Raw genomic sequence first — 118636 nt, 5'->3', positions numbered from 1 at the left:
AAATATACTTAATATACTTCAGGGGAAAAGTGCAGGAAAAAATGAAACAAAGGCCAAAAATTGATTTTTGCTGAAGGCAGGTGATGAGTATATGAATGTTGCCTGTAACTTATATGTTTATGTGTGTTTGGAAAGTATAAAAAATGTAGCACCCTCTGCTGTGATTCCATGTCCAGTAATGGTGTGCTTTGGTTTCCGTCTTCCTCTGCCCCGCAGAAGGCGGTGTTACTAGATGTAAACACGCCTCATGGCCCTGCTCGTTCTGAGTTTTTCTCATTCTCTAGCCCAGATTCTCGCCAGTTTGCACCAGCTCGTTCAACGAAAGGACAAGGGAGAGCCGCAACAGCAGGCAGGGAGAGTCCTGTAACCCGAAGCCTGGCCCGAGATTTGACCGGAGGTCAGACTGCCCAACGTGGCCAGAGTGTGTTCACTGTCCGTTCCATTAGACAGAAGTGAGCCACATACTATATTTAAAAACCTGGAGGTTTCATGCCAAACCCAAATTTCCAGGTTCAGAAGAAGAGAGATTTAAAAAGAGTCTTTGGGTCCTCCCCCACTAGAGCTGCCTGGGAGGCCCTGCCTTGCCGACCGCGTTCTTTAATCCCCAGATCCCCAGGAGTGTTGCTGCCCAGCTCGGCAAGAACGGTATTGCAGGGTTTCTTTGTGTTTAGCAGGAAGGCGCTCAGCACAACCGCGCTAGGCCCCAGGTGTACCTCCCAGCGGCCCGACAGCCCGAATCCAGGTCACGCACGTCCCAAATCTTCACCTTGGGGACAGCGAGCAGTCCACAGGCTGAGAAAGCCACGGGGACTGCGGGTACAAAACGAGGCCGTCGCCACATCTCACCCCGCAGGCCCAGGGTCCAGTAAAATCTTGACTAAGGGACCCTTGTCGCCATCAGTCCCCGTACCGGTCAACGTGGTCTCCCCCGCACCCGCTCAGCCAGTGTCTCCGACGCAAGGGTCGGTAAACGTCGGCACAACCGCGGGTCACGCCAGAGCCCCACTAGCTCCAGCCGCCCCTACCCTTTCCCCCGCGCGGGACGGGGCCCCAGCCCCTTCCCCGGGGCCGGGCCCTTGGCCAGTGCTCACGACGTCCCCCCACGCAGGCGGGACCCGACGCCAGGCGAAGAGTCGGGGAGCGAGCGAATCAGCGCGCGAGCGCTCCGACCCCGGCTGCGCAGCGTCTCTTGGAAGTGGGGCGCAGGAGGGCGTGCTAGGTAGATGTCGAGGAGAGCAACATCTCCGGGTAAGCGGGAAGGGGCCCCGGCGTCCCCCGCATGCGCATTCTCCTCTTCGGCCGTGCTGCACGGCCTGGAAGACCCGCGGACCCGGACGGGCGCAGGGCCGGCGTCACAGCGCATGCGCACTTTGCGTCTGGCCCCGCTGCGGCGCCGGGACTGGGGCGCAGGCGCGCGCATGCGCGGCGGGCCGAGGGCGTTCGTTGGCAGGTGTCGGGGCGGGTGGCGGCGGGCGATGGGACGACCGGCGCTGCTGCTGCTCGCGCTGTGCGCAGCTGGCGCCCGGGGCCTCTACTTCCACATCGGCGAGACCGAGAAGCGCTGCTTCATCGAGGAGATCCCCGACGAGACCATGGTCATCGGTCAGGCGGGGCAAGGGAGGACAGGGCCCTGCGTGTCCCCCAGACGCGGTCACGGCGCCCCGCGGAGCGTGGGAGTCGCGCGGAGCAGGCGGGTCGTGACGGCTCTGTCTGCTCCGCAGGGAACTACCGCACCCAGATGTGGGACAAGCAGAAGGAAGTCTTTCTGCCCTCGACCCCGGGCCTGGGCATGCACGTGGAGGTGAAGGATCCCGAAGGCAAGGTAGGGCCCCCGCTGGCCGTGCTCAGGCTGGGGCAGGGGCGCTTTGCAGACTCCGTCGGGCTTCCTTCGCTAGAGCTGTCTGGGACGCGCGGAGCTCAGAGGACGTGAGCGTGCCCTGGGACAGGTGACAGTACAGGTAGGGGCTCTCTCTGTCCTGTTGCAGGTGGTGCTGTCCCGGCAGTATGGCTCGGAGGGCCGCTTCACCTTTACTTCCCACACTCCTGGTGACCACCAGATCTGCCTGCATTCCAACTCCACCAGGATGTCCCTCTTTGCTGGCGGCAGACTGGTAAGAGAATGTTCTCTTTGGCCACAGAATCTTGAGTTTGATTTTGTCAAGTTTTGAGTTCATGATCATTGTTGTTTGTGACACTTTGTGACACGGTCACAGGGAGACAGACGTAGCACTCCTATCCCACAGCCAGGAACCAGAGGAGGTTCTGTAGCTTGGAACAGAGTCGGAGGCCCCCTGGGCTCAGACACTGTAACCTCAGAGGGTTTCTGACCTTAGGACCCTGGGGCACTCACCCCGTGTCTTTGTAGCGTGTGCACCTAGACATCCAGGGTGGGGAGCATGCCAACAACTACCCCGAGATTGCCGCCAAGGATAAACTGACAGAACTGCAGCTCCGAGCTCGACAGCTGCTTGATCAGGTGGAGCAGATCCAGAAGGAGCAGGATTACCAGAGGGTAAGCACGTGACTGTACTGGGACATGGCTGCTGACCTTTGTACCCTCTGTGCCTACTGAAGTTTCTGCCTGGGGCCTCTCCTACTTGGGGGATCAGCTGACACGGGGGAGTATCGGTCTCCATAGCCATCTTCAAGCTTTGTAGACCAAGGAAAGAGAGGACAGTCCCCAGTCTAGCAGTAGCTGTTGCCCGCCCAGCAGGGATGTTTGCGGAGGGCAGCATGCCACCCTGGGGCCACTGCCAGTGGGATCAGGGGCGGTATTTCAAAAGGCACTTGGTCCTGAAGTTCACTCCTGTGCAGGAGGGAGGAGCCTAACAATAGCCAGCAACGTTTCCCCTGTGCCTCTAACCCACCTCTGTTGTCTCGCGCAGTATCGTGAGGAGCGCTTCCGTCTTACCAGCGAGAGCACCAACCAGAGGGTCCTGTGGTGGTCAATTGCTCAGACGGTCATCCTCATCCTCACTGGAATCTGGCAGATGCGTCACCTCAAAAGCTTCTTTGAGGCCAAGAAGCTGGTGTAGTATCCTCTCCGTCCGATCCTCCTCCACATCAATTTTTGGTACTTTCCCCACCTGATAACTTCTCCACCTGGATTTTGAGGGAAAAAAATGAAAAAAGACCACAAGCCACATTGTTTCCATGGCAACAAAGCATTCACGTCAGCCACTTGTGCACACTGGTTCTCAAGGACCCAGGACATTGGTCTGAGTTTCCAAAGGTCCATTTGGGGTCTGTTTGGAGTCGGAACTGACCCGGGACTTAGTCTTGGGTCTTTTATATCCAGGGATTCCCCCCCATCCTGGCACAAAAAGAGCAAGTGAAAAAGTGTCTGCTACCCCTTTAATTTCTCTCTTTCTATTTCTGCAGTAGGCAGCTGAAACGCCCGGCCAGGGGCGGCCCTGCCTCCCTATTCCCTTGTTAGTCCTGGGTTTGCTCAGTGGCTTTGTGAATGTAAATAAGGGGCAGAGGCCTCAGAGAATTGCAATGTTTTTCTATATATTAGAACTATTTTTTGATAAATTATATATATTTTACTTCCTAGTTGAAGTGTTCCTGCCTGTGTTTGACTAGGTGAAAACACCCATGCAGCTTCCCCTACGCTGTTTCTCCGAACAGTTTTAAGGGCCGCAGCAGCTCACAGACATCATAGGTGCTCTCACGGCCTCCCCAGGCGGCCGGGCAGAGACTTCCCTGAGGCACCCGCGATTTCCATCACGCAGGGTCTCTGAGAGTGAGGCAGTCACAGAGCTAGCACCGGCGGGGCCCTCGTACCCTCTTCTTTTCACTTTGATTTAAGCCGTGGTAAATATTTTTTTCGCAGGAGCCACGTTTGGTTCTTCACACAGATTTTTCCAGTGAAATAAAATGTGTTGTAGTAGCTGTGTTTGAAATGAAGTAAGAGGTGGTGAGCAGAGGGGAGGTGCGAAAGGAAGTGGAAGAAAGGCCCTTGGCCTTGCTGGCTCCCGTGCTGTCCCACAGTGGGCTTCATTGTGGCCTCATTCTGCAGGGGTTTGGCCGGATGGGTGTCCATGGGTGTGGGACGGACAGGGCAGTTGCTCAGCCACTCCAGAGGTCGGCCACGCAGGCCCATCAGCAGGGAATCGCGCAAGCAGATGAACTACCTGTTTCTTAGCCCCTGGAATCTTTTACAGATCTTAGTACACTGTCCCCCTGTTGTAGTAAACTTGCCCATTCTTGGCTTTTTCTTTCATGGTTTTATTACATGCATTTGTTCATTTAACATATTATTTGACCCACAGAACTAAATCTTTTTCTCTGCATCCCATACTATTCCACATGTGTTCATGTTTTTAATCATAAAAACACATGCAAGTTTGTTTTCTAGGCTTTGTCATTCAATATGTGTAAGCATATTTAAAATTAAGTGTTTCTCCTGTTTCTGATTCTGGATGGTTGTGTAACAGTCCAGTAAGTGAACTACTGTAACTGACTTCTCTAAAATTTCTTTGAATACTTAAATTTAGTTTTCAATTTTTAAAAAAATATTTACTTATTTTGGGGAGAGTGCCAGCAGGGGTGGAACAGGGAGAGGGACAGAGGATCCAAAGTGGGCTCTGTACTGATAGGCTGACAGCAGCAAGCCCAGTGTCGAGCTATAAACTCACAAACTGCGAGATCATGTCCTGAGCCAAAGTCAGGTGTTCAACCAACTGAGCCCCCCAGGTGCTCCTAGTTTAAAATTTTCTTAGGTGAGAATTAACACAGGGAAAAAGAGGTGGCCCTGGAACTTGTTAGCCACGCGGACCTCTGGCTTGGGGCGCCTGGGGATTAAGGGCTGTGGCCGGGACTGTGGCTGTTCTGCTGGAGCCCGGGCTGAGGGAGGGCAGAAGACTACAGCTAAGAACCAGAGCAGGCTTCCAGTCTGTCCACTACAGACACAGTCAAGTGGATCTTGGTTATGCCAGTAGGTCTGTGAGTTCTGGGTTTCTTCTGTGAGGTTTTGAAAGGAAGGGGCATGGACCACTGATGGGGCAGGTCAATGAAAGATGATGGGCCAGCAAGTGGTGGCTGTGGAGAGGAGGATCTTCGTGCTGGTGTGTGACATTCACATACCTTGTGGTCTATGAAAGGTTTTTTGTTTTTTGGGGTTTTTTTTAGAAAACAAGTTTGGCTAGATTCAGGGAAATCTGATTTATTCACAATACTACCCTGATTACATTCTGAAATTCTTCCTTTCTTAGTATGACATCCCTAACCACAAAAAAACGGTAGGGGGAGAAGCCTGGTCTCCAGCTCTGGGCAAAGGAAAATGAAGGTTGCTATTAACTAGGAAGATTATTTTGGGTTATCTGGGTGAGTCCAGCGGCATCACAAGGTTCACTGAAAGTGGAGGCAAAAGACAGCCATGAGACGTGAGGACTCAACCCTCCATTGCTGGCGCTGAGGATGAAGGAAGTGGACCCCCAGGCAAGCAGGGCAAAGCAAATAATTATTTGAGTCTGCAGAAGCAAATGCAGTGTTGCCAAACTTATTTCAGCCTGGTGAGACCTCGTAAAAGCGAACTACAGAACCATAGGACAATAGTTGTGTTGTTTTATGCTGCTAAGTTTATGCTGATTTGTTACAGCAGCAGTAGGGAATACAGGTGGCCACCGAGAATCCTTATTTTTAACCACGTTGTGCAGGTAACTGATGGGTAGCCACATTCGGGAACTCCAGGCCGGCCGACCTTCCTCTCTCTCATGCTAGTTGTTTTTCCAGCCCTCATCCCAGTACGGCCTAGGTGCTGCAGCCTGTCTGTCCTATGGAGTGCCTCGGGGCCCTGAGCCCTTGTGCTGGTGCATGCAGGGTCACCTGTTTTCTCTGCAAGCCTCCACCCCCTGCTCGGTTCCCACTGCAGCCTGGACTCCACGGACGCCGCAGGTGCCGAGAAGGTGGCCTCAAGCGCGGCGGCCCGGGGGCAGGCGAGGCGCACACACCGCGACCCGGGGGCGGGTTCGGGGGGCCCCCTCCCCGGCGGGGGGGGGGGTGCACACAGGCAGGCCCCGACGCTAGTCTCTCGGTGGAGGCAGTGCGGGCGGGACTCCTAGGGCGAGGCTGACAGAGGCAGCGCTAACTGAAGGTGGACCCACAGGCAACGACTGCGGACAGGAGGCGGGTCCGGGCCCTTGGTGGGCGGGCGGAGGCGGGCACCGAGAAAACCCCACCGGCGTCCACGCAGCCCCGCCTCCGTCGCCGGAACACCCGCCGGGCCGGGCCTGAGGATGAGGCTCCGCCTGCGACCCCGGACCCTGCGCACGGCCGCAGCCGCACAGCCCAGCCGGAACGCCGGAAACCCAGGCCGCAGAACTTCCGGGGGGTGTGGCCCATGCGCAGTCGCGCTCTGACTGCGGTGCGTTTGCGCTGGCGTCGCAGAGAGGCGGCATGGCGGACCCAGAGCTGCTGGGCTTCGAGCACATGGGTCTGGACCCCCGGCTCCTGCAGGTACCAGGGAGGGCTGAGGAGCCGGGCCGACGGGGCGGGGGCGGCCACAGCGCCGCGCGCCGCCTGAGCCGCGCCTCGTGTCTCCTAGGCCGTCGCCGACCTGGGCTGGTCGCGCCCCACGCTGATCCAGGAAAAGGCCATCCCGCTGGCCCTGGAGGGGAAGGACCTCCTGGCTCGGGCGCGCACGGGCTCGGGGAAGACGGCCGCTTACGCCATTCCGATGTTGCAGCTGCTGCTCCACAGGAAGGCGGTGGGTCGGGGCGGGAGCCCGGGGGGCGGGAGGGGCGAGCCTGGTGCTGGTCCGCGCACTGGGCTGCAACCGAGGTTGCCTGGCCCCGGCCCAGGCGCTGCCAGCGTTGTTCTTTGCGTAGAGATTGCATCACACTCCCTTCTCTGTGCCATGGAGAGCGGGTACTTTTCCCGGTTCTGCTTAACTCACGTGAACCTCTAGCGTTTAAGTAACTTTGTAACCGCAAAGTAAGTTGCCGTTTGTGAGGGTCGGCGCCTGCGGAAAGAGCATTCCGTTCTGAGAAGAATACAAGTGAGCGAGGGCTTGATGAGGACACAGCCAGGTGGTTATGGGGAAGCCCCCACGGTTGGGTCAGATTGCCCGGAAGAGACGGAGGGAAAGCGTCCGATGGCTCTGCGGCCGCGGGCTGGCCCGCTGAAGTCCGACGTTTGTGCTCTTGCAGACTGGCCCCGCGGTAGAGCAGGCTGTGAGAGGGCTCGTGCTGGTGCCCACCAAGGAGCTGGCGCGGCAGGCCCGGTCCATGGTTCAGCAGCTGGCTGCCTACTGCGCTCGGGACATCCGGGTGGCGGATGTCTCCGCTGCTGAAGACTCAGCCTCTCAGAGGTAGGTGAGAGCAGCAGGGCCGTGGAGGAATGAAGGGCATGGGCCTGGGGGGGGTTGGGGGGGGGTTATGCAGTCATGAGGAGGAGCAGGCAGGGGTGAGGCCCCAGCTGCGCTCTTCTCTCCCATACTGAGGTGTTGCCTGCCTGCAGAGCTGTGCTGATGGAGAAGCCCGATATAGTAGTGGGGACCCCGTCTCGAATCTTAAACCACTTGCAGCAAGACAGCTTGACCCTGCGAGACTCCCTGGAGCTGCTGGTGGTGGATGAGGCTGACCTTCTCTTCTCCTTTGGTTTTGAGGAGGAACTCAAGAGTCTGCTCTGGTAAGGAGGATGCGTGGGGTGGGAACAGGCTCCAGGGCCTGGAGCAGGGGGCAGGAGCTTCACCTGCTACACTTGGTGGCTCGGAGCTGGAGTCTGACAGGTTCTGCTTTGTTCCAGTCACTTGCCCCGGATTTATCAGGCTTTTCTGATGTCAGCTACTTTCAACGAGGACGTGCAGGCCCTCAAGGAGCTGGTATTGCATAACCCGGTAAGGGCCCTGCAGTACCAGCTGGAGCCGCTGATGTGAAACTCCCTTCTCCAAGGAGCTCTTTGGTATCTCGGGTGGGACGGTTGTTAGGGCGTGAGCCTCTCTGGTTCTGAGGCGCTAGAGGCTGGTGGTTGTTAACACGCTGTCTGCTACAGACAACCACGCGGATGTCCACTGGGGTGGTTCAAGGTATGAGCAGGGACCCCCAAGGGTCAGAAAGGCTGCTTTGAGCAGCATGGCCGAAGCTCTCACCTTACGTGAGCTGGACTCTTCTGAAAGGTCACTGCCGTAGGGCTTTCCTCCTGAGGGCCATTCCTCATGTTGTGTTTCTCTGTCACGTGCCTCTAGCGCATCGTAGTCTTGTGTCCTCCACCCATACGACGGTTAGGGTGCATTGAATTGTCATGGCGCCCAGATGAAGGGGACGCAGGGTGCCCTGGCTCACACTTTTGTGCCCTGGTTGGCCAGCAGCTTGCGGTAGCTGACCTGACCGCGGGCCACGGGGCCGTCTTCCCGTAGGTTACTCTCAAGCTGCAGGAGTCCCAGCTGCCAGGGCCAGACCAGTTAAAGCAGTTTCAGGTGGTCTGTGAGACCGAGGAGGACAAGTTCCTGCTGCTGTACGCCCTGCTCAAGCTCTCGCTGATCCGGGGCAAGTCCCTGCTGTTTGTCAACACGCTGGAGAGGAGTTACAGGCTGCGCCTGTTCCTGGAGCAGTTTGGCATCCCCGCCTGTGTGCTCAACGGGGAGCTGCCACTGCGCTCCAGGTGGGCCACGCCACCCCCCAACTGAGATGCACCCGAGGGGGTTGGTGGGGGTGGGCGCGGCTGGTGTTCTCTTTTAAGCACAAAGTAGAGGCCTGGCTGTGGGCCTGACTGATCTTCGCTGACTTTCCCTGTCACAACTCCTGCCGTCGCTTTGTCTTCAGCTGAGTCTGTTGAGGCACAACGGTTGAGCAGGAACAGAGTTGGAGAGGAGGAAAGTGTCAGGGTGGTGGTTACGATGATGTCAGGGTGGGAGGGGGACTCCAGCTGCCTCCTGGGCCCGACGCTTCCTCTGCCCTCGGGCCACAGGTGCCACATCATCTCACAGTTCAACCAAGGCTTCTATGACTGTGTCATAGCGACCGACACCGAAGTTCTGGGAGCCCCGGTTAAGGGCAAGCGTCGAGGCAAGGGCCCCAAGGGAGACAGGTGAGTGCTGGTCTCTTCCCAGCCCCTGCAGGGAGTCTGGCGTTCAGGCCTGCGGGTCCACAGAAGAGGGGTGAAGGGTGTACCTGCACACGCCCCAGGGCAGCGGTAAGGGCCAAACTTGGCTTGTTGGTGGGCCGTCCTGTGCTGGGTGTGCGTCTGTGATGGGTGAGGAGCAGGTTCCCCAAGGGAACGTGAGCCTAACAGACTCCAGGTGTGGCTCTCGGATCGATTTGTGATGCTGTGAGTCTGCTCCTCCCCGCCCCCCCCCCACCCCTGCGCTGAGGTCAGGGTGAAAGGTTTGGCCGCCGCCACTACCCCAGGTCCTGAAACGGTACCAATTCTAGGGTTTTAAACCCATTAGGGTTTTATGGTTTCTTATCAGGCTTTATTGAGAGATGTTGTGAATTAAAAGGCTTGAGAGGCTGGAGATCGCTGGTCTGGAGGGAGGAGGAGGTCAGTCTGACACTGGGATGTCTCCCCACAGGGCTTCTGATCCGGAGGCTGGCGTGGCCCGGGGCATAGACTTCCACCACGTGTGCGCTGTGCTCAACTTTGATCTGCCCCCTACCCCTGAAGCCTACATTCATCGGGCTGGCAGGTAGGAGAGCTGGGGCGTGGCGAGCAGGCAGTGGGCCTCGGGCTGGAGATTGATGCCGGCCACGTGTCCTTGCAGGACGGCGCGTGCCAACAACCCAGGCATGGTTTTGACCTTCGTGCTGCCCGCTGAGCAGTCGCACCTGGACACGATCGAGGAGCTTCTCTGTGGAGGTGAGAGCCCAGCCCTCCTCTCCAGCCACACCTCAGACGCAGTGGTGGGGATGGCAGCGGGGACACCAGCGTGGGCAGTAGCACCCCTGCTCGGCCCTGCTCTGCTCGGCCCTGCCCTGCCCCTCCCTCCTGCTCCACCTTCTCACACTCAGGGTGGCAGGCGGCATCCCCCACAAATGATTAAGCCGAGGTCCAGAGCTGTCGGGCAGGTGGTCAGAGTCACGTTTATTGTCTGATTCAAGGGGCAGAAGGGCCAAGGGAGGGGAGGGGGTTTGGAGAAAAGGGAGGGGGCTGGTGGTGTCCCAGGAGAGGACTTTGGGAGAGGAGGCTACGCGGGGTGTCCTTCCCTGACCCCCAGGTAGCCCAACCGTGGTCTGGGCTCCTCTGTGTCTTCGAGGTTACGTTGCAGCAGCGTAGCTGGCATCTTTCCAGGCCGAGGGGCAGGCCGTGCAAGGGGCGTGGCTGGGGCTGCCCTCCAGCCAGGAGGTTCTGGGAGGAGGTCCGGACAGGGCTTCTGTGCAGTCTCATTGCTGCCTGTGTTGGGGGTGCGGGAAAGACACCATTCACCACGTGGCATTAAGCCTGTGGGCTCGTGCAGAAGATGGGCTGGGGCACCGCTTGGCAGGCGTGCAAGGGGTGCGTTGTGCCCTGGCTTCTTCAGCTGGGACGCTGGTTTGTCACGGACGCTGAGTGTCCCAGCGTGGCCATTCCTGCTCAGAACAGGGCGTGGCTGCAGGTGGTGGTGTTCTGTGCTGCCCTTTGCCGTACTTTTGCTGCTCTTATGGCGAGAGTGGGTAGGTGGGCAGGTTGCGAGGCTGAGGATGTGTCTGGCACCCAGGGGATGATGGGTTGTCCCAGCCACAGTGTCCTGGAGCAGCTGTCGTGGGCCATCCACAAGACTCCGGTTTCTCGCTGCACATGAACGTCACAGGGAAGCAGTGGGCTGGGCTCTGGGCTGCTTCGCCCCAGGGAGGGGTTACAAGGGGCTCTGAGCAGGTGACCCCCCAGTAGACCCACCCTGAACCTTCAGCCCAGGGGACCCTCTGTGCTGTTCTCTCCGCAGAGAATGAGGCCCCTGTCCTGCTTCCCTACCAGTTCCGCATGGAGGAGATCGAGGCCTTCCGGTATCGCTGCAGGGTGAGTGGAACGTGGGGTGGGGGGAGGGGAGGTCTGTTCCTCAGGGACCTGGGTCAGACCCCTGCTGCTGAACCCCGGGCACGAGGGAGGATTGGGCAGCCTCGCCGTCCTGACCTCTGGTGTGCACACCCAGGACGCCATGCGCTCAGTGACAAAACAGGCCATCCGAGAGGCAAGGTTGAAGGAGATCAAGGAGGAACTTCTGCATTCAGAGAGGCTCAAGGTGAGGGCCAGTGGGGGGGGGGGGGGGACTCGGCCTCTGTGGGGGACACATGTGGCTCTGAGCAGGGAGCACGTGGGGTGCAGCTGCTCACAGGAGGGCCTCAGAAGGAAGAGCGAGCCTGCTGTTCGCCTGTGTTCCCTGCAGACATACTTCGAAGACAACCCCCGGGACCTCCAGCTGCTGCGGCATGATCTGCCTTTGCACCCTGCTGTGGTGAAGCCCCACCTGGGCCATGTCCCTGACTACCTAGGTGAGCGCGTACCCCTGTGTGGGCGGGGACAGGGACCCCACGCTGCAGGCACTGGCAGAGGCCGCACCGAGGCCCAGCAGCACCATCCCAGCCGCTGGTTATGTAGCAGGGCCAGTGTGGAAGGGGGTCATGGCAGGCGGTGAAGCGGGGGTGGGGGATTGGGGAACAGGCCTGTCTGAGCCTCATGGGGACCAGAGATTCCCAGGTTACCGTCATGTCAGGAATGGACCATGAGTTCGGCTTCTGGGGTACAGTCAAGGCCAAAATTCAACCAGGTGGTCCAAGTGTCTAGTTTTCTTTGTGCAGCCGTAATCCTGGTAATGGTGTCCGGTGTGTGGTGTCTCTGGTAACAAGCACATGTGTTTTTGTGCTGAACTTGCTGAAGACGGGTTAAGGGGGAAGGGCCAGTAAGAGTTGGCCCTCTCAAGCCCGTGGGTGTGTAGGAGAGGCTTGGGCCAGCAGCACAGAAGGATTCAGAACACGGGAAGGTGCCACAGAGACTGGTGGAGCAGGTTCCCCAGGACTGACCTGGAGGGACTGGTGGGGGCCAGGTTCTCTAAAGACTGGAGGGACTGGTGGGGGCCGAATTCCCCAGGACTGATCTGGAGGGATTGGTGGGGGCTGAGTTCCCCAGGACTGACCTTCAGGGATTGGTGGGGGCCAGGTTCCCCAAGGACTGACCTGGAGACGTTGGTGAAGGCCAGGTTCCCCAAGGACTGACCTGGAGAGATTGGTGGGGGCCAGGTTCCCCAAGAACTGCACTGGAAGGACCGAATTCCCCAGGCCTGATCTGGAGGGACTGGTGGGGGCCAGGTTCTCCAAAGACTGGAGGGATTGGTGGGGGCCAAGTTCCCCAGGACTGACCTTCAGGGATTGGTGAGGGCCGGGTTCCCCAAGGACTGACGAGGCATTCGTGGGGGTCGGGTTCCCCAAGGACTGACCTGGAGGGATTGGTGGGGGCCAAGTTCCCCAAGGACTGACCTGGAGGGACTGGTGGGGGCTGGGTTCCCCAAAGACTGACTTGGAGAGATTGGTGGGGCCCGGGTTCCCAAGGACTGAACTGGAGGGATTGGTGGGGGCCAGGTTCCCCAGGACTGACCCGGAGGGATTGGTGGCGGCCAGGTTCCCCAAGGACTGACCTGGAGAGATTGGTGTGGTAGGGTTTCCCAGGACTGACCTGGAGGGATTGGTGGGGGCCGGGTTCCCCAGGACTGACCTGGAGGGACTGGTGGGGGCCAGGTCCCCAAGGACTGACCTGGAGGGACAGGGAGAAGGGGGTGAGGGAACCCTGTCCTGCATCCCACAGGAGCAAAGTCTTTGGTAAGAGTGTGTGGCGGGGAGCCTAGGGGACCAGGTGAGGTGGGAGAGGGCGGCAGTGGGATGTGGAGGCCTGTGGGGATTGGGTGGGTGCCCTGCCAAGGTCAGGTGGTGGTGAGGTCAGAGGCCAAGGATCACAGCAGTGGCAGCAGTGACCATGTGGCCTGGTGGTGTAGGAAGGATGTGGGGGAAGGGCTCTGCTTGGGTATGAATTTGTAATAACAGACCACATGTGAAGAAGTTACACGTGGGCTTTTTTTGTTTCAGAAGTATCTTTTTTTGCCTTAAAAATGCATGTGATTTTATCTTTCTGCCACGTTCTTAACGCAGCAAACAAACACCGTCGGGGAGGGACTTAACCTGTGTCTTTGCAATCTCGCCCCAGAACACAGCCACCCTCGCAGCCCTGGGCACGTGGCGGGAGGCAGTGGGGGCTCCTGGGCCCCTTGGACATAGGGGCAGATTGGAGCCAGCCCGCTGGTCACTGGGGGAGTGGGTGGGCAGGTGGGCTACGTGCAGGGGTGGTGGCAGCCATGGGGTCTATGTGTCTTTTAGTCCCTCCTGCTCTGCGTGGTCTCGTCCACCCTCCCAAGAAGCGGAAGAAGCTGGCCTCTAAGAAGGCCAAGGTCAAGGTAAGTTTTCTGGGTCCTTGGTGATGCTGCAGGGCTCTCCTACCTCGTTCCGTTGTCCTAGGGGTGTGCGTGTCCCTTGCTCTTGGGAAGTGGGGGAAGGGCCCTGAGAACTCGGCCCATGCTCTTGGGCTGCGGGTTAGTCGTGGGGGCAGACACTCCCTGGGCTGGTTGCCAGTGGCTTCAAGAACACACGAGGGTCTGCTCTGCCCCTGCTGCCCACCCTGTCTAGCGGGGACCACGCCTCCCATCTCTCCCAGTCTGTCTCCGCTGAACCCAATTTCCTGGCTAACCTGTGACTTTGCCCCGCAGAAGGCACGGACCCGGAACCCACTGCGCAGCTTCAGGCACAGAGAGGAGAGACGTAGGCCCACCGCTGTGCCTCCCTGAGGCTGTGCGTGCAGCCTCTGGTCTTGGGGATGCGTTCTGGGGCTGAGCAGGGAGCGGAGGCCAGTTTCCCGCCCTGGATGGTCTGGATGGTGGGGCAGGCAGCGCCGTGGTGGTGCTGGTTCCTGGTGCCACCAGGCTGGCACTTTGTTCCTCGACAGAATAAGGATTCTGGCTGGCCTGGCCTGTGCTTTCTCTCTGTGTGAAGTTATGCTCATCCCTGGAAACCTTGGGAATTAAACCGCATCCAGGAGACGGCGTCTGGCTCTCTGCCTACTGCCTGTGGTACCTGCCCGGCCAGCAGAGGTCAGCCGTGCGGCGCTGTGACCCACCTCGCCTGGGTCTCTGGCCCAACCACTGCCGCGCCCAGGACTTGGGATGACCTTGCTCCCCTGGAGCACCACAAGGAGGCGGGCCTTCCCAGCCGTGAGCCCCACAGCTCCCCCTCCAAGCCTGGGTGCGTTGTAAATGCCTCCTGGAGGCAGGGAGCCCAGGGAGTTGTCACGGGTGTGTGCATGTGCAGCGTTCCAGGCTCTCCACCCAGCCTGAAGGCCCCAGAAGGAGCAGATCCCAGCGTCTGCTGCTGTCCAAAGGCAGGGGTCTCCCTCGTGTCGTGTCTTGGTGTGACTGTCACCTGCTGTGGGCCTTGTGAGGCCGGGCTGGTTGGGAGAGAACATAGGGCAGCGAGGAAGCTGTGTCTTTGCTTCCTGTGAGGGTGTAGTGGCGCTTGGGTTTGCTGGGGCTTGACCTTTCCTGCTGCTGTTGCATTTGAGGGTTTCTGAGGTGTGCTGGTGGGGCTCTGCGAGTGAGCGTGGGGGGCCACTGGGGTTCCAACAGGCCTGAAGCTGCTTTATGAGGCGGGGAGGAGCCGAGGCCTGGCCCTGAGCACAGGAGGGCCCTGGGTGTTCCGGGCTGCCTACGAGGGCACAGCAGCCTTCTCCCCAAGGTTCCCTGTCCCTCTGACCCTACCACCTCCACATGCTCCTGGCCAGTGAGCTTGCAGCCTGGATCCAGGTACAGGAGGGTTTGGGTCCAAGGGGACTGCCCTGGGCCTGGTCCCCACTTGGAGACAGAGCTGAGGCTGTACACCTGTTGTCTTCAACAAGCTCTGGAGAAGGCCGGTCCCCATTCCCGGGTGGGAAGTAGGGTTCAGAAGTTCCCGGCGCACTGAGCTCACGGGGCAAGTGAGGGCTGGTGGATGGGATGTGGGCCCTGTGCTGGCCCAGCGGCCACCCCAGTGGAGGAGCAGCTGGCCTGGCCAGCACTCTCACCACCATGGGGCAGGTGCCGTCTGAGGCACGTGGGAGCTGGGCTGTGCCGATGCACCCCTCCCTGAGCTAGAATGTCAGCCAGCTGGGGCAGTGGAGAGAGTGGGGCATCCCTGCACCCTGACGCCACAGAGGGTCATCTAGTCCCCACCCCACCCTGGGGATAGGCCTTGCTGTGTCCATTTACTTAATTTACATGTGGGGAAACTTAATTTACATTCTGGGGCTAGACTTGTCCATCCAATGTGTGTCCAAACCAGAGTCGGACAGGCCCTAGGGATGTGGGCGTGTGGGCGGACACCCTGGACCTAGAAGGGGTGGGGTGGGGTGAGCCTGCTATAAGCCTGAAGCATAAGGCTCACAGCCGAAAGGTCGGCAGAGTGCAGGGACCATGTCACCCCAAGCCGGCAGAGTCACACCCACACGGACGCCTGAGTGGGTGCTTCTGGGAGGTGGGAATCTGCTCTTCACTGCACCCGAGCCGCAAACTACACACTTGCTGGGACCTGCCAGGTGCAGGGTGGGTGGGGGGCTGGGTAGCGCACTGACTGAGACAGACCTGACTGGAAACAGCCTGTGGGATCCTGACGCATCTGAGGGCGAAAAGAAAACAAAGTGGTGTCTTCCAAATAGGGAAAGGCTGAGGAAGTAATTTATTTCTGAGATAAGAGTCCTGTGCTAAGTGCTGAGAAGGTGGAGGGAGGAACAGGTGGTTTTGGAGCAGAGGAGCGTCCGGATCAGATAGCCGAGGGGCCGTGGAGATAAAGGACGGAAGAACACTGTGCTCCTAGAAACCTCTGGACCCAGAGTGTTTCCAGCTAACTGATACCCATCTGCCGCGGGCCAGTGACTCAGGGGAACGCGTTCCAGGCACTTTGGTCCCTAGGGGCAGGGTCCCTGAGAGGTAGGGGCAGTCCAGTGGGGTACGTGCAGGGAGGCGCCCCTGCCAAATGCTGGCCTCTGTCCTGCAGGAGGAAGTGCTGGGGTGCCCTGTTTCTGTCTGTCACAGCAATTTGTGCATGCACAAGGGGGTGGTGCTCACGCACCTGCGTGGGGAGTGGGCCAGGCACCACTGGACAGATGCCTCTCCGGACATTAGAGTTCAGTGTCTGCTCGCCCACGAGCCCACCAGCAGTCTGTCCACTGAGCAGAGTGGGCACATAGGCAGGGGCTCTTTGTGACACTGCGGTGCGCCGGCCCAGCTGGCTTCCAGGGGGGGACCTCACCTCTCTTGGTTTCCCCCTGCGTCTCTGTGAGTGGAGTGAAGTGACCCATCCAAGTGTTCCTGTGTGGGACATGCCCACGGGGGCTCTGCTCACAGCACCCCTCCCCTAACTTCTGCGGACACCTGAGGCACAGGCTTCCCCTTACGATGCAGGGATGCAGGTCTGAGCCAGCAGGTCTCGGGCAGGGCCTGGGGCTCTGTGTTCCTCACGACCTTCCTGCCAGGGGAGGCTGATTGTGCTGGGCTCAAGACCCCTTGAGAGGTGAGCTTTCATGTCTATGCACCTATCCCATTCTATAGATGGGGAAACTGAGGCTCAGAGAAAAGCCAGGCCAGTGGCACCTGGCTGAGGGACAGACTGGGCTGGTGTTGGGATCTGCGGACCCCACTCTGGAACCCCAGGTGAGAGAGCTCAGGTTGAGTCCTGTCCCATCCCTTGTCGAGCCTGATCATCTGTAACATACGTGATGAGGGCTGTCACTTTTTAGCATAAGTGTGTCCCATGCAATGTGTGTGATCTACAAAATTATCCATTGTCTGAAATTCAGATCTATGTGGCTGACTTTTTTTTTTGAATTTTTAAAAAAATTTTATTTATGAGAGATTGAACACAAGCAGGGGAGGGGCAGAGAGAGGGAGACACAGAATCTGAAGCAGGCTCCAGCTGTCAGCACAGAGCCCAACGTGGGGCTTGAACTCATGAACCATGAGATCGTGACCTGAGTCAAAGTTGGATGCTTAACCAACTGAGCCATGCAGGTGCCCTTGACCTTCTTTTCTAAATTTGGAAGTTCCCTTGCTGGAGCACAGCCTTGTCCAGCAAGCCCTCCTGACTCCCCGCCTGAGCTGGCCACCCTCCTCTGTGTCTCTAGTACGGACTTGGCCGTCCTGCTGTCCACCTTGGGATGCGAGACCCAGAGGTAGGGGCTCGACTAAGGGACTGTCCTGGTGCCAGAGGCTCCTGACTGTTTACAATGAAAAGTGAAAGGAAAGGATGTACCGACTGGGCTGGACTCTGCCCTCTGACACAGCGGGTTGGACGCACCTTGTGTGTCCCCTCCGTGACTCAGGGCGGAGACCATGGGGCTGCCCCAGCCTGGGGCTGGCTGCCAAGCTGTTGGGTATCTATCTAGTGACGTCAGGCCCACCCCCGCCTGCCCTTGCCCATTCCCTGGGTGGGGGCTGTGGGACCCCTGGCTGGTGACCTGCTTCAGGTCCCTTTGCCGCCCAACTCAGCTCCAGATTAGAAAGTGCAGGGGCAGTGCCAACAGAGACCACTATGAAAGGGCTACCGTGAAGTTGCCTAGCCAGCTCCAAGGGCTGGGAAGGACACGAGGAGCCACATGCTTGTCAAGTAGAGACTAGGCATCAGGGGTCAGCTTTCCGGGCCTTGTCCCCACTCAGCCCGGGTGCCTGAACTCCAAGCCCTGTTTGGTGGTCTGACTTCTGTGTTCTCAGCCCTGCCCACATCTTGTCACGTTAACATCTAACGTCTTCTTTTGCCAGATCCTGGAGATGGGCCAGGGGTGCCCATGGAGGCAGCAGTGAGGGATGGATTGTCCTAGCTGCCCGTCCAGGGAGTCCTCAGGAAGGACCTGAGGTCTGTCCATGTAAGGGTTCTATAAAGCAGATAGCTGGCCTCGCTGCTGGCCCTTCCCCACGTCAGCAGTGGCCTTGGAGGAGTGGGCTCCCTCCTGAGATGCTGGTGGCTGCCCCATGGGCAAGTGGGAACAAAAGAGCAGACAGCTTGAGCTCTCAAGCTTCTGCAGCTGTCAGTCCTGACTGCTGCTGAGCTCCGGGGACAAAGGATCTAATCTGTCCACTGAAACGTCTTGATGGGACCCTTATGTGTGTTCAGGATCCCTGTACCCAGGAACCAGGAAGTCAGCCTCCAGGAGCAGGACACACACAGAGAAGGCAGCCAACCAAGTGCCATGCTGGGTGGAGCAGGGGAAGCCCGCTGGAGTCTGGGTGGTGGGTTGTTTTGTTTGTTTAATTTTTTTTAACGTTTATTTATTATCGAGAGACAGAGTGTGGGCAGGGGAGGGGCAGAGAGAGAGGGAGACACAGAATCTGAAGCAGGCTCCAGGCTCCGAGCTGTCAGCACAGAGCCCGACGTGGGGCTCAAACTCACAGACTGAGATCATGACCTGAGCTGAAGTCGGATGCTCAACCGACTGAACCCCCCCCCCCCCCAGGGGCCCCTTGTCTGTTTTTAAGTTGGGTGAGTTCCTTGGTTATTTTAGGAGTTCTTTATATATTCCAGATACTGATTCCTTATCAGATATGTTTCTGATACTTTGCAAATGTTTTCTCCCATTCTGTGGGTTACCATTGCACTCTCTTGATGGTGTCCTTCGATGCACAAAGGACTTCAACTTTGATGAATTCTAATTTATTTACTGTTCCTTTGGCCTGTGCTTTTGCTATAGCATCAGAACCATCGCTGAATTCAACATCGTGAAGAATTTTCTCTAAATTTTCTTCTAAGAGTTTTATAGGGGGAAGCTTGGGTGGCTCAGTTAGTTAAGCATCCAACTTTGGCTCAGCTCATGATCTCACAGTTCAGGGGTTCAAGCCCCACGTCCGGCTCTGTGCTGACAACTCAGAGCCTGGAGCCTGCTTTAGATTTTGTGTCTCCTTCTGTCTCTCTGCCCCTCCCCCTCTCACTCGTGCTCACTCGCTCTCTCAAAAATAAACACTAAAAGAAAATTTTAAAAAGTTTTATACTTTTACCTCTTGAGAGTTTGGTCCATTTTTTTTTTTTTAAGTTTATTCATTTTGAGAGACAGTGTGAGTGGGAGAGGGGCAAAGAGAGAGAGAATCCCAATCAGGGTCTGCACTGTTAGCGTGGAGCCTGATGCAGGGCTCAATCTCATGAACCTCGAGATCATGATCTGAACCGAAAGCAAGAGTCAGATGCTTAACCAGCTAAGGCACCTAGGCGTCCCTGGTCTCCTTTTTAAAACTGTTGATTTACTTTGGAGAAAGAGGGAGTCAGTGGAAAAGGGGCAGACAAAGGGAGACAGAATTCCAAGTAGGCCCCACACTGTCAGCACAGACCCTGACACAGGCTTCAAACCCACAAACTGCAACATTGTGATCTGAGCCGAAATTGGATGCTTAAGCTACTACTGAGCCACCAGGCACACCAATTTGGTGTATTTTGAGTTAGTTTTTGTGTACGGTGACAGGTAAGGGTCCAACCTTACTCTTTTGCATGTGGACATCCAGCTTTCCCTGCACCATGCGATGGAAAGCCTGTCCCTGGTCTATACATCCGTCCTTCCTCCAGTACCACACTCGTCTTGAGGACTGTGACTTTGTAGGCATTGTTGAAACAGGAAGTGTTAGTTTTCCAACTTTGCTCTTTTTGTCAAGATTGTTTGGATATTTGGGGCCCCTCAAGTATCGTATGCATTTCTGCAAAGGTGTCGTTGGGATTCTGATAGGAATCACACTGAATCTGTAGATTGCTTTGGGGTAGTATGGACATCTCGGCAACACGAGCTCTACTGGTTCACGAACCTGAGATGTCCTTCCCTCCTTTGTGTCTCCTTTCATCTCTCTGCAATGTTTGGTAGTTTTCAGCGTACAAGTCCACCACTGCCTTGGATTTATCCCTGAGCAGTGTATTCTTTTTGAGCCTATTGCAAATGGAATTCTTTTATTAATTCTCTTTTCAGATTGCTCATTGTTTGTGTGTGAAAATGCAGCTGATTTTTGTGTAACTGATTTTTTATCCTGCCCTTTGCTGAACTCATTTATCCTGCCCTAGTAACTTTCTTGTAGCTTCTTCGAGATTTTCTACATATAGGATGATGTAACCTGTGAATAGAGATAGTTTTACTTCATTTTCTCCAGTTTGGACGCCTTCTGTTTCTTTTTCTTGTCTACTTGATCAGACTGGAACATCCAGGATGATGTCAAATAGCAGTGCTGAGAGGCATCCTTGGCTTGTTCCTGGTCTTGGGGAAACGTTCAGCTGCTCATCATGGTGTGTGATGTTTGCTCTGGGATTTTCATGGATGTCCTTTATCATGTTAAAGAAGTTCACTTCTATTCCTGATGTTTTTGATGACAAAAAGGTGTTTGATTTTGTCAGATAGCTTGTGTGCGTCATCTGAGAGAACCATGTGGCTTTTCCCCTTTGTTCTAGTAAGGTGACAATGTCATACTGATTGATTTCCTTATGTTGAACTGTCTTCGCATTCATGGGATGAATTCCGCTTCGTCATGACATACAATCCTCTCAACATGCTATTGGATTTGGTTTGCTAGTTCTTTGTTGATGATTTTTGCGTCTGTATTTATAAGGGATCTTGATCTAATGTTCTTTTCTTGTAATGTTTTTGTCTGGCTTTGGTATCAGTGTAATGCTGGCCTCATAGAATGCATTAGAAAGTGTTCCCTCCTCCTCAGTTTGTTGGAACAGTTTAAGTAGGATTGGTGATAATTCTTTTCGAGGGAGGGGCAGAGAGAGAGAGAGAAGGAGACACAGAATCCAAAGCAGGCTCCAGGCTCCAAGCTGTCAGCACAGAGCCTGACACAGAGCTTGCACTGCAGGCCACAAGATCATGACCTGAGCTGAAGTCGGATGCTCAACCCACTGAGCCACCCAGGTGCCCCTGTTGTTGTTTTATCAACATTTCTGAGGGGAATCAAGAGCTTGGATGGGGTGCCTGGGTGGCTCAGTAGATTGAGCACTTCGGCTCAGGTTATGATCTCACGGTCCGTGGGTTCAAACCCCACGTCAGGCTCTGTGCTGACAGCTCAGAGCCTGGAGCCTGCTTTGGATTCTGTGTCTCCATCTCTCTCTGCTCCTCTCCTGCTTGTGCTCTCTCAAAAATAAATAAGTGTTTAAGAATTTTTAAAAACAAAATGTTTTTTAAAAAAAGACTAAGGCATTTTAAAGAATGATAAGCTTATGTTTGGGGGCACACACTATAAAGGTGTAATTTTGCATTAACTGCAAGAGGTGGGGACAGAGTTATAAAGAAGCAGAGGTTTTGTATATTACTTGCAATTAATCTGGGATAAATTCAAATCTGTTATAATTTTAGAATGTTAAATGTAATCCCCATGGCAACCACAAAGAAAACAGCTATGGAATGTACACAGAAGAAAATGAGAGAGGAATTTAAACATTTCACTATAAAATAAGAAAATGAAGGACAAAAAGCTACAGGATATATGAAAAACAAATGACACAAGGGCAGAAGTAAGTCCCTCCTTTTTAAATTACTAAATTTAAAGTAACTACTTTCAATGTAAATGAGTTAAACTCTTCCATGAAACATCAAAAGTTGGCAGAATGGGTAAGAAAACCCGATCCAGCCCTGTGCTGTCTACAAGAGACTCCCGTGCAATTCAAATACACCCACAGGTTGAAAGTGACAAGATGGAGAATGATATTCCATGCAAATGAAAGAAAGGAAGGGTGCCTATAGGCATCGGTATACTGTTACAGTATACCATACTATGTATATCAGTATACTGATAGCACACAAAATAGGCTCTACATCAAAAAGATTATAAGAGACAAAGAAGGACATTGTATATTAATAAAAAGGTCAGTACAGGAAAAGTGTGTGTAAACATTTTATGCACCTAATGACAGACCATCAAAATCTATGAAGGGAAAATTAATAGAATTGAAAGGAGAATTAGGAATTCCTACAGCAAGAGTAAGAGAGTCCATGGCTCCATCTCTCGATAATGGATAGGACACCCAGACATAAGTAAGGAAATAGCACGAACAACACAATAACCCAACTGGATCTAATGGACAAATACAAAGCACTCTGCCTGCCAGCAATAAAATACACATTTTTCTCAAATATACATGCAGTTAGTCCAAAAATTAAATCTCCACATTTAAGAAATAATTATCATCGGACATATATTCTCTGATCACAACTGGATAAAGTTAGAAAGCAGAAACAAAACTGTAAAGCTCAAACTTGTAGAAATTATACATCACGCTCATAAAAACATCACGCAATGGCCCAAGGAATAAATCACAAAAGACGTCAGAAAATACTTAAGGATGAATGAAAATGAAAACACAGCATACCAGAACTTAACAGCATGCAGTGAAAGCAGTTACTGAGGGGGAAAGTTACGATTCATAAATGTTTACATTTTTAAAAAGATCTCAAATCATCATCCTACCTCTACAACTTAAGGTGCTAGAAAAAGAGGAAGAAACAAAACTCAAAGCTAGCAGGATGAAGGAAATCATAAAGATCAACGAAACAGTGGGAAAACAGCAAAGAAAATTAATGAACCCTAAAGTTGGTTCTTCAAAAAGATCAACAACATTGACAAACCTCTAGCTAGGTTGACTAAAGAAAGAAGCCTCCAATGACTAAAGTCAAATGAAATCCGGGACAAATACTGCCAATTCTACAGATATATAGTGTTAATAATAGAGCACAGTGAACAATTGTGTGGCAACAAATTGAGTAACCCAGATAAAGTAGATTCCTAGAAACACAAAACCTATCAAGACGGAATCACGAAAGATTAGACAATCTGAATAGACCTCCATTGCAAGGAGATTGAAGCATTAATAAAAAATCTTGGGCCGCCTTGGGGGCTCAGTCGCTTAAGCATCTGACTCTCAGTTTTGGATCAGGTCATGATCTCATGGTTTGGGAGTTCGAGCCCCACATCAGGCTTGGTGCTGATGGTGTGAAACCTGCTTGGGATTCTCTCTCTCTCATTCTCTAACCCTAACCCTCCTCCCCACCCCACTCGCTGATGGTGTTCTCTCTCTCTCTCTCTCTCTCTCTCTCTCTCAAAATAAATAAACTTAAAAAAGAAAATATCTTCCAGGGCACCTGGGTGGCTCAGTTAAGTGTCTGACTTTGGCTCAGGTCGTGATCTCGTGTTCGTGGGTTTGAGCCTCACATCAGGGTCTGTGCTGACAGCTCAAAGCCTGGACCCTGCTTCAGATTCTGTTTCCCCCTCTCTCTCTGCCCCTCCCCTGCTCGTGTTCTCTCAAAAATAAATAAACATTAAAAAAAAAAAATCTTCCAACAAAGGAAAGCCCTGGTCCCAATGGCTTCATGGGCGAATTCTACCAAACATTTAAAGAAAAGTTAACACCAATACTCCTCAAATTTGTCTAAAAAATTGAAGAGGAGGGAACACTTTTGATTTATTTTAAGAAGCCAGCATTACCTTGATACCAAAGCCAGACAAAGACACTACAAGAAAAGGATATCCCTTGGGAATATTGATGCAAAAAATCCTTAACAAAATACTAGCAAATAAATGGCAGTACATGTTAACAGGATTAAACACCATGACTAAGTAGGATTTATCGAGAAATGCAAGGATGTTTCATCATACAAAGATCAAGCCATGTAATATGCCACATCAACTAAATGTAGAGGAAAAGCCCACAGGATCATCTCAGTTGATGGAGAAAGGCATTTGACAAAATCCAACATGCTTTCATGATAAAAATGTGCAACAAACCATGAGTGAAAGGAATCCCTCAACATAATGAAAGTCATCTATGAATAACCTACAGCAAATATACTCAGTGATGAGAGACTAAGAGCTTTTCCTGTAAGACCAGGAAGAAGATGGACAGATGCCCATGTTCACTACTTCTATACAACCTCGTGCTGGAATTCTCAGCCAGAGCAGGGAGTAGAGAAGAAGAAGAAAAGCATCCAAACTGGAAAGGAAGAAGTAAAATGATCTCTGCTTGTGAATGATGTGGTCTTATATAAAAAACCCTAAAGACAAGGGGCGCCTGGGTGGCTCAGTTGGTTAAGCATCCACTTCAGCTCAGGTCATGATCTCACAGCTTGTGAGTTGAGCCCTGCATTGAGCTCTGTGCTGACAGCTCAGAGCCTGGAGCGGTTTTGGATTCTGTCTCCCTCTCTCTCTGCCCCTCCCCCATTCTCTCTCTCTCTCTCTCTCTCTCTCTCTCTCTCTCTCTCTCTCTTTCAAAAGTAAATAAACTTTAAAATTAAAAAAATAATAAATTTTTTTTAAAAAATCTAAAGACTTCACAAAAATACCTGTTGGAACAAATAAATTTAGCAAAGTTGCAAAGTCACACAACAATCAGTTGTATTTCTATACAAGAACAATGAACAATCTGATAAAGAAATTGAGAAAAATAGTTTCATTTGCAATAGCATCAAAAGGAATAAGATATTTAGGAATTAACTTCATTGAGGAAGTGAATGATCTATACACTGAAAATGAGAAAGCATTGGTAAAAGAAATTAAAGGAGATGTAAATATGGAACAGAATCCAGTGTTCATGGACAGGTTGGAATAATATTGTTATCCAAAGTGAGCTACTGATTTAATGCATCCCTATCAAAATCCCAAAGTCATATTTTGTAGAAACAGAAAAATCTATCCTAAAACTCATAGTGGAACCTCAAGAGACCTCAAGTAACCAATGAAACAAAACAAAAACAAACTTGGAAAAAGAACAGTTTGAGGACATCACATTTCCTGATTTCAAAACTTACCACAAAAATAGAGTAATCAAGACAGTGGTGCTGACTTAAGATGGACATATAGACTGTGGAATAGAATGAACAGCCCATAAGTAAGCCCTTGCAAATAAGGTGAAATGACTTTTGACAAGGTAGCCAAGGCAGTCTTTTCATGAAATGCTTGGAAAAGTATATATCCGCTCTGTGAAATAGTGAACAAAGTTGGACCCATACTAACACAAGAATTAGCTCAAAATGGATCAAAGACGAAACAGCTCAAACTATGAAACTCTTGGAAGAAACAAAAGCTTTGTGACATTGGATCTGTCGGTGATTCATTGGCTATGACACCAAAAGCACAGTTAGCAAATCAGCAAATTTGACTTCATGAAAAATTTTAAATCTTACGTGTCAAAGGTCATTATCAAGAGAGTAAAAAGGCAAGCTACAGAATGGGAGAAAATATATGCAAACTACGTATCTGATAAAGGATTAATATCCAGATTTTATGACAACTAAATTCAACAAATAATAATTTAAAAAACACCCAGTCTGATTACAAAATGAGTAAAGATTTTGAATAGACATTTCTCCAAGGAAGATGTGGGAATGACCAATAAGCACATGAAAAGATTCTCAGTATCACTGATCATCAGGGAAATACAAATCAAAACCCAGTGAGATACTACATCACACTCATCAAGATGGCTGCCATTGAAACAACAGGAAACCACGTGGAAAATTTGAAGATTGAGGACCTGAATGTCCCCGTGCACTGTTGGTGGGAATATAAAATGGCGCAGCCACTGTGGAAAACAGTATGCTGGTTCCTCACAAAATTAAAAATAGAATCACTGTATGACCTGGCAATTCCACATCTAGAACTGTACCCCAAAGATTTGAAACAGGATCTGGAAGAGATGTTGCACACCCATATCCATAACATTATTCACAGTGGCCCAAACACAGAAGCACCCCAAGTGTCCATCAATGGATGGTTGGATAAGCAGTGTGTGGCGTGTCCACAGAGCAGAATATCACTCAGCCTTTAAAAAGGAACTTCTGGCACCTGCAACTACATGGACAAATCTTGAGGATGTGATGTTGCGTGAAATAAGCCAATCACAAGAAAGACAAGTACTGTGTGATTGCCTTCTTGTGAGGTGCATGCAGTGGCCAAAATCGGACAGATAGAAAGCAGAACAGCGGTCGCCAGGGGCTGGGGGAGTCGGGGTTTGGAAGGGACAGGAGTTCATATTCACAGGATGGACGACGTCAGTGGCTGCACAATGGAGCGCACATACGTAATACACTGAACTGTGTGCTTATAGATGGGTAAGACAGGAATGTTTGTGTTATGTGTCTTTTGTTTTTAAGTTTTTAAAAAGTGTTTATTTTTGAGAGAGAAACACGGAGCATGAGCAGGGGAGGGGCAGAGAGAGAGGGAGACACAGAATCTGAAGCAGGCTCCAGGCTCTGAGCTGTCAGCACAGGGCCCGACTCGGGGCTCGAACTCAGGAACTGCGAGATCATGACCTGAGCTGAAGTCGGACGCTCAACCGACTGAGTCCCCCAGGCGCCCCCAGGCTATGTGTCTTTTGCCATGCAGAATAGCATCTGTGCAAAGAGCTGTGGCTGTGGGGGGTTTGAAGGGCGAGTAACAGGTGGAGCATGGGGTTTTTGGGCAGAGAGACTATTCTGTATGATAGGATAGTGGTCCCATTTCACTGCGTATCTGTAACATCCCCCAGAGTATTGAGACAAGAGCCAACTCTAACGTAAGCCACGGACTTGAGTTGATAACATGTTGCTATGGGGTAATCAATTGCGGCGGATGTGCCCCACAAATGTAAGAGTAACGGGCTGTGGGGAAGTGATGGGTCTACAGGAGCTCCTGTACTTTCTGCTCACTTTTTTTATTTGCAAACATGAGACTGCTCAAAGAAAATGACACCTATGTAAAAAGAAAAGACCTTCACGTGGGCCAGAATCAGGTCCCAGGGCCACCGCCAGCTACAGAGGAGCCTGGGAGAGCAGAGGACACAGTCCTTAGCAAATAGTGGCAGGGTTTGGACAACAGGGAAGATGAAGGCTGCCCCGAGGTGACCGGACCCCTGGTCTTCCCCTGCAGGCTGGCCACTATGTGGGCTGGTCAGTGCACGGCACACACACCCAGCCAGGTGCCATGGCCCCAGCCAAAGGCTGGCTGAGCGTCACGGCCTCACCCCTGGACCTTGCAGCAAGCCAGCAGTGCAGGACCGGGACAGACTGCCAGGCATCCACCAGACCTGACCCCGTGAGGCTTCCCTGCAGGCAGCTGGCACCTCCCACCCCTGTTGCCCCGTTCACTCCTGTCCAGCCTGAGCAGGCACACCCCTTTCCCTGGAAACAAAGGAGAGCGGGAAACGAGGTGTCATCTTACTGACTCTGTTTGTCAAGTCTGACAACATGCAATAGACGGTGAAGGTGAGGCCGCTGACTGGGTTGCTGGCATCTGTGGGAAGCATTTCAGTCCTGGGGGTTCAGTCATCTGAGCCCTAAACCGCATACTATGAAGCAACAGTGTGGTAATCACTCGACGTGTTCTAGATTAGTGTATGGGAAGAGCTCCTGGGCCGTGCACTTAGCATGCACCTGCTACGCTGGTGCACTAGCCTCATCTCTAGGGTCTCGGTTTACATCAATGTGGAGTCAAGGAAAATAGAGTTGGGCATGAAGACATTAACCCAAAACTAATGGGATGCCCAGCCTCCGGCTCCTGGAGACTGGATCTGTCACTCTGTAGGACACAAGCCAGAGGGAATGCGCTGATCAGAGGGAAGGAGGCGTGGGGGATGTGTGCTCAAAGAAGAAAGAGTGGCAGTCAAGAGCGAACATACACACTCACAACTCAGATCTGGGTGGCAGTGTGACCTCAGAGATGCCGAGGTGGGATTGTGGAGAGCAAGTTCATCTGCTCAGAGCCCAGGTCTGCTTTCACCCTGGGTGTGTTTCAGGGAAGATCCCAGACCACGCATCTGGGCTCTGCCTCTTTGGGCCTACCCCCTCCCTGCCCCCTGCCTCTGTGGGCCTCCCCCCCACCCCACTGCCTCTGCGAGCCTCCTTCATTTCTGCATGGCTCTTCCGTCTCTGGGGGCCTCCATCTGCCAGCCTCTGCTGGGACACAACTAGGACTAAGGGGGCAGTGGCTCCACACACCAGAGAAGCCTGGGGCTAAAGCTGTCACAGGTCCCCAACCGGCCACTGGAGGAGATGCGGTATGTGCCCCACAGTCTCCAGGAGTCCCTGGCAAGCCCCGGGGTGCCCATGTGGCTTCCTGCCCTTTCCCCGTCCCTGCTGGTGCCATGTGGGGTCACCTCTCAGTAAACTATTTGCAGGGAAATCCCTGTCTCGGGTGGGCTTCTTGGGGAGGGTACGCAGGAGCAGGGACAGAGACCCCAAGTGGGGCTGGGGTCTCAGCATCTGGCAGCAGGTGTACAGGGGGCTGGGCCCACAGGGAACTGGATGGCGGCCGGCAGCCAGCACAGCCCCGGGCTGGGCCGGATTCTTCCCCAACGTGTGGCTGACTCAGGGCCTGGGGAGGGGCCTGAGCCCCCTCAGCTTGTCTGGCTTGTCGGCTTGCGTGGCTCCTCTGAGTCAGGCCAGGGTCCATGAAATATGTTTCCTTCCTGCTGTGTGGAGGCGGGCGGGCGACAGGAGTCGCTCCCCACAGGCTCCCTTATCAGCTCAGCCTTGGCATGGGGGCCAAGGTCTGGCCCATCTGGTGATAGGGAGAGCCCGGGGGAGGGAGAGAAGGTGTCTGCTGCACACCCGGGGCTCCCGCTGACACTCTGCCCCTGTAGGGACAGTAGAGAGGGGGACGAGATGGGAGAGCCGGGCAGGCAGAGGAGGGCTGTGGCTGTCACATCTGGGGCCTCTAGGACTGTCAGACCCCTCGGGAGATGGTCTGCCCCCTCCACCCAGAGGGGGCTTTGTCACTGGTCACTCCACCCATAACAGTCCCCTCTGTTATCAGGCTGTTAATATTAATTAACTGTTGCTAAGCTTGACGGTGCAAAGGTGTGTCCCAGCCGGAGCTGGCTGGCTCCCAGAAGGGGGCTGAGAGAGAGGGGCTCTGGGCTGGGCTGGGTGAGGGGGGGCAGGCTGTGGCGAGCAGGGGTTCTGGGGGCCAGTCCTTGCTTTGAGAAGCAGATGAAGGGGAGACCCCAGCGCCTCCCCGGGAGGCTCGTGGAGAGGGTGGGACTCAGGTGGGAGGGCAGGAGAAGGTGGATCATTAACCAGCTGGGAGCTGTGGGGCTCAGCCCCATTGGTCCCCGACCAGTCAGGTCAGGCCCTCCCCAACGGGGACGCTGCCTTGCTGAGCACCACCGGGTTAAGTGTATGTGCTGCCTGGACCGGCACTGTGTGTCCCCAGGAGCCAGCCCTCAGCTGTCCCCGTGGCCTGGCCCCTCTCCCCTAGACGCCTTCCCAGAGCCAGGATGGCGGAGGCTGGACTGAAGGGCTGGCTGCTATGGGCCCTGCTCCTGCACTCGGTGAGTCCCGGTGCCAGTGGTCACCCCTCCACTGCTGCCCGCAGAACTGTCCGGCAGGGGGCTGCTTGGCCACAGTGAGGAGGGCCTGACTCTGAGGGGCTGGTCTGTGGATAGATGAGGGACCCCAGGCGCCCCGAAAGAGGAGTGTGGGCGGGGGTTCTGGGTGGCCCATAGCTCAGGGTCATAGGGTGAGGTGGACACGAGTGCTGGGGATGGGGGGTGCCTGTGTGCCTCCCATCCCTGGTGCCCGCGGATGTCCTGGCCTCAGGTGGCCAGTGGAGGGACGAAGGAGGGTCCCATCGTGGGATGCCTTTGGGGTGGGCTGGGGGTGCATGGGAATCACCCAATGAGGGTTGAACGCTAGGTGGGGAGGAGTTCCTGGGCTGTGGCACGTCTGGGAGGGGGGGGGCGGCTGAAGGCTGTCAGCCCCAAGCAGGTGAGGGAAGGTCTGCACAGAATCTCACAGAGGGGCCCTGGGCCCCCAGATGCAGCCTGCAGCCCCCCAACCTGTCGTGGCTGCCGTTTCTCAGCAGGACTAGGTGGCAGCCTCCAAGGGTGTCCCCGCCCCGCTCCGCCGTTCTCCCCACCTGTTTCCTCACCCTCCTGCATGACCTTGCTAAATGCAGGTCTGCCGGCCACCTCCCTCTCCTCAGTAACCCCATCACTTGGGACACAGGCCTGGCTTGTCCAGTCATCACGCCCCGAAAACTGCGGGAGCACCCGTCCCTCCCCAGGTCCCCGGGCTGTGCACCCCATGCCCACCCCTGCCCCGAGGCCATCTGCTGCAAGTGGTGCTGGGCCCCATGGTGATGGCATCCTGCCGTAGGCCCGGGCCGAGCTGTACACACCCATCCACCGGTCTGGCTACTGCGCCTTCTACGACGAGTGTGGCAAGAACCCAGAGCTGTCCGGAGGCCTGGCTCCCCTGGCCAACGTGTCCTGCCTGTCCAACACACCCGCCCGCCTCCTGGCCGGCGAGCACCTGGCCCTCCTGCGGCGCATCTGCCCCCGCCTGTATGCTGGCCCCGACACCACCTACGCTTGCTGCTCCGCCAAGCAGCTGGTGTCCCTGGAGGCGAGCCTGGCGGTCACCAAGGCACTCCTCGCACGCTGCCCCGCCTGCACCGACAACTTCGTGAGCCTGCACTGCCACAACACCTGCAGCCCCAACCAGAGCCTTTTCGTCAACGTGACGCGCGTGGCCTGGCGCGGGGACGGCCGGCCGCCGGCTGTAGTGGCCTACGAGGCCTTCTACCAGAGCAGCTTCGCCAGGCGGACCTACGACTCATGCAGCCGGGTGCGTGTCCCTGCGGCGGCCACGCTGGCTGTGGGCACCATGTGTGGTGTTTATGGCTCCGCCCTCTGCAACGCTCAGCGCTGGCTCAACTTCCAGGGGGACACAGGAAATGGCCTGGCCCCCCTGGACATCACCTTCTACCTCTTGGAGCCTGGTCAGACGCCGGGGAGTGGGGTGCAGCTTCTGAACGGGGAGGTGGCACCATGCAACGAGTCCCAGGCGGACGGCGCAGCCGCCTGCTCCTGCCAAGACTGCGCCGCCTCGTGCCCCGCGATCGCCCGGCCCCAGGCCCTGGACGCCACCTTCTACATGGGCCGGATGGCAGGCGGGCTGGTCCTCGTCATCACCCTCTGTTCGGCCTTTGCTGTACTTACCGCCTTCCTGGTGGGGCCCCGCCTGGCCTCCTGCTGGGGCAAGGGCAAGATGCGGGACCCCACGGTGGGCACCAGCCTCTCCGACAAACTGAGCCTGTCCACGCATAGCCTCCTCAGCCAGTGCTTCCAGGGCTGGGGCACGTGGGTGGCCTCGTGGCCGTTGAGCATCCTGCTGGTGTCCATCGCCGTGGTGGTGGCCTTTTCAGGAGGCCTGGCCTTCATGGAGCTGACCACGGACCCCGTGGAGCTGTGGTCGGCCCCCAGCAGCCAGGCCCGGAGAGAGAAGGAGTTTCATGACCAGCATTTCGGCCCCTTCTTGCGGACCAACCAGGTGATCCTGACGGCACCCACACGGCCTGGCTCCAGCTACAACTCCCTGCTGCTGGGGCCCAAGAACTTCAGTGGGGTTCTGGCCCCCGACATCCTGCTGGAGGTGCTGGAGCTGCAGGAGACGCTGCGACACCTGCAGGTGTGGTCACCCGAGGAGCAGCGCAATGTGTCGCTGCAGGACGTGTGCTTCGCGCCCCTCAACCCACACAACACCAGCCTCTCCGACTGTTGCGTCAACAGCCTCTTGCAGTATTTCCAGAACAATCGCACGCGCCTGCTGCTCACGGCCAACCAGACGCTGACCGGGCAGACCTCTCAAGTGGACTGGAGGGACCACTTTCTCTACTGTGCTAAGTGAGTCCTCGCCGGCTGGCCCTGGGGAGGGAAGGGGACTGCCAGGTGCAGCGGGGCTTGGCCTGGCCCCTGGGGTCCTGTGTGGCCCCGCGTCTCTGTCTCAGGGGCTGCAACACACCCTTCCTCTCCACACTCCTCCCTGCCACCCCCGCCGTGGCTCCCACTGGCTGGCGTGGGTTTGCGCATGGCCATCATGGCCTCCCTGGTTCTGACCCCGCTCAGACAGAGCAGTTGCCTCCTTGCTGTTCTTTCTTTGAGTGTGATGGAGCGATGTGATGTGTGTGCGTCCATGCAGGCCCCCAGCACCGCAGGGTCACCCAGCAGGGGCTGGGTGCCCCTGTGCAGGGTGCAGCCACACACCGTGGTAATCTTGGGGTCTGGTCCCCAGCTGCCTCCACTCTGCTGTGCTGCAAATGAGACAGCAGTGAGACTGCTGGGCCTTGGGGTTGAGAGTGAAGGCTCACCCGGGAGGGCAATGGGTGGGCAGGCAGTGGCCGAGGCTCCCTGAGATTATAGTTTGCAGAGGTCCACAATTCCTGGTCTGGGCCTGCTGACACTGTCACAAGAGACCGAATACCCCGGTTTGCTCTGGCCCAGGTAGAGGCTATGTCTACTGACATCCACCACATGATGAGACGACAGTAACAAGCCCCATTACATGTCAACGTGAATAGCATACTTTTATACAAAATAACTATTTTCCAAACAAGAAGAGTCAGTGATAAGAGTGACATTGTTTTACATCTTTACAGATCTCTTTGTTGTCTTGTTTAATGGGGGATAGCTGGCTTCTGGCTTCTGCGTGTGGCCTGCTGGCTGGGGCCGTAGTGAGAATCTCTGACGTCACGCCCATGTGGCTGGACGAGGGGGGAGCATCGTGAGAGCCTCCCCACGTACTTGGCGGTTTTCTTTGATATACACCCAAACTCAGCATGTGGTTTTTCCTAAATGTTAGTTGTGATATGGACTCTGAAGGCACATCAGCAGACTGTCTCTATCCCTTATACCCGATGGCAAATGAAGGGGGAAAGGCAGAAAGCATCTTATATTATTATGAGATTGGTTTTGACCTTGCAGACCCTCAAAAGGGTGTCTAAGACTCCCGGGCCCTGACACCGCACTGAGAACCACTGGATTAGGTGAGGGACCCAGGGTTCCACCCCTCGGGCTGCTTCCCAGAACTGGTGTCTTGGTCCTGGCTGGTGCTCAGAACTGGCGAGTCAGGGAAGGAGCTCTGTCCCCAGGTCCAGTCCTTGCGTTGGCATTATTTTGATTTTGGATGTTCACAACATCTCTGGGGTGGTCTGATTATCTCCATTCCAGAGACAGGAAAACTGAGGGCCAGGGGTGTGGTGAGCTGTTCAAGGTCACATAGCAATCAGCATGCCCAGGATAGCTGGTGACCCAGTGCTCACTCACAAAGACCACTTTGTCAGGGTACCCGACATGCACTTGCAGGAAGGCTCAGTAGAGACATGTCCAAGGGGTCTGGGCTAGTAATTTGTGCACAGAAAGGAAGATCTGGTCTCAGGGCCTGGGGGTTCCAGGCTGGCGGGGGGACAGGCTGAACACTGCGAGGCTGTCTTGTAGGAGTGGAGCTTGTGCCAGATTCCCAGGGCTAAGTCCTGGTGACCCCCGGCAGTCCACGTGTGTGACACTCATGGACCTGCCTTGTCTGGGATGTGGTCTCGAGCCTGCAGAGTCAGCAGGTGTGAAGGGAGAGCTCACACAGCCCTGGTCACAGAGCTCTGCTCCACTCTGGGTCGGGATGAGGGAAATTTTTTGGGGAAAAGTGGTTCTGACCATGGGTCAGGGGACAGTGGTGGCAGTCTGGGGCTGGCAATGGGCACGGGGCCAGGAAAGGTCCTTCCTTCTCCCCCCAGTGCCCCTCTCACCTTCAAGGACGGCACAGCTCTAGCCCTGAGCTGCATGGCTGACTACGGGGGCCCTGTCTTCCCTTTTCTTGCTGTGGGGGGCTACAGAGGTAAGCCAGGTGGCTCTGGGGAAGGCCAGCAAGGAGGCAATATGGGGCAGGGACGGTGGGTGGGAGGGTGGGAATACTGATGGGCTCTCACTGCCTGGGGTGGCCAGGCTTGTGGGGGGCTGGCTGGGGCCAAAGGACTGCTACCTTTTTCATCTTCTCCCAGCCTGCTCAGGCCCTCTGGTTCTGTGCCTGAGTTCACAGGCTTGCCCTTGGCTAAAAGAGGGAAGTGGGGTGGAGGGGTAAGACAATGACTTGGATATGGACGGTTGGGGAGGGACGAAGGGGTGCTGCTAGAGGCGGGGGGGGGGCAGGGGTGAGGCTGGAGGGGGAAGGGGAGCAGGGGTGAGGTTGGAGTGGGGGAATGGAGCTGGAGTGAGCAGAGGTGAGGCCAGAGGGAGGGAGGTGAGCAGGGGTGAGGCTGGAGTGGGGAGGGGAGCAGGGGTGAGGAAGGAGGGTGGCTGAACATTTCTTATCCCAGGGAAAGACTACTCTGAGGCAGAGGCCCTGATCATGACCTTCTCCCTTAACAACTACGCCCCTCGGGACTCCCGGCTGGCACAGGCAAAGCTCTGGGAGGGGGCCTTCTTGGAGACGATGAGAGCTTTCCAGCAGCGGACAGCCGGCAGGTTCCAGGTCACATTCATGGCGGAGGTAGGCTTCAGGCTCCCTGCCTCTGGAGGGGCGGGCGACCCAGGTGGCTTTGGTGGGTCACCGTGTCCCCCTCCTGGACCCCCCCACCCCGGGCGACCCTGGGCCTGCAGCTGCCCACGAGGAAGACAGGACCCAGCAGCCTGGCTGGGCTCACGGAGCCTTCAGGTCAGCGGGGCTGTGGGGTGTGCATCCATAGCGCTCCCTGGAGGACGAGATCAATCGCACCACGGCCCAGGACCTGCCGGTCTTCGGGGTCAGCTACATTGTCATCTTCCTGTACATCTCCCTGGCCCTGGGCAGCTACTCCAGCTGGCGCCGGGTGGCGGTAAGGATCTGGAGGGGCCCAGTGGGGTGGGCTTGCCTGTCGGGGCATCCAGAACCTTCCACAGAGCAACCTGTAGACATCCCCGCAGTGGCTCCCCAAGGAGTGATACTTCTGCTCAAAAGGCCTCATGATCGATTCCCATCCTCCTGGGGCAGGACCTGTGCTGGGGGATGCGGGAACGCAGAGACCCCCAGCATGCCTGCCCCAGGCCTGCCACCCTTCTCCAGCTCGGGGTGGGGGGCACCTGGGGCAGCTGAGGAGACTGAACCCCGCTCCATTGTAGGTGGATGCCAAGGCCACGCTGGGCCTGGGCGGTGTGGCCGTGGTGCTGGGAGCAGTCACGGCAGCCATGGGCTTCTTCTCGTACCTGGGCGTCCCCTCCTCCCTGGTGATCCTGCAGGTGGTGCCTTTCTTGGTGCTGGCCGTGGGTGCTGACAACATCTTTATCCTAGTGCTTGAGTACCAGGTGAGAGGGCGGGGCTCTCTTCTTCTCGCAGACCCAGCCCTGTACGGGTTTGGGCCTCTGGCGCACTCCTCTTCTGTACCAGCATTTGTGTCCACAGTCTGTGCAAAACGGAGCATCCTGTATCTTGCACACAAGTGCATTCCTACCACGTGTGCTTCCTTGCCCTGTGCTGAACGTCATGCGGCACTTCTCGGCCTCCTCTGTAGCAGTCCACGGACATGCAATCCCCGTAGATTTAGCCTCTCCCACTGGTGCACTTTTAGGGACCCAGGGATGTATTGGAAGGAGTGTGCCGTGCATGGCCTGGAACACGCCAAGCACGTCTCCCGGCCAGACCCTGAGAAGCAGGGTGTTCGCAGGGTCTGCTCCTCACTGGGGCGGGGCCTTCCTGCCAGGGCTGTGCCCTCCCTGCTGGCCCTGGACGCTGTCCCTGGTGTCCCCACACAGAGGCTGCCGCGGAGGCCTGGAGAGCGGCGAGAGGACCACATCGGCCGCGCACTGGGCAGGGTGGCCCCCAGCATGCTGCTCTGCAGCCTGTCTGAGGCCATCTGCTTCTTTCTCGGTGAGGCTGGGCAGCCCCTCCCCACCTGGGTGGTGCCTGTGGGCAGCCCCTTCCCTCCACTGTGGCAGCAGATGCCACGCCCTGAGATTTACCCCTGCACCCCCAGGGGCCCTGACCCCCATGCCAGCAGTGAGGACCTTCGCCCTGACCTCCGGCTTGGCTGTCATCCTGGACTTTCTGCTGCAGGTGTCAGCCTTCGTGGCCCTGCTGTCCCTGGACAGTAGGCGGCAGGAGGTAGGGCTGGGGCAGGACCCGGGACCTGCCCGGCAGAGCCGGCTCACAGAGCGGGGCTGGGTGCAGGGACGGCATGTGGGGCTGTGCGGGCCACGCAGTCCCTAGGACCCCACAGAGAAGCAAGTTTGGTTTGATAACTTAGGGGAATAGGATCAAATCTGCAAGGTACAAAGGGCCAAGAAAAGCTAGAAGCGAGATGTTGAGAGGGACAGTACAAAGTGTGGCGGTGTTTCATCACCGTGGAAAGTAAAAGTTGAGAACACAGCACGCTGGCATGTCCCCCCACCCTGCGCCCCTGCAGGCCTCCAGGATGGATGTGTGCTGCTGTGCTGGCGCTCGGGAGCTGCCCCCCCCGGGCCAAAGTGAGGGGCTCTTGCTGCGATTCTTCCGCAAGGTCTACGTCCCACTCCTGCTGCACCGGGTCACACGTGTGGTTGTGGTGAGTGGAGTGGGAGGGTCTGCCTGCCCGCAGGGACCTCGAGCTCGCCCGTGTGCGGGGTGGTTGGGACGCCATTGGCCCAGCTCCAGAGTGCCCCCCCCTACCCCCCCGCCCCCCCACAGCTGCTGCTGTTCACGGGCCTGTTTGGAGCCGGGCTGTACCTCATGTGCCGGGCCAGTGTGGGGCTGGATCAGGAGCTGGCCCTTCCCAAGGTGAGTTGTGCCCTGTGACCTCCGCTCGGTGGCCCAGGGTTCAGGGGGGACAGGGCACACCCCCGGGGGCCAGGTGTGGGCGGGGGGACCTGGTAGGCAGTGTGGGGCTGTTCACGACGGGGACCCGGGAGAGCAGCTGAGCCGGTGTGTGGATGCACAGGGGCGGTGCCAGCCCCAAGGCTCCTGGGGGGCAGAAGCAGGCCATGGGGGGCTGGCCGTGTGGGGCGAGCATCCAGAGTGACTGACGGCTCACCTCATGCCTGCCCTGTGCTGGCACACCACCTCCTCGGGCCTCGGAGACACGGAAGGTCAGGGGCTCTATGGAAGGTAAGACCTCCATGGCTGGAGGGGCCAGATGGCCTCGTGAGTGGAAGAGAGGCATGCGAAGGATCTGAGGAGGATGGCAACAAGGGTGACCGCACCGACTCCCCCTGCCCTACCCACCCTGGTACCCACCGTGTCCTCTCTGTCTCTGTGGACTGGACCCCTCCCCCCCCTTCAGTGCGTGTCCTTCTGTGTCTGGCTCCTTCCACTTGGAGTCAGGTTCTCTGGTGTCAGAGCGTCCTTTCCTGTCAAGGCTGACGATGCTCACACATTCATGCGTGCGCGCGCGCACACACACACACACTCTGCATTGTCTTTACCCTTTGTCTCTGCACAAGGCTTCCTTCCTGTCTCAGTGTTTGTAATGAGGCTGCTGCAGACGCAGGTGCACAGAGATCTCTCTCCAAACCTGCATTCCATTCTTCCGGGTGTGTTCCCAGAGGGGGAACTGCTGGGCCACGTGATAACGCTAACTGTAATTTATTTTTAACTTTATTTATTTATTTTGAGAGAGAGAGAAAGAGCACAAGCAGGGGAGGGGCACAGAGAGAGGGAGACAGAATCCGAAGCAGGCTTCAGGCTCTGAGCTGTCAGCACAGCCTGACGAAGGGCTCGAACCCACCAACTGTGAGATCATGATCCGAGCTGAAGTCAGACACTTAACCGACTGAGCCACCCAGGCACCCCCATCCCCCCTTTTGATAGTACCATCCTGCCCGGTGTGAAGGGGCATCTCACTGAGGTTTTGATTTACATTTCCCAGATAATCAGTGATGCTGAGCATCTTTCCATATGTTTATTGGCTATTTGTGTGTCTTCTTTGGAGAAATGTGTGTTTAAGTCTTTTGTTCATTTTTTATCAGATTGGTTGTTTTTGTTTGTTTGTCTCTTTGCTCAGTTTTGGGAATTCTCTAGATATTCTGAGTATTTTTAATCAGATACATGATTGGCAAATGTCTTTTCCACTTCTGTTGGTTGCCTTTCTACTATATCAGAAATGTCTTTTGATGAACAGAAGTTTTCAATTCTCACAGCACCTGGCTGGCCCAGTCGGAGTGTGCAACTCTTGATCTCGGGGTTGTGAGTTCAGGCCCTGTACTGGGAGTAGCGATTACTTAAAAATAAAACCTTTTAAAAAACTTTTTAAAGTTTTCATCAATTCCAATTTGCCTATTTTTCCATTTGTTACCCAGGCTTCTGGGGTCATTCAAGAAATAATCACCAAACCCAGTATCTGGAAGGTTTCCCCTGTGCTTTCCTCTCCGGGAGTTACAAACTCAGCCCTTAAGTGTTGGGTCCATTGGAGTTAATTTTTGTGCATAGTTATGTATATTTTTGAAGGTCTAACTTCATTCTTTTGTGTGTAGACGTCCGTGTCCCCAGCAGCAAGCGTTGAAGAGACTCCCCTTCCCCACAGAATGGTCTTGGCACCCTTGTCAGAGTCTATGTCGCCATACACGCAAGGGTTTACATCTGGGCTGTCTTCTGTCCCATCGGTCTGTGTGTCTGTCTTTATGCCAGCACCTCACTCCTTAGATTACTGTGCTTTTGTGGTCAGTTTTGAGATCAGGAAATGTGAGTCCTCCAACTTTTATTCTTTTTAAAGATTATTTTGGCTCTTTGGAGTCCCTTACGAATTTTAAGATAAATTTTTCTATTTCTGTAAGAAACGTCATTGGGGTCTTGATAGCATCACACTGAAGCTGGAGGCTCCTTGGTGGCCTGGATAATATTCATCCTCCCAGCTCGTGGGCACAGGCATCTCCCCATTTATTTGTGTCTTAATTTCTTTCTGAGATATGGCATGGCTGTCAGCATGCCGGTCTTTCACACCCTCAGTAAAGTTAATCCCTAAGTATTTTATTCGCTTTATGCTCTTATAACTGCACTTCCCTTGGCTTCCTTTTTGGGTTATTCATTGTTCGTGTATAGAAATGAAACTGATTCTTGCGTGTTGATCTCGTAACTTGCCACTTTGCTGAATTCCTTTACCAGTTTTAAGGGGTTTTTTGGTGGAATGTTAGTTTTATATACATACCATCATGTCATCTATGAACAGAATTTTTCCTGTATTTCTCCTTCTCTCCAGCTCTGGAATTTGTTCCTGGTCTCCGTTTTATGTCTTCTATTTGGTGGTCTTTCCACTTTGTCCATACTTTCTTTTCTTGACTTTGTCTGTATCTTATTTTAGCTCTGTAAGCATTCCCAAGACAGATGTTTTAAAGTTTCTGTCTGATTCTGTCTGTTCTTTCTCAAGATCATCTGTTGATTAGTTTTTGTTCCTAGGTATGGGCCACACTTTGATTCTTTGTGTGTCTTGCGATTTTTGTTGTTGAAAAACACACAGTTGAGTTGTATCATATGGTAACTCTGAAGATCAGATTCTCCTCCCTTCTCTAAGGTTTGCTTTTTTTTTTCCCCCCCAAATGTGACGTTGCTGTGTCTGTGTCCGGGAGATTAGCCTGTGGTATAAAATTAAAGTCTGATGAGCCTGTGCCTTTCCCTGGTAATGTGCGGTGACTTCGGTATTTGCGTTTGAATGTCCTATTCCTTAAATGGTTGGCTCCCCAAAGGAGAAAAAGGGGAAACATGAAGCGGAAAATAAGCCAGTCACTTGCCATTTAAATATCCTGGCAGTCGGGCCAGCTGGAGGTGGGGGAGACCACGGTACAGCCTGACTCTGCACCACCGAGATCAGAAGCTCAGTGACCGGCAATCAGAACGCAAATCAGCCATGTATAGAGTGTGGGGTCCTTATGTCCCATGCTGGACTCCGCAAGTGGTATACAAACTGCCCCTGGGACACCTGCATGTGCTGGGAGCTGAAGGTGTTGACACAAAGCACAGTTCACCATCCAGGCCTTTCCCTGGAAGCTGCGAGCCCTCAACTGCCCCCAGGGCTGCAGACCCCATCAGACGGGTTGTGCAGTTGTGTCTAGGTTGGGGGCGGGGGTGGACTCCTGGCTTCTCGTACCCCATCTTCTCTTCCAGTGCTCAGAGGTTTTGGGAGAAAGGAACAGGCCATGCAGGTGCCTGACACACTGCCTGTCTCCACGTGCACACGCCTGTGGGCTGTGCTGGAAGGGAGATAATAGGAAGGGATCGTGTTACACATGCATGCATGTTTGTATGCCTGTCAGAGTGTATTCACGTGGGGCAGAGTATGTCACTCTGTGTGTGTACTGGTGATTAGGATACGATGTGCACACGCACCTCTGTGAGCACGTCTCTATGAGCAGGTGCGCCCATGTGTGTACCTCCTGCACACACTTCTGTGAGTGTGTACAGACCTCTGTGAGCATGAGCTGGATCGCGCCCCTGGGTGTGCAGCAGACCTCCGTGAGCACCAGCTGGAGTGCGCCCCTGGGGTGAGTCTGGCCCCAGCCTCACTGGCCGTCCTCTGTTCCAGGACTCCTACCTGCTCGACTATTTCCTCTTTCTGAACCGCTACTTTGAGGTGGGGGCTCCAGTCTACTTCGTCACCACTGGAGGCTACAACTTCTCCAGCGAGGCGGGAATGAATGCCATTTGCTCGAGCGCAGGATGCGACAGCTTCTCCTTAACCCAGAAGATACAGTTCGCCACTGAGTTCCCTGACGAGTGAGTGGCCAGCTGCCCCCTCCTGACTCTCCGAGGAAGCCCAGTACCTTGGGGCCACCAGAAGAACTGCCCACCTGGTCCCCCTACCCCAGCCTCCTCTCCATGTGCCCTCAGGTCTTACCTGGCCATCCCTGCCTCTTCCTGGGTGGATGACTTCATTGACTGGCTGACCCCGTCCTCTTGCTGCCGCCTGTATGCCTTTGGTGCCAACAAAGACAAATTCTGCCCCTCGACCGTTAGTGAGTGCAGGGCCTCTGGGGGCTCATGGCCTACCTAACACAGCTTGGGGAAACTGAGGCAAGAGAGGAGCGGACTGGCGAGGCCCACTTGCAGGGTCGATTGGGGTAGGGGTGTGGGCTCAGAGCACACGTGTGGGTGACCACGCCCCACTGTGCAGGCGCCCCCTGAGTGGTGATCTCTGGGCACACCAACACTCGAGGGTGGTGGGTGGTGGAGGGCCAGGTTAGCATGTGGCTCTGGTCCCAGAGCAGCTGCGCTTGTAGGGGAAGTGGGGAGGCCCAAGGGGGTTGTTTCTTTGCCCTGCACATCTCTTCCTCACCTGCCTACAGCTGCCAGCAGTTTCCACAGCCCTGTCCTACAGAGACAAGGGCAGACCCCTCCAGACCACACGTGTCACATGGCTGTTGGGTGGTGGAAGTATGTGGGGACCTTGGTGGGAATGGAGCCGGGGGGGGTGACGCCTCTGCCCAGAGCCCCCGCTCTCTTTGCAGACTCCCTGGCCTGCTTGAAGAGCTGTGTGAACTTCACTCTGGGCCCCGTCCGGCCATCAGTGGACCAGTTCCACAAATACCTGCCCTGGTTCCTGGAGGACCCACCCAACATCAAGTGTCCCAAAGGGTAAGCCTGGGGTGAGTGCTGGCGGGGGACGGTCCCCGAGTGTGGCCATGGCCTTGATGAAGCCTTCGCTCTTTCTGGCAGTGGACTGGCAGCGTATAGCACCTCCGTGGATTTGGGACCTGGTAACCAAGTTTTAGGTAAGCGTGACCTCACCTGGCAGGGAAGACCAGAGTCAGCTGCTCCCAGGGCAGTGGCGGGGGCGGGGGGCGGGTCCCTGCAAGCCCCAGGGAAGAGCCTCTCAGCCTCCAGTCTTCTCTCCTCCCTCCTCCGTGGGGGCTTTGGCCTGCCCTGGCCCTGTCCTCAGAGGTCGTGTTACCCGGCTCCACGTTCTCAGACTTCACCCCTGTGTGCCCTGCTTTTTTCTCCCCCACGCCCTGCCCCAAATCCTCAGTCGGTGAGACATTCACGGACTCTCACCAGTTGGTGCCGCACCAAGCCACCCACACCCCTTCCTCACATGCACAAATCATGCCCAGAGGCGGTCACCTGGTTAAGTGAATGGCTATTGCACCTGCCCAGGGGTCACCCACAGCACAGCCCTGTCAGGTGAACTACTTGCAGGGTTTTGTCTCCCTTTCTGGATCTTCCCTCTAGGAAAATGCACATCAAAAAAGTAATTGAATTAATCTGAAACATCCGATGCATGTTTTGAAACCCCGGACAACAGCATCTGGGTTTATCCTGGTGTCTTTAGGCTGTGCCCGTGGCAGTCAGGCCGGGCGGGCCTCCCACAGGGGTGCAACCCCCAAAGGCAGGGCCCCTCGCTCACAAGTTAAGAATTCCATCCTGGTGGCTGCCCAGCCCCATCCCCCAAGTGTCCCTGGGGTTTGAGGGCGCCTGCAGTGACCTTGACCTTCCTTGCCCCCGCGGGGGCGCAGCCTCGAGGTTCATGGCCTACCACAAGCCGCTGCGGAACTCACAGGATTACACGGAGGCCCTACGGGCGGCACGAGCACTGGCGGCCAACATCACCGCCCACCTGCGGCAGGTGCCGGGCACCGACCCGGCCTTCGAGGTCTTCCCCTACACGTGAGGCCCGTGGCAGGGGTGGGAGGGTCCCCGGGGAGCCTGGAGCCTGAGCCGGAGGCGGGAAGTGGCGCGCCCCCGGCGGTGACAGCGCTCCGCTGCCCCGCCCACAGGATCACCAACGTGTTCTACGAGCAGTACCTGACGGTGGTCCCCGAAGGCCTCTTCATGCTTGCCATGTGCCTGTTGCCCACGTTCGCCGTCTGCTGCCTGCTGCTGGGCATGGACCTGCGCTCCGGCCTCCTCAACCTGTTCTCCATCGTCATGATCCTCGTGGACACCGTGGGCTTCATGGCCCTGTGGGGCATCAGCTACAACGCCGTGTCCCTCATCAACCTGGTCACGGTAATGCGCCACACCGGACACTCTGCTTCCTTCCAGAGACCCCACGCCCCGGCCCTCGCATGCCTAACGCCCGTCTCTGCCCCCAGGCGGTGGGCATCTCCGTGGAGTTTGTGTCCCACATCACCCGCGCCTTTGCCATCAGCACCCGGCTCACCCGGCTGGAGAGGGCCAAGGAGGCCACGATCTTCATGGGCAGCGCGGTGAGTGAGCCGGCCACCCCCCTGCAGTTCCCGTCCCCCCCCCCCACCCTGTGCCCCCATCTTACGGGGCCTGTGACCCCCAGGTGTTCGCGGGCGTGGCCATGACCAACCTGCCGGGGATCCTCGTCCTGGGCCTGGCCAAGGCGCAGCTCATCCAGATCTTCTTCTTCCGCCTCAACCTCCTCATCACCCTGCTGGGCCTGTTGCACGGCCTGGTCTTCCTGCCAGTCGTCCTCAGCTTCGTGGGTGAGTGCCCAGAGGCCTTCCCACACCTGCTGGCCTGCAGCACAGCAGGGCCCCTCCCCCACCCGCTCCCAGCAGTCCCAACCCAGGGCCCTCCCCCACCCACTCCCAGCAGTCCCAACCCAGGGGGTCCTCCCCCACTCCCACTCCCAGCAGTCCCAACCCAGGGGGCCCTCCCCCACCCCCGCACCATCTCCTGCCCAGCACGTGGCCTCCCTGATCTTGGGCCTCTGGGGCTGTTCCTCTGCAGGGCCCGATGTCAATGTGGCTCTAGTGCTGGAGCAGAAGATGGAGGAGGCCGCCAGGGCCAGGGTGGCCTCCTGCCCGACCCACCAGGCCCCGACATCCACAGCCAGCAGCACCTACATCAACCATGGCTTTGAACATCCTGCCAAGAGCATGGGTGGTGCTGTCGGTTCTCTGTCCCGCGGTGGGCAGGAGTTCTGAGGAGGCCGGAGCTCCTGTCCTGGCTCACCAGCCCTGACCCCTGGGGCTGTGCAGCTTCCCTAATGGGGGTCCTTTCACCCGTCCTCCGACTCAGGGCCTAGGAGAGGCAGTGGCCATGGGAGTGCCCGAGGTGGGTGGTTGGTCTCTGGCCACCAGGTGGGACCTAGGAGGACAAGTTTAGGATGAAGGAGGCATGTGGCAGCATGGGTGTGGTCTGTTTCTGTCTCTTGAAGTTGACGTATGTCTTCCCGGAGCAGGTTTTTACACTCTAATTCCGTGTCTATATGTGAACAGAGATAGAGTATCATTCCACATTTAAACGTCTTCCGTAAATGACTTGACACATCCCTTCACTAGCTTCCCCCATGCCCCATGCATTTTGCATTTATTCACGTTGGTCCCTGTGGGCCAGTCACTGCGACTGCCCTGGATTATTCCATTGCATGAATGAGCACGATTGCTTTATTTTTAAAGGTTTCATTTCTAATCCCTCCACCCACTGTGGGGCTCGAACTCACAACCCTGAGATCAAGAGTCAGGTGCTCCACCGACGGAGCCGGCCTGGCCCCACGAACACCATGATTCTGTCCGTTCCCTGCTGGTGGGCAGATTGGTCCCAGTTGTTTTCCAGTACAGCGCCAATCACTTCTGTGGAATCTCCAAATCCCCAAATCTCTGAAAACTGCGTTTGCTTTTTTTCTCTTGTACATTTGGGACAATCTCATTGGACCAGATGAGAGGTGTTTATTTACACCTTTACGACTGGAGTCCTTACGCCCTTTGTCTCCTTGATGTGAGCGGTCAGATATTTTGGCACGTTTGTGACTTTGTGTGCTGTGTGCGGCCCCGGGCCCTGATGGGGGGTAATATCTAAGGCAGCGTAAGCATCAAATTACTTTCCTAAAAACCTTCTAAATTCTGAAATTCATCACACCAAGGGGATCTCAGGTGCAGAAGATGAAACTCTGTGAGGCTGAGCAGGCATTGATGTGTCTGTAGGTGTGGGAGAGCTGCCTGGAGGCAGTGTCGCCGAGGGACTGCAGGGGACCCACAGCTGCCTCTGGAAAGCGCTGCCCTATTCACACCCCACCCGCTGGCCTCCGTGAGGGGCCTCCCTCCCCGTACCAACAACACTGTATGTCCACTTGCTCTTTGGGGGAAAGGGTAGCATTGTGGGTGATAATCATTTTTAAATACATTTTTCAAAAGAAACCTTTTTACAATTTTAGAATAGTTTTAGATTTACAGGAAAATTACAAAGATAGTACAGAAAGTTCCTGCATACATCATGTCCAGTTTACCCTATCAATATATTAGTATGGTACATTTGTCAATATACAATTAATAAACCAGTATTGATAATTACTACTAAAGTCTATACTTTTATTTAGATTTCCTTAGTTTTTATCTAGTGTCCCTTTTTCTGTTCCAGGATCCCGTCCAGGAGAGCATGTGACATTTAGTTGTTACGTCTCCTTAGGCTCTTGGCTGTGACAGTTTGTTAGACTTGTTTTTGATGACCTTGACGGTTTCGAGGAGGACTGGTTGGGCATTTTGTAGAATGTCTATCCCTCTAACGGGATTTGTCTGGTGTTTTTCTCCCGATTAGACCAAGGTTATGGGTTTTTGGGAGGGAGACCTCAGAGGTGCAGCACCCTTCTCGGCACATGTAAGGGGTGCACACTGTCCCCATGACTTCCCACCATTGGCATTGAGTCTCCTCATCTGGCCAAGGTCATGTCTGCCTGGCATCTCTTCCACAGTTATCCTTTGCCCCTGTCCACACTGTCCATGCTGTGCATCTTGGAGGGAAGTCACTCTGCACAGCCTACACTTAGGGAGTGGGGAGTTACGTCCCGCCTTCTGGAGGGTGGAGTATTTACATAAATTTGGAACTCTTCTTAACAGAAAGATTGTCTATTCTCCTGCATCTATTTATTTATTATGACATATACAGTATGGACTCATGGATATTCATTTTTGTGCTTTGCGTTCTAATATGGCACTACTTTATTTTCTTGCTCAGATCGCTCCAGCTTGGGCTATCGGGAGCTTTTTTTTTTTTTTAAGTTTTATTTATTTATTTGAGAGAGACAGAGACAGCGTGAGCAGGGAAGGGGCACGCAGAGAGGGAGAGAGGATCCCAAGCAGGCTCTGTGCTGCCAGTGCAGATCCTGATGCGGCGCTTGAACCCACAAAACTCTGAGATCATGACCGGAGCCAAAACCAAGAATTGGACGCTTTACCAACTGAGCCCCCCAGACGCCCCCCCCCCCCCGAGGGGGCTCCTTCTGTTGGCTCCTGTCCCTTGTCACACCCCCAGCATGGAGGGTTTTCCCATTTTGAGCACTTACCTTGCTTTCTGGCACTACGAGTTGGTCCAGGCTCAGCTTGTATATTTTCTGCCCCGGTCCTAGAATCAGTCATTTCTCCAAGGAGCCCTGGCCCTTCTACTGGAGATGGGATTAGAACCCAGGATCTGATGTTCCATGTGTGCTTTGCTGCTGGGGCATTGTTGCTGTTGGGCTCTCTCAGCTGAGACAAGGAAATATACGTGTGTGTGAACCCACACATATATGTACACATTTCTTAAAAAAAGTTTTTTTATTTTTATTTATTTATTTATTTTTAATTTTTTTTTCAACGTTTATTTATTTTTGGGACAGAGAGAGACAGAGCATGAACGGGGGAGGGGCAGAGAGAGAAGGAGACACAGAATCGGAAACAGGCTCCAGGCTCTGAGCCATCAGCCCAGAGCCTGACGTGGGGCTCGAACTCACGGACCGCGAGATCATGACCTGGCTGAAGTCGGACGCTTAACCGACTGCGCCACCCAGGCGCCCCAAAAAAAGTTTTTTTTAATGTTTATTTTTGAGAGAGAGAGTGAGTGAGTGTATGAGCGGGGCAGGGGCAGAGAGAGAGGGAGACACAGAATCCGAAGCAGGCTCCAGGCTCTGAGCTGTCAGCACAGAGCCCAACGCTCGGCTCTAACCCACGAATGGTAAGATCATGCATGACCTGAGCCAAAGTCGGACACTTAAGCGACTGAGCCCCCCAGGCGCCCCTATATGTACACATTTCTAGAAATATTCCTATATGTAGCCATCTATAGCTGTGTTAAGCTAAATTGGAGTTCCTGCCGATGCCTCCAGGGGGAATTCATCACCTCAGGAATACTTCTAGACTTCTCCCTTGCTTCTCTGTAACCTCTCCTGCCAACAGCAAGAAGCCTGGCTTTACCCCCAACTCGATCTGCCTAATTGTTGCCTTCCGCTGTATATGCTTAGTGTTTTCAGAGATGACAGCCCACACTGCCATGGCAAACAGCTGTAGAGCGAAGCGGCCCTTTTTCATTCCTTTTGCCCTTTGTCTTAGACTCCATTCATTTCCAAAGTCACTTAGGTCAGCGTGTTTTCCTACCATCCTCCTCACTGCTTCTTACATTTGTAACACTGTTCGATTGTTTTGTCACGTTCTGCATTCCAGTCTGGTGTTACAAAACCATGCATATAAAAGATCCATTCAAAGTGCAGGACATACCATGGGTATGGATATTGTTTCAGATTCCGTATTACCACTGTTGAGAAACTACCACCTGTTCAATTTTGGTTTAAAAAAAATACTTTTATTTGAAAAGACAATTAAAATATTCCTCTCATTTCCAATTACAATCTGTGTGAGACTGGGTTTCTTCGTATTTTTCAATCAAAACAACATATTGCAATTCAGTGCATGCAAAAGATGTGAGAATCTTGGTGTCTTCAATTAAGCCAGACATTAAAGAGATTTGCAGAAATGTAAAACTATGCTACGCTTCTCGCTACACTTCATTGCTTTGAAGAACATTATTTCCTCACAAAAATGTTAACATGTGAGGGTGCCCCGGTGGCTTAGCCTGTTAAAAGTCCAACTCCTTTGATTTTAGCTCAGGTCATGATCTCGTGGTCATGTGATCAAGCCCCCAGTTGGGCTCTGCGCTGAGCATGGAGCCTGCTTAAGATTCTCTCTCTCCCTCTCTCCCTTTCCCTCCCCTGCTTGAGCTCTCTCTCTCTCTCTCAAAAATAAACATTAGGAAAATGATAACACACTATGGTAACTATAAGCACAACCCACATCAAAGGTCTTTGGAGTCTTCAATAAATGTTTAATTTTTTAAGTTTATTTTGAGGGGGGGGGGATCCCAAAAGTTTAAAAGTTTATTTTGAGAGAGAGTCCTCGCTGTCAGTGTGGGCTCTCACAAACCGTGAGATCATGACCTGAGCTGAAATCCAGTGGTATGCTTAACCGACTGAGCCACCCAGGTTCCCCTGGAGTGTAAATGACTCAAAGAGGTTTCAGGACCATTGCCCTAGGGTGATTTATCTGGTTCTGGTTCTGACTTTATTTACAATTAATTGGAGCCCGTTGACTCTGAAGATAGGTGTTCATTTGTAGACCTTAGTCCAGTTGTCATGGAAATCATTTGTATCCAGTAGAAAAGGTAACCTACGGTTTTATTATTTTGCGGGACACCGGCCAGCTTTGTACCCATCCTAACGATCTTACTCGGTTTCCTCGAAATGTTTATGAATACCCACTTCCTGCCAATACTCTTGGGACCGGCTTTACCATATTATTGGTTACTCGGTTAACTCGATAGTCCTCTGGCGTATGTTTATCGGGTACCTGAATGAGGATTATAGTGACAGACACTGAGGACACGATGCACGCCGCGCGTGTTCACAGATTCTGCCACACTCGCGTCCACACGTCGCGCTCGCTCGGCCTGCACGTCACTGGGAGCCTGACACACCGCCAGCCCCATCCAGGCGGACCCGCCAGCCTCCCTGCTGGCAAAGGGCGGCGCCCCGCCCACCTCGTGACGACACAGGGGATCACGTGACGCCGCCCGAACAGAACCTCTTCCGCCCGCTTGCAACATGGCTGCCGGGCGCTCTCGGTCCCGCCGCCCCGGGCCTTCCCGCGCCTAGCAGCCACTTCGGGGCCCAAGACCGCCCCTTGGCGGGGCCGCCCGGGAGAGCCGGCCGGGAGGCGGGGCGGAGCCCTCGGCGGGGACGCTCCGCTGCCGCCAGACCCGGCCCGGCCGCGGGGGGCTGGAGCGAGCGCGGACCGGAAGTCGCGCCGGGCGGCGGAGCCGTTAGCGCAGCGTGCCGGAAGTGGCCGTGGGCCGGCGTCCGGGCCGCGCCCGCAGTGAGCAGAGTCCCTCCGGCCGGCGACGCCATGGAGCCCGGAGCGGCCGAGCTGTACGACCAGGCCCTGCTGGGCATCCTGCAGCACGTGGGCAACGTCCAGGACTTCCTGCGAGTGCTCTTCGGCTTCCTCTACCGCAAGACCGACTTCTACCGCCTGCTGCGTCATCCGTCCGACCGAATGGGCTTCCCGCCCGGGGCGGCGCAGGCCCTGGTCCTGCAGGTAACGCGCGGCGGGCGGCTCGGGCCCGGGGCCGGGCGGGGGTGGGGGCGGCGGAGCCCGGCCTCAGTTTCCCCTCGGGCGCCCCCCCCCCCCCCCCCCCCCGGACCAGCCTCCCGCGGCCGCGCCTGCGAGTAAGCCGAGGCGCCGTTCGGGTGTCGAGTTACCGTCCCGCGGGAGCGGGCCTGGCTCGGCGTTCGGGGCGCTTGGAGGTGCCAGGACGGCCCGGCAGGGAGGGGGGCCGAGCGGGACGCCCCGGGGACACCTGTGCGCCCCACAGGCACGACGCGTGGAGGCGGGAGGGGGGCCGCGGAGTCGGCGGTTCGAGGCCGTGTTCGCCGTCCTCCTCTCACGTGGGGGCGAACTCGCTGAGCGCTGGACGGGCGTCGAAGTCGACCGGGTGCCCAGGAGCGTCCCCGTAGTAAGCAGGTGCTACACCGCAGTTGCCGCAGGCATTGGAGGCGCACAGTCCGAGTGCACGGCTCTGAGTCTCCTGCGATGTCTTCCTTCCTGTCGGGGAGACAGGGCACAGACAGGGACAGAACTGTGTGAGGCCGGTTGTGTGACAAAGCCCATTGCCGGGAAGGGGTCAGAGACGTGGTGTGGAAATCAGGAAAAAGGTCTTGTAGGGGAGGTGGAGTTTTTGACGGGATTGGAAGCAGGTCTTCAGCCAAGCGTTGAGCCTGGGTAGATGGAAATGCTGGTAATACCTCCCTGCGCTTTACAGATTGTGTACAGCCTGAGCGAGTGGTCAGGCCGTTACTTTCTTGGTGGAGTGTCCAGTGGTCAGGCCGTGACTTTCTTGGTGCTCCTGTGCAGAAGCGAAAGCTTAGGGTGTTTGAGTGACTACTGAAGATGAATCGGCGGTGTTGGTACTCTGGGTCGGAACTGAGGCTGTTTCTCATGCCTTCGGTGGCTGAGTGTCATCTGGGTGATCAGAGGACCGTCAGAGATGGTTTCTGGCAGACTCCTAAGGGTAGCTTATCACTTTCATGCAAGCCCCAGGGAAACAGGGTTGAATTTTATGTGAGATGAGGGTGCCACTTCGGCAAGGTTAGGTGATTGGATGGAACTTATCGTAGAGCTGGAATTCGGAACTTCATCTTTATGGGTCCAGATCTTTTAACATAGTAGAGCGGGAAGACTATTGTTTGGGGTGACAGTAGCTTGCAGAAAAGATGTGGAGGAGAAAGGAACACTTATGAGCAGCGGGTAAGTACTGGTTAGCATGCTGGGTGTTAACCTTGTTTAGTACCAATATCCTGAAAGGTGGGTCTTTGCCCTTGTCTCACACACGAATGGGCAGAGGGAATTCATTTTTCTAGTAACAGGGATGAAGTATGTCCGTACCTGGTGAGCAGTGTAAGGAAGAGGAGGTGGGGAGGGAGGAGTCACAGATGAACCGTGGTTTCAAACTTGGAATAATCATGCACTAATTGAACTGTCCCCTGAGTTTAGGGGGAAAAGCTTAGTTTCAGACAAGTTAGGATTGAGATTGCAGACAGGAGTCCCTGCTGGCAGGCTCTGGAACCACGGAATGGAGGAACCAGAGTGGTTTGAGGGGAAGAGAAGAGCCGAAGGTGGAGGGCAGCATTTTGAGGGGTGTCCCCAGTGAAGGGATGGGAGAAGCAGGAGGCTGCCTGAGCAGCAGTAAGGGAGGGGAGGAAGTGGGCAGGGCAGTACCCAGGGGACACTTCCTAGTGATGGTTAAGAGGAGCGGTGTTTCTGCAGTTTGTTCCCAGCAGTCAGCAATGCCTGAGGGACTCTGAAGAAGCCAATGTTCCCAGGGCATTTTGTTGGGTGGGTGGGGGTGAATCCTGAGGGGACTGTTCTGGCCACAGAGGCATTTGGCAGGAGACTCGTGAGTTCAGTGTTGGACGGGAGTTCTGTTGTGGGTGGGACATTAAGATGCCGAGTCCCACTGAGTAACTTGCTGTGGCACGGTGTTCCTTCCTGGTGTTGTGTCCTCCTGACCCCCCATCCCTGCTTGTTTGCCTCTTAGGGGTTTTCTTCCCTGCACCTGACTTGATGGCAAGAGACCCCTTCCTGAGGTGGGCAAGAGACCCACCTCAGGTGGGTGGTTGGAGTCTGTCCTGAACATAGGCAAGCAGGGCTCGGATGGGAGTGCTGGGGTGCTCCATTCTGGAACTTGAAAGTGTCCTGATATATTGAGGTTGGACTGTTGGTGTGATGCACAATTCTTTCTCCTAATTCTAAGGGCTTGGCCAGCCTGGGTGCAGAGCTTGAGGGACGACCTTCAGCAGGAAAGATGCACGTGCAAGTTGTATTCCTTGCCGTGATATTTTAGTGTATTTTTTTGTTTGTTTGTTTATTTACTTAGCATGCGTGTGAGAGGGAGAGAGGGAGAGAATCCCAAGCCGACTCTGCGCTGTCAGCACAGAGCCCTATGTGGGGCTCCATCCCACGAACCCTGAGGTCATGACCTGAGCCAAGATCAAGAGTCGGACACTCAACTGACTGAGCCACCCAGATGTCCCTTTTATGTGTTTTAAGAACAAAATAGTTTACAGTGACACTTCATTCATTTGATACTTTTTGCTTTTCTTGGGTCCAGTTTGAGAAGCCTGCTTAGTAGAAGGTCTCTTGCCCCAGAATCAGGAGAGCCTCCCCACTTGTCCTCACTGGACCTGCTGGGAGGGTCGTCTCCTCTCTGTCAGTAGAGAAGTGGATTGGAGGTCACAGACCTCTCCCCCAGCTCCACGGTGCTGTGGTCGTACAGCAGGCGCCTGGGTCTGTAACGACCGGACCCAAGGACAGGGGAGGCGGGTGGCAGGTTAGAGGAGGTAGGGGGCTGAGTCAGCAGAGGTGGTGGATGCAGCGAGGAGTACCAGGCCCAGGGGCCGGGGAGGTCCCGGGGGGTGAGGAGACAGAGTCCTTGCTGTTCCTTTTTTTTGTGAAGTTAGGATGAGGGTCTCGGGTGTCCGGGGCTGTATGGCTGTGAGGGTGAAGTCAGGTGTTGCAAGCACGGGTGTGAAATGTTGTCGGGCTCAGGTTCTCTGAAGGAGTAGAAATGGGTCTGGAATTGTTGCCTTGTTTCAGCTTTAGGGTTTTGCTTCTTTCTGCCGACGTGGTCTTTTGACGTCAGTGTTCTTGTAATATTTTTATTTTCCTCTTTCACCTGTAGGACTCAGACAAGACACTTACCTCCTCTGAGCTTAGTGTTTCCTCATGTTGGAAATGTCAGTGCTGTCTTCCTCACAGCATCTTCGGGAAGGTTTTGGGGAATCCGAAAGCATTTGGCATAGTTCAGTAGTTAGTTAGAGACCTTTTGTTTTGTCTTCCTGCTCAGCACATGGACCGTGGAACATGATTATTTAATGTATGTCTGCATTCCTGTCCTTTGGAAAGGGACTCCGACCTGCTTCTGACCATTCTTCAAGAGCAGTTTTAGGTTCAAGGCAAATTGAAGGGGAAAGTACAGAGGTTTCCCATGTACCTCCTGTCCCCTCAGCCTTCCCCATTACCTGCATCCCCACCAGATGGTGCCTGTGGTACAGTCGATGCACCTGTGTTTCGTGTCAGACTACCCAAACCATAGTTGGCTTTAGGGTTCAGTCTTAGTGATGTCATTTTATGAGGTAGGGACAAGTGTTTAACTGGTGTCTGTCACACAGAGTATTTTTCATGCCGGGAAAATCTGCCATGTTCCACTCATTCCTCCCTCCTGCCCCGTTCGTGGCAACCACTGAACTTTTTACTGTCCCGTGGTTTTGTCTTTTCCAGAATGTCATAGAGTTGGAATCCTACAGAACATGTATGGGCTTTTTTGATTGGTATCTTTCACTTGGTGATATGATTTAAGTTTCCTTCTCATCTCTTTACGGCTCCATAGCTCATTTCTTCCTAGTGCTGAGTAATACTCCACTGTCTGGACAGACCACCATGTGGTATCCATTCACCTGCTGAGGGACATTCTGGTTGCTCCCAGGTCGTGGCAGCTACGACTGAGGCTTCTGTGTGGACCTGTGGGGAGCAGGGCTGCTAGCTGGGCCCCTCCAACCTCCCAGGGAGGCTCTCCCAGTCTTCCCGCCTCCAGTTGCCAGAGGAGCAACCCCCCCCCCATGGCCCCACCCCTCGGAGCTCTGGTCTTGCCCCTTGTAGCCCACAGGGTAACACGTGCCTTTTCTTCAAGGTCTACCCGAGCCCCTTCCTTCCAAGGAACTTCCTAGATTTCTGGGCTGCAGCGAGCATCTGTGTGCCCACGGCGAGGTACCGCAGCGGTTCCTCACGGTCTCTCCCGGTGGCGCTGTCATGGACGGGTCTGTGCTAGCCATGTTGGAAGTTGTGTGCGCCCTTGAAAGGTGCATACGAAATGCCATGTTTCTTGTGTGCTCTTCGGGTGGAGAGTCCCAGCGCTTGTGTGGGTGTGACTGTCCCAGAAAAGAGTAGGGGTTGGTCCTCATACCAGAATGTTGAGTTCGTAGAGGGTAGGAGCTGTTACTTGGATTTTTTGTGTTCCTTGTTCGTTGTAGACACGGCGTGGTTATCTGGGGGATGAAATTCCCACTTTTTTTAAGAGCCACACCCCTTCCACCTGTGCATTGTGGGAAGACGGCAGCTGTCTGGTGACTCTGCTGTACTGAGTGGGTTCAACTTGATTTCCTGTCTTCCCTTCTCGAGTCTGAATTGTTGGCGTCTTTACAGCTCTTGCTACCTGGATGGTGTCTTCTTCCCGTGGCAAGCAGGTCTCACCGGGGGCTGTAAAAAGAACTAAGGACAGGTGAGACCATTTAGTTACGTATCCTTTAGACCCAGAAGTTGGCCGGTGGGTGCATAGGTGCCATGAGCGTTGGCTTACCTGGTTTCCCTTCTGTGCATTTGGAACTCCTGTTAGAGATTCCTTCACGGCAGCTCCTGGTGAAGTTGAAGTGCGTTTGCGTTTTGCCAGGGGGAGCACGTCTGTGGTCTACTAGTTTTCCATTCTCTACTTACCACGTTTGACCACCTTTGTATGGCACGTGTGGCCCAGTACCGGTCGGGAAACTCACGGCCAGTTTGCTGTTCGATTGTAGGTGTTCACAGCCTTTGAGCACATGGCGCGCCAGGATGACGAGAAGAGGAGGAAGGAGCTGGAGGAGAAGGCCAGGAGGAAGGAGGTGGAGGAGGCTGCGGTGGCCGCAGCCGAGCAGGAGCCAGTGCCGGCCGCGGGGCAGGAGGTGGAGGTCGGCCCCAGCACAGACCCCGGGCCTCCAGGACCACCGGGACCCCGGGACGCTGAGCCGGCGGTGGCCCCCAGCTTGGTGGAGGCAGAGCCTGCGGGAGCGTGTGCAGGTGCCACGGAGGCTGCGAAAGGGCCACCAGCCCTTCCCAGGTAAGAATTCCTCCTTTGCGGTTTCTTTCTTGCTCGACATCCGGTGGGTGGCGTGGTCGTCCTTGGTTCCTGCTTGGTACCACACCAGCTTTCCACGTTTAGGTCCCAAGCTGCGGTGCGTCCCAGTAGTGTGCCCATGTGGGGCAGGAGGCCAATCTGCTTCTGTCCTCATCCTCTTGTCCTCCCCATAAGGCGGGGCCGTGATCCATCCCACTTGTGCAGCCGGTTGAGAGCTAGAGCCGGAATGAGAGCATCGGGCTCCCAGATTCAACCCGCCTGTGTGGAGGCTGTGTCTTGGTGCCGTGGGGACATGTGCCCACTGTGTACCTGGAGTCCCCTGGGAGATGGCCATGTCGTGAGTGGGGTGGTTGGCAAGTAGCCAACCTGTGTGTCAGCTTTCTCCCCTGTGGAGCAGAGGTGATAATGCAGCACCTGCCTCGAAGTCCTCTTTGACTGTCACTTGAGCCTGGGGTCTTGCAGCCTGTGTGTGGCCATGCTGGAATCCCCCCGCGCCTGGGGCCATACTCTCCTCCCTTTCCAGGGGCTCTATTTCCTGGCGCTGAGCAGGGCTACATCGTTTGAAGATCTGGCACCTCCTTGTGTGCAAGCGAGGTGGTGGCAACGGCTGCTTCTGGCCTCCTCTCTTCTAGCACAGTCCGCTCTCCACCTCTGTCCCTTCCCCCCGTAACTGCTCCATCCTCTTCCCTCTCGTTGCACTCTCTGCTGCAAGCGAGAGGGTCTGTGAATGGAGCTCTTCGGTAACGGTGACAAGCAAAGCAGACAGCCTGTGGCGACACAAAATGTAGGGTAGGGAGGGTTCGTTCCATGAGATTAGGTGGGCGAGACTATGGGGTCATGACAGCCGTACTAGGTAGTGGGGCTCACGGTCAGCAGTTGTCGGGGCAAGCCTGTTGATGAAGACGAGCAGTTCTTGCAGGTGGATCTTGGGTCAGAAAGGGGCAAGATGGGGGGGCGCCTGGGTGGCTCAGTTGGTTAAGCATCTGACTTCAGCTCAGGTCATGGTCTTGCGGTTTGTGGGTTCGAGCCCTGCGTTGGGCTCTGTGCTGACAGCTCGGAACCTGGAGCCTGCTTCGGATTCTATGTCTCCTCCTCTTTCTGCCCCTCCCATGCTCGTGCTCTATTTCTGACGGTCTCTCAATAATAAACATTTAAAAAATTAAAAAAAAAAAAAGAAAAGGGGGCAAAATGGGGCCTGTGGCCTGGAAGTGGAGGGGTCTTGGCAGAGAGTCACCAGGTCTGGCCGTTTCCTTCCTCCTCTAACGTTTCCTGTAGTGCAAATCTGCTGGAGATGAATTCCGTCAGCTTTTATTGGTTTGCAAATGTCTTTCTTTGATGCTGATTTCTGAGAATACTTCTGTGGTCTGTAGAATTCCAGATAACTTTTTTTCTTCAGTGTTTTAAAGAATGTCGTTTCATTATTTTGTTGTCTTGTGATGAGAAGTGAGTATTTTCTGTTCCCCTTGGTGGGTCCCCTCTCCCAGGTGCTTTTAAGATATTTATCACTAGTTTCAGGATCTGATTACAACCTCCTGCGGTGTGGTGTTCTCCGTGTTTGTACCCTGGGGGTTTCTCAGCTGCCTTCTGCCTCTGTTGCATTTACACCCTTCTAAGATCCTTAGTGCCTCCTTTGGAACAGTGTCTAACTCCCTGTCTTCACATTTACTCGTTTCTCCTTTTTAGTGTCTAACCTTCAGTTAAATTCATCAGCACGCTTTTTATTTTCCAGCTCTCCAAATTCCTATTCATTCTTTTTTATGGCCTCGATCTCTACCTTCATTGTTTTTCTCTAAACACATTCCATATCTCATAAACATGATAGCTGTGTAAAGCCTTTATCTGCCAATTCCATCATCTCTGATTTCTTGGTTTGTTATTGGCTGTTTGCTATTGCTTTCTCCTGATTTGGGATTACATTTTCCCGCTTCTTGACATATCTGGTAATTTTTTACTGGATGCCTGACATTGTTGATGTTATGTAGCTGCATCTCTGGATTTTGTTTTCTTCCTTTAAAGAGTGCCAAGTTTTTTTCTCATTTTTTTTTTTTTTTTTAGGTTTATTTACTTGAGAGAGAGATAAGGAAAGAATCCCAAGCAGGCTCTGATGCAAGGCTCTGACTCAGGGCTCCATCCCACGAACCATGAGATTGTGACCTGAGCTGAAACAGAGTCCAGGACCATTAACCGAGCTACCCAGCCGCCCCTGTCCTCACAGTTATTTATCACAGATTAGTATGATTTTTCAGAAGCGTGTTTTTCAGCTTTGTTGGGGGTGTGTCTAAAGCACCTCTTATTCCAGGGCTATCTCAGTCCCTGTCGGGATCGCACTCCAGGGGCGCCTGTTTCCCAGAAGCTGTGTTCCCTCCCTGTTGGGGTTGCACTCATGTGGGGACAGTTGACTGTTTGGCAAAGACTCAGAGGGACCCTGGGCAGTTTTCTGAGTTTTTCTGTGTGTAGCTGCCTGCTTCCTGTGGTCTTTGCATAAAATGTTTGGGTATCAGACGGAAGACTGAGCGTACAGAGTTACTCATGTTTATAGACTGTCTTAAAAAAGGTGACCAATGTTGGTGTCGTGATGGCCCATTTTACGTGGTGGCCTGGTGGGCCCCCTCCCAGGGGTCGCTGTGGGGCATTCTGTGGAGGTCACCGGCGCCTGTAACCACTGGACTCCAGGTGAGGGACATCATCCTTGGTGACCTGAGTGGGTCTTATCAGTGAGGTGAAGTGCACTGGAAGCAGGGCAGAGGCTTCCCCGAAGCAGGAGACATTCACACCGTGGAACAGCTTTGCCCCATTCCCAGAGAGCCCGCTTGTGGCCTGCCAGCCACCACAGCTACGTGAGCCCGTTCCTCGCGGGACTCTCCGAGTGTCTGCATGGCGTGCTACTGGTCGTGTCTTTGTGGATGAACCCTGCTGCACACAGATGCTCCTGTCGTATGATGTTATGTGAGAAAAGCAGTTTTCAGTGTGATGCCGAATTTGAAAACCGTGAAGTTATACGCACGCAGAGAACACAGCCTTCGAGGGGATAAATGGTGAGTCCTGGTTATCAGAGAGTGGTGGTTTGGGTTTTTATTATCATCTTTCCCCCCTTACCGTATCTTCTAAGTTTCCTACAATGAGCATACGTTTTGTTTTACTAAATTTTTTATCTCATTTTTAAAAATAATTCAAAAAGCTTTTTTAAAAGAGGGGATTTGTTTTTAATTTGTGGGTTAGGGTTCGAATGGCTGCTTCATTCACATGCTGAGACCCTATTTTTCTGTTTTCGAACCTACAAGTTGTATTCTGGGCTGGAATCAGCCTGAGTTGTGCGAGTTGCGCACCAGTGTGGGTACAGAGTGAAGACTGGGGTGTGTTCCGGGATCCTTGGCCTCGTGCCGCAGGACCAACCCTTCTAAGGATGGGCACCTTCTTTGCCTTCAGGTCCTAACTGGCTTTCCGTGAGCGGATCAGGAAGTTGTGGCTCTCACGTCTCTCATTGGAGCGGAGCCGCAGGGCTGCGGCAGTCCTGGGGAAGGAATGGAAAGCCACCCTTTCCCGGTTCTGCCGTTAGTGGCACCCCACGTCCTTCTGGTCAGTGCTCAAGATCGCTTGTCCTATAAACTGTAGCTCTCAGGGGTTGTGCTGAGTAGTGTAATGACACAGGGGCCCTGCCCAGTGTGGGCCGTCTGTTCACAAGCAAGTCACCTGCACTCTGGGTCTGAGCTGGCTGATTTCTGCTCCTCCTGTTTGCCACCCGTGTGCTGGCAGTCCTGCCCGGATTGGCAGTGATGACGGGAGACTCTCCCTTCTCTCGTTGGACAGGAAAGTCACATATACACTTACTGAATTAAACAGATTCAGCATAGGCACCAGGGAAAAACCAAGTAAGAGAGTGAAAACCTACATCTTTGTGTCTTACGTGTGTATGTTTGTCATCAGCTATTGGTTGTGGATGGTAGAGGGATGTTTTGTCTTGCTGTGATGTAGTTCACCCCGCAGCACAGTTTGCTCGTTGGCAGTAGTTACTGACTTCTGCAGGTGTGGTCTTGTGAGCGCCATCCTGCTTCAGACAGGGTCCCACCCAGTCCCTCATCTGGACCTATGCCAACCACGGGTCTGTTCTTTTTTTAAATTTTTTTAAATGTTTGTTTATTTTTGAGAAAGAGAAGCAGAGCATGAGAAGGGGAGGGGCAGAGAGAGAGGGAGACACAGAATCCGAAGCAGGCTCCAGGCTCTGAGCTGTCAGCACAGAGCCCGACACACAAGCTGTGAGATCATGACCTGAGCCGAAGTCAGATGCTTAACCAACTGAGCCAGCCAGGCGTCTCCATGGGTCTGTTTTCTTCCCCCCAATTTTTGCAGTCTATGTTTTTATTCGTCTATAATTGCATACTGATTTTTATCTTAAAGCCACACATACGGGTTTTTTTTTGGTGAATGAGGGGTTATTTGAGGGAAACTTGAATTGGATCTAATTTTCCCGTGGCTGTGAATTTCATTCTCGATGCTGCCCTGCTGTCATTGTCAGGACTTTTCCAGTGAAGTTCAGGAATGCCCCTCCCCGCTGCTTAAAGTGCTTAGTTTTGTTCTTTAGCGGAGAGAGGGCGTTTGGGCGCACAGATGTCCCTGTGCACACAGCAGCTTAGCATTGAGAACATGTCTGTGTCTGCAAGGAGCGTCCACAGTAAAGACTGGAGGAGGTACTGCCCGAGTCCTGGCGTTTGCCCCGTGTGTGGCCCTGTGCCCTGGGCTCAGAGGACTCCTGGGGTGTTGGGCAGCTTTCAGAAATGCCGCCCGCATCACTGGTGCTGTGAAAGGACAGGGGCTGAATTCCAGTAGCATCAAAGGCCTGTGAGGCCCCTCAAGGGCTCCCCTCTTGAATTCCGGGGTCTGGGGTCTCCTGCAGCCCCCCTCTTGGCCAGCAGGTGGCGCTGTAGGTAATGCAGTGATGATTGCATTGGCTGGTGCTGGCGAGCCTACTGGAATCCGCAGAGGCTGTGCCTTGTCTGGCTTTTGCCTTTAGAAGTCACAAACAGAACTCTTTAAAAGAGAAGAAAATAAAGGAATAATTATCAGGGAGTAAATGATCACTTGGAAATAGTGTCTCTGCCCTTAGAGCTGTGCCTGGATGAGGGACAGGGTGCTCCCAGGCTGCCCATGTTGAGGGTGGTGTGTGCCCCGGGAGCATCCAGGCCATCCTTCCCTGCGCAGGAAGCACTCCACTGAGTGGCGGGGGGCGGGGGGGAGGGGGTCTCCTGGAAGAGTGTGGTGCGCTGGACAGCTGCTTGCTGCGGTCCCTGGTTTTGGTGGCATGGCCCTTGTGTCCTGCTGTGGGACAGATCCAGGTGCTTCCTGGGATGGGGACGGAGTCATTTGGAGGAGAGATTTCAGGTTTCCTAGCAGCACTCTTGGCAGTTGCTTTGTTTCTGTCCCGGTTTGGCTGCCCCCGGACCCGGGCGCAGCCCCCTGTTCCTCCGTGCTCCCGTCCACGCCCACCCTCAGCAGAGCCTCCTGGCCGTCTGTCCTCATCTCACGGTCCACTCAACGCTGGTGGTTCCGCCGTGTTTCAGTGTTGGGGCAGCAGCCTGCTGGACATGTGAGCTGAGCCCGACAGGTGTACTGACTCGGTTTCATAGCGTGTCTCCCGTGGTCCCGTGCCCTAGGGGTGCTGCTTCCTGCCGGGGCATCCACTTCTGATGAGCTGGCTTCTTGGCTTTGTCTCTAAACGGGTCCTTTGTCTGTTGGCCCTGGCCTCTCCGGGTGCCCGTGGCAGGAGGCCCCTTGCCAGAGTCATATGGACATGCCAGAACACCACCCCACAATACCACCCCGTGTAGCCGCCCCGTTGGCTGCATCACACCTGCTGAACGCGGATCCCCGCACATAGTGAGCGGGCACGAGCTTCTGCGGACAGTATTCCTTCTCTCACACGAGCCACCCGTCTCTCTCTCCGGCCCGTCTGGGGTGGACGCTGCTGTCGCCCTCCAACCATTCGCTCTGAAACTGCCCCTTCTCCGAGCCCCCCTCACGTGCCCTCCACAGGGTATGAGTTCTCCAAATCCAGAGAGTCTGATTCAGGTTGTTGGTTACAAGTACTTTTTTTCTTTCTAGAAGCTGCAGTTTTGTCTTTGTTTTGCAGTTAATTTATAGCTTACAGGCTTCATCTTTAGAAGAGGTTGGCCTGTACATCTTAGAACGGTGACTTGTACTGAGTGCGTTGGGTACTGAAACTGTGTGGGAAAAGTGACCTTGCATCCTGGCCTGTGGGGTGGAGGCCAGGGGGAGCGCATCTGTGTGTTGGGGGGAGGCATGTGGAAACCCGGGGAGCTCGTCCCCCTGGAAGTCTGCTGATTTTTACAGATAGAGGGATTGGGATGTAAGTGCCGAAGATTTGCTTAAAACCTTGTGGTTAGAAGGCAGGGCCGGTGTCAGTGGGACTCGAAGCCTTAAGTATTTGGTGCTCTCCAAGGCCTGAACTTGGATGTGTTTGCTTTGCTGTGTTAAGAAAAAAGTAGCTGGGGCACTTGGGTGGCTCAGTCAGTTGAGCGCCAGACTTCGGTTCAGGTCATGATCTCACAGCTTGTGAGTTCAAGCCCTGTGTCAGGCTCTGTGCTGACAGCTCAGAGCCTGGAGCCTGCTTCGGATTCTGTGTCTCTCTCTCTGCTCCTCCCCTGCCTGTGCTCTGTCTCTCTCTCTCTCTCAAAAATAAATAAAAAAAAAAAAAAAGAAAAAAGAAAAAAAAGCAGCTATTACCAGATCTGAGAAATACTTTTCAGAAGTAAAACAACCAGCTTGTAGTTAAACATATTTCTAGAACATTAAAAAATGTAATGTTTTATGCTAGCTGCTTTTTTTTTTTTTCATTGAAAAGGAAATATATGCACCTTGCCAAAAACGCATCAGGTAGAATTTAAACACGGAGGAGAGCAGACAGCGTGTCATAAGGAACCCACACACACTTGTTGCCGGCCACCAGCCTCGGCACCTGACACGGCCCCCTGTGGAGTCATTTTAAAACAAATTCTAGGGGCGCCTGGGTGGCGCAGTTGGTTAAGCGTCCTACTTCAGCCAGGTCACGATCTCGCGGTCCGTGAGTTCGAGCCCCGCGTCAGGCTCTGGGCTGATGGCTCAGAGCCTGGAGCCTGTTTCCGATTCTGTGTCTCCCTCTCTCTCTGCCCCACCCTCGTTCATGCTCTGTCTCTCTCTGTCCCAAAAATAAATAAACGTTGAAAAAAAAAATTAAAAAAAACAAATTCTGGGGCACCTGGGTATCTCAGTCCCTTATGTGTCCAATTCTTTTGATCTCAGCTCAGGTTGTGATCTTGCAGTCGGGGGATTGAGCTCCGCATTGGGCTCTGTGCTGAGCTTGGAGCCTGCTCAGGATTCTCTCTCTCTCCTCCCTTGCCCCTCCCCTGCTGGCGTGCGTGCTCTTGCTTACAAAATAAATGAAAACAACAAAAAGCAAATTCCACTTCATCTGTCAATATTTTCTTTTTTTCTTATTTTTTTTTTTTTTTAGAATAGTTTGGTTTTTTTTTTTTTTAATTTTTTTTTTTTTTTTACCATTTTATTTATTTTTGAGACAGGGAGAGACAGAGCATGAACAGGGGAGGGTCAGAGAGAGGGAGACACAGAATCTGAAACAGGCTCCAGGCTCTGAGCTGTCAGCACAGAGCCCGACGCGGGGCTCGAACTCACAGACCGCGAGATCATGACCTGAGCTGAAGTCGGCCGCTTAACTGACTGAGCCACCCAGGCGCCCCTGTCAATATTTTCAACTAGTATTTAAATTTCCAGCTTTCTTCTCTGCCCTACTTTACTAATAAAGATTTGTTTAAATCTGTAAATAAGGCTCCAGCCACATACCATTTGTAGCTGACCTACTTATTTTATTTTCTCACAGTTGATTTGTTAAAAAAAAAGAATCAGGGTACTCAGCTGGCTCAGTTGGTGGAGAACTTAGCTCTTGATCTCAGGGTCATGGGTTCAAGCCCCATGTTGGGCATAGAGTGCACCTAAAAATAGCAAACAGGTTGTTGGTATGTTGTTTCCCGCTGATTGTTATAGGGTGAAGTAAATTGGCAGTTACGTTTTGGGTGAACATTTTGGAAAGTTACAAGAGTGTGTAGTGGAAATGAGTTCTCCCTAATAGGAACCATTGTCCATACTTTTTTTTTTTAACGTTTATTTATTTTTGAGACAGAGAGAGACAGAGCATGAACAGGGGAGAGGCAGAGAGAGAGGGAGACACAGAATCTGAAACAGGCTCGAGGCTCTGGGCTGTCAGCACAGAGCCCGACGCGGGGCTCAAACCCACGGACCGTGAGATCATGACCTGAGCTGAAGTCGGATGCTTAACCGACTGAGCCACCCAGGCACCCCATTTTTTTTTTCATACTTTCTTTTGTGAAATGTGCATGTTTTCTACAACTTTTACTTTTTACGTTTACATGTATACATATGTCTGTGTTGTGTCCCTCATCACATATGCTGTGCTGCGTGTGGACTTTCTGTTTCACCTGCAAGTGTGCTGGGGTGTCCCTGCTGCCAGGCACTCTTCTCGCTTGGGGGCTCTGTTGTGTCCTCACGGCCCCCACGTCACGCAGGTAAGGACCCGCCTGAGCTGGGGCTGCGTTGGAGATCAGCAGAACCTGGGTTTGCCTTTGGCGGGGAGGGCAGTGTTCCACTGCACAGCCCACAGCCCTGCTGTCGCTTAGCCCTCCCCGCTCCCCAGCTTGTCCTTGAAATCACTTGTATTTGGGGCTTTAAAAGCTGATTCCTGGACCCACCCCTACTGATCTGATTGAATTGCCCTTGGTGGGAAAGGTGGGGGGGAAGCATGTGTCGCGATTTTCAGGAGCTTTCCAGGTGACTCTGTTGCCAGGTTTTCTCCTGACTGCCTTCAAGTATTCTACCTGGTGGGTGTAGCGTCACTAACCAGGGCCCCCGTGGGGAGTGTAATTAGGTGGTTTCTGGTCTGCTGCTGTCACTGATGATGCTGCAATGAATACGCTGCGCGTGTTTCTTGGAAAATGTGTATGAATATCTGTTGGATGAATTCCCGGGACAGGAGTTACTGGGTCAGAGGGTGCAGTGTGTGTAACTGTGACGGGTATTGCCGTATTGGCCCCAGAGAGAGTACCAGTTTTCCCACTGCCAGGCTCTCGGTGGCACCTGACCCACCCTGGACGCCCACTGAGGCCCTGGCCCGCCGCTTGGCCACTCTTGCTTTGTTGCGTTGTTTTATCTGACATATGTTGGGTTCTGATTGGCTTTGTGTATGTCGCTGTGTTTTTTTTCCTTTTCTGTTCTGTTTACTCACAGGTATTAAACGCTTTGTTTTATTTGTTTGCCAGGACTAGGCTATTTTGTTTACCAGCACTTTATTATAACACGTTTTCGCACGTGGTGGACTTAGTGGTTTATCTCCCTGTCCCCTGCCCACCGACCCCCCAGCTTTTCTGGAAAAATTTTCCATGTAAAATTCTGTTGAAATCTTCATTGAAATACAATTAAATTTATGTTTTACATTAGAGGTAATTGACATTTTTACATTATTGAGTCTTTTTGTTTGAGAACAGGCTATGTCTTCATTACTCGTCCTGTTTTATGTTCCCCTGTAGAACGTCAGTGTAGTAAGACTTTGTCTTCTCTGGCTGACGTCATTGTAAAAATACAGCATATGACACAGGGAACATGCGAAGTATGTGTTAACTGACTGTTACCACCGAGGCTTCCAGGCAGTGGTAGGCTGTTACTAGGCAAGGTTTTAGAGAGGCAGAAGTCAGAGGTGGATTTTCCACTGCAGGGAGCAGTTGGCGCCCTTAACCTCTGCATGGTTCAGGAATACAGAATAGTTAGTATCTATTTCTTAATAACAATTGTATTTAGTAATAAGTTATATACATTTTTAACATTTAGAATTTTAAATGCTCCTGCATTTTTTCTCGCCCTTGAAATTTGCCCAGCGCACCTGGAAGGATGGGGCTGATGGTTGCTGAGGGAAGAGCAAAAGAGGGGCTGGTCCTGGGGGCCTCGGGTTGGGCCAGGGCTGCCTTGGGTCTGAGGGGCTGAAAGCCGTGTAGGGGCAGCCTGGCCTGGTATAGCGATTCAGCAGTTCCACATATCATCAGTGCTCATCATGACCAGTGCCCTCCTTAGTCTCCATCAGCAGTTTCCCCTCTGCCCCATTGACTTCCCCTCTGGTGGCCAGCAGTATGTTCTCTGTAGTTAAGAGTCTGTTTCTCAGTTTGTCTCTCTCTCTGTTTCTTTTGCTTGTTTCATTTCTTAAATTCCACATATGAGTTAAATCATGGTATTCGTTTTTCCCTGACTTATTTTGCTTCGCATTATATTCTCTAGATCCATCCCTGTTGTTGCAAGTGGTTAAGATTTCATTCTTTTTTATGGCCGAATAATATTCCATCATGTATATATATCTCATCTTTATCCGTTCATCCATCGATAGATACTTGGCTTATTCACATAATTTGGCTATTGTAAATATGCTGCAGGAAACATAGGAGTGCATATATCTTTTCAAATTAGTGTTTTCATAGTCTTTGGGTAAATTCCCAGTAGTGGAATTACCGGTTCACATTTCTATTTTTAATTTGTTGAGGAACCTCTATACTCTCTTCCAGAGTGGCCGCACCAGTTTGCCTTCCCACCAACAGTGCTCGAGGGTGCCTTTTCCTGCACATCCTCACCGTGTTTTTTTGTCTTTTTGATACTAGCCATTATGACAGGTGTGACATGGGATCTCATCATGGTTTTGATTTGTATTTCCTTGATGATGAGTGATGTTGAGCATCTTTTCATGTGTCTGTTGGCCATCTGGAGGTCATCTTTGGGGAAATATCTGTTCATGTCTTCTGCCTAGTTTTAATTAGATTGTTTGATTTTGAGGTGTTGGTTTGTATAAGTTCTTTATATATCTTGGACACTAATCCTTTATCTGAGATGTTATTTGCAAATATCTCTTCCCATTTTATATGTTTTGTTTTAGATTTAATTGATTCCTTTGCTGTGCAGAAACTTTTAATTTTGATGAAGTCCCAATAGTTCATTTTTGCTTTTATTTCCCATGGCTCAGGGGACATATCTAAAAAAATGTTGCTATGGCTGATGTTGGAGAAATTACTACCTGTGCTCTTCTCTGGGATTTTTTTTTTTTTAAGTTTATTTATTTATTTTGAGACACAGAAAGAAAATGTGAGCAGGAAAGGGGCAGAGAGAGAATCCCAAGCAGGCTCCACACTGATAGCAGAGAGCTCAATGCAGGCCTTGAACTCAGAAACTGTGGGATCATGACCTGAGCTGAAATGGAGTCAGATGCTTAAGCAACTGAGCCACCTACGCTCCCCCCTCCTTCAGACTTTTGATGGTTTCTATCTCACATTTAGATCTTCCATCGTTTTGAATTTATTTTTGTGTATGGTGTAAGAAAGTGGTCCTGGTTCATTCTTCGGCATGGTGCTGTGCAGTTCTCCCAGCACCATTTGTTGAAGAGACTTTTTCCAATTATATATAGTTTACCACTTTGTTGAAGATTAATTGACTGTATAATTGTGGATTTATTTCTGGTTTTCTGTTTTGTTCCACTGCTCTGTGTGTCTGTTTTTGTGCCACTACCACACTGTCCTGACTACGGCTTTGTAATATAATTTGGAAGTCTGGAATTGTGTTGCCTCCAGTTTTGTTTTTCTTTTTCAGGATTGCTTTGGCTCTTTGGGGTCTTTTGTGGTTCCACACAAGTTTTAGGATTGTTTTGTTCTAGCTCTGTGAAAAACACTGTTGATATTTTGATGGGGATCGCATTAAACGTGTAGATTGCTTTGGGTAGTATGGACATTTTAACAGTGTTTGTTCTTCTAATCCAGGAGCATGGAATGTCTTTCCGTGTGTTAGTATTGTCTTCAGTTTCTTCCATCAGTGTTTCATGGTTTTCAGAGTACAGGTCTTTCACCTCTTTGGTTAGGTTTATTCCTAGATATTTTATTATTTTCAGCGCAATTGTAAATGGGATTGTTTCCTTAATTTTTCTTTCTGCTGCTTCATTATTAGTGTATAGAAATGCAACCGATTTTTGTACGTTGATTCTGTATTCTGAGATTTTACTGGATGTGTCAGTTCTAGTGGTTTTTTTGGTCGAGTCTTGCGGGTTTTCTATATAGAGTACCATATCACCTACAAAAAGAAGTTTGACTTCTCCTTGCTGCATTGGATGTCTTTTATTTCTTTGTGTTGTCAGATTGCTGAGGCTAGGACTTCCAGTACTATGTTGAATAGAAGTGGTGACCATGGACATCCCTGTCATGTTCCTGAACTTAGGGGAAAAGCTCTCAGTTTTTCCCTACTGAGTATGATATTCTCTGAGGGTTTTTCCTACGATGGCCTTTATCATGTTGAGTTATGTTCCCTCTAAATCTACTTTGTTGAGGGTTTTTATCAATGAACGGATGTTGTACTTGGTCAAAGGCTTTTTCTGCATTCATTGAAATAATAATATGGTTTTTGTCCTTGCTCTTAGGATGTGATTTGTGAACAGTGAACCACCCTTGAATCCTGGGAATAAATCCCATGTGATGGTGGCGAATGATTTTTTTTTAATGTACTGTTGGATTTCATCTGCTAGTATTTTATTGGGAATTTTTGCATCTGTCTTTGTCAGTGATAACGGTCTGTAGCGCTCTTTTTTAGTGGGGTCTCCTCTGGTTTTGGAATCAGGGTACTGCTGTTGGCTCTGTGGGTCTTGTCCACTCTGTGTCCTGTCGCCTGGAGCATACCTGGCACATAGTTGGCACTCATACCAGTTGAGTGAATGAATGATTCCGGTTTAAAGTCACGTTAGAACATGATAAACGCTTGAGCTTGAGCACATCTGATGGATGCCATGACCTAGTAACGCTCTGCTTCCCTCGAGTTTTCAGAGTAATGGTGCTTGCCTTACGCCTGCTCTCTTTCTCCTGTCGTCTTTTATGGCAACTCTGTGTTCTTCAGCCCCCCTGCTGGGCCCGGAAGCCTCTGTGGCATTTCCTGGAGAGCCTCCCTGGTGGCATGAGCCGCAGCAGGCCAGCGCCCTGGACGGTGCGCCAGGGGGCCCGTCTGCACAGGCCTCAGGCTTGTGAGCCTTCCCTCGGGAGCAGGAGCGATCTGGCCTGCACGCGTCCTCCTGGAAGTGGCGTCTTCTCGGAAGCCCACAGTGGGTGGCAGGCAGAGTTGGAGCGTCCAGGGGGTGCTGACAGAGGGTGTGTGGTGGCCTGGTCGCGCCCCTTGCCGCGAGGACCCACGGAGGAGGCCCTGTCGGATGGCCGTGCTGTGAGCCAGGCCTGGAGGCCTGGGTCTGGGGCGGCGGAGCAAGGCCAGCGGGTGCTCTCCTGCTGCTTGTTTCAAGGTCTCTGAAAACACTTTGTATTTTTAGATTATTCAGATTTGCTGAGAAACCTGTTACAAAGATCTTACAGAGAGTTCCCACATCCCCAGATGCCAGTGTCTTCTGTGAGTGGGGGCTGCCCAGGGCTCATCTGAAGGCCGCCTTCCCACATTGCCCCTGGTCCCCGCCCGGCTGCCACCCTGGTCCCCACTCCCCTGGCGCCCGGAGCAGCTACTGCTGAGGTCCCAGACTGGCTTGTGCAGGTGCCCATAGGGCTGTCCTGTGGAACAGCTTCTCCCCCCTCCCTGCTCTCTCAGCTGCCCATGTGCTTGTGTGGACGCGTCTTCACTGGTGTCCGCCTCTGGTTCTTTTGCTCAGGGTGCCCCATCCTGTGGACTTGTCCTGTTGACACGTTTTCACAGTTTCTGAGCATGTGTCCGTGTTGTCACGCCATGTGGTGTGCAGATCCTCCTGCACGGTTCCAGAACCGGGAGCTGGAGCCAGGCCTGTTCATGCCCGTTACCTGGTCTGGATTTTGTCACCCGCTGAAACCGTCCTCAGCTTTTCACTTCCCGATCACAGCCCATGTTCCCTTTTGTAAATTGTATGGTGTGGGCTGGAGGAAAATGCATTCACATGCCAGTCCCATGTTGCTCAGCCGCTGGCCTCTGGGCCACTGTTTCCCTGCATGCACTGGGGGGAAGCCGTTGGCTTCCTGGCTCACCCGAGGGGTGTGTAAGGCAGTGCTCGGGCGTGGGAACCTGGCTGGGCCCGCCGCTCTCTCTCAGTGGTGCTTGTGCACTGAGCGTGTGGGTCCCTTCGTCTCTCTTCAGGAGCGCCAGCCCAGGGGGTCTGCTGACCGGAGGCGGTGGAGATGGGTGGCGTGTCATGGTCCCTGATTGTATGAGTGGTGCTGTTTTCCTTGGGCGGCACCGTCGTGTTGCAGGGTGGGAAGGAGCTGCTTCCCTGCAGGGGTGTGGTGTGGCTGACAGTGGGCGGAACCTGGGGGGGGGTCAGCGAGGGGCTGCAGGGGTGTGGTGTGGCTGACAGCAGGTGCAGCCTGGGGGTTGGCGAGGGAACGTTGGAAGGAAGGCAGCCAGTGCCCTCAGGTGTCCACGGCAGTGGCCCCAAGTCCCCATGTGCTTGCATAGCATCTTCAAGGGGGGGGGTGTCATGCTCCCTTCCTGGCACCTGTAGGGTGGGGGACAGGGGACAGGTCTGGGTTGCTCCCCCAACTGGTCCCAGTGCCCTGCCCGGGCCATCCCTCTGTCCACACCCCCCCTCCCCCCCCCCCAGCGTCCCTGTGCAGTCAGACTTCCTGAGAGCTTTGTCTGCTCCAGCGCTCTGCAGTAAGTGGGCGGTGGGACTAGCTGTGACCTAGAAACACTTGAGCGTTTTCCAGGAGGTCCCCGGGAAGCAGAACACGGGAGGAGGATGTCATTTCTGATGCTTGTGCCCTCTCCCAGGAGAGCAGACTTCGGGTCCTCGTTTCCTCTTGTGGCTGTGACCCAGTGCCTGCGCCCCGGCACGGTGGGTACTGCACAGGGTGGGCGTGGCAATGATGGACTTCCTGACCTGCTCCCGGGTGACTGCCCACCCTGCGCCCTAAACAGGAGGACCCCCAAGGGAAACAGGTCCCAGGCTCTCGGAACAACAAAAGCAGCAGAGCCTGCGTCAGAGTTCAGGAAGAAAGGGAGCAGTCACCCCCCACGAGGGCCCACAGATGTGGTGTGGTCCCCTCTCTGGCGGGTCAGCACGGCCCTCTCTGGTGACAGGGTCCTCTGTGGGATGACAGGGCCATGGGGAAGGGCTCCGCCGAGCGTGGTCCTGGGACGAGACTCTGTGGGCCTGGCAGCCCGTCCCGGCTGCGGGCCTGTCTGTGCCGGCATCGTGTCCCCGCTCTGGATCTCTGCTTGAGCGCCTGGGGTTTTGCTGCTGTAGCCCTTATTTAGATCTGTTTCCATGGTAGCTCTCCAGCCTTGGAGCTTCCTTTTTCCTGAAACGTAGGTTTTTGTTGGCAATTTGGAAATGCTGCCTGCAGATACTTGAAGGGGCCGTGGTGGTGGAAGAGGGGGTGCAGTGGGGCTCTGTCTGCTTCACTGGGACCCCTGCCTCTGTCTCTCCATGGAGAGGCCTTTTGGGAGATGCGTGAGGGCACAGGATGCCGATGCCTCCCCTGCTCGCCACGGGTTCTGCATTCTGGACCAGCTTTGGGCTCCACGCCTGAGTGAGCAGGTGTGGTTCTTATACCCCTGCCCACACGGAGCCTCCCCCCGTGCCATCTGCATCCCTGCTGCCCACGGTACGTCTTGCACGAGCATCCCCATCGACCTCGATGCTGCGTGTCCTCCAGGGTGGGTGCCCAGTGCACTCTGCTGGGCTGTGCTCCACGACCTGGCCTTCTTCTGGAATTCTGGCAGGGTGGGGACTATACAGATGACCACAAGGTCTCCAGAAGTGACCCATACTCATTGGGGGAAACTTGGAGATATGTATTTAAACAAGACAAAAGGATTAAAAGCGCCTCTGACACTGGTAATGACCATTATGTGTTCTCTGGTTGCTGGGGTCGTGCCCGGCTGGGCCCCCACTGAATGTCGGCCCCTCTGTCCTGCAGACACTCAAGAGTTAAAGCTTTCTGGTGTAGACGTGAGTTATCTGTCTGCACCCTTACCCCAGGGGTCCTGGGATAGAGTGATGCGTTCCCACATCAGCTGGACCACGGGGTCTTTTCTTTCCCATTTAGCCTGCTGTCCTCTTGAGGGGCACTTGTCTGGAGAAGCCTAAAGTAGATTTCGTCTAGAAAGTAGATTTCTTAGCAATTTGTCATGATCTTTCCTTGACACAGGTGATGAAGCCCCTCCTGTGCAACTGTAGATGCAGTTGTGGTCACGGTGCTCCCACCCGTGAAGGTGTGGACTTAAGAGAGCATGGTGGTTCTAAGACGGCCGTGGATGCTTTTGAGTCTGTGTCCCTCCCCGGTGTCACTTGGCGCATGTGATCTGCCTGCTGCGGTGTCCTGGGCGTCACTGCTCCCTGTGGGATCCCGTGCCCTCTCCTTTCCGGGAAGCCGGCTCTTCTCAGGGTTCAGGGAACCATGGCCATGCGTTCCAGGTTCCCGGGAGTGCTGTGAATGCTGTCTCCTTTCTGTGGCGGTGCTGTCTCGTGTCTCTGGGGTGACCTGGGGTGGGGGGGGGGGATCTGTGCCGGCTGTGGTTCTGTGTCAGCGGAGCCCCTGACACCAGGCATCTGTCCTCCCAGCTGGGCCTCATGCCCCCTGCTCCGGAGCTGGGCTTGGAGCCTTTCCCCCACTGTCACCTGCTCGTTCCCTTGAGTGTATAAACTGGCTGCCCCATACACACGTGTGCACACGTGCAAACATGTCTGTGAACCCGGCAGGCCCTCACGTCTTAGGTTTCCTGCCTGCTCCGCTCCTCACACTCTGCCTTCTTTGCACACCCTCTCCACTCTCTGAACTCAGGCCTTCCTGGGCAGTGTCCCCTGCTGTCCCTCCTCTGTTGGGCAGTCTCTGTGGGGACTTCCCTGGACCTGCCTTGTGTAGTGGGGGCTCCTTCCTCTCCTCCAAGGCAGCCCCTCCCGTGCCCTTTCTCTCGTTCCATTGTCCTCTTGCACATGGGCTGTGCACATTCTTGTGCGTGAGTGTCACTTAAGCTTGAGGCGTGAGGCCTGCAGCCCAGGGTCCAGGCCATGTTCTCAGGTTGTCAGGCACCGAGAGTATCACCCTGCCTGGCCTGTGCTGGCTCTTTCCTCCCTAGAGGAGGGGGACCCTGACGCTGCCTCTGCGCATCCACTTGGCAGGGTCCCTGCGGCAGCCCTTCCCTAAGTGAGCCGTGTGTCCGCTCTCCGCCACACTCTGCGTCGTGGGGACTGTCCTCAGTGTCTTGCAGCTGTGACAATGGGGTTGAGCCCCGTGTCTGTCGGGTGTCTCCTGACTAACTGTGAGCTACCTGGGAGGGGTCCAGGGAGACAGGCCCCCTGAGCCAGCCTGCTGTGCCACACGCATCTGCGGGTGTGGTTGTGAAGTCCCGGCCGATGGCATTTGTACAGGCCAAGCACTGCCACAGATGACTACCTGGAACAAGGTGTTCCTCAATGAGAAATGACTGGAAGCTTCCCCAGGCCCCCCATTTTCCCCACTGCCCCCCAGGTGCTACATTTGTGCATCCTGTTCTGGTAGATGGGCCCCCCAGCCCCGTGTGGACGGCTGTGCACACGCGTGTGTGGCAGTCTGTCCCCACCAGGGGACCACGCTGCCAGGGAAGCGTGCTACACTGTCCAAGTTGTACTGGCCCGAGAGGGGCGCGTGAGGTTCGAGTGTTCTCTCGCGCATGAGGTGTTGTGTTTCTGTGCATCGAAGGGCCCTGGTATCTCTTTCTGAGAGTGCTCCTTATGTCTTCCATCCATTTTCTGTGGGACCTTCTTATCTTGTACTTCGGTTTTTAAGAGCGCTCCGTACATACTGGGGAAATTCGATCTTCATCTGTGATGTATTTTTCTCCAGTTTGTCTGTTTTTATTTAAAATTTTGGGGCGCCTGGGTGGCTCAGTCGGTTGAGCGTCCGACTTCGCTCAGGTCACGATCTCATGGTCCGTGAGTTCGAGCCCCGCATCAGGCTCTGTGCCGACAGCTCAGAGCCTGGAGCCTGCTTCGGATTCTGTGTCTCCCTCTCTCTCTGGCCCTCCCCCCATTCATGCTCTGTCTCTCTCTGTCTCAAAAATAAATAAATGTTAAAAAAAAAAAACTTAAAAAAAATTTTTTTTTAAATGTTTTTATTTATTTTTGAGACAGAGCATGAGCAGGGGAGAGGCAGAGAAAGAGAGGGAGACACAGAATCTGAAGCAGGCCTCAGGCTCCGAGCTGTCAGTACAGAGCCCGACACGGGGCTCGAACTCATGGAGTGTGAGATCATGACCTGAGCTGAAGTCGGACGCTCAACCGACTGAGCCACCCAGGCGCCCCTATTTAAAAATTTTAAACTATTCATTTATTCATTTATTTATTTTTGAGAGAGAGAGAGACAGAGCATGAGAGAGAGAGAGAGACATGAGCATGTGAGGAGCAGAGAGAGCAGGAGACACAATCTGAAGCAGGTTCCAGGCTCCGAGTTGTCAGCACAGAGTCCGACACAGGGCTCGAACTCACAAACTGTGAGATCGTGACCTGAGCCGAAGTCAGACACTTAACTGAGCCACCCAGGTGCCCCTAATTTGTCTGTTTTTATTTGTCTGATACTGCTTGTGATAGTTTTTTCTCCAAGCAAAGGTGTTTAACATTTAAAATGCTATAAAATTCATCCTACCTTTATTTTCTTTTGTGTCTGGGTTTTGAGTTAGAAAGGTTTCCCTACACTGAGGTTATGAAGGATTTCACCCATTTTTCCATTTTGTGCTTTATTTTATGATTCTGTGAAAGTGACCTGGTGTGGTGTCACTTTTCTGTTCATGCCTGCAGTCCGTGTGCTCTGTGTGTGTGTGTGTGTGTGTGCCTGTGATCTGCTGTGTGTGCTGTTTGTGTGTGTACGTGCTGTGTATGTGTGTCTGTGTGTGCACGTGCACTGTGTGTGTGCTGTGTGTGCTGTGTGTGTGTGTGTGTGTGTGCGTGCTGTGTGTGTGCTGTGTTTTGTGTGTCTCTGTGTCTGTGTGCTGTGTATCTGTGCGTGTCTGTGTGCTGTGTGGTTCTCTGTGTGTGTGCTGTGTGCATATCTGTGCGTGTCTGTGTGCTGTGTGTGTCTCTTTGTATGTGCATCTGTGTGTGTGTGCTGTGTGTGTGCTGTGTTTTGTGTGTCTCTGTGTATGTGTGTCTGTGTGCTGTGTGCGTGTGTGTGTGAGCCCCATGTTGCTGTTGGCCTGGCACACTTGTTAGGAATCGTGTGGACCTCCCTGAGGCTGGCCGGGCCACCGCGCTCCCCTGTCCATCTGGGTCGGGCTGTGTGCCCACGGACCAGCCCTTGTACCAGTGCACATCTCTGCTGCATGAGTGGAGGGTCCTGCCGGCTGGTCCAAGGTCTTCAGCCCAGAGGCCGTGAAGCAGTGTGAATGGTACCTGTCCTTCCCTGAGCCGCTGCATCTTCTGAGCCCTGCGGACACTGCTCCTGTGCGCTCGGAGGGCCGGCTGGCGGGTGGCTCTGTCCGCAGGGAAGAGCTGGTGGTGTAGACCCCACGGCAGCGTCCTTCCTTAGGTCCTGTTTTGCCGTGGACACCTGTGTGTTTATCTCCAGGGGTGGTTCTCCTGCAGGTGGCTTAGTGTCTGTTTAGGATGTGAACACAAGGTTTCCTTGTAAACTACCCTCTTAGGACTGCCCGCCCAGTGCTCCTTTTTTTATAAGGAATAGTTTGCAGCACTGCCCTTCCCACCTTGAGGTGGGGCCCCTGCGCAGTCACCAGAGCAGTGCTACACCTGTGTGAGTTTCTGGAGGGTGGGAGACTTTTCGCAGAGCCCAGAATTGAACACATTTGCATGCAGATGTGTGCCTGCAAAAGTCACACTGTGGTGAGCTGCGTGAGAAATGTTAGGGTTTCTGTCTACGCTGAGATTATCTGTACACAGGCTTCTGCCTACTGGTGTCTGGGGTGTGCGTGGGGGGTGTGGGGCGGAGGACAGCGCCCGGGGCCCTGGAATCGCCTGCTCCCTTCAGGCCCCCGGCGCTTGGCAGCGCCAGTCGGCTGGGACGCGTGTGGGGAGCAACCTGCTTCAGGGTCCTGTGCTCCATGGGGAGTGAAGGCGGTAGGTCCACTGGTGAATTCCTACTTAGAAATGTCCCCCGAGACACAGCGTGCAGGCACTTCCGTAGCGGGCATGCTGAGGGTGCTGAGGACGCAGTCCAGAGCCTGGATGGTAAGCTTTTCGTGCGAAATTTCACAGCAGTTCACGGAATGTGGTGTTTGTAAGCAGAATGGGTCTGGCTGTTTGATGAAGTCACTTTATACGTCCTCAAGGAGGCAGAGGTAAGACATGTGTCTCTGTGTCTCCCTCTCCCCTGTGTGTCCATGCGTGTCCATGCAGACCTGTGGCTCAGGGCTGTGGGAGAACTCTGCCTTTGCCCCCACGCTGCTCGTATTCTTGGTCCACGGTGCCGAGTACCTCCCTGGGACACCACCTGCTTGGCAGTTGGGTCTGAGCACCAGGCTGTTGCTGTGGAAGCCCCATCGTCACCTGCTCATCGCACCGCTGGGCAGCTTCCTCGTGGCCCCCAGCAACTGCCACATCCCTCTGTCTGGGCTTGGTTCCCGGGCTTCCCTGTGTCCTTCCGTTCCGGGCACTGGGGGCAGGGGGGTAGCGGGAGATGTAGGAAGGGCTCACCTCGAGGTGGCACAGACAGACAGCCTCAGTCTGGACCGCGGGCCATCCAACACTCTTCCTTCCCACTTCCTTCCACTGAAGGTGGGCTGGGGAGGCCCTGGGGAGCCACGTGGGGTGGGTGGGTGGGGGTCCAGAAGGAGCAGGTGCAGCCAAGGGAAAGAGTGACGGCGCACTTCACACGGGCTCGGAGGAGACCGCGCTCTTCCAACAGAGCAAACGGGAGGCCCTCCCCGTGGGCTTCATGGGAGGTGTGGTGGCCATGCCTGAGCAGCAGTGACCTTCCCCGGAGCGTGCTGTGCTCTGTGTGGTGTCGCGAGCTGTGGTTCTCTTGTACCCAGGCCTTTTCCCCCCAAAGTTGGAGCGTCGGCTCTGTCTCGCCTTTATTTTCTCAGTACACTTCTAGTCTCTTCTCCTGTGTCCTTGGTGCGGGACAGGAGTCACCAGGGCACAGTGCTCAGAAGTGTTTTCTTCTGATGGCAGGCTTTTGTCTTGGCCAGTGTGGCTTAGGTGGTAGTGGTATCACTCGCACTGCCAGTTCTTGAAAAGGGCCTGTGGTCGTGGTCTGCTCTCTGCAGACGGGCTGTGGGCGGGCCGGGGGGGTGGGGGTGGACAGCACATGGCTTGAGACGGCACCCATGCACGTGTGGTGGCTCCTTACACTTTGTCCTGCGTCCGTTGGAAGAGAGCTGACATGTCCTGCACAGTGACTTGCCCTCAATGTTTGCTTCTGTTCATTACTCCAGGGCCTGGAATCTGGCTGCTGCCCTTTGGGCCAGTTTTACAAATAAAACTTAGCGTGTCTTATGCACCACTTTCCTTTTTCTGGTTGGTCCACTGCATCCTGGGGAGGATTTTCCCAAACAGTGTCTTGTCTTGGGTGATTTCCTTTGTGCTACAATGTAGCAATTTCTGCCTCCCTTCACGTTGTGGCGTGGATGTACCCTTCTGTCATCTACAGAAGGACTCCAGACTGTTCTCTAATATTGTTTGATTCCTTTAAAATTAACACCACTGTGACCAACTTCTGTTTTATAACCTTGAAAAACAGTTGGTATCCCAGTGAAACTGCGTGTTAACCTGAAGACTGTCACTGGCTTAGTCTTATTAACTCTGCTACTGAAAGCTGGTGTATCGTTGCATTGTTTGTGGCTCCCATTTCCCTCCTTTCCCCTTATATTCATACTGACAGTTGCCATGCAGAATTAGGTACAGATTTCATGTGTCCTGAGTTCAGTTAATACCCAGATATTTATTGTTTGTGCTGAGTTTAGGAATGGTATCTTTCCCACTATGTGTTACAGCTTGTTAGGAAAGTGGTTAATTATAAAAGTAATAAAAGCAGGTTTTAGAAAATTTGGAAAACAGAAAATTTCTCTGGTTTCATCACTATTAGTATCTTGTTAGATGTCCAATTAAAAAATTATATTTGCTATATATTAAAAATTATAAAATAATTTATATATAAAATCAAAAAAAAATTTTAACGTTTGTTTATTTTTGAGAGAGAGAGAGTGAGTGGGTAGGGGCAGAGAGAGAGGGAGACACATAATCTGGAACAGGCTTCAGGCTCCGAGCTGTCAGCACAGAGCCCAACGTGAGGCTTGAAGCCACAAACTGTGAGATCATGACCTGAGCTGAAGTTGGATGCTTAACCAATGAGCCACCCAGGTGCCCTAGATCATTTTAATATTAAAAACTACTTGGCTGTTGTAACAGGAGAGTTGTGAGTACGTATGCATAAAAATAAATTCTCCTAATTCTGTAGCTAATGTTACACACCACAGAGAATATCCTCACACAGGTTTTAGAAATGGGGACATAATCATCCACATACTGTAAAAGTACTTACTGTCGGGTACAGTTCAGTGTTTAGTGTATCTGTAAGGCTGCCCAGCCATCACACGGCCTCATTCCAGCCATCGTTCTTACCCCAAAAAGAACTCCCCTCCCCATTTCCTCCCTAACCTCCCGTCCCTAGGCAACCGCCAGCTTACTTTCTGTCTCCATAGTTTTGTCAGTTCTGGCATTTTGTGTACTTGGAATCAAGCAGTCTGTGGCCTTGGTGTCTGGCTTCTTTCACTCAACATAGTGTTTTCCAGGTTCATCCGTATTTGTAGCAAGTATCAGGGCCTCATTCCTTGTGTTGGTCAAAACCTCATTGTACGGATGGACCACACTTTGTTTACTAGGTCATCAGTTAACGGACACTTGGGTTGTCTGTTATGAATAGTGGTGCTGTGAATATCTGTGTACATGTTTCTGTGTGGACGCACGCTTTTGTTTCTCTTCAGCATATACCTGGGGGTGGATTGCAGAATCATACAGTAGCTCTGCGTTTGACCTTTTGAGGAACCATCAGAGTTTTCCACAGCCGCTCCAGCCTTGCATACCAGTACCGTGAGGGGGTTCCCATTTCTCTGCAGCCTTGCCGATGCTTGTGATTATCTGTCTTTTTTGTCTTGATGGTTTAGATTTGCATTTTCCAGTGACTAAAAATGTTGCACATGTTTTGCATGTGCTTATTGACTGCATATCATCTTTGGAGAAATGCCTATTCAGGCCATTCACTCATTTTTAATTGGGTTATCATTTTACTGTTAGATGGAAGAGTTCTTTATATATACCGGACACTAGGCCCTTCTCAGATAAATGATTTGTCAGTATTTTCTCCCATTCTGTGGGTTCCCATTTCTCTTTCTTGACAATGATCTTTGATGCACAGAAGTTTTTAATTTTGATGAGGTCTGATTTATCTAGTTTTTCTTCAGTTGCATATGCTTGTGGTATTGTATTTATTTATTTATTTATTAAAAAAATTTTTTTTTCAACATTTATTTATTTTTGGGACAGAGAGAGACAGAGCATGAACGGGGGAGGGGCAGAGAGAGAGGGAGACACAGAATCGGAAACAGGCTCCAGGCTCCGAGCCATCAGCCCAGAGCCTGACGCGGGGCTCGAACTCACGGACCGCGAGATCGTGACCTGGCTGAAGTCGGACACTTAACCGACTGCGCCACCCAGGCGCCCCTGTGGTATTGTATTTAAGAAACCATTGCCTATCCCAAGATCACAGTGATTTACTTTTGTATTTTCTTCTAAGAGTTTTATAATTTTAGCTCTTGCAATCTCTGACCCTTCTGAGTTCGTTTCTGTGTGTCTGAGGTTGTGGTTCAACCTCAGTGTTTTGCATGTGGGTATCCACTTGTCCCAGCATCACAAACGGACTTGGTTTCCCTGTTGAGAAGCAGTTGGCCGTGAACTTGAGAGTGCGTGTTTGGGTCTTCAGTTCTATTCTGTTGCCTCTCCATCATGTCTGTCCTCATGCGGGTACCACGCTGTCGTGGCTGTCGAGGCTTGCTGTAAGCTTTGAGGTTAGGAAGTGTGAGTCTTGCTGTTGGTTTTCCTTTTTTAGGATTGTTTTGGCTATTCTGCCCTTGCATTTCCATATAGATTTTAGGGTCAGCTTGTCAGTTTCTGCACAGAAGCCTGTTGGGGGGTATTGACAGGTACTCATTTATGCACTGGCTGTAGATGAGTTCGGGGAGTTACCGCTTACCAGTATTTAAATTTTCTAGTCCATGAACTTATGAGGCGTTTCTGTTTTAGTTCAGTTTATCTTCAGTTCTTTTCACCATGTTTTGCTGTTTTTGGAGATTAATTTTTTTGTGAGGTGTTTTTGCTGTTAAATTTATTCCTAAGCATTTTATTCTTTTTCTAAATTTTATTTATTTAAGTAATCTCTGTACCTGACTTGGGGCTTGAACTCATGACCTTGAGATTAGGAATTGGACGCTCAACCAACTGAGCCATTCAGGTGCCCCTGGAATTGTTTTATTCTTAGATTGTTCATTGTTACTGTATAGAAATGCAATTAATTTTTACGTATTGGTTTTGTAAGCTGTAATTTTGCTTAACTCATCAACTGTAAGTAGTAGGCTCTTCTAAAAACATTTTTTTTTAATGTTTATTTTTGAGAGAGAGCAAGAGCATGAACAGGGGAGGGGCAGAGAGAGGGAGACACAGAATCTGAAGCAGGCTCCAGGCTCTGAGCTGTCAGCACAGAGCCTGATGTGGGGCTTGAACTCATGAACTGCGGGATCATGACCAGAGCTGAAGTCAGTGCTTAACCGACTGAGCCACCCAGGTGCCTGAAAGTATTTAGTAGGCTTTTAAGGATTTAATGTATTTATGCAAGGCCATATTATCTGCAAATAGAGTTTTACTTTTTCCTTCCAGTCTAAGTGTTTTACTTGTTTATTTTCTTGCCCAGTCACCCTGCCCGGTACCTCCAGCAAAGTACTGGATGGAAGTGGTCACAGCGGCCCCTTGTCTGTTCCCTAGTCGTGGGGACAGTGCCCAAACTCCAGTTAAGTGTGATGGTAGCTGGGGCCCTCGCTTTTCCCACGTCTTATTCAAGAACATCCTCCAGCACCTTCAGCGGAAGCGACCATGACAGGAGGCTGTTGACATCTCACCAACTTACTGATTTCCTGGGATTAAGGGCATCTGGGGATAAGGGACTTTTAGTTTGACAGGTGGGCGGTCTGCCCATCACCCAGTGGGGCTCCAGTGCACAATGAAGGAAGCCTCCTGGGAATCACGCAGGCCGTAGGAGCTTCGCATGTGTGAGGTGACTGTGTCTTTGGGGTATCGGGGTGGTGGTGACCTCCCAGGGACTTGGCTGTCACTTGGACTCTTGCTCCCGGTGGGCTCCGGAGCATGTAGGTGCAGCTCTGGGTCAGACCCCAGGCACCTGTCAGCCTGTGGGGGCATGTCCCGTGTCTCCACTGACACTCCTTAAATTCTTTCTGCTTTTCCTTTCCCCTTTATTTTCTTTTTTTTTTTTTAATTTTTTTTCTTTTTTTTTTTTTTTAAATATTTTTTTTAACGTTTATTTATTTTTGAGACAGAGAGACAAAGCATGAATGGGGGAGGGTCAGAGAGAGGGAGACACAGAATCTGAAACAGGCTCCAGGCTCTGAGCTGTCAGCACAGAGCCCGACGCGGGGCTCAGACTCACGGACCAAGAGATCATGACCTGAGCCGAAGTCGGAAGCTTAACCGACTGAGCCACCCAGGAGCCCCTCCCCTTTATTTTCTTTATCTTCATTTAGTTTTTCTGTTTTTCAGGAACTGTATTGCCAGCTCCAGTGTCCCAGCTGCCTTCTTTTGTATTCTGTCATTTTAGTTTGTTTTTTTTTTTTCTTTTTTAACATTTACTTACTATTGAGAGACTGAGAGAGACAGAGCGTGAGTGGTAGAGGGGCAGAGAGAGAGAGGGAGACACAGAACCTGAAGTGGCTCCAGGCTCTGAGCTGTCCGCACAGAGCCTGATGCGGGGCTTGAACCCACCAACTGTGAGATCATGACCTGAGCCGAAGTTGGAGCTTAACTGACTGAACCACCCAGGTGCCCCTGGTTTTGTTTTGTTTTTTCCCCTGGGAAACTCATGCATGATTCCCTCCACTGTAGCTGCTGGTCCTTGTGTTGGGTTGGCTTTTTCTTTGTGGTCATGCCTCCGTCCCACAGTGTGTGTTTTCTGAGTGGGATTGTAGCTGCTGCTCTCGTTTCACAGCTGCAGGGTCATCTTACGGGCGGGCGGATGCACACAGGAGGACGGAGACACGTGTGGGTGTGTCTGTACCTCCAGTGCCATGTGGAAGAAACCCTGGGTCGTGTGGCTGGGACGGCCGCCTCTTCCTGGACACACTCCTCGCCCCTGCCAGTACTGACCCCACCTTTCCGCTCCTTATGGAGCCTTGGAGCTTCTGTGGTGTAAATTGGTTGCTTTGTAAGTTTGTTTTTCAATTCAGAAAAGAGTTCCTAAAACTTTGTTTTTACTTTGGGATAACAGAGTTTGACCTGAGAATTCCTGACTTAATTTTTAAATTTTAAAGCCTGAGTTAAAACCTTTCCTATTCTTGGATGGATCTTGTTTCTATATTTAGAGGTAGGAAGGTTTCTGCATGAAATTTCTCATGCATCTGTCTTGAGAACACCTGTTGTGTTTGAGATGAGAGCAAATCCAGGCAAATTTAAAACCACGGCTTATTGCAAGAAAATGGACTCTTGGGGCTTTTGCATGAAGGAATCTCCCCTCCGCCAAGCACGCTGTTTGTGAACACGCGTTAGTGCGGAGAAGATGTTCATGTAAGGGAACCCTGTCGTTTATCATTTGTGTTAGAGAACGGTGCTGGCGGCTGTCCTTCCTTCTGAACTGCTGTGAGCAGTGTGTCCTTGTCTGGATGCTTCCACTTGTGTGTGCTCCTTTGTTCACGGACGGGGAAGGGGGTGCCCGGCGTCCGCGTTTCCTAATAGTCCATTCCTGCAGCGGCTCACATTGCTCTTCCTGGGTCATGGTCCCCGTGCAGACAGGGACCGGGTGACACGGCTGCTGGGAGAGGGCGGAGGCAGTGGGATTGGGCCGGCACGTCCCCCCTCTTGATACCAGGTGCTCAGCTCCCTGGGCCTGGTGTGCTGATGTCACCTGTCCGGAGCCCTCCTGTGGTGCTGCTGCTGGTAGCATCTTGGGAAGGGTGGGGGGCTGGCCGAGGGGCACATGGGCTGCGATGTGCAGGTGCAGTGCAGGGCTGGCAGGAAGCGGGTGTGAGGGCCAGGCAGAAGGATGGGGCCACATGCGTTGTGTGATGGGGACCTGAGCATTCCTGCAGCAGCGGGCACACTAGGTGGGACTGCTCCTTCCACGGGTAGGGAAGGGGTGTGCGGTGATGAGAGGTGATGACAAACCGGTCCGTAGACTTGCTGGCTGCAGGACCACCTACTGGTGTGTCCCTGGCCTTCTGTGCTCCCTCGGACCCCATGAGCTGGCCTGGTCTCCCTTCCCACCCCGCCCTGTGTGCGCTGCCCCTGCTTGGGCCACCCATCCTGGATGTCCCAGCGTTCACCAGTATGGGATGGGCTGCCCCTCCTGGGCGCCAGGATGAGCAGAGGGTGGGCTGTGTGTGCCTGAGGCTCACCCATCCACCCTGACGTTTTTGCTTTCACTCCGCTTCTGGGCCTCCCAGTGTCCTTCTGCCACGTTTTCTTGTTTACTTTTAATGAGACTGATACCTGCTGCCCCCCCCTCCCCCGACCTTGGCGTACCCGAAGCGGGCCGTGGGGGGCAGAGGGGTGGCCCCATAAGAAGTGGGTCTTGCAGAGTGAGGGTGGGATGGGGTCCTGACCCTGTAAACCCTGCTCCCTGGGGAAGCCACTCTGGGGTTTCCATGGTACCCCCGGCCCCGCCTCCTGCCACCAAGGGCTCTCTGCATGCCTGGTGGATGTTTGGGCCGTTGGCCCTCCTGTCCCTGCTGTCGGTGAGTGTTGGAGGTCTGGTGCAGTTTTCTTGGGTGGGATTACTGCTCAGCTGGGGAGTCTGTTGAGAGCAGAGGTAGTAAAAAAGCTGGTCATGACTTGTTTGATTTAGGATGATGAGGAGAAGAAAATGGAGTTAAGACTAAGAATTCAGCCTTCTCCACTTGTCATGTGTGTGCAGGTTACCTCATTTTTGTTGGAAAATGTGTACTGTATATTCACGTACTTGGAAAATATTTGGAATGTTCTTTCTCTTGTCAAAATAATTAACGTGAGGGACATTTGGGTAGTTCGGTCGGTTAAGCGTCCAACTTCGGCTCAGGTCATGATCTCACGGTTCATGAGTTCGAGCTCCGCGTCGGGCTCTGTGGTGACAGCTCAGAGCCTGGAGCCTGCTTCGGATTTTGTGTCTCCCTCTCTCTCTGCCCCTCCCCTGCTTGTGCTCTGTATCTCTCTCCAGCAAAATATAAATAAACATTAAAAAAAATTTTTTTTAAATGATGTGATTTAAGAGGAAGTCTTGCTGTAAGAAACCTGCACTGCCGGTTAATGAAAACAGCATATAGTAAATGTGGATGGTGTTTCTGCGGGCTGACCTTCCGAGCAGTTTGCATTAAAACCTATCAAATTATTCATGGGCGTATTATGAGGGGCTTCAGGTATTTCAGGTGAATCATCTGGTATTTTTAATTGTGCTACATAATTAAAATGTTAAAGGCAGATTATCAAAATATACTTTGTGACAAGAATTTTGTATCAAACGCTGATGGCGGTGGTGGAGAGTCTCCTGGGGGCAGAGTGAGCGGGAGCTACAGGCCGGGGGCATCAGTGCCCTGGGTGTCCCCACGGCGGCACACAGTTGTCCCGCAGGCTTCTGCTACGACTGGTCAGGAGCAGAAGCAAGAACGCAGGGGAGCAAGGTAGGACGTGGGCTGATGGCCTCAGGGCACAGGGATGGAAGCCGGGTGGGGGGTGGGGGGCGGCAAGTGTGTCCCGAGATGGGCCTTGGGTTAGTGCGACGCCAGGAGGAAAGTAGGAGGCGGCACGTGGGAGCTGCAGAACCGACAGTCTTTCCAGCACGTGAAGAGCACTTCTGCGGCCAGGGAGCACTGACAGAGGCTGTGGCGCAAGTGGCTCAGAAGGAGCTTGTGTGGCCAGTAAGCACGAGCACACAGGAAGCCACGAGACTCCTCTCTTGTGTATTCGGGGGGCAGGACCCCTGCCTGGGCACGCCGCAGGTGTGGGGTGGTCCCGGGCCAGCAGGTCCCCCGCTGGGTGCTCAGACCGACCCTTAGGTTATAAAGATTCCATGAAAGGAGAGAGTGGCACCATCCATGCCCTCAAAGCTTCCCTCCACTTCCTTATGTGGCATTCTCGACTCCTGTCTCGTCTCCCTGCCCCCAGACATGACAGGACACACCCAGAAATCACAAAACTTCACCGTGCATAAGTCAGTAAAACGAACACTTAAGCTTAATGTGATTGTCGTGAATTTCAGTGCCCAGTCTGTGTTCATGTTTTCCTGAGTGTCTCTGTCTTCTCATGGCTGGTTTTTCTGGACCAGCGTTCCGGCAGGTCTGCCGAGCCTTCTGATTTAGAACTCTTCCGCTTTCCTCTTTAACTGTTGCTGTTTGCTTGTAAAGAAACATGGAACTTTGTTGTAGTTTCTAGCATTCTGGACTTGGTTCTGGTAAGAATGTTCTCTGCTCCTCTGCCTGCCGTACGCTGGCAGAACGGGATGGATTTTAGGCCCCTTGTTGGGGCAGGATGGTGACAAGCCTCTGTCCTGAGCCAAACTTTCTTTCCAGGTGGGAGTGCGCTGAAGAGGGTGGCGACCAAGTGTGAGGGGGACAGTGGCCCCGGGCAGGACGGGGTGTCAGGCACCTGGAGCATGGGACCCGAGGTCGTGGGCTTCTGCTGCTCAAGGAGCCTGGAAGAGGTGGCAGGAGGCTGTGAGCACGCTGGGCCTGCCTGGTGCCCTTTGTGTGGGTCACTGTGCACAGACTGTGCGGTCCAACCCTTCCTGTCCAAGGTGTGTGGGGAACATGGCCGTCACGTCTTGGTGCTGAGATGGGGCCCACGAACCTGCTTGCAGGCTCCTGAAGCAGGGCATTGGCCTCCAGGGTGGGTTCCCCTCACCCAGCTCGGGAGTGCAGGAGCCCACAGGAGAGTCCCTGTGCCTCCACCTGCTGTGTCCCCTGCCCAGGTCCTGGGGTCAGTGAGGGAGGCCGTGGGAGGGATGGAGGTGGTGGGAGCATTGAGGGGGTGGAGGTTGTGGCAGGGATGGAGGTGTCCCACGAGGGGAGAGGGTAAACTGCCTTAGACGTGCCACACTCCACACGCTCATGCCACACACATGCACAGGCCCTGGTCCCTCCCATGGGCACACTCTGGGGAGCCACCCCCACTCCTGGAACCTTGGAAGGGGCCTGAGGGTGGCCCCCGTGCCCCCAGTTAGAAACCATGCCCTACGGTGCTAGCTCCTGCTCAAGCACCTGTAGAGGCCGCGACTCCTTCGCCTACCACTTGTCACGCTGGCCACTGCTGGAGGGGCATTGGTTTCTGCCTGCGCAGGGGTATGGAGGGGCGGGAGTGACCTGAACAGAGCTCCCACCCCAGGGAGGGGGTGCTGGCTGTGGCACAGGAGCCCGGCCTGGCAGCTCCTTTCATGTGGCCGGCCGTGGGCTCCTGGGATGCCCACACTGCAGGGAGGCCTGCGTGCTGACTCACGCTCCTCCCTTCCCCTCCTTTCCCCTCCCCTCTGCAGCTACATCTGCAGCTGCAGGGGTGTGGCTACGGCCAGTCAGGGATGACGGGGCAAGGGGGCCCAGAGCACCTGCACATGACAGGAGGCTTATTTTTACACATCGTTGACTGTAAATAATCCACTTTATTTAAAGAGAATGTGGATTCCAAGTGTTAAAAAAAGCACCCAGCAGGGTGCTGGGCTCTGTGGTGCTGTGTGAGCAGAGCCCCTCTGTGAGCCCACAGCTCTGGGGTGCAGGGCACCCCCGAGCAGGAGCAGCTCTGGCCGTGGCTGAAGGCTCAGCCCTGTGTCGTGGGATGTGGCTGTCCCTCCTCTGTGAGGGGTCCCGAGATTTGTCTCTGGATTTCTGCCAAGTGCCAGACCATGTTGGCCTCTGTTTTGTGTGTATTTTATTTCTGAGTTTCCATAACTTGGATGGTTTCGAATAGTTAACGCACACACTCTGTTAGGCCGTGCGGCAGGCTGTGCGGGGAGGACGACACCCCCCACCCCCATCCTGGCCAGGCCCTCGGGTGCTCGCTGCACACTCCAGCATGGCCGTCACGCCAGGGCTCTGGAGCTGCATCGGGTGCTGGCGGGCCCGGTGCAGGTGTCTGGGTGTCAGGTTGCAGGCTGATGGCCGCCTGGTCCTGGGGACACAGGCTGGATCGCCGCCTCCTGTCCAGGAGTCCTGAAGAAGAGCCTTTTTTCTCTGGATAGGATGTCTGTGTTGCAAGGAAGTTAATGGTTAAAGGAACAGAAGAAAGCCAAACTTCCTGTTCGTCTCCCACCCGAGACACCACGGAGACTTAACACTCTGGCGCTTGCTTTTACCCACACGCCCATGAGTGTCTCTTAGTAAATGGACCCACGCCATACTCAAAGCCGCACACTTTCCTCATGTAGCCCAGCGGCCTCTGCAGACTTGTGTGTCCTGGCATCCGTGTCAAGCCTGCCCGGTCTTGACCTTTCCCGCCTCTTCTGCCCTGCTCCCTGGGGCTCTCTCCTGAGCTCCCTTCCAGACTCTGGGTGGGGTCCTCTGTGCCTCTGTCAGTTTCTGGGGATGTGGATAGCCACTAGCCCCTGGCCTGCAGCTGCCCGGCCGTCCTCACACCACCGTCCCTTTGCATGTATTTTGTGTCTTGGTCTCCCCTTGTGAAGGACCCAGATGGGACCAGGGCCTCCCAGTGACCTCATTTAACTTTGTTTTTAATTTTTATTATTTTTAATGTTTTATTTATTTTTGAGAAAGACACAGAGCATGAGAGAGGGAGGGGCAGAGAGAGAGGGAGACACAGAATCTGAAGCAGGTGCCAGGCTCTGACCTGTTAGCACAGAGCCGACGTGGGGCTTGAACCCACGAACCGTGAGATCATGACCTGAGCTGAAGTAAAGACGCTTAACCAGCTGAGCCGCCCAGATGCCCCCTCATTTAAACTTTTAAATAAGGCACATTCTGAGGGCTGGAGGGTAGGACACCATAGAATTTTTGGGGTCACGCTTCAACCCCCGATAGCAGCCAGTTATCAGCTGCAAGAGCTGGGCGATGATGGATGCCAGCCTCACATATAAGGTGTACGAGGCAGACCCACAGGAGGTACACACGTTACTTGCGAACCACCACCTGACCAGAGATGGAGGGCTGCGGGGGTGCTCGTGTTCCGACCCTTTTCTGCGCGTCTTCATCTGCACAGATGAACATGTGCTCGCTTCTGTGTCTCCCCATGAGTGCAGCCTCGTCCTCGGGCCTCTCCCTCCACGTGTGGGTGCCGGGCTCCCTGAGGGCTGGAGAAGGTGGGCGAACTGCACCTGTTGTTGGGACGGCCTCACTCAATGGTGTCGCCTTGTCCACAATTAGGCTTCTGTCCTTAATTTAGATCTAAAACTCACGTAGTAAGCTTGAGAGTCCAAATGTTTCTATGTGGTGTTTATGCTATTGTTAGCACTGTTAAGTTTAACAGCAAATTTCTTCTCCTGTTTTATTTGTAATGTCAGCCAAGGCGCTCGGCCACGCCTGTGTGCACCCGTGCTGGGTTGGCCCTGCAGGGACAGTGGGGTGTGGCCGACAGGTTTTTCAGGCAGCTCCAGCACACCACTCAAGTCTCAGGAGAAAGCGGGGCCGCGTTTGGGTTTGCGTGGAAGCTGCGGGTGGAAGTTGTTGGACAGTTTCTGGGGGAGCAGGAGCCCCGGGGCCGTATTACCGAGGCCCTTCGCTTGAGGGACTGAGCAGCGTTCTGGGGTCCACAAAGGCCAGCAGGCTAGGCTGTGCCATTGACCGCGGCCACATACCCCGTCCCCGGCGTGCTGCATTCGTGGACTTCTCTGCAGCATGTTCCTTTGTCCCTGGGTTCCCCGGGAGGCCTGAGGAGGAGGACCAGGAAGGAAGTCACCCTGCCTCAGAGAGGGAGCCCCTTGGGAGCTGGAGGTGGGGCATGGCTGGGGCGTGGTGCTATCTCACCTGTCCTTCTTCCCCAGGAGGCAGGAGCAGTTCCAGAGAAACCCCGACAGCTACAATGGCGCCGTGCGTGAGAACTACACCTGGTCGCAGGACTACACTGACCTGGAGCTCAAGGTGCCGGTGCCCAAGCACGTGGTGAAGGGCAGGCAGGTAACCTTGGGGCCCCTCCAGCTCCTCCACGCAGCTTTCTCTGTGGCCGCGGCTGTCTGGTGTGGGCTGCACTGGAGCCGACTGGCCTGTCCTGTGGTCTCCACTGTCCTTCAGCCGCAGACGTGACTGCCAGCCCTGCTGTGCTGCTGGGGTGCACCTGCTGCTGGGTGTTGAGCTCCAGTGTCCTCCCCCTCCCGTGGTTCATTGCGTGGCGTCCCCACAAAAAGCCTGACAAGGGAGGCAGGGTGATCCACGTCACGCCCATTTCACAGATGGAGCAGGCGCCTGGAGAGGCAGGGCGGAGATCCCCAGGTTGTGCAGTGGCCCATGGTTCCTGGGCCTGTGCTGTCTGGAGCACTGGGTGGTCACGGGGTGGGGGGGCGGGGGAGGGGGGGCGTCGGCCTGAGCAGGGGCACTCACAGCCTTAGCTGGTGTCTCTACTTGAGAGCAGGAGTAGAAATGTAACCTTTGATGGGGAGAGAGAGAGAGATGTTTACTCAGTAGTCGTGCACGTAGGGAGGCCTCACTTTAAAGGAAAAACCCCGTGTAATTTGTGAGGTTGTCCCCTGAGTGCTGTTTGCTGGAGAAGCTGTATTCTTGCTTCTGTCTTCACAAGACTCTTCAGCCTGCGCGGTAAGCAGTGCCTTCCGTGTTTCGTGGCGAGATGGCGGGGCCAAGCAGTTCCTCGCCACCCCCCCCCCCCCAAGTGACACAGGTGCCCCTCACTTGTGCCTGGGATCACCGAGTGCTCTGGGAACTTGTGTGAATGACTGCGGTCAGCGCAGGTGCGCTGCCTCTGAAGCTCTGAAAAGCTCTGAAGCTTTTCAAAGAGCAGTGCCGCTGGCTTCTTTCAAAGAGAAGGTTCCAGAACATGCAAAGTAGAGCTTATACATGACTAGCTCCTGCATTTTCTGGAAACGACTGCCGTGTGAAGCGGCACCAGCTTTGGCTGGCTTGGCTGTGTGTGAAGAAAACCAGGCTGGGTGGTGAGCTAGTCCCTCTGGGGCCCCTGTCCTGAGGTGCTGACCCTAGACTGCCCAGGCTGCACCTGGAACGGGCCCAACCATGCGCAATACACTGGCAGGGGCCAGGCAGCCCCCAGAAGTTGCACTCCCACCAGTGTCAGGAGGGAAGGCAGGAGCCCCGAGGCTTCTTGGCTCCATGTGGTTGTGGGTCAGGGGTCTTGGGCCATGCTAGCTGGAGCACTGCGTCCACTCATTTCTCCCTCCGCCCTCTTCCCGCCTGTGTGCAGAGATGTCACCAGAGCACGGTGACCCCTGTCACGTGGACTTCAAGGTCTGCGTTAGACCTGATGACCAGGGGTCATCCACACAGCATCTCGCTCTGATGACCATGTCCCCTCCTGTGTTGGTAGGTGCAGGCCAGTCTTCCTGTGGGGGGGAGGGGGGACTTTGCCCCGTGTACCCTGGGGCTCCAGTGTTGGTGGGAACTTGGACCAGTGTCTTCTGAGGCTCCAGTGTGGGGGGGAGTCTTGCCCAGTGTCCTCTGGGGCTCCAGTGGCGGGGGAGGGGGGACTTTTCCCAGTGTCCTCTGGGGCTCCAGTGCGGGGGGACTTGGCCCAGCATTCTCTGGGGCCCGGTGGGGCAGGCGTCATGTTGTGTTGGGATTACCTTGTATGCAGGTAAGTCAGTTAAGAAAAGCGCTGGCTACAAACTTTGCTGAAGATAGCTCCAGCTTCCTGGTCCACTTCCTATCTTCCTCCTTCTCCACAAACTTCTGGAACTTTCTTCAGGAGAATTTGTATCAGGCCTAACCTGAAACTGGTTATTTTCTCTTTGACTCTGGAGACCCAGATCACCTGGTCTCTGGCTGTACTTCCCACCCCAGGAAACATACATGCTGACTCTCCCCCAAGCCCTGTGTATTGAGGGTTCTGTGCCCTTCATCGGGTCCCCCTAGGGGACAGGCTGTTGCACCTGGGGGTCAGATGCATGTGTCGTGACTTCGATATGTCCTTACTTTCACCAAGGGTGGTTCTGGATTGTGCTCGTTCCTTCCTGAGACCTTGACTGAGCATGGGATGGTCCCCAAGGCTTGGACAAGATTGCTGCTCTGGGGCTGACCTTGTGGGGTGCAGGCAGTGACAGCCGGCACTGGTGTGGCAGTTCCAGGGAGTGGTGGCTGCCCGCGGTGCGTCGGCCGCTGGTGCATTTGCGAGACCAGCACGGTGCTGGAAGAAGGTGATTTCTGTGTTGGCATTTTTATGACACCTGATGACCGTATTTCTGCCGGCCTGGCTTCATCTCTGACGTGATTCAAGTTTTCTTTATCTTCTTCGGGAGTATTTTTGGTCCATGTTACGGCTTTTTTTTTTTTTTTTTTTTTTTTTTTTTAAAGAAATTGAGGTAATATAGGCATACTGGCTTCTGGTGTGCAGCATGGCTATTTGATATATGTCTGTGCTGTGAAATGATCGGTGTAGTGAGTCTGGTGAACACCTGTCACTTCACATGGTAACACTGTTTTTCTTGTGATGGGAACTTTTAAGATAATCTCTTGGCAATCGTCAAATTCCCCGTTATTCCTATACCGAAGCAGGGGAGGGGTAGAGAGAGGGGGAGAGAGAATCTTAAGCAGTCTCTGGAGAGCCCAATGTAGGGCGCTTGAACTCACAAATCGTGAGATCAAGACCTGAGCTGAGATCAGCCCGACTGAGTCCCCCAGGCACCCCCTGAAACCTTCTTGTGAAACTCTGTGGCCTCTCACATTTTTTAGTGATCTAAGAGTTTTACCTACAGTTCACTTAAAACTTAGCAATAGGTTTATTTTGGATGTCTTGGCTTTTGCTGGTCTCAGGGGTTTTTCCCTTGGAGTAGTCAGTTTCTTTCTGGACTGGCTGCTTTCCAGCCCTTCCCCGAGGTGCCTGTCACAGCTACCTGTCAGCAGTGTTTATTTTAGGGTTTTGACTGTGGCACCTGTCAATCGTCGTGGAGGTGATGGCTGTGGTCGCAGCGGTCCAGTGGTGAAGTCACGGTGGTGGGTGTGCCGGTGGCACTGCAAGTGCATGAGGGGGCAGCAGGGGTCCCCGGGCCCCCTGCCTGGCGGTGACTGGCGCCAGCAGCAGCAGCAGAGCGACCGCTGTCCCTCTGCGCTGGTGCTCGGGTGCAGCAGGCGGAGGAGAGCGCATGCGTTGCCCTTGGCGGCCAGGGTCCTGCCTTTTCCTGTGGCCTTTTTGCTGGTGAATCTAGAGCCAAACTCTAGAGGCTTTCGCCTCGAGCAGGAGTGAGTGCACTCAGCCGCCCTTCGCCCGCTGTGCCAAGGAGCAGGGGACGTCTGCGCTGGGGTGGAGGTGCCTCTGCCCCTGCTGGCATCCCCCGGCACCAGTCACTCCTGGCATCTCACCGAACACCAGGACTTGGCCGCCGGGAAGTGGAGCTCCGGAAGTTTTGAGGCCAACCCCCTGTGCAGACGAGAGAGCCTCCGGGCCACTCCTGCCCCGTTAAGCCATTGCCCTTGGCCGAAAGCGTGCAGACAGAGTCCTGGCTGGAATGCATGACCCTCCTCCTCCCCGGGGACCACGCGTGGTCTTTGTTGAGGATGAGTCCTGCGCCTTCGCCACGGGAACCTCCCACCGTGGCACTGGCACTGAGGCTCCTGCTGTGGCGCTTGGCCCTGAGCCGTTGGGGCCACCTGAGGGATTTGTCCTGCAAGCGCTAAGCGAGCGAGCAGTGGAGCTCCCTTCTCGAGTGGGGAAGAGCTGTGGTCCCAGGACCATTTTTATCCACTTCATGCAGGGGCGTGTGCGGTAGGGTGCTCACATGTGACGTTTTCACAAGGCCTGCCCCTGTCCAGCTGTCTTCCTCCAGTCCCCGCCCTGGCCTCAGTCACCATGTCGTGAGCTTCTGGGTCACGTGTGAGTGTGCGCTGCCACGTCCTGGGCATGTTCAGGGGCGGGCGGTTCCTGACCCCGCCTGGTAGCTGGCACTGTGGTCATTGCCAGTGTCTTGCTGTTGGAGACGGGGACGCAGTGAACGCCCTCTGGTGCGTTCTGTACTGCACGTGCGCGTGCCACGTAGCACGCATGCCGGGAGGCGCTGTCGCACGTGCAAAGGGTGCGGCATCCCTTCAGGACTGCTGATGGCCCCCGAAGGGGTGGGCACCGATCCACGTTCCCGTCGTGATCGTGCACAGGGGTACAGCATCAGGTTTGGGGGTGGTAGAAGCTGGATGGGTGGAAAGGGAGCTTCTGGGTGTATGTGGATTTGTATTCCTCTTGGGAGTATGGTTAAGCATGTTTTTACGTGTGCTGGTTAGACCTTAGGCCCTTTGCCTTAATGATTTCTAGGAGCTCTTTATAATCTCAGGTCAGCCCCCGGTCTGTGGTGTGTGTTGCAGACCTATTGCCTCATTTTGTTACTAATATTTTGAGTTGGCTTCTGGTATTTTTTTCCTTGGGGAACTTAATTTATTTTTATGTAGTCAAATTAGTCTCTTTTCTTGTGGCATCTGGAATTAGAAAGGAGTAGGTTGTGTTTTGATGGAACTTCTTTGAACCTTTGCTGCCTTATAATCCACTTGGATTTTCTCGCCCCTTTTGAGCAGTTTCGTCTAAATTCTAATGGTTTCTCATTCAACTGTTATGGAAATGAAATTATTTTTCTCTTATGGAAGGCACTGCTGTGTGGTGATCTGGGCCTTATCTCATTGGTTACTAACCAGGAGCCTAACTAACACAGTATGAATTTTGTCACTTAGGAAGTTGATTATTGTATTTGATTAGGTGGAGACACTCCAGAAATGCTCCTGTTCAAAAAGTACAGGGAGAACTTGAACAGAATTAGTTAAAACTGAGAATGGAAATGGACACTAGTGTTGATTTTTAAAAATGTTATTTTAAGGAAAGGCTCTGCTACAGATCGCTGTGTGTGGATAAGGGTGGTGGGCGTGCTGGTGAGGAGGGAGTGCTCTGGGTTTGAAAGCAGGTCCTGGGTGGGATGGAAGGTTAATCATGCTTAGTAAATGTGGATGTGTTCTCTGGATGTGTCCACACAGTGCGTTCGCATGTTTTCTTTATTTATTGTTCAGTAAGGGACACATCTCTCAACCTTGTGGGTGTTCTTGATCTCATGGGGGCTTCCTTGGTAGGGTCGTTGTCAGCACCTTGGGGTGATGGCCTCTGGCCTTTGACAGGACATTCCTGAACATGAGATTTTTTTCCAGGGTGGTCTCAACCTCTGTTTCTACATTGGGACCGCCTCCCTGGTCCTTCCCCGGCATCTCAGGCCTGGTCACTTGGGATGAGGCAAGGGAGGGGAGGAGGCATCTCTGCCCTTCCCACTGCGTACCCACGTGTGTCAGCCCTGTCTTTCCCTCTCTCCCCGCCTGTGGACACACATTCTCAGTTCTCAGGGGTATGTACCTGGTGCACACGGTAGCAAAGGTAGCTCCCTTTCTGAAGGGCTGCAGACTGTATTCCAAAGTGCTTGCACCAGCTTTAACATTTGACATACCCACCAGAAGTGTGTGCGGGCTCCTGTTCCACGTCCCCTACACCTGTTGTCACCTGTTGTCTGCCTCCTGATGACTGCCCGGAGGTATCTCGTTGTGGTTTCCGTTTGTGTTTTCCAGATGACTCATAGTGTTGAGCATCTTTGCATGTGCTTATTAGCTATTTGTATGTCTTCTTTAGAGAAATTTCTATTCAATGTCTTTGCCTTTTTAAAAATTGCTTTCTTTTTATTGTTGAATTGTAAGAGTTCTTTTTAAATATAAATATTATACCCTTGTCAGATAATTTGTAGATATTTTCTTTTGCTTCATGAGTTGTCTTTTTACTTTCTCAAGAGATGATGGGTTTTTTGTTTTTTTAATTTTTAAAAAAATGTTTATTTTTGAGAGAGAGAGAGCAAGCCAGGGAGGGGCAGAGAGAGAGGCGAGAGAAATCCCAAGCAGGCTCTGCACTTTCAGCACGGAGCCCAGTGCGGGGCTTGAACTCAAGAACTGTGAGATTATGACCTGAGCCAAAACCAAGAGTCAGACGCTTAACCGACTGAGCCCCCAGGCACCCCAAGAGATGATGTTTTTTGAAGCACAAAAATCTTTATAAAGTCTAGACCGTATTGTCTGTTTATTTTTGGTTGCGCATGCACACCTAAGAAACTGTTGCCTGATCCATGGTGTGGATATTTACGTTTTTGTTTCGTTCTGAGAGTTTTATGGTTTTAGCTCCTACATAGAGGTTTTTGATTCATTTAGAGTTCATGTTTGTAGAAGGCAGGAGGGAGTGCTCTGACTTCATTCTTTTGCATGTAGACATCCCTGTCATCGTCCTGTTTATTGAAAAGACTTTTCTTTTCCCCATCGAATTGCCTTGGCACCCTTGTTTAAAATCAACTGACTATAAAGCTTATGGGTTTATTACTGAATTTTAAATTTTATTCCAATGATCTGTATGTCTATTTTTATGCCACTATCACAGTTTTGGTTATTGGATCTTCGTAGTACATTTTGAAATTTTTTGTTCCTTTTTTCCTCCATGACTGCTTTCTTTTGTGATTTTCTAGTGTAGTATTTTAATTACCTTATCTTTTATTAAACTGTATTTTGGGGATTATTGTTTTATTGTTTTCTCTGGATTACAGTCAATATAGACTTAACTTCAATGTGTATGCAGAATTGGGTTAAAAAAATTTTTTTTTAATGTTTATTTATTTTTGAGAGATAGAGACAGAGCATGACCAGGGAAGGGGCAGAGAGTGGAGGAGACAGAATTGGAAGCAGGCTCCAGGCTCCGAGCTGTCAGCACAGAGCCCAATGCGAGGCTTGAACTCATGAACCGTGAGATCATGACCTGAGCCGAAGTCAGATGCTCAACCAACTGAGCCACCCAGGCGCCCCCAGAATTGGGTTTTATATGGTAATTTCTGTTCTCTGCTACTTTGTGTTGCAGCCCTTTTTTTTTTTTAAGTTTATTTTTTTATTTTGAGAGAGAAAGCGTGTGTATGAGCAGGGGAGGGGTGGGGGGGGGGGCGGGGGGAGAGAATCCCAGGCAGCCTTCACACTGTCAGTGCAGAGCCTGACACAGGGCTTGATCTCACAAAATGTGAGATCATGACCTGAGCTGAAATTAAGAGTTGGATGCTTAACTGACTGAGCACCCCGCCCCCCCCCCCCCCCCGCCCCAGTACAGCAAGCGCCCTGTGGTACAGTTCTTTTAAATCAAATAGGAGAGAAGAAGAGTTAACAAACGAAAGGCACACTTACGCTGTCTTCTGTATTTCCCTTTACCAGCACTCTCTATTTGTTCATGTGGATTCAAATTACTGTTTAGTGTCCTTTCATTTCAGCCTGAAGATGGCTAGTGTTTCTTGCAGGGCCTGTGCAAGGAAAGATGAGTCTGTTAAGTGAATTCCCTCAGGATTTTTGTTTGTTTGTTTACTCTGAGAATGTCTTAATTTCTCCTTCATTTTTGCAGGATAGTGTTGCTGGGTATAGAATTCCTGCTTGACACTACTTCTCTTCACCCTTTGAGTACTCCCTCCCACCACCTTCTAACCTGGTTTCTGGCGGCGGACCAGCTGGTGCACCTGCTGAGGAGCATGCCTGGTGTTGAGTGGCTTCACATCCTGCTTTTAAGATTCTCTCTCTGGCTCTGGCTTTCTTGACAGTTTGATCTGGATGCGTCTAGGTCTTGGTCTCTCTGGATTTATACTACTTGGAGTTCATTGAGCTTCTTGAATGTGGGTTTTCAGCCATGTTTCATATATTCTTTCAACTCTTTTTCTCTTTCCTTCTGGGGCTCCATTATGCACGTTGTGGCATGCTTCTTGCCATCCCCCCGGTCTCTGAAGCTCTGTTCAGTTTTTCATTGTTTCCTTTCTGTTCCTCAGACTGACTACTTTCATTTGACCTATCTTCAAATTTTCCAGTTCTTTCTTCTGGCTGCTGTAATTGGCTTCTGAGACCCTCTAGTAGATTTTTTTGCTTCAGTTCTTTTTCCCCCAGTTACTTTTGAATTCCAGAATTTGTATTTGGTTCTTTTAAAAAAGTAATATCTATCTCTTTTTTGATTTTCTTATGAGATACTGTTCCCATACTTTCCTTTAGTTATTTATACATGGTTTTCTTTAGCTCTTTGAGTGTATTTACCATAGTTGATTTATAGACTTTCTACTAAGTTCATGTCTAGACTTCCTTAGGAATAGATTTTGCTTGTTTTTGTACATTGTGTATGGGCTGTCTTTGTTTTTTGTGAGTCTTATATTTTTTTTTGTTGAAAATTGGGCGTTTTAACTAACAATGTGGTAATTCTGGAACTCAGACTCTCCTTTTCTCCATGGTTTGTTGCTGTTGGTACTTGATGGAGTTCTTGTTTGATGACTTCTTTTCTTTTCTTTTCTCTTTTTTTTTTCTTTTCTTTCTCTCTTTCTCTTTCTGTCTCTCACTCTCTATTTCTCTCTCTCTCTCTTCTCTTTCTGTCTTTTTAAGAGAAAGAGAGAGAGCGAGCCCAGGAGCAGGGGAGGGGCACAGAGGGAGAGAGAATCTTAAGCAGGCTCCATGCCCAGTGCAGAACCTGACGTGGGTTCGATCTCACAACCGTGAGATGATGACGTGAACTGAAATTGAGAGTCAGATGCTTAACTGACTGAGCCACCCAAGTTGCCCCTGATGACTTTTCTGAACTAAGTTTCTAAAGTGTGTATTCTTTATCATGTGTGGCCAGTGAAGTCTTTATTTGGTGAGCTTAGTGATCAGCAAATGATTGGACAGACTTTTTTTTTTTTTTTTTTACATTTATTTATTTTTGAGAAACAGAGTGAGACAAAGCGTGAGCAGGGGAGGGGCAGAGAGAGAAGGAGACACAGAATCTGAAGCAGGCTCCAGGCTCTGAGCAAGTGGTCAGCACAGAGTCTGATGCAGGGCTTGAACCCGCAAACTGTGAGATCATGACCTGCGCCAAAGTCAGACGCTCAACCGACTGAGCCACCCAGGTGTCCCGATTGGATAGACTTTCTTAAACACCTAGAACCAGTGAATCTTTCTTCCATGGAGCTCCTTGTACATATCGGGGCATGCCTTTAACACTTAGCCTCGCAGTTGAAAAGTCTGCCATAGCCTCCATTTCCTGCTCATGCAGAGTCTCAAAGTCAGCTGGTGGTGAGGGGTTAGGGCCTCACCTAAGGATTTTTCCTAAGCTTGCACACGGCCTGCACATTCACGTGGCCCAAATGTTCAAAACCTCCATGAACATTGTATTCCCCAGCGTTTTTTTGTTTGCCTCAGCTGTTATCCACTATTGCAGTCCACAGTGAAATTAAAATGCTTGCCTCTAATTGTTTGCAGCAAACACTCTCTGGGGAAAAGGCTTTTCTGAGTCCATTCAAAACCAGCCTAACAGGTGGGATCTCCCAGGGAACTGTCACACAGGACAGGTACTCACAGTTCTTTAGGAATGGAGTTTTGAAGGAGCCCCAGCCCCTTTCTGCTCTCTCAGGTGTGCCATACTGTGCTGGGAGCGCGGGTTACCAAGGGACTGGAGAGTGAGAATGGGTCTAGGGTAAGTTAGAAGGTCACAAAGCTTGTGTTGCTTGCATAAATGCTCTCTGGATTCCTGCAAACCTTTGGTTAGTTTCCAAAGTTCGGAAACTACATATTGACAGTTTTCACCAGTGTTCTTGTTGCTTTTTTGGAAGAAAGCTTTTTCAGGGTTTTACTCCATTATTTTCTGTTTCGGATCAGGAAATTTCTTGTGTAGCTTCTTGTTTTCCTGGTGTGTTTCTTGCTTTCTTTTTCTTGTAAAAAATAGTGTGCTTTCATCATAACCTCAGAGCCACCCAGACCCTCTGGTACAGTGTATTGTCTAGAAACCACTTTCCTGAGGTCCTTTCACCTCTCATTCCAACCTGGGCCGATTGTGTTTGAGTTCTGTACAGCTCCCATCCAGGAGCTTCCTTTCACCACACTTCTAGATGAAATTCAGTATGTTGGGGATCTCTGTTGCACCTTCCTCTTCCCCCTCCCCCAGTTTTAGTAAGATATAATTGACATATAATGCTGTTACTAGCTCGGGTGTATAGAGTACTGATTTGAAGTCCATGTGTATCATGGAATGATCACCATGGCAGGTTTGGTGGCCTCCTTTGCCATACATAGTTACGGTTTTGTGTGTGTGTGAGGAGTGTTTCAGTTCTGCTGCCTTAGCAACCTGCGCACATGAGACAGGGATGTGAGCTGCGGTCACCAAGCTGTGTGGGAGATCTTCCTTTGGTTTAATTTTCTTCTCATTTTGCTGTGGTTTAGCCTCAAGGAACTTTCTCAAGATACGTTATAAATCCAGAGATCTCAAATGTTTTAAAATGTAGTTATTTTAAACCTCTGCCTATTCTCTGGTTTGGGTATGAATAGAAATCTAAGTTCACGAAAATTCTCCATTTGGAAGATGGAAGGCATGGCCTGCCTGTGCTTCTGCATCCAGTGTAACTGATTCTAGAGATCTTCCATTCAGGTTCTTTGTGAGTAAACTTTTTTTCCCTGGGGAACTTTCGGGGCCTTAAAACACCTGAGGTTATGAAACCACGAGTTTGTGTGAGTCATCTTTCATTCGTTCTGTGTAGCCCTCAGTGGGTTTTTTTGTCAGCAGGCACGTTTTCCTTCAACTCTGGAGCGTTGTCCCGTGGCTGCCGTGGTTTATGGCATGCCACACTGACCGCCTGATGCATCTTGTCTCTGCCTTGATGCTTTCCAGCCTTGCTGTTGGGAGTTTTATTTTAGCCTCTGTGTGTTTAGTATGTGTGAGCATTCTGTTCTCCTGTTTCTTTTCGCTTCCACACTCCTCTCATCTCTCTGAGGGTGTGTATTGGAAATATTTTGGAATTTCCTTTCTTCCTAATTAGTTCTGTAGTCTTTGTGTTCCATGCTGCAGATTTTCCTTCAGGATGCAATTCTGAGTTCCCTGGTTGTTTTTTATTTAGAAACCTATTTTCCACATTCTTTAGGGTAGGGGATGGTGTTGATGATTTTCCCCATATCGGTCTGGGGTCTGCTCCTCTCCCTCCTAGGAGGGCTGAGGGGCTGGCCGCCCACATGGCCCCCACACACTGCCCGTCACACTGCTGACCAGGGTGTTTGGGATGGCGCCCCGTGCTGGTCTGGGCCACGGTGTGTTCTGTCCTTTCTGATGGGTCCTCCCCAGCACAGCCGTCCCCGGGCTGACCCTGACTCTGAGCTGCTTGGCGTCTGCCCTCCCTGCCTGCCGACTGCCAGCCGGAAGCCCCAGGTGGCCACGGCCCCCAGGTGCAGACCAGTCTTTTGTCCCTGCTCCACACTGTCTGTCCCCATGCTCGTGCTGGTCTCTCTGGAGCTGCTGGAAGCTTGTCTGTGCTGGTCTCCCACCTCCTCCCTTGTGCCGTCTGGGCTTTTCCTCTTTGTGCTTTGTTTCTGTGGGTCGCAGAGGCTGGGACATACTTACCCCTCCCAGAGTGACATCTCGAACTGGAAGCGTGTCCTGTCTGGGTCCCCTTGGTGCTTTGGCCCATCCCCTGTTGTGCAAGACCAGCAGCGTGAGCAGCTTGCCCGAATTTGGAAATTACGGTTATGTAAGGCTGGCTGGGAGGATTTTATTAAAGCGAGGTTGCTCCTGGGGTGCCTCCACTGCAGCCCAGGTTCATGGTCAAGGACATCTGACGGGCCAGTGATTGGATCCCCTAGGAATGTGCTGGGTGCCGGGTAATGCCGGGTTGTACCCGTGTCTTCACGGAGCCGGCCGAGTCGACAGTAAACCCTCCCAGAGGTTAGGTGCGGGGCAGTCGTGCCCACAGGATGCTACCCAGCCTGTGTGCGGACACGTGTGGGCAGTGGCTCACGCGTCCCCAGGCGCGGCCTGGAATTCTCCTTGTCTCTGAAAGCCAAAGTTGATGGAATGGCATCTTGCCACGGGCCATCTTCCACCTGAGGGTACTTCACATTAGGTTACGGCAGTTAGGTTACAGCAGCCAAGCCTGAATATCTATTTGTGACTCTCAGAGTTTGTTTTCAACACTTTATGTTTAACGAGCACTTGTGGAGTCACATGGCGGGGGGGGGGGGGGGGGGGCGGGTGTCGCCTCCACACAGAACCGGATGGAGCCCACCCTTAGGAAGGCCTGGGTTCCCACCTCCAGTGTCCCTTCACCTGATGCATTCTTCAGGTGCGGTCACGAAAAGACTTTGCGTTATAGACACAGATTTCAGAGTTTGAAAAGGGACAGGACTGGTTTGCTCTCCTCGTCCAGTTCATGATCTGATGAACCCCCAGGGGTTTGGGAGCACTGGGTGCTGGCCAGCGAGGTGGGTGCCTCTCTGCTCGGTGCAGCCTCAGCAGCTCCTGGAAGAGGGCATGTGGGGGGGCTCTGCGCCCCCTGCCAGACGGCAGGATGGGAGAGGGAGGCACACCCCAGCTGCGCCACCCACGCCTGCCTGCCGCGTGGGGCTTGGTCCCCTGATGGAGCAGGGGCTTTGGTGGGAAGCCAGTGGTTTTCCCCATGTCATTGTTGCGCACGCGGAAACAGAACTTGCAGTACATTTACTTGAAGGAGATTGATGCGCAGGCCTCCTCAGGTGTCCCTTGGTTGGGACAATGGACTTCGTCCAGCTGCCTGCTGCCCCCGGGTAGTCCTGTTTCGTGTTCTGGTCTGCACCCTGCTCCTGCTTTGGAGTGTGCTGGGCACCCATCAGGGTGCCAGGTGACTCCCTTCTCCTCGGTTCCAGGTCTCAGTGGCCCTGAGCAGCAGCTCCATCCGGGTGGCCGTGCTGGAGGAAGCTGGGGAGCACGTCCTCATGGAAGGGAAATTCACCCACAAAGTCAATACTGAGAGCTCCCTCTGGAGCCTGGAGCCTGGGAAGTGCGTTCTGGTGAGTGTGGGTATCCATGCTGGGCTGCGGGAAGGAGTAGGGGCTGGGGGCAGGGGGGGGTTCCTGCGGTCTAGGGCGCCGCTCAGGGCGCCTTTGCTGGCCTCGGCCCTACAGGCCCCCACCACTTGGCACTCTGAAGTGGAGCCACGTTAACATGAGACCCACGGTGGTCCGTCCTCAGGCACACGTGGTGGCTGCACTCGGTGAGCATGGAGGGGCTCCTGTCAGGGTCATCCCTGCATGGCGGAGCTCGCTTGGATGTGACCCCTGGTCCCAGAGGCTCCCGCTTGCCAGGTCCTGGGTCGTGTCGGAGGCAGAGTCAAGTAAGGCGAGGATTGAGAGGCAGGTTGAATTTCCGGGATGCTGCACCAGAGGACGCAGAGCACAGTCGGACCGCTCATTGGACAGCGAGGGTTTCATTGAGCCACTCGGGGCTGCAGAGCCCCAGCAGGAGCTTCAGTGCCCTGTTTACTGGAACCTTCCATGGCTCCGCCCCCTCTTCAGGGTCTTGGCCTGGTCGGTGGGTGCTGCCCAGCGGGACCTCGAATGGCACGGGGTGCCTCACCAGACAGGAAGATACCAGGTCTTTGGACAAAACCTGAGGGTTTTAAAGGCACGTTCTTCACGTGTGCCAGAAAGGAAGGAAAGAAGAAAGCAAAAAAATGTGTGTTTCGGTTTTATGAAGATCTGCATCTCCGCGGGATGGGTGCCAGTGGGCCAGCCTGTCTGTGGGGACTGTCAGGGCCGTGGGGTGGAGAGGGGTCTGTCAGTGCTGGGGTGCTGGAGTCCCTTGGCACACGGGGCCCCTCCATGTGACGAGGACAACGGGTCACAGAGCATAGGCCCCTCCGCATGACAAGGACACCAGGTCGCAGAGCACAGGCCCCTCCACATGACGACGACACCGGGTCGCAGAGCACAGGCAGGTCTGCTTGGCCCTTGTTCTGAACCTAGCTTTGCACGTCCTTGTCCTTGCGAGGCTTCTCTCCGTGAGACCGCCTCCCTCTCGTCAACCTGGGGCTCAGCCCTTCTGGCCGTCAGGCTGTGCCTCCCATCCCCCCCCCGCCAAAGCCATCCCTGCACCCGGCCATGTGGGCAGCGGTGTCTCCAGCTCCTCTCATTTGCAAAATACCTTCACGATGACGGCCTTACTTCCCACGGTCGTGGGAGGCACAGTCAGGGTCTCTTGCCCCTCGCCCCATGACAGCTGCTGGCAGCTCCTGTGGCACAGGTGGAGCTGTGAGGCCGGAGCCCATGGACAAGGGGTGCAGCGGCTCCAGAGCAGTGCCCAGGGTGAGTCCTGGTGGTACCGTTGCTGTGCTCCCCAGAGGAGCATGGCTGGGAAGCCCTCACCATGCAGTCTGTCTGCCCTGACACTTCTTCTGGGATGCACGAAACCATGTCCGTACAAGGACAGGCTGGCCTCACAGCCACTGTGACTGGTGTACCTGACATCACTGCTGTGGAAACATGCTGCTCATGACTCGGTAGCGCGTCTCGTAATGGCTTTGCTTGGCAGAGATGACTTTGACGTCCTCGTGGCCATGTTGTCTCTGTTTTGTGTGCGTGTGCCTAAGCGGGGCTGTGGCCGGGCCGGAGTGCAATTCATTGTCCCGGCTGCCACTTGCAAGCACACAGGGGGCCGGGCTCTCAGAGTGGCCTGGTAACACGGTAAACTCTCTGGAAGCTTGCTTTCTGGACATGGACCCTGCACCTGGAAGTGGCTCACCCAAGCTGAAGCCTGCCTGTTCCCTCCCTGTCGGCCTTCCCGCTGCAGGACGCCCAGGACGGGGCCGGGAGGAGTGCCTGTGGCCGGTTGGAGGCCTTCCTGTGGTCGCCCTCGCCATCCCGGAGCTGGTGCACTTGTTGCTGCCAGGAACACGGCTTTGAGGAGTTTTCCCTGTGGACCTCCTGCCAGCAGGGTCCATGTGGAAACCCTGGATCCCCGGGTGCCGGACAGGTCCCTCCCCACTGTCTGCAGAGTGCTTGGCTGTTTGTGCTGGAGCCACGTGTGTGCGGGCCTCACCGCCTGCCTGTCTGTCCCCAAGCTCACTCTTCAGCCCGGCCATGGCATGGCTGACGTGTCCTGCCCATGGGATGCAGTCTTTCCCCCGTGTTTCCTCGCTCCTGACCACAGGCCGTAGTCTGGGTTTGATAGTTCATCTGTCGGTGATGTTTGGGGTCATGCATCTGAGATGATACCGTGGCTCAGCTGTTCTGACACGTGAAGGCCCTGCTTGTGTTTGCTGCTGGGAACAAGCCCATGTCGCTCGGGCATCGGGGGCAGACGGCAGGGCTGGCGGGGCCCCTCCTCTGGTCAGCATTGCCTGGCGTTGGGAACCTCATCAGCCATGGGAGCTTGGTTCCTCACCCTCGAGATGAGGCCGAGAGCCGTGGTCGGTCACTCTCGACATGTGGGCCGCTAAGAAACATGGTCAAGGGCCCCTCTCCTGAGGGCTGCAGAGGGCCCCACATGCCCTGTTGTCCTCACCAGAGCCTGGAACCTGCACGTGCTACCTCGCGGGAGACGAGAGGAAGTGTGAGACAGAGGAGGATGCGCAAACCAGTAGTAACATGAAGACAGGCAGAGACTGGGGCCACAGCCCATCCCTGGACCCCTCGGGAGGGGCCGGCTGGTCTCACCCGGAGAGGGCAAGTGTCCCCCGCTGCCCTGGGGCAGTGGCACAGGCCTTGGGTGTCAGTGTGTCCACGAGGGCCTCACAGAGCAGGTGGGCACCCCAGGACTGCCTTCACCTCAACAGAGTCCTTGGTCCGCGCCCCTGACCTCCTGACAGTCGAGGCCGCCTGCTTCCCAGCCGCCCCCCTCGCCCAAGTGGTTGCTTTCAGAGCAGGCAGGGGCGGCAGCTAAAACCGGATGACAGCTCTTGCCTCCCTCCCTCCCACACTCGAGAATGCCTCTCAGGCAAGAGACGTGAAGTCAGCGCCTCCCCCGACCGTTCTGTCCCAGAACCGCCCGGCACACTGTCCTCGGTTCCCCTCCAGGTGGTGCTGGTGGCTCGGTGCCGAGGGCCGGGGGGCCGGGGTCAGGGGGAGGGTCTGGGGGTGGAGGGTTGAGATGTACCCCAGGTGGGGGTGGTCCATCAGCTGACCCTCTAGCCATTCAGGTTGGCTCAGCAGGTGCAGGGTGTTCTGGGGCCCGTGTCTGCTCGGGGGACACGGGGGTGAGCATGTGTACATGCTGTGCCTCCGCGTGCTTGGATGACTGACTTAGGTCCTTAAGTTCAGTTCTCAGAAGCAGAGTTGCAGGCTGACTGTGGTCCTTGGCCGTTTGCCAGGGGCTCCCCCCCTGCGCTGTTTCTGTGGTGACCTGGGTCCCTGTGTGTCCTGACTGCTGGTCCCCCTGCACTCCTTTCTCTCTCTCTCTCCCTCTGCTGGTGGGGATGTGGGTTTCTCAGGAAGGCCCTTCCCGTTGCTGTTTCCTAGCTGGTGGCCACCAGTGTCACAGAGAGCGTATCCTTCTTCCTCCCAAATGCAGGTTAAATAACGTTAGCATTTTGGCGTATGCCCGAAGCCTGAAAACCAGTCGCCAGAATGAAATGCAGGCCCTTGGCTTTCAGCACTCTCATCTCCCAGGGTCCTGGGAGTTTCTTGGGACAGTCAGCGCCTTGGCACCACCACAGGTGTCCCTGAGCCCCAGCAGGGAGTGGGGGCGGGGGGCCAGGGCAGTAGGGATGTGCTGACAGGACCGGTGGGCCGTGCTCCCAGGGGACCCAGATACCGTCCCTCTATCCCGCAGAGACCCCGCTCAGCACCACCTGGCTGCCCTGTGCTTTCATCACGTGGGTCCTCCCACCTCCCCCACACCTGCACCACACACTGTGGCCCTGTCCTGTTTGGTCCACGTGGTGCTTTGATTTGTAAGCTTAAAAAACTTTTGGACAACATGGAACACCAGGAGATTGCCCATCATGGCACCGCCTCTAGCAGGTTCTAGATGTGGATCCCGTCCCTCATGGTGCGCCTCCGGCAGGTTCTGGAAGGTTCTGGATGCGGATCCCCATCCCCTCACAGAAGCGCCTGCAGAGGGCAACTTCCTGTCATCTGTCCTGGGCTTGACGCACCTCTGCGGAGCCCCTGTCCACAGCTTTCATGGATGCCTCCCCAGCCTGCACTGTCCAGAGGGTACCTCAGCAGGCACTTGGCCGCCTGCTTGGACACGGCTCTGCCATGGAGGGGGGTGGGGGAGGCAGAGGTGGTGACTCACCCGCACAGGTTGTGGGTGTTATGAGCTCGTTCATGTGGAGCTTGAAGTTTCTGTGAGGACATTTCAGGAAGCTGGTTCTGGGTCTGGGACCCAGTCTGTACAGGATCCTGGAGGGAGGCCCGGTAAGGGGGGGCATGTTACCAGGTGGCAGTGAGCTTGCCGGCCTGTCAAGCCAGGAGACTGAACACCAGCATAGTTGGGGACGGGAGTGAGTGGGGGCCTTTGAAACACTGGGCGTCCAGGAGGAAGCTGTCGTGGAGGAGGAGGCCCCTGCCACCAGTGTGGGGAAGATGGGGTCAAGGAGGAATGCACAGAGCATGTGGCTGCATGACGTCTGTGCCTAAATGGGGGACATGCTAGGAGGGCACAGCGTCACCTTTGCTGTGTCCTGTTGGGGACACTTCTCTGAGTTTAATCAGGAGGAAACACCAGACAAACCCTGAATGAAGAATGGTCTTTAGGAGAGGCCGTGGAATGTTCCAGTTGAGTGGGGACAGGACCCCAGTGCACATCCCGTGCTGGAGGGAAGGTGAGCTGCGGTTCTAGTAGAGGAAGGAGGCCCTCATGGAAATATCAGGGGTCAAGGGTCAAGGTGGTTCAGAAAAAAATCCTGGAGTTTGCTGTGTGTTACGCATGTCCTTAAACAGAGAGGGTTCGTGTGCAGACTCGTGATGATAAAGCATGTTGCTGGGAGGTCCGGGGAAAAGCGCACGGATGTGTTTGGAATTATTGCAAGTAAAATGTTCAAAAAACCACGATGGCAGAGAAACTTGAGAACAGGTGCCTGTACCCTCGGTCGTCAAGGACTCGTGACCCGGAGCTGCTGGCTGTGTGGCTGTGTGTTTGTCGGGGCTCAGGACGTACTCCCAGACCGCGTCTCCACAAACCTGATTTTTAGGAAAGTAACAATGTTACAGTGAAAAATCAAAACCCCACGTTGAGCCATCAGGCTCCTTTAGACCCAGGGCCTCGAGCTCTGTCCCAAGGGCGTCTCCTCAGCCCCGTCTTGTTTTGGCCACTGCAACGTGGATGTACCTCGAGGACACCATGCTGAGTACAAGAGGCGGGGCACTGAAGGACACATGACGTGTTTCAGGGCCGGGAGGAGGGGCTGCTTGCGGGCACAGGGCTCCTTTTGAGGTGGTGACCCCGTTGCGGAACCGGATACAGGTGGAGGCTGTACAACACTGTGTATGCACTGACACAGACTCGTTGACTTTAGTTTTTTGAAGTTTATTTATTTTGAGAGAGAGAGAGAGAGAGAATGAGTGGGGGAGGGACAGCGAGAGGGAGAGAGAGAATCCCAAGCAGGCGGCACACTACCAGTGCAGAGCCCAGCGTGGGGCTCCACCCGGTGATCCTGGGATCATGGCCTGAGCTGAAATCAAGAGTTGGACGCTCAACCAACGGCCACCCAGGCGCCTCCTGTGAGCTTCACCTCAAAAATAATTTTTTTAAAGGTGGTGTTGGGATTGTCTTGGTTTTTGTTGGGTTTGCAAAGGGCCCGGGAGTGCTTGCTGCGTGGACCCAAGATGCGCGGGCAGTGCAGCCCACTGGGTTCTTTGTGTGCAGCATCAGCCCGTCCTATCCCCAGGCTGCACGGGGCCTGGTCATGCGTGCACACCTGCCCAGACACCCTGCGTGTGGTTCGGGTGAGAAGGGCCAGCGGCGGAGCCTGGGGCAGGGCACAGCTGGCCCCTGGAGCAGTGGCCTCCAGGGTGTCTGCAGAGACCCCAGCCAGGGTGACAGCGGAGGGAACACAGAATGAGCCTAGAGGGCCTCTGTTTCCCGAGATGGATCAGCACCTTGGGCATTTCTCCAGGAACGATGAAGATGGAATACGCTTCCACTTGGGAGGTTTTCGTTGCTTTGGAAGGAACACAGATTTGCACCTCAGTGAAGATTCTCAGTGTTGGGGCCTTGGCCGGGTCAGGTCCCCAGGCCCAAAGTGAGGAGCAGAGTCCGTAAGAAGCCAGCTGAACGGAGCATCTGGAAACAAAATCCACCCCACACACAGACCACGGCATTGGCGGGGAGAAGTCCTTCCTCTGCTGGGCTGGCAGGCGGGGGCGCTCAGAGCCCCACGCCCCCTGGGACAGTCGGTGCGGAAGAGGGGAGGCTTATTTCTGTTGTGCTGACGTTGGTGCCACGCTGTCACCGTGCTGTGATCCTCTCACTTGTGGCCCGCCCTGTATCAGTGCCCACAGCCCGAATCCTTCTCAGGGACCTCGCAAATGTCACTGGTGGGGACCAGGTCTGGGTTTGTGGTGTCATGATCGCTCTCCAGCCAGTAACCCTCTTCCCAGGATGCTGCCCCGACGTGGACCTGCTCTGGCTGCTGGCTGGTCACATCTGCTCTCCCTCCTGGCCCTTTGGGTCATGACGGGTTTCAGGCCATTGGATGGTAAATGGACAGTGTGAGGGAGAGTGGGCCGCCCACTTGTCAGTTCTTGGCCACCAGTCACCAGGAGGCGTGCAGTCTGGGCCCTCCCCGTATGCAGTCCCGACACTGGCGTGTGCCGGGTGAGCCGGCAGGGCCGGGCCGAAGGATGTGGATAGAGGCTCCTGTTTGGGGTCCAGTGTATCTCTGGTGGTGCAGGGAGGCTGTGAGAGGGGCTGGGTGGGGTCCTGGGCTTCAGAGAGGATGTGGGGGGTGAGGCAAGGCCTGATCCCCCGGGCCCCTGACTGGTGCCCCGTCCCCCACACTGAGCCCCCTGCTCCCCGCCATGTGCCCCCTGACTGGTGCCCCCACACACACTGAGCCCCGTCCCCCCCACAGTGTGTCCCCTGACCGGTGCCCCACACACACACACTGAGCACCCCCCCCCCCATGTGCCCCCTGACCGATGCCCCCCCCCCCCACTGAGCCCGGCCCCCCCACATGTCCCCTTCCGGTGCCCCCACACACACTGAGCCCCGTCCCCCCAATGTGCCCCCTGACCGGTGCCCCCCCCCCCCCCCACTGAGCCCGGCCCCCCCACGTGTCCCCTGACCGGTGCCCCATACACACTGAGCCCCGTTCCCCCCCCCCCCCGCCATGTGCCCCCTGACCGGTGCCCCACACACACATGCACTGAGCTCTGCACCCCCCTGTCCCCCCTGCCCCATGTGCCCCAGGTGAGCCTGAACAAGGTGGGTGAGTACTGGTGGAGTGCAGTCCTGGAGGGTGAGGAGCACATCGACATCGACAAGATCAATAAGGAGCGTTCCATGGCCACGGTGGACGAGGAGGAGCACGCGGTGCTGGATAGGCTCACCTTTGACTACCACCAGAAGCTGCAGGGCAAGCCGCAGAGCCATGAGCTGGTAAGGGGGCATGTGGGGGAGGGGCTGTGCTGGGCAGGGAAGATCCGGTGGGGGCTGGTGGCGTGGCGGGGCTGTCCCTGCCGTGGCATAGCCGGCTGTCTGCTGGGTCCTCGCAGGCCGCTCTAGCCCGGTCGCCTGGTCTCTGTCTGGCATGGGGCGCGTGTTCCACACCTGGACAGAGCCCAGGTGGTGGGGCCGCGACGGGCAGGTCCACACAGATGCAGTAACTCCACGTGTGACCCTAGCTCTCTCCCTCCCACAGGGCTCATGGGAGTCTGACCAGGGGCCCCGCGAGGCCTCCTTCCAAGTCCCTTTGGAACAAATGTCAGAGGCCTGAGATGTCCGGGGGGCCAACGGGAGGGGCCCCTTGTCCACAGAGGCCCACGCTGGGGGCAGAGAAGAGGGTGGGGTGGGTGCATTCATTCATTCCCAAGAGCGGAAGAAAGGGTCACCTTTCTCAGGTTACTGTTTGCTCCCCTTGTTGGGAACCAGGACCCCAGTGTGACGGGGACTGGACGGGTGAGGGGGTGTTGCTGGGCACCACAGCCACCCACATCCTAGGGTTTGTTTTCTTTTTCCACGTGCGTCACACACAGGAGCCCCCCAGTGGTGTTGAGATTCGGAGGTGTCCTCTGTGTCCTGGGGCGTTCACTGTGGTCCTGCCGATGTCGGGGGTCCACTGCTGGTGTGTCCCTTCTGCCTGCCCTGTCTTTATTCCCTCCTCCCCGTGCAGCCGGCTTTCCTGCAAGGGTCACTCGAAGCGCTGACTGCTGCATCCCGAGTGGGCTCCTGCCCCCAGTCTCCAAATCTCCTCTCAGCCGGCCTCCCTGATCACCAGGGCTCACAGGGCAGGAGGGGAGGCTCTTGGTACCTCTTGGGCCGAGTCTTAGGCTGTGACCATGGAGTTTGCGGGCAGGGGACTTGTCTTTGTGTGAGTTTAGCAGCCGGGCTAGTTTAGTCACGTGACGGTCGCCTGTGGCTGGCGGACGAAAGCTGTGTGGACGTGGGCCCCGAGGGAGGGTCTAGGGTCGCTGCCCGGGAGGGGGCCGGGTGCTCAGGCCCAAGGGGGAGCAGGAGACCCTTGCTGACAGGCCCAAGGCCAGGCAGCCGACGGGGAAGTGTCTGAAGAGCTTTGAAGATGCCGCCGGCTCGTGGGATGAGCTCTGTGCCTAGAGTCGGAGGGGAGTCCAGACGGACTTGTGTGCTGGACAGCATGCTGGCCCCGGGGCACGAGCAATGCTTTCTGGGTACCTTCAGCAGGCACGAGGGAGCCAGGGGCCACACGTGCCCCTCTCCTGGGTGAGACGCTAGTGAATGAGTGGCACAGGCTCTGCTGTCTGGGACGCGCCCGGGCTTGGTGGGGATTCGGGGAGGAGTATGTGCAAACAAGGGCCATCCCTGCATGCGGCCATGGGGGAAGCATGGTGTGGGGGGTGGGTTTGGGCCACGAGGAGAGTGCGAGGGCCGCAGGCGGGCTGTGCCGGGAGCAGGGGAGGCTCAGAGGTCCTGAAGCCGCGCACAGCTGTGGACAGCTCAACTGGTGGCCTCTGGAGGAAAGCTGGTCCCTGGGAGAAGGGTGATGTGTGGGGCCAGAAATGCAGCAGGGCTGACTGGTGGCTCCCCGTGAGGGCCCAGGGCAGGGCTGGTGTGGGGAGTGGGCTCAGGGCCCACCCCGGAGACGCAGGGCCCATGCAAGTCATGTCCAGCGTGGAGAGAGTGTGACTGAGGAGAGGGCTTGAAAGGGGGTGGCAGGAGGGAGTTGGAGCTAAAGCAGTGGGTGGGGGGCCCGTCGTACCCACTCTGTGTCGGCTGGGGCTGGTGTCCAGGTCCCTGGTGCGAGTCTAATGTGCTCGCCCCTGCTCCGCTGGGTTTAGCGATGGGGAAGAGTGGTCCCAGTCAGGACAGTCCCTCAGCCTCATTGGACACCAGGGTTTCTCCCCCTGCCCTGTGTGTGGGCGTGCACGTGGGGGCCTGTGGTCTCCCAAGCAGGTCCTCCCGTGGAGGAGGCCGAGTGAGCACTGCTCTGGGCTGTGCGGCTAACCTCTGTGTCTGTTTTCTGTTTGTAGAAAGTCCATGAGATGCTGAAGAAGGGGTGGGACGCAGAAGGCTCTCCCTTCCGAGGCCAGCGGTTTGACCCAGCCATGTTCAACATCTCCCCGGGGGCCGTGCAGTTTTAGTGCCCTGGCGCCCTCCCGCAGGGGCTCGCCGTCTGGTTGGCCCCTGCCAGCCTTTCTCTCAAGGGTGAACCCGTGGCTCCCAGCCCCGCATCTCCAGACTGTTCCGGAGCAGCGTGGGGTGAGCGGGCCGCTGGCCCCCCCCCCCACTCTCCTCTCGCTGCTCTGCGCGCTCTGCTTGCTTTCCCCGTGGGGGGGCGGGGGGGGGGGGAGGTGCTGGGCCAGCACCCCCAGGTGCAGGGGGCACGGGGTCCGAGCCTTGACCTGACTCTGGGCACGCACGTGTGGTCTCGCTTGGTCTTTGTGTGTGTCCGCTGCCTGCTCAGACCCATCGAGGAGCAGAGTGGGGTCTTGGTCGCCGCTTGGGGACGTGGGCCACAGGCGCAGCAGGAACTGTCCTCTGATGTCCTCCTGTGGACCCGGTCTTTGTAAGAGAGCCGACTGGGTGCCCTCGGGAGATCACAGAGACCACGATGCGGCGGCCCCTCCTCTTCCACTGAGCCCAGGGCCACTGCCACCTCTGCTCTGCCAGCCCCGTGGCCGTCGCCGTGGGCCACCCTCATGGGCTCTGCCCTCGGGGCTGGGGAGAAGGACTCCTTCTGGGGGTGGTCCTTCAGGAGACCCCTCCTTTCACCTGAGTAGCTGGGAGCTGGCATGTCACAGTCGTGTGGGGACAGGTTTCTGGCTCAGGGTGGCCAGAAGTGGGTGGGGAACCCCTGAGTCTCCTGATCGACCAGGCATCAGGTGGCTCTGGTGCCATTGAGGGCATTGCCAGGCTGCTGAGACCCCTCTTCAGGCCCCCCGGATTTGCACGCCTGTGTGTTGACGTGCGCGTGTGAAAACTGTTGGTGAGGGTGTGCTACTTGGGAGATGGGGGGGGCCGTGGACTCTGTGGTCACGTGTCTTCCTTTGCCCGACTTTGTTTTCAGTGTTGCGTTTCTGCCCACCCTGCCTGCCGTGACCATGTCCCACCCGCGTCTGGGAGCGGCCGGTGGGGCCAAGGCACCCATCCACGTGGCTGCTGCTGGGCCACCCTTGCCCTTCCGTTGGGCGTCCTCTGCCCCTCGCTGCTGGCCTGGGCCCTGGAGCCTGTGCAGCCTGCGTGTTTTCTCTCTTTAGACACGGCAGCTGCAGACTGGCTACTGAGCTCCGTCAGCGGAGGTCTGAGGAACCGCGGGGTGCCTGCCTGCGAAGTCCCCCTTCTCCAGTGTCTGTTTGCAATAAATCTGTATTTAAGCACTTCAGGGTCCCTGTGTGTCATTTGAGACGTTGTCTGTGTGTGTGTGGAGGTTTCTGGGACTCCAGCCACAAGGTCCTTGGCTCATGTCCACTGCAAACACCAAAGTGGAGAACGCCTCAGTGTCTTGTGAGCCAGGCTGGTCTCTGACCTGTGGTTTTCGGAAATCTGATGAGTTTTGGATCAAGAGAAAAGGATTGTAGCTGCAGGGCCCCCATCTGTCTGTGGCAGGTTCTGGAAACCCAGGGTGAGCAGAGATCCCAAACTGTGGCCAGTGGACCCTCACACCCATGTTCCTGTGCACTCTGTCACGGGGGGGACCGCACTCAGTGGGCAGGGCTGGCGCTGTTTCCTGGTTTGCGATTTTTGAACCAATGGAGGGGGCATTACGCACAGATGCCCAGGGCCAGAGATAACCCGCCAGGGAGGAGTGGTCCCATCTTTCACATTTGCCCCAAGGTGTGTGGGAGGGGGAACAGGGCCCGCGATCTGTGTGGAAATGCGTCCATGGGGCCGTAGCTCTTGCACAAGAACATGTGTGCCCAGAAACGTCTGCCCCATGGGCAGGCCCAGCTGCTGCCTGTGAGTCCCCTGGACAGCAGGTTGGCGCTCATGTGGACATGGTGGGGACGCCACGGTCCTGTGTTGACACTGTCACAGCTTCGGGGGGTGGAGGTGTGGGGAGTTAACCTCTGTCACTTCAGGCTCTGCTCCCCAAGCGCCCAGCCGCACCAGCCTGGCAGTGTTCTTACCTGGTGGGGTTCTTTACGGTCGGCCTGCCCACGCAGGTCTGCCAGAGTGTGGCACCTCCTGGACGGGGTCAGGGGACAGGACCAGGTGCGCAGACACTGCAGCCCATGCCGGGAGAGTCTGGGCTCCCGGGACTCAAGTCTTGTTCGTGTCGAGGGGAGGGGGTCACACAGTGGGATGGGGGCACACCCCTGCTGTGGACAGCAAGCCTGGCAGCCTGACGTGGCCGTCCTGGGTAACTGGTGTCCTGCCAGGCAGACCTGAGACCTCCATCCTGGAGAAGGAGCTCAGGCCTGGCCTCCTGCTTCCCAGGCTTGTTTACCAAAGCTGGATGGGCTCTTTTCGGTCCACACAGTGTGGGAGGCCTGCAGAGGTGACACCCCTGAGGCTGGAGCTAGTCCCCGCTCCTGCCCCATGCCCTGCGGGGTCCACCGGCCTCTGCTGTACACGTGGCACTGGCCTGGCAGTGGCCGGGCACTCTGCAGGTGGGGCGTCATTTGCCGACGGAACCCCCACAGCCCAGACGTTCCAAGAGGGGCCCCTGAGATGTGGCTGACCACTTCCTAATCTGGGTCCGGGCCAGCTGCTCTCCTGGGGCTCCTCCCTAAGGAGGGGTTCCAGTGTAGGTGTAGAGATGGTGGGGCCAGAGGCCAGGGGGAGCCCACCCATTGGGCAGAGTAGTAAGGAAGCTGGCCAGGTCAAGACCATCCTGTGGCCTGGGGTGTGGCCCCCGGTGGGCCGTAGTGGGGAAGTGCAGAGCCATCCAGGGTGTGCTGTCCTCAGAGGGGTTGATAGCAGCCACAGGGGGGCCTGGGGACAGGAGACCTTAGACCGGGGCTCAAGATGCTAGCAGAGGCACTGAGGGAGGAGGAGGCAGGGACTTGGAAGGAGAGAACGGTTCTTGGCCACAAAGTTTTCCCTCACCCAGACAGGTGACCTCTCCCCATTTAAACCGACACTCTGGGCCCACGTGGTGAGGGAGGGAGTGGGCAGGGGGGCGTGTTGCCCACCCTGTCTCTACTTCCAGTGGGGAAGGGGGCAGGGCCCGCCCCTGCCTTCTGGAGCGCCAGCATCCTCAGGGACACCTGGCAGGGTCAGGACTGCCCCGCAGGCCAGGTGCGTCCCTGTCCTGGTCTCTGGATGGGTCAGGTGTGTCAACCCCCTCAGTTAAGGGGAGGCAGGCCGTGTTTCTGGAGCACCGGGCACACTAGAGGTCACAAAGTGCATCCTGGGACTCGGCAGGGATTATCATTGTCCCTGATAGTCACAGGACAGTGTGCACTCTGTTTACAGTTGAGTACGCAGCCCTGTCACCAGAACCCTGGGTTACCTGGGCTCGTGATCCAAATAAAGCACAAAGATCTGGGGTGAACGCGACTGAGGATGGATTCTGCAGGCCAGAAGAGCCCCCAGTGCACCCCAGGGCCGGGACAAGGGGTGGTGAGGTCCACTCACCTGCCGGGAAGGTGCAGGTCAGGGCCCAGGTGCAGGATGGCAGTCCTCCAAAGCTCCCTACTGACCCCTGTGGGGGTGTTGTGGCCCCTGCAGAGGTGGGTGCACCTAAGGGTCTCCCCAACCTCACCCCAGGCCAGAGGGTACCACGGAGGTGTGGAGAGGGCCCCTTGCTCCTCAGTTTCCGCAAGAGAACCCTGTCAGTGCCTGTGGCCCCTCTGGGGGTCCCATAAAGAGGGCTCAGCACTGGGGGACACACCATCTGCTGCCCCCTTGCCTCCAAGAGCCGGACCTCCCACCCACCCTGGACCCTCCAGACTCCTGCCCCCTTGGGAGCTGGACCACGCCCCGGACCATCTTCCTTGGACCCTTGACCCCACCTTCCTCAACTGTACCCTTGTGACACCAGAGAGTCTGACAGCCGCCACCAGCACCCTGTCCTTCAGGGACCCCCACTGCTGGGCCTGGTTCCCTCGGCCCCCTCCCCACCTCCTCCCCCACCTCCAGGTGGGAGGTGACCTGGCAGCCATGTCCACAGCTGTCAAGAGGCCACAGCTTTTAAAATGTGGTCAAAGCCCCAAACCTAAAGCTCACCGGTTAACCGTGTTCGAGTACGCACCTCTGTCACCACTGTCTGTCCTCAGATCTTTCTCATCGTCCCAAAGTGAAACTCACACCCATCAAACTGTCTGCATTTGTTGCTGGCGTTGAAAGGGAGATTTTACCCAGGTTCCGGTTTCTGGGCGCTCTTGTAACCTTGGAAGCCAGGGAGTGCTGGGGCGGGGGATCTGGCAGGCAGAACTGACCAGCATGGCCCCACCACTGCACCAGGCAGTGGGGAGGGGGCACCGTTGTGACCCCAGCTGACCTGGATGGAGCAGAGCCAGCTACCCTGGCAGAGGGAAAGCCCAGATAGTGTGTGTCGGGGGCTGGGGGGCCAGGGCAGGAATGTGCTTGGGGCACAGGGGCCAGAGCCAGGGGCCTGGGGTGCAGACCGGCTCTGGGATTTAGGTCCCGGGCAGAGGTGGGGGCTGGGCTGCAGTTCCCGCCCACCCAGGACAGGTGAGGGGCCACTCAGAGCGGGGGCTGCCAGGGTGGGGGGAGGTGGCCAGCAGCACAAAGCCCCCCACCCAGAACCGGGGCTATGTCCCCTGACTGTGCTAACAGGGACTACAGCCAGGTGGTAGCCCTGGGATGAGGTGGTCCTGGACTATCCAGGGGCCCCGTGTCCTCACAGGCAGCCCCTTGGGCAGGAGGGGCCAGGTAGTAGAAGGAGACATGGCCACAGAAGTGGGTGTGGGGGTGATGTGCTTCAGGGGTGGGGCGGGTGGCCTCTGGATGGTGGGGGGTGGGGATGCTGCCCCTCCTGCTTTCAGACTTCTGACCTCCAAACTAAGGACAACTTGTGTTCTTAAGCCCCTGAGCCTGCCGGCTACAGCAGCCCCAGAAACTCCTGTGGGAGCGGCAAGGAGTGGGGGGAGATGTGACCTTGGGGGCTGGGGGTTTCTGCACGAGTATTTGCCCAGTGGTGCTGGAGGGATTGCCCCCTATGGCTGTTGCTTCCCTCCTGGATCCTGTCTTACCCGGTCCCAAGCCAGCACAGCCTGGCCTGTAGGGTGGTCGCCAGCTGACCTCCTGGTCCACCTCCCTTCCTCCCTGTCAGCGCAGAGCCCGACGCGGGGCTTCAACCCATGAGAGCTTTGAGATCATGACCTGAGCTGAAGTCGGATGCTTAACCGACTGGGCCACCCAGGCGCCCATAAAAAAAATTGTTTTTAATGTTTATTTGGAGAGGGAGGGAGAATCCCAAGCAGATTCCGAGCTGTCCGCGCAGAGCCGGACTCGGGGCTTGATCCCACAAACTGTGAAATCATGGCCAAGAGTCAGACACTTAGCCAACTGAGCCACCCACGCACCCCTGGGGTTAACTCTTGACTTCTGACGTTGAGATAATTATATGGTTAGCCCTCCAACAGCACAGGTGGTGATGCTGTATAACCTGGGACCCTCTTAACTGACTACTGATGGTCCACAGTTGACTGGACCCTTACCAGTAGCGTAACGGTCAGTGAACCTGTGTTTTGTGTGGTCCGTTATTACATGCTGTATTCTCACAATAAAGGAAGCCAGAGAAGAGAAAGCGTTATTAGGAAAACCAGAAGGAAGAAAAAATAACATTTACAATTCTGTGCTGTATTTATCGAAAAAATTTACATATAAATGGATCTGCACAATTCAAACTGTGTTGTTTGAGGGTCAAAGGAGTCTGTGGCGTGTCCTGGGCCCCGTTCACTCAGCCCCTCCCCCAGTGGCTGCAGGACAAGGGCAAGCCAGGGGACTGACTGGGACAGCCCACGGAACTCGGATTCCCAGCGCTATGCATCCCCAAGCGTGTGCAAAGCTGTGGTTTCATCACATGACGCTCTGTGCATCTGCTCTGTTCATCATGGGGTGGCCACAGGCTCCTGGACCCCTGGGAACCCCCGTCAGTTCTCGGCCACCACCATCACGGGAGTGCCGAAGGCTGTGCTCCTGGATCACATGGTACTTCCCTGAGACCGCCGTTCTCAGCTCGAGTTCATGCCAGCCGTGTGAGTCAGGAGCTGACTCCTCGCCGTTGCTGGTGCGAGGCCCTGGACGGAAATGGGCCGCGCACGGGGCCCAAGACGTTCTGGTTCCCAGTTTGGTCTATTAAATTTTTTTTTTTTAATCTTTATTTATTTTTGAGAGATAGAGACAGAGCACGAGCAGGGGAGGGGCAGAGAGAGAGGGAGACACAGCATCCGAAGCAGGCTCCAGGCTCTGAGCTGTCAGCACAGAGCCCGACGTGGGGCTCGAACTCACGAACCCTGAGATCATGACCTGAGCCGAAGTCGGACGCTCAACCGACTGAGCCCCCCAGGTGCCCCTCCAGTTTGATCTATTAAATAGAGCTGCTCTGAGCGTTCACGTGGAGGCTTTTTGTGTGAACACAAGTTTTCATTTTGAAACCAGCCACTGCTGGCTGTGAGCCACGCAAAGTGGGCACCTCTAGAAGGTGGGAAAGGCGAGGAGAGGGGTTCTCCCCCAGGCCCTCCGAAGCAATCAGCCCTGTGGACACAGACTCTAGTCCCGTCTCAGGCTCCTGCCCTCCAGGACCATCAGATAATAGCTGTGTTTTCTCAAGCCGCTGAGTTGCTAGTAGTACTTTGTCACGGCAGCAGCAGGACGCTAATTCGGGCAACCTCTCCGACAGGTGTGTGCTGGCGTGTCGCCAGGCTGGCAGCTGCATTTCCCCAGTGGCCGGACGGCTGGCCTTGTCCGGAGCTCTCCAGCCGCGCGTCTTCCTCAGTGAAATGTCTGCCCTGTCTTTTGCTTGGTTTCTAATTGGATGGATTGTTTTAATGTTAAGTTTTAACTCTTTAAAATATATTCTAGATAAAAGTCCCTTGTCAGATGTGTGATTTGCAAGCAGTTCCTCGTAGTCTGGAATTAGTCGTCTTAGCCTTTTAACTTATTCTTTCTCAGAGCAAAGTTTTTAATGTCATGAGGTCCAATTTACTGAACTTTCCTTTTATGAATGATGTTTTCAGTGTCTAAAAGAGTCTAAAAAATCTTTGTGTGGATCTCAAAGATTTCTCCTGTTTCTTTTTTCTCTGAGTCTTATAGTTTGTGTTTTCATTGAAGTCCATGATCCATTTTGAGTTCATTTTTGTCAAGCGTGAAGCTTAGGGTCAGGTTGGCCTATGATAGTCCAGTTTCTCCGGCATTTATTGAAAAGACTCTTTCCTTCCCTGAATTGTTTTTGCTCCTTTGCTGTAAATTAACTGGACACAATTATGTGGATTGGCTTCTGAGTCTTCAGCTGTGTTCCACAGCTCTGTGTGCCCGCCCCCCACCAGCACAGCCCTGCCTTCCTCCCTGGAGCGGTGTGCTCAGCCCTGACCCTGCTGGTGCTATCCTTCTTATTCATCATTGTTTCGGTTATTCCAAGGTCGCTCCCTTTTCCTATAAAGTTTAGAATCAGCCTCTTCATGACTACAAAAAAATCTCACTGGGCTTTTGGTAAGAACTGCATTGAAACTGGACCAGTTTAGGAGGAATCACCATCTTTGCCATGTTAAGTCTTCCGATCCTTGAACATGGTATGTCTCTCCCAAGCTGTTAGATCTTCCGTTTCTTTCATGGGTGTTTGTAACTCTCCTCATGTAGATTCTGTACACATTTTGCTAGATTTTTTTTTTAAATCCTATTTCTGTAAGTATAGTTTATGTTTTTAATGTTTATTTATTTGGGGAGAGAGGGAGGGGCAGAGAGAGAGGAAGAGTTACAATCCCAAGCAGGCTCCACGCTGTTATCACAGAGCCCAATGTGAGATCATGACCTGAGCGATATCAAGAGTTAGATGCGTCACTGGGTTAGAGCCACCCAGGCGCCCCACATTTTGTTAGATTTATGCCAAGTGTTTTGTGTTCTTTGGGCCAATTAGTAGTGGTGGAATTGCATCTTTACTGTTGGTTTCCTCATTTGTTGTTAATATACAGAAATGAAATTTACTTTTGTCGGTTTGGTATTTTGTGACCTTACTCCATTCGTTTATTATAGGAGTTTTTGTACATTCCTCAGGATTCTGTTTTCTATGTAGTCTATCATGTCATCCACAAATAAAGATAATTTTATGCCCAATCTGGAAGCTTTTTGCTTAACTATACGTCCTTATTGCAGGGGCTAGAACTTCCAGTACTATGCCGGGCAAGAGTGGCAAACCCAGACTTGCTTGCCTTGTACCAGACCTTAGATAAGCATCCAGTTTTTCACCATTATCTATGATGTTAGCTTTAGGGTTTTGGTAGATGCTGTTCATGAGGTTGAGGAAACCCATCTCTGTTCCTAGTGTGATGAGAGTTTTTTCATGAATGAGTTTTGAATTTTGTCAAATGTTTTTTTTTCCTGTATAAATTTATATGATAATATGATCTTTTCCTCTTTAACTTGTTGGCATGGTATATTACAATGATTGATTTTCGAATATTGAACCTGCCTTGC

At 54.2% G+C, this 118636-nt stretch overlaps 4 protein-coding genes and 2 long non-coding RNA genes across 19 annotated transcripts; 4 read left to right on the top strand and 2 right to left on the bottom strand.

The window, feature by feature from the left end:
• Positions 1-1346: 1346 nt before the first annotated feature.
• On the top strand, positions 1347-3892 carry TMED4 (transmembrane p24 trafficking protein 4). The gene is made up of 5 exons (XM_047848792.1): positions 1347-1602; positions 1722-1822; positions 1986-2111; positions 2366-2512; positions 2886-3892. Exons 1-5 carry the CDS (start codon positions 1362-1364, stop codon positions 3033-3035), a joined length of 765 nt encoding a protein of 254 aa, XP_047704748.1. The 5' UTR covers positions 1347-1361; the 3' UTR covers positions 3036-3892.
• A 2409-nt stretch (positions 3893-6301) lies between these two features.
• Positions 6302-13999, top strand: DDX56 (DEAD-box helicase 56). Of its 2 annotated transcripts, XM_047848790.1 has the most exons (14): positions 6302-6459; positions 6548-6709; positions 7152-7312; positions 7462-7632; positions 7750-7840; positions 8360-8604; positions 8911-9030; positions 9515-9628; positions 9704-9798; positions 10862-10935; positions 11069-11158; positions 11303-11408; positions 13281-13357; positions 13667-13999. In XM_047848790.1, the coding sequence occupies exons 1-14, from the start codon at positions 6400-6402 to the stop codon at positions 13742-13744; spliced, it is 1644 nt and encodes a 547-aa protein (XP_047704746.1). In that variant the 5' UTR covers positions 6302-6399; the 3' UTR covers positions 13745-13999. The 2 variants fall into 2 exon arrangements, with proteins under 2 accessions (XP_047704746.1, XP_047704747.1); XM_047848791.1 differs by lacking the exons at positions 10862-10935; positions 11069-11158; positions 11303-11408; positions 13281-13357; positions 13667-13999 and adding an exon at positions 10657-10805.
• A 118-nt stretch (positions 14000-14117) lies between these two features.
• NPC1L1 (NPC1 like intracellular cholesterol transporter 1) lies at positions 14118-43511 on the top strand. Its single transcript, XM_047848787.1, has 20 exons — positions 14118-17844; positions 29168-29240; positions 30067-31595; positions 33479-33579; positions 34058-34230; positions 34427-34555; positions 34839-35021; positions 35469-35583; positions 35690-35817; positions 36119-36256; positions 36379-36468; positions 40202-40392; positions 40507-40631; positions 41124-41250; positions 41332-41387; positions 42129-42279; positions 42390-42621; positions 42708-42821; positions 42905-43067; positions 43315-43511. Exons 2-20 carry the CDS (start codon positions 29187-29189, stop codon positions 43509-43511), a joined length of 3996 nt encoding a protein of 1331 aa, XP_047704743.1. The 5' UTR covers positions 14118-17844; positions 29168-29186.
• Positions 39213-43069, bottom strand: LOC125160144 (uncharacterized). 5 transcript variants are annotated; one of them, XR_007150155.1, is made up of 7 exons: positions 42932-43069; positions 42418-42587; positions 41737-41840; positions 40952-41369; positions 40514-40590; positions 40211-40350; positions 39213-39869 (listed from the first exon to the last, which is right to left on the bottom strand). It is a non-coding gene; the product is annotated as an uncharacterized LOC125160144 (long non-coding RNA). The 5 variants fall into 5 exon arrangements; XR_007150157.1 differs by having other exon boundaries at positions 41229-41369; XR_007150154.1 differs by having other exon boundaries at positions 40514-41369.
• Positions 43254-48349, bottom strand: LOC125160145 (uncharacterized). Of its 2 annotated transcripts, none has more exons than XR_007150159.1 (3): positions 48177-48349; positions 45866-46046; positions 43254-43674 (listed from the first exon to the last, which is right to left on the bottom strand). It is a non-coding gene; the product is annotated as an uncharacterized LOC125160145 (long non-coding RNA). The 2 variants fall into 2 exon arrangements; XR_007150160.1 differs by lacking the exon at positions 43254-43674 and adding an exon at positions 43705-43791.
• Positions 48350-48426: 77 nt separating this feature from the next.
• NUDCD3 (NudC domain containing 3) lies at positions 48427-111411 on the top strand. 8 transcript variants are annotated; one of them, XR_007147288.1, is made up of 7 exons: positions 48435-48923; positions 53954-54252; positions 87486-87618; positions 100324-100467; positions 107810-107998; positions 110065-110293; positions 111292-111411. XR_007147288.1 is itself a non-coding variant. In XM_047834979.1 (6 exons), exons 1-6 carry the CDS (start codon positions 48732-48734, stop codon positions 111316-111318), a joined length of 984 nt encoding a protein of 327 aa, XP_047690935.1. In that variant the 5' UTR covers positions 48431-48731; the 3' UTR covers positions 111319-111411. The 8 variants fall into 8 exon arrangements, 6 of the variants coding, with proteins under 6 accessions (XP_047690878.1, XP_047690935.1, XP_047690902.1 ...); XR_007147286.1 differs by lacking the exons at positions 110065-110293; positions 111292-111411 and adding an exon at positions 102245-103196 and having other exon boundaries at positions 48427-48923; positions 107810-107997; XM_047834979.1 differs by lacking the exon at positions 110065-110293 and having other exon boundaries at positions 48431-48923.
• The last annotated feature ends 7225 nt before the right edge of the window (positions 111412-118636 follow it).

This window comes from Prionailurus viverrinus, chromosome A2 (genome assembly GCF_022837055.1).
Source record: "Prionailurus viverrinus isolate Anna chromosome A2, UM_Priviv_1.0, whole genome shotgun sequence".
Taxonomy (NCBI): domain Eukaryota; kingdom Metazoa; phylum Chordata; class Mammalia; order Carnivora; family Felidae; genus Prionailurus; species Prionailurus viverrinus.
Note: the sequence above shows the minus strand (reverse complement) of the source record. Positions and strands in the feature narration are given on the sequence as shown.

What these genes read in the sequence shown, in the direction of transcription:
- TMED4 (XM_047848792.1), top strand. Translation starts at nt 1,362, where the DNA reads ATGCGCACTTTGCGTCTGGCCCCGCTGCGGCGCCGGGACTGGGGCGCA. An exon ending in CGACGAGACCATGGTCATCG is followed by an intron (nt 1,603 to 1,721) that starts GTCAGGCGGGGC and finishes TCTGCTCCGCAG; the next exon opens with GGAACTACCGCACCCAGATG. An exon ending in TCTTTGCTGGCGGCAGACTG is followed by an intron (nt 2,112 to 2,365) that starts GTAAGAGAATGT and finishes GTGTCTTTGTAG; the next exon opens with CGTGTGCACCTAGACATCCA.
- DDX56 (XM_047848790.1), top strand. Translation starts at nt 6,400, where the DNA reads ATGGCGGACCCAGAGCTGCTGGGCTTCGAGCACATGGGTCTGGACCCC. An exon ending in GAACTCAAGAGTCTGCTCTG is followed by an intron (nt 7,633 to 7,749) that starts GTAAGGAGGATG and finishes GCTTTGTTCCAG; the next exon opens with TCACTTGCCCCGGATTTATC. An exon ending in AAGGGCCCCAAGGGAGACAG is followed by an intron (nt 9,031 to 9,514) that starts GTGAGTGCTGGT and finishes GTCTCCCCACAG; the next exon opens with GGCTTCTGATCCGGAGGCTG.
- NPC1L1 (XM_047848787.1), top strand. Translation starts at nt 29,187, where the DNA reads ATGGCGGAGGCTGGACTGAAGGGCTGGCTGCTATGGGCCCTGCTCCTG. An exon ending in TCCTAGTGCTTGAGTACCAG is followed by an intron (nt 35,022 to 35,468) that starts GTGAGAGGGCGG and finishes GTCCCCACACAG; the next exon opens with AGGCTGCCGCGGAGGCCTGG. An exon ending in GGCCATCTGCTTCTTTCTCG is followed by an intron (nt 35,584 to 35,689) that starts GTGAGGCTGGGC and finishes CTGCACCCCCAG; the next exon opens with GGGCCCTGACCCCCATGCCA.
- NUDCD3 (XM_047834922.1), top strand. Translation starts at nt 48,732, where the DNA reads ATGGAGCCCGGAGCGGCCGAGCTGTACGACCAGGCCCTGCTGGGCATC. An exon ending in GGGCCACCAGCCCTTCCCAG is followed by an intron (nt 54,253 to 87,485) that starts GTAAGAATTCCT and finishes CTTCTTCCCCAG; the next exon opens with GAGGCAGGAGCAGTTCCAGA. An exon ending in ACGTGGTGAAGGGCAGGCAG is followed by an intron (nt 87,619 to 100,323) that starts GTAACCTTGGGG and finishes CCTCGGTTCCAG; the next exon opens with GTCTCAGTGGCCCTGAGCAG.